Below are 132,863 nucleotides of genomic sequence, written 5' to 3'. Positions count from 1 at the left end.
CACGTATGTTTGTGTGTGTGCACCTGTTCTCTTTCTGCTGACTATAGTACACCTGAGATGGTACAATTGTGCCTCTCACACCTTATATAGGCAATACACAGAGTATGGATTTTGAAAGAGATGTTGATAGTAAGACAATGGTGACTGAAAAATACCTGGGAAGGACTGGGTAGTCTGTTACATGAGATTGTTTGGTCTGTAAAAGGAAGTAGGGGATGTCATATCAGTGAAATCTACCGGCATTCCCCCTACTCCTTTCAGTTTGGACTAGTGAATGACTAGAGAAGGTAAGAGATGAGGCTCAGCTGGCCTAAGACCCAGGGTCCTGGGTTCTCTTTAACATTCTAGCCGAAGAAGTGGAGAGCGTAGAAGAGCTACATAATGAGCTAAATCCCGCAGGGAGGAGGAGCCTTGGAGCAAGGGCCGTAACTTAGGTGTTCTGGGGATGTTCCCAATCTCGTCACCTGGTATGGTAATATTACAGATGGAATATTACCCTAGAGACACCCCCTCCTCAGCTCCTGCTAGACTGAGGATTAGTGATCTTCCCTGCAAAAACTGGATCCATGCTCAGTTTTTAAGCAGTATGTGGGAGGAGAGCCAAAAATGCTCTAATTATTCCTGGATGAATAGATTGTAAAAGGAAGAAGAGAGAGGGCAACCGAGGACAAAACAAGTAAACAAATGAACAACGTGTTTGCCAAACTGCGACAGGAAGCCTCTAAAAATCAGTTTTTACCTTGGAGCCCTAATCTGGGCAAATAGATTGTGAAATACTCAGGTGTAAAAGTTTGTTTTCAGAATACAGTCACATTTATACTTAAAACGGGGTCTTCTTAAAATTATCATTATACTTCAAGTTCTGGGATACATGTGCAGAATGTGCAGGTTGGTTACATAGGTATACACGTGCCATAGTGATTTGCTGCACCCATCAACCCGTCGTCTACATTAGGTATGAAATGGGGTCTTTTTAAGCAAAACTTTAAAAACACCAAATTTCAAAGGTGTAAACATAATTTTTTCCCCTAAGTACTCCTGTTTAAAAAAATAAGCTGGTCAGGTTTAAGTAGATGAGCTAACTGTGTAAAAATTTAAAAATCTATACATCTTATCATGTGTGGGTTATAATTATATTAAATTAAAAGGGCCTCAATTCAGCTGCAATCTTTTGTAAGTTGATGATGTTTTAAGATCTATCATTTAAATATTTTAGAAGTAATGTTTAAGATACAGTTAACATGATAGGGAAAAATGATAATATGCCCAAAAAATGGTTATTGAAAAGTTATTTTCTAAAGCTATTTTTAAAGGAAAAAAATGGTAAGAGTGGGATTAATAACAGGAGTATTTTTTCTTTTGGAAAATATTTTTGAATAGATAATTTACTTATATGGTATAAGAATCAAAATTATACTAAAAGACAAATATTGAAAAGTCTTGTTTCTACCTTGTATCTATCAACCCTATCTCCCATCCCTTTTCAGAGTTTAATTATCTTTTAGTACTTCATTTTGCAAATACAGATGGTTCCCAATTTACATGGTTTCAATTGAGATTTTTCAACTTTAAGATGGTGAGAAAGTGAAATGCATTCAGTAGAAACAATACTTTGAGGACCCATATAACATTTCTGTTTTTCACTTTCAGTACAGTATTCAGTAAATTACATAGTAAAGTAAATTACATGTACTTTCAGAACAGTATTCAATAAATAGTCAACACTTTATTGTAAAATAGACTTTGTGTTAGATGATTTTTGACCAACAATATTGTAAGTATCCTCAGTATGTTTTAGGCAGGCTAGGCTGTTATGATGTTTGGTAGGTTAAGTGCATTAAATGCATTTTCAACTTACAATATTTTCAGTTTACAGTGGATTTATTAGGATGTAATCCTAAATTGAGGAGTATCTGTATAACTATATATTCTCATGTCTTCCTCTTTTTCACACCATCTTGCTTTTTTTTTCTTTTCTTTTCTTTTCTTTTTTTTGAGACAGAGTCTCACTCTGTTGACCAGACTGGAGTGCAGCGGTGCGATCTCGGCTCACTGCAACCTCCACCTCCCAGGCTCAAGTGATTCTCCTGCCTCAGCCTCCCAAGCAGCTGGGATTACAGGTGCGCACCACCATACCCAAATACTTTTTGTATTTTTAGTAGAAATGGGGTTTCACCATGTTGGCTAGGCTGGTCTCGAACTCCTGGACTCAAGTAACCCACCCGCCTCAGCCTCCCAAAGTGCTGAGCCACTGTGCCTGGTCTGCTTTTCTCTGGTAACACTATAACCTAAAGATCTTCCCAAATCATAGAGGACTTTCTCATTCTTTTTAATATCTGCATGATTACATCCTGTCTATTTGTGTTGCTTCCAGTCTTTTGCTGATACTAATGCAGCTGCAATGAATAACCTGTAACATATAGATTTCCCAAAGGTGCAGATACACCTGTAGAATGAATACAGTCTTAGCAGCATGTATGGGTGTTCTTGTTTCTGCACAAATTCACCTTCAGGTTATGTTGACAATTGCTGGGATACTTGCCAATCTGATAGGCGAAAATGTTAGCTCGATGTGGTTTTAGTTTGCCTTTTTCTTATTATGAATGAGGCTGACGTCGTATGTGATGAAAGAAAAACTTCAGCCAAATTAAATTTAAAGGAGCTTAATTGAGCAATGAACAATTTGCAAATCAGGCAGCCTTCTGAGCCAGAGCAGGCTCTGAGGCTCCAGCACAGCCATGTGGTGAAAGATTTATGGACAGAAAAAGGAAAGTAACATACATAAAAGGGAAATGAGGTACAGAAATAGCTGGATTGGTTACAGGTGGGTGTTTGCCTTATTTGAACGTGGTTTGAACAGTTGGCTACATTTGAATGGCCAAAACTTGGTGATTGGCACAAGTGTAGGCTATGGTGGGTTTACTTGTTATGGTTCACGATGTACAGAGAAACTTTTAGGCTGAACTTAAAATATGTAAGGAGGCAGCATTAAGCTAAACTTGATTTAACATATTTGTGAGTTGTTTGTATTTCTGTTTCTGTGGACTCTCTTAAATGTCCTTTGCCCTTTGTTTCTACTAGGCTGTTGGTCTTTTTTTCTCACCCAATTTCTAAAAGCTCTTTATATATGAAGAAGATCAACTCTTTTTCTGTGATGTGGGCTACAAATATTTTCCCCCAATATTTCATTTGTCTTATGACTTTGTTTATGGTATGTGCCAGATATTCAAATTTTATTTTAATGTAGTACAATTAATCAATTTGATGGTTCTGGATTTTCAGTCATAGTTAGAAAGTCGTCCTTTACTCTGAGGTTTTCGACTTTCTGGATTCAGTTTAAAATCTTGCTGTGAGGTCCTATATTTGAGGCTTCTGATGCAAGAAATAGGGGGCCAGGAGATGCTGAATATTCTCTCTGTTTTAATAAAGACTTTTTATGAACTTAAAATTACGTATTTAAAGTAAATTCCAATTGAAAAAAAAAAATTGCTCCCTCACCACATTCTAAATTTGGCTCTAAAAAAGGAGTTTCAAAAACGTGCTCCCTAGAACTCTGACACAAGGAAGAGAGAGGACCCTGGGTCCACTAGGTCTTGAAAGATTAGTACCGTGTACACTGACCCTTAGCTGCGTGAGCTAAGAGGACACATAACCTTGGACTGGAGCGTAAAAGAAAATCCAAAAGAGGAAGGAAACAACAGAAAAATAAAGTTTCAGTTGACGACAACTGCTTGGCAAGTCTGGCCCCAGAGTGAGATGGCTGGGTAAAGGTGAGGCCAGAGTCTCCTGCTACCCACCACTAGTCCCCAGGGTAACTGGAACCCAGCGAAGGTGTGGCCATGGGAGGGGGAGGAGCTGTCTGATAGCAGCTGTGGTTGTAGATATGGGAAGGGGGATAAATACTTCGACCTGTTTCTCTCCTCCCACCTGCTGTTCTGCCACTGCCTTCCATTGGCCGAAACCAACCAGAACCCAACCAGAAGGCAGGGAGGCCAGAGTGATGGAGGCTGAGGTGTGTATAGGTCAGCCTCCTGGGGCATAGAGCAGGCAGAGCGTCTTCACTACCCTCTCCCTGCATAAAGAACCAGATCATCATTTTTTTTTCTTTTTTTGCTGTAGGTCATTCTACCTGACGGGTAATAAATTTTAATGAAAGACCTTCTTCTGATAGCTATTGAGATGGTTATGATATATAATATTTTCTTGCATTTTGGATAAATCTTACTTGGCCATAGTATAATTTTATTTTCATATGCAGTCAAATTATGTTCCTCATCTATATCTTAACCATGATAATAAAATATTTCTGAAAAAGTCAAATGTTCCCACAATGAACCTTTACTAAAATCTATATGGGAAAGCACAAAAATAATTGATATATGCAGAGTGCCTTGTCTGAATAAGGATACCTTGCCTACTTGCTTTTATGCCATTGCCATTCCACCACTCTGTAAGAGGATGCATGAAACACTACGTGTCCACCTGCAGCCTGAGAGAGATATGGGCTGTTAGAGTCAATGAGCTTCCTAGGCCTTCCCCTGACCTGCTTCTTACCCTCTCCTCTGGATATGAGGCCTCCAGATCCCCATCTCACACTTAAGGTGTTCTGAATGCTCACCTTGGCTTCTATCAGATGGGAAACTATCGTGGCCAACACAGTGAAACCCCATCTCTACTAAAAATCCAAAATTAGCTGGGGATGATGGTGCACGCCTGTAGTCCCAGCTGCTCGGGAGGCTGAGGCAGGAGAATCGCTTGAACCTGGGAGGCAGAGGTTGCCGTGAGCCGAGATTGCGCCGTTGCACTCCAGCCTGGGCAACAAGAGTGAAACTCTGTCTAAAGAAAAAAATAAAACCAACAAGAAAAAAGAAAGTATTTCCCTACCTGCCTTCCGAGACTGAATTTCTTCCCCGGGCTCCAGAGCTTCTGAAAACAACCTTGTAGTGTCTCCTTCATCCCTCTCTAAGAGGCTTTATGGCTCTAGGCTCCAGGGGGAAAGATTCCCCATCACAGAAGTTAAGAAGGATGGATGAACTGGTAAAATGGCAGAGGAAACAGAGCAAAGACACCCCTTGGGACTAGAAAACACCTTGTACTGTGCTTGGGTATCAGGATACACCTTTTTGTACACACGACATATATGTATCTGAGTATGGCAAGTTTTATTTGGGGAAAGAGTCAAAATATAAACACTTCGAGGAAGTGTTTCATATTCATTGCATGCCTATTACAGATAGTTTATAAAAGCTATCTTTAATCCTTCTAACAACCATTTAATGGAGGTATTTGCTCCAGCTTACAGTTTGGGAAATTGCGGCTTAAAAAAGTTTTAAGAGGCAAACTTCAGATCACCCAGCCAACAGCAAGGCAGCCTCTGAGCCCATGTCCGCCTTCAGCAAAGGCCAAATTTCTTTTAATATGTTCTTTTGCCTCTAAGAAAGAAACTTCCTGTGAAAGAAATGCTCACTGCAGGCAGGCAATGATTGAAATAAAGAAAAAAAAATGCATGGATTAATTTGGTTGGTGATCTGAGTTTTCTATCCAGAAGAATCCTTTGGTAAAGAAAAAATTATCCAAAATAAGTGATAGGGATGTCTGTTGCTCGCAGCATTTAAATTACATTGAATGACACTTAGGAAGACATCTCAACAGAAACAAGCCTTCTCTAGCTGGAGGTGATTCCTTTTCTTCTGCACCTGACCTTAGAGGTAAATCATGTCATAGATCAGGCCTAACCTATGGCTTCCTTTCAGTCTCATAGAGTTAAACATATTTGATGTTCCCTGAGAATCATGGAAACATTCTCAGTCCTCAGAAAGTGCAGGGACTTCTGTGTCTCAGGGCTCCTTCATATTTTTTTGGGGGGGCATGGGGTGGTTGGGGAAAAAGTCTTTTTTCAAGTAAGAATGGTAAAAGAAATTACTTGCTTGAAATGCAACATTTACTTCACAAATACAGTCCCTTTCTTATCATGAAAACTTCAATGAAACCCATAAACTGTCTATAGCACCCAGTCAAAAATGTTCCTTTGTCACCTATTCTAACAAGTGGATTGTTGGGTTTTTCTTTGGTGGTTTTAAGTACACCTTACCGAAAGACCTAAAACAACTACCACAGCCTGGCTTTTTCTTTTCCAGAAATAAAGGAAAGATACGGAAGTCCAGTTCAGAAAGTACTGAAATCAACCATCCAGTGGACATTATTCCCTGCAAGTAAACCCTTTATCAGTCTCTTGCAGAGATTCTAAAACGTTATCTCGATAGACCAGATTATGGGGCTGACCCACTCTCAGTGCTGAGTAGGAATCAAACGGACATTCTTTTCTGTCAGCAACCCCTGCTTTGCCAATCCAGATAAATCAATTAATGGGATGCAGAGCTGCTGTCTTGCCTTTCTCTTCCCCATGCTTACCTCCCTGAGCTCCCCCGGACTCCTCAGTCCCCTGTTTAATACCATCTAAGAGTCCTTATTTACAAGAGGGCTTGTGCAGGTGCAAGCTTTCAGGCCAGCAGCACAGGAGCAATTGCCCTCCCTCCCCTTCCATCCTCCAGGCTCCCCTCTTTGTGAGACACTTTTTTCTTTTCTCTGCTTTTCAGACCAAAGACGCCCTTCAGCAGCTAATCTAATCGGATTATGCTAATTTGTACTTCATGAACCTAAACAGCATAACTAGATCTGCAGAGGGCTAAGGCCAGGAAGAGAGGGACAATGACTTTGTCAGTAAACCTACCCCCAAAAAAGTGCAGAAAGAATGTATGTCCTGTGTTTGGCCACACAAAGCTGCTCCTCTGGGAAGCCGACAGAGCTCTTGACAATTTAGAGTGCTCAGGAGCGGTCTATGTTCAGAACAGAAAAGGCGGCACAGTGAAGGCACAATAAAGACCACAATGGCAAGGCTGTTTCTCCCTGTGAAAAAGTAAGGCCCCTCTTCTTCCTCTTCCCAGTTTACTCACTTTCACCACTTGGCTAATCAGTTTGTAAATTTGGAAGCTGAAGTCAGGTGGTACAATTCAACGAATATTTATTGGCATCTACTCCCTGTCAAGGACTACACTCAGTGCTATGGGATGCACAAAAGTTGTCTAAGACTTGGTTCATGCCCTTCAGAATTTATACTTTGATAAGGAAAGATATTCTAGGTACAGAAATTAGGAAACACCTCAATGGGGTGATTGCAATTCCTGTATTCTCTCTGCCTCATGTTGGCTGACGCTGCTAGTCATTTTTCATAATCTTCCACAGATGGTTTTGATTATTATTTTTAGTTTTTTTCTTTTCTTTTTGTTTTTGTTTTTGAGACAAGGTCTCACTCTGCCACCCAGGCTGGAGTGCAGTGGCACAATCATGGCTCACTGCAGCCTCAAATTCCTGGGCTCAAGCAATCCTCCTGCCTCAGCCTTCCTAATAGCTGGGACTATAAGTGTGTGCCACCTAGTGCAGCTAATTTATTTTTATTTTTTGTAGAGACAGGGTCTCGCTGTGTTGCCCAGGATGGTCTCAAACTTCTGGGCTCAAGGCATCCTCCCACCTTGGCCTCCTGAAGTGCTGGGATTACAGGTGTGAGCCACTGCACCCAGCATCACAGATAGTTTTTAAAGATAATGTATGTTTATACAAAGCGTTATCTTTTATCAAAATATATAAGTATATAGTGTAATTTTCATAGTAGACTATGAGATAAATAAAACTGGTATTTTTAACCCCATTTTGAAGTCTTGAAACTGAGACTTTGAGATATTAAGTGGGTCCGCCAAGAGAAATTCTCCAGTTACCAATTGGACTTCTGATTCCAAGGCTAGTGTTCCCTGTCCTCTCAGCATGCTACCTCACATAAGGCTGGAGGGGACCTTATGAGGTCAGCAAGTCAGTTCTCATGCATATGAGTAGGATTGTACACAAACCATTAAAATTTTTACACTAATAGCCTTTAAAAAGTCTTCATGCATTGTGAAATTGGAGAACTGACCCTCTTCCCCATGAGGTTCTTGATGTCCTGGGTGGTTGACGCTCAGTACTTTTGCTTATTAGTTTCTAAGCAGTCTATACCTTTGGATGATGAAGCCCAAGCAGTTGGAGACATCTTTCCTGGAGATTGTCTGCCACACACCTGTCTCTGTCACAGCTGGCAGTGGAATGCGCCCTTCTCTTATCCAGAGGACTCATTCCCTCTGGATCTCTTACTGAGTTCCTGCTTCTGATCTGAGAGACTCTTGTAATTCACAGTCCATTTACAGAGCAGAAAAGATTTACTACCCTGAAATTAATGAATTACTGAGGTCTTCTCAGTCAGATGCTCATTTTGCCACACCTTCCTTTCCACCACCCCTGAAATAGCTTAAAGAGACTGCAACAAATATGCAGCAATGATTAGTTTCCGTCAACAGAAGAAAAGGAGGGCATTTTTCATCATCTCTGTTTTCATTCCAGCCCCCTCTCCCTTTTAAAGCTAAAGATCATCCTTATGAATTCTCATAGCCTCAGATGCTGGTTTGGGATGAGGAGTGGAAGGGCAGAGGGTTGGAGGTGGAAGATTTCAGATAAATTTAAATAACTAGTTTCTTAACACTAAAATATCCTTATTCAACTCACAATTGCCTTAGGATAGCTTTTTGTCTGGAAAGTTTCCACTAATAGTTTTAACTCAATTTTCTTAGAAGGTTAATTATTACAGATCAATTTCAGACTTTCTTTTACTACTAGCAATCTAAACAATAATGAATATTTAAACACCTTAACCTTGGTGTTAATTTTGCAGTGGATGGCTTTCTTTTGCTGCTGTAATGCTGCCCTGTTGGATTTTTGTGCTCCATCCACATTCTTTTGTTAAATTATCATAATGGACTAAAGACTAAGGGTTAGGGTGGATATGGGCTGCAGTGTAGATGATTTACCGAACTACCTACCTTGACCACATTCAAATTAATTATCATAGAAATCACTCTGTGAATAAAATGATTTGTTTGCGAAAACTGTGGTGATACAGATTTTTTTAACCTAGAGGATTTAAAAAAATCTGGCTAACATTTAAAAAAAATCCCCGATGAATAGAAAAATCTTTGTATTGTATAAGATTAGGTAAGACCTACTAATAAACACTATTATTATGCTAGAAAATGTATTACTGAATCTATTCTGACAGTTTTTTCCCTTTTATGTTGTTTAGATTCCAGGATTCTCCATAGGCAGAATCTAACTGATCCCTGATGGAGAATACTATGTCAACTATCCTCCGAACCCCAGTTATAGAGCAGAGTGCAGTCTCTAAGAGCTGCTGCTACTGTTAGTGTAATACAGACAAAACAAAGAATGGAAAGGAGTTATATGTCAGGTTACAATAGGCAGGATGCCAAAAACCAAGTCCAAATAGCTTTGAGTGTTTTGCCTAGGATCAGTTTCTAGGGTAGCACAATGGGAATTCCCACATGCAAATGCAACATAAGAATCAAAGTCCACTGTCACCTCTGGGATTAAAGCCAGAGAAAGTTAACAAACAGAAAAGACCAGACGGTTATCAGATCCAGTGGTTTGGTTTATTTGGGCTTCTTATAAAGACATGTTGTATCATCTCTGTGACTGTCCTTCATTATTTATAATGACACAGCTCTCTGGACTTGTGTGTCAGTAGCTTCCCACTATGGCATTCTTTCCCCCAACTTTGTACTAGGTGTCTAGTCAGAGTAGTGCTGGTCTTTGGACTTTGCAGGAAGGTGGCTGTGGAAAGATGCCGTATGTTTGAGGTATCGCACAAGTGGGGGGCAACTTTTCAGTTTCACTCATTTACCTTTTCCCCAGCTCCCGATCCCCACCCACTAAACACTACAGTTGCCCTGATGCCAGAGGGAGTCCTTGAGCTCTTTCTACATCATTCTGAAGAATATAAAAGTTTATCTGCTTTCCGAGCCTAGTCTTTGGTAGATGCATATGCCATGGATCAGGGGCCAATATACCAATGATTATAGCGGTGGGCCTCAGAGGTTCCCAATATGCTGCTGGGGGAGGGGATATTTGGGGTGCTTGAGCCCATGCTTTTTTGGTTAGATATATAAACAGAAACAAGAGAAGGAGACTGTTCTATGGAATAGTCCATCATATGGTGGCCACCTTGCCTGCACAGAATTTCTGTTCTTCCACCTACTTAATACAGAAATTTTTGCGTCCGTTCATGGACTTGGATTTGGGCTTCCAGGAGACAGCTATTGTGGATGTTGGGGCTCAGAAAACAATACCCTAAAATGAAGGCCTCAGAATCAGCCTTAAGAGCAAAAGTTGTTCTTTGATCTTTTCCTGCTCTCCTGTCTCTCAGTCCCTCTCTCCCCTGAGGCTAGCCACAGAAGGTATTATAAGTCATGGCAAAAACCACAAGTATGTTTGCACCAATCTAATAGACTCCCTCTTCCCCAAGATGGGTTAAATTAGTAGTAATCAGAACCCCTTTTCCCCAAAGCTAGCCATGAAACCTAAAAATATTACTCTAACTTGCCTTCTGCCTCATGTCAGTGATCTTCAGCAAAGTTTCAGGGGTTCTCCTTAGACCCCAATCTTGGAGACCAGAGTCCTAGTCAACTTTCAAGCTGGGCGCGCTGTGACTCAAGATCTGGGAGAATGTCCGCTATTTAGTGGCCTAATTTGCTGCCATATGATTGGCTAGGACCCTTCTGAAAGAAATTCCTTGTTTTAAATTCAGGGAGGCAGACAAAACACTATGGTATACAAAATGAGGCTATGATTCTAGAGCATTTGACAGCCAGCTAGCTCCCAGACTTTCTTAACCTCTCTAGTTTGAGTTAGCAGCTCAACCTCCAAGAGCTGTCACAATACCTTGTGTTTCCTGCTGTTATAGCATTTATTATGCCATACAATCTTTGTTCATTTGTTTGTGTGCTATTAAAGTGAAGCTTCCTGAAAGCCTGGAGATGTTCTTTATCTGGACATAAAGTTGATTAGATGCATGACCCGCCTTTGGGAATTTCATCATAAATATCTTCCAAGAGTCCAATGTAGGCAGTAATGGTTGTGGTCATTTTTTCAAATAACTATTGAAGCATTCACCATTCCACTTCTCCTGAATGGCAGTCTTCAGGGGAATTGATGTGTTCTCATCTCTATCCTCACTGACTCTCAGGATCTAGCAGCCAGTAGAGAACAGCTGCTTAATGAATTTCAAGGCTGATTTCAGGTACCTTCACCACTGACCTCTGAGTTCTGGGGGGATGACACATATTATTAGTTCCTGGCCAGGCACCAGCAAGAGCCTCATAAAATTTGCATGTGTCTGGAGCCCAAATTATATGTTTGTTCAAGGAATAACACAAGACAAGAATCTTACCCCTACTTAGGTGAAATTACTTCCCTTTCGGGAAGGAGAGGAGGGCCCTTGTACTATGCAGAGGCATATAATTGAGCCCCGTAGTAGACTTGGAATCTGCCACCCTATCTGCTTTTTAAGCATCTCTGCCCCTGAATGTAAAAAACAAAAAAAAAATAGAAATTAAAAAAAAAAAAGAAGTAAATGACATGAAAAGTCAATCATTTCTAAGGCCTCAGATTACTGGCACCCAAAGATGATCTTGGATGATTAACCTGGAATTATTAACTTCATCTGCTCTGGAAGCAATTCTTTGCGAAACAGACTTTAGGGAAGCATGGGATTAAGGAAATTGTATACAATTTAGCTGTTATGTCTCAGGGTTCCAGAAGGAACCTCTGATTGAGCTGATGACACAGCAATGCCTCTGACAAACACTTCAGTGAGTTAGGATAGGATAGGATAGGCTGTTATCCCTTAGTTCACCATGCTACACCCAGGCCTCTCTGGAGAGACAGAAAACCTAAACAGAGCCAGACTGCTTACTAGGTCTCAAGTTGCCTTGTATGTTTGTTAGAAGATGTCGTTTTACCCACTTTATTAAAAAAAAATTTTTTTTTGAGACCGTCTCACTCTGTTGCCCAGGCTGGAGTGCAGTGGCACCATCTCTGCTCACTGCAGCCTCAACCTCCTGGGCTCAGATGATTCTCCCACCTCAGCCTTCCTAGTAGCTGGGATTACAGGTGTGTGCCACCACACCCAGCTAATTTTTTGTATTTTTAGTAGATACAGGCTTTTGCTATATTGCCCAGGCTGGTCCCGAACTCCTGGCTTCTTGTGATCTGCCTGCCTCTGCGTCCCAGAGTGCTGGGATTACAGGCATGAGCCACCGCGCCAGGCCTATTGAAATTTTTTGAAGTATGAAATACATACAGAAAAGTACCCAAACCATAAAAATGCAGCTCTGTGAATTTTCACAAAGCAAACACCCCAAGCCCATAAAACAGAACCCAAACTCCAGAACCCCCTTCCTGCATCCAACAGCAAACACGATCTGGACTTCTAATTTCATAAATTGGTTTTGCCTGTTTTCGAACTCTATAAAAATGGAATCATGCAGAACGTATTTTTTTAACTCTCTGGCTTCTTTTAATACCATGTTTGTCCGATTTATTGATTTTGATGTAGGTAGCATTATTTTATTCATTCTAATTGCTGTACAGAAAATTGTATATATATTGCAAGTCTATACCAAGATTTACTCATCTGTACTACTTTTAATGACCATTTGGATTGGGGCTATTATAAACATTGCTGCTATAAACACTTGTGTAGATGTTTTTGGTGAACATATGCCCTCTTTAGAAGTGGAATTGCTGGGTCTGAGGACATGTATATGTTCACTGTTAGCATATATCACTAGTTTTCCAAAGTGGTTGTACCAATTTATATTCTCACCAACAGTATGAGAGAGTTCAAGTTGCCTAGCATCCTCACCAGCACTTGGTATTACCTCTTTTTTTTTTTTCATTTTAGCCACTTTGATAAGCATATCTTACTGTAGTTTATTTAACATTTTCATTAGTATTTCCGTGATGACTATTGAAATCAAGCACCTCTTCAGAAGTTTACTGATTATTTAGATATCCTCTTTCCTGAATTACCTGTAAAGGCTTTTGACTATTTTTCTATTGAACTTTCTTAAAAAATTAGTTGTCTTTCATTTATTGACTTATACAAGTTCTTTATATTTTCTGATAAGAGTCTATTGTCGGAGATATATATGTGTGTGTGTTTGGGTATGTGTGTGTGCGTATAACAAGTATCTTCTTCTTTTCTTGCCTTTTTACTATTTTTTTTTTTTTTTTTTTTTTTTGAGATACGTTCTCACTCTGTCACCCAGGCTGGAGTGCAGTGGCGTGATCTCGGCTCACTGCAGCCTCGACAGCCTGGGCTCAAGCGATCCTCCCACCTCAGCTTTCCCAGTGGCTGGGATTACAGGCAAGCACCACCGTGCCTGGCTAATTTTTTTTTATTTTTTGTAGAGACCAGGATTTGCCATGTTGCTTAGGCTGGTCTCGAACTCCTGGGCTCAAGGGATCCACCTGCCTCGGCCTCCCAAAGTGCTGGGATTACAGGAGGGAGCCACCGCACCAGGCCCCTTTTTACTCCCTTAAAGTGTCTTTTGGTAACTGGAAGTTTTCAATGTTAATGTAATCCTATTTATCAATTTTTTCTTCTCTGATTAGGGCTTTTTGTGAGAAGGTGTCTTTTGGATGGCAAATCTTTTATGGTGCAACTCTTCACCTGCCTGGGAGAAATCCTTGTTTGGCCTCTGCCAGTGTTGGCATCAGTAGTTTTATGTGGCTGGTCATCCACACTCTCCCTGACGGGTCTTCTTGCTTCATTGAATTTTTCTCACCTAACCTTTTTGCTCTGGTAACATTGATGCCTGCTGACTACACCTCATCTGTCCTTAGGTTGTCAATTTCTTAGTCTGAACTATGATCTGACTGACCAAACTTGCCAACCACCCAGTCTAATTAGCCAGTCTCAATCTCCTATTATGTAATTTTATCTTCAGCCTCTCTTCTGATTATGGATTTGCAGCAGCTGTCAGCCCAGTTATCCTAACCTCAGTCTGGTAGGGGACATTCCCAGCCTTTATTTAGACTATGTTCTGGCTAACACTTTTTTATTCTGGCATCTTAAGCTTAGGTGAATTTAGAGGACCAGAGAGGCCCTACTGAAGACTTTTCCAAACTGAACTAGTATATTTCAATATACAGGACTTGTAGCTGGGAGGATGTGTAAACAGAACTAGAAAAACTCAAGAACATGGCTTCAGTCAAAGCAATAACATCATCTTTGTGTATTAAAGGAAGCATCACTGTTATTTCTACTTGGGCATATGTTATTATACATGTATAACACTAAAAAAAGGATATAAAAGTAAAAAACAAAACACAAACCAAAAGGGAGAAAAATAAAGAAAAAATTCCCAAACTTTTTTCTTGGAATGTTACAATTTTTCTTAACTTCCTGAAGTCTGTAACCTAAGCATCCTTTTTTATTGCACACTGATAATTCTGTTCATCATTTCAATTAGGTCAAACGGGTCAATACACTAGAACACAAATTTGACTGCTTTTATGCAGTAGGTAATTTTTATGAAATTAGGTCCAAATTAAATTCTATTCTTGACAAGAAAAAATTATTCAAAAAGTCATTACGATATTTGGAAAATAAATTTTGAATAATAATAACCAACCTTTATTGAGGGCTTTCTGTGTACCGGGCACTGTTCTTTACATGTGTCGATATATTTAATATTTACAAAAAAACCCATGAAGTCCAGATTTTTATTTTTGTCGTCCTAGGAATGAGAAAACAGGTACAAAGAAACTTGCCTAAAGTACTTCAACTAGCAACTGGCAGGGCCAGGCTTGGACTGAGGATGTCTAGCCTCATCACCTGTAGTCTTAATCACTGAGCCTCTAAAATCAATAAAATCTATACAATATTAGTAGTTAAGAAAGCAGTAGGAAAGGAACTTCCAAATTCCTACTAAGAGATCTGGAGATCTGGATAGTCTAGAGCAAGAGTAATAGTTAAGATTTATCAAGCACTTGCCTTGTGGCAAGCACTTACCTTGTGGCAGGCACTTGTGAAAGCAATTTATGTACCTGATCTCTTAATTTTGAAAACAACACTGTGAAGTAAGTACTGTTATTCTTGTGTTAAAGATGAAGACACAGGCTTATAGAGATTTAGCAACTTTCTCTTTTTTTGAGATGGAGTCTCGTTCTGTTGCCAGGCTAGAGTGCAGTGGCGTGATCTCAGCTCACTGCAACCTCTGCCTCCCGGGTTCAAGCGATTCTCCTGCCTCAGCCTCCCAAGTAGCTGGTATTGTAAGCGTGTGCCACCACACCCAGCTAATTTTTGTATTTTTAGTAGAGACGGGGTTTTACCTTTTTGGCCAGGATGGTCTTGATCTCTTGGCCTCGTGATCTGCCCACCTCAGCCTCCCAAAGTGCTGGGATTACAGGCATGAGCCACTGTGCCCGGCCAGCCGCCGCCTCCGGCCTAGCAACTACTTTCTATGAGGTTACACAATGAGTGGCGTGTGACTTTAAGGCCTGTATGTTTTATGTTACCACCATACTGCACTGCCTCCCAAGATGAGAATATTTCTCAAATGAACTCAAGATGTAGTCAAGGATGTAATTTGATATGCTGCTAGTGGCTAGTTAAGCCTAACAGAAAAGTAGCTAAAGAGGTGGAAGATGCAGCCATAAAAAATAATGAGTTCATGTCCTTTGCAGGGACATGGATGAAGCTGGAAGCCATCATTCTCAGGCACAGGAACAGAAAACCAAACACCGCATGTTCTCACTCATAAGTGGGAGTTAAACAATGAGAACACATAGACACAGGGAGGGGAACATCACACACCGGGGCCTGTCAGGGGGTGGGAGGCTGGGGAGGGAAAGGATTAGGACAAATACCTAATGCAAGTGGGGCTTAAAACCTAGATGTGGGTTGATAGGTGCAGCAAACCACCATGGCACATTTTTGCCTATGTAACAAACCTGCACGTTCTGCACATGTATCCCAGAACTTAAAGTAAAATAAAAAGAGAAAAGAAAAGAGGTGGAAGAAAAACCTTTGCTATCATAATCTGATGGTTCCTTTCTGAAAGATGGGATACTTATTTATTGAGTGAATAAACACTATAAATAATCTGATAGTCCAGTTGAAACAGCAGAGATCGGAAAGGTTTTACATGGGGTTCTCCAAGATGGATTTCCAGTTTTATGAACTACTTGCAGGGAAAAAATTGTTTCCAAGGTTAAATTACTGTGGGATATTATCCCCTTCTTAGGTAATCATAATGCCTATGAAAAGCTCTGCTGTTATTAATAGTAAAAGTATTCTCCTTAGCAGTTTTTGAATTGAGGAAGCATTACCAATTTTTGTATGCAAAACTATAAGAATATCCAGCTTCATGGATAAAAAATAGAATACTGGTAGATTTTTACATTTTACAGATTTCATATCTTACATTATTTAAAGTTATTTAAGGCACATACAGTGATTGAAACATTCCTTGGACTGTACATTCTATCCATACATATACGATTCCACTAATTGATCATTATCTTTAACAATAGTCTTGAAAATATATGTAATGTAGACACATTCTGTATGAAAGCTAGACAAGTTTGGACTCAACCAAGGAAGTCCGTATTTATTGTCAGTTGTCACATGGAAACAGCTTACGCTGGAATAATTTCCGTCCATGATTGTTAATCCACCTGCAACTGCATTTGCCCTCTCTGTATCTATGAACCCTCCTGACCATGCATGCTCTGGTATTTGGACACATTTATAAATCCCTAGGTACGATTCTTTTTATTTGCCCATATATCAAGTACTTGTTGTGTTCTCATTGCTAGTGTTTCGGTTTGATCAACCCATCTATACAGATAACTGACACTTTGTGGGTTCCCAGCCACAGCCATGTGCATTTTCTCTCAAACCTCACCCATCCATCTTATTGTTTTTTGAGACAGGGTCTTGCTCTGTTGCCCAGGCTGGTGTGTAGCGGTACAATCATATCTTACTGTAGCCTCAAACTCCTGGGCTCAAGTGATCCTTCCATCTAAGCCTCCCAAGTAGCTGGGACCAGGTGCACCTTACCCCTCCTGGCTATTTTTTTTTAATTTTGTAGAGATGGGGTCTCACTATGTTGCCCAGGCTAGTCTCAAACTTCTACCCTCAAGAAATCCTCCCACCTTGGCCTCCCAAAGTACTGGGATTGTAAGCATCAACTACCACACCTGGCGTCATCCACCCCATTTTCTAATCTCCTTCCTTTGCCTGTTGTCTGGTATAACAAGATGCTAATTTATCGTGAAACTCCATTAGACCCCCTAAGACAAAAGATGTTACTTCTACATTCTGAAAAGACAATTAAGCCCTGTCTATGCAGGACTTGATAAAATATAACAACTGGTCCAGAGAACTTCACTTTCAACAATCCAAGAGGTCAAGAATTTGAAGGGAAATTCACGGAAGGGAATTCAGAGGGCTAGAGGCTTTGCTTTCCTACTCCTCTCCCTGTGAAGAAAGAGGTGCTAACTTCCCCCAAGCCAATTCAGACTCTATTTAAACAGATGAGAAATTATTTTTTCACGTAACAGGAAGTCTGAGAAGGATAGCTGATAACTTTGATGATCTGCTATTTTCTCTCATGGTCACAACATGGCTGCCCCAGCTCTAGGCAGAAAGACAAGGAGAAGGGCCAATGTCAAGGGCATAGTCCCTTTTCTCAGAGAAGCCACATATTTTCATTGATCTATTTTTCTATTTTTTTCACCAATATCATACATCTTGATTATCACTGTAGCTTTACAGTAAATCTCGAGGCTGGACAGTGTCAGTCTTCCAACTTTGTTTTTCCTTACTTTGTTTTCAGACGCATGTCAACCTAGGTCCCCTGAAGTTTTATTTGCCAATATCCTAACACAAGTTCACACCTTGCTGAGAGGCTGAAAAAACTATACCTAATGTTTTAACCCGATACACAGAGTTGAATATGTGTGCTAGGTTTTTCAACCCATGGTGTCTGCCATAACTGTAGAGGTTAGGAGATCTTGCTATGTGAGCTCCATGGCATCACTGGGGAACCCACAAATACACCCCATGAATGAGTCTGCACTGAGAGCCTGCCATAGAGAAGAATATCAATAGCCAAAAGCAAACCAAGACAAAGAAACTAAAAAACAAAAACTATGACCAACATTTGCCAACTAGAAAGTCTTCTATTCCTTTTCTCTAATTTCCCTCCTCACTGCCCTAACCCTAGAAGACATAGAAGATGAAAGGAGCAGAAGATGAAGAAAGGTTGGAGGGCTCCACCATGCCCTTTGCCCCATCAAAGTCTCTGAGACAGGCAGTTCTGAGTAAATGGGAGGAAAGAAGTTCTATATTGCATGTAAGATGGATGTTTTAACTGGACTGGACTTTTTATTTTATTTTAAAAATACCTTAAGTTAGCTGGGAATGGTGGCAGGCACCTATAATCCCAGCTATTTGGGAGGCTGAGGCAGGAGAATCACTTGAACCCGGGAGGTGGAGGTTGCAGTGAGCCAAGATCCCACCACTGCACTCCAGCCAGGGCAACAGAGCGAGACTCCGTCTTTAAAAAAAAAAAAAAAGAAAAAGAAAAAGAAGTCTTAAACGACAACAAAGCAATGGGCTCTGCTGAGATAATGTCAAAGAATGGGATGGGGTTACTACTGATTACTAATTGGTCTTCCTGGCCCTTATCTGGTGGGTGGTCTTTTCATCGCTGTGGTGATGCTGAATCTATCTGTAAAGGAAAACTTTCAAAGAAGTATTTGGGTTCTGTTGGACAGGAGAAAACCTAGTAGGAGTACATAGGGAAGACTGATTGTAACAGAATAGTAACAAATTTTGGTTTGTCACTGCTCACGGTGACCTCTCTAGCACTTAGTTTCCTACTTTAAATAGGTTGGCCAAGCACTGTGGCTCACGCCTGTAATCCTAGCACTTTGGGAGGCTGAGGCAGGCGGATCACTTGAGGTCAGGAGTTGGAGACCAGCCTGGACAACACGGTGAAACCCCATCTCTACTAAAAATACAAACATTAGCTGGGCGTGATGGCTGGCGCCTGTAATCCCAGCTGCTCGGGAGGACGGAATCGCTTGAACCCGGGAGGCAGAGGTTACAGTGAGCCGAGATCGCGCCACTGCACTCCAGCCTGGGCAACAGAGCAAGACTCGCTCCAAATAAAAAATAATAATAAATTAAAAAATAAATAAAATAAAATAAATGGGTTAAAGAAAATGATTATACTAGACATCTCTTGGGATGTCTGCCTAGCTCCTTCCTTCCTCTTTATTTTTTTTGAGACAGTGTCTCACTATGTTGCTCAGGGTGGTCTCAAACTCCTGGGCACAAGCGATCCTCCTGCCTCGGCCTTTCAAAGTCCTGGGAGTACAGGTGTGAACCACTGCACCCAGCCGCTCCCTCCTTTTTCAGGAAATTGCCTCTGATATGTAGGGATGCTTCAGATCTGAACCACGTGACCCAGGCTCCCATCAGAACTGATTAACCAGGAGTGTACAGCTGTCCCAGTCCGGGACAGGGTCTCTCTCCTGGCAATATTCAATAGGGGGACCCAGAGGCTAAGAGATGTTGGCATTGAGTATCATCAGTGACTGAGAGAAGTGCACACCCACCTGTTGCTGCTGGCCCCAGAAATGCTCTGCTTCTTGCTTTTCTTGGGTCTTGACTGCTCAACTTTTCTTGGCTTTCATGAGATTCCCTAGCAGACTTTCAGCAACTTACTCATTTTGCTTAACCTGCACAGAACGGTTTTCTATTCCTTGGACTTCATGTTACTATTTTTTTTAAACGGTCCATTCAGCTTCCAAAATTCATTTATTCTGTGACTTGATGGTACCTGTTACTCTTGAACAGAGATGTTGAAGAGCAATATGGTGAACTTAAGTGTTGATGACCACAGACAACTGACAGCTATGGCATTGGTGGGTGACTACAGTTTTGGCGGTCCTTACGCTGAAGAAAGAGGTATTCCCATAATAACATCAGGTTTTTAATCAGGTAAGTTTGTACTTGTTATACATGGAGAACATTTTTAGTTTTCTAGTTTATATTAGTGGTATGAATGACGATTATAGAAAAGGATTTTAGTTTCCAGTGCAATAAATAAGTGAGCCATGTCAGGTTTTCCAAGACACAATATCAAAGGCACTATTATTAGATACATGCTGAGTCTAAAGAGTTGAGTGTATACTTGAATTCGTTACACTTAAATCTCATGCACTGGCATCTAATTGTACTGATTGAATTCAGTGGGTATTTTGAGGGCAATTGGTGCTCTCTAGCTAATTCTCCTTGGTAATCCTGAATATTAAAAAAGGTTGAATTCAAATTACATATACTTTGTCTTAAATGTCACATATTAATACATTATCATTTGATACAGTGTGGCTATCAAGTGCTTATCAAAATAACTTTAGAATGAAAATGCCCGACCAAGATACTAAGGTTTAGGAGTGCAATTGGTCCCTTTAATATGAAACTTCCAAATCGTGGACTCTAAGGTACTTTAAAAAGTTCAATAGCATGGTAGGGTGACTATAGTTAACAATAATGTATTGTTTATTTCAAAATGGCTAGAAGAGATGATTTGACTGATAGACGTTTAAGATTCAAAAGAGAAAAACATAAAAGATTATTTGAAATGTTCCCAACACAAAGAAATGATAAATGTTTGAGGTGGTGGATAGGCTAAATGCCCTGATTTGATTATAACACGTTGTGTGCACATATCAAAATATCACATGTACCTCATAAATATGTGCAAGTATGATGTATTAATTAAAAAAGGTTATTATTATAGATTTCCCCAAGTGCCACTTAGTGGGTAGAAAGCAGTATTGCAGGGAAGAAACAGGATTGCATGTATAATACTGGATTTCAGGATATTGTCAGTTTGACCCAGGAAGATGGATGTGTAAACTGAGACTAAGAAGGGTTATATAATTTTTCTAGAATTAAAGAGATAAGGAACATTAGTGACATGACCATATTGTTTGTATTAATAGAGGCATATATTGCTGAAGAAAGCATTTATTCATTTATAGCAGTAGTTCTGAACCAGGGGTGATCTTGTGTCCCCCAACCCCTGCCCCTGCCCCAGAAGACATTTGGCAAAGCCAAGACATTTTTGGTTGTTGCAAGTGGAGTGTGTGTGTGTGTGTGTGCGTGTACGCACGGTCCTGGCATCTAGTACCAGTGATGCTGCTAAACGTCATACAATGCAAGCACAGTCCACCATGACAAAGAATTGTTTAGCCCCAAATGTTAATCATGCTGGTGCTGCAAAACCTGGTTTATAAAAATTAGATTCACATATTTTTGAACTAAAAAGTGCCTCCAACAGGTTTAGTCAAAACTCTTCTTCAGGCCGGGCGCGGTGGCTTACGCAGTAATCCCAGCACTTTGGGAGGCTGAGCAGGTGGATCACCTGAGTTCAGGAGTTCGACCAGCCGGGCTAGCCTGGCCAACATGGTAAAAACCTGTCTGTACTAAAAATACAAAAAATTAGCCGGGTGTGGTGGCAGGCACCTGTAATCCCAGCTACTCGGGAGGCTGAGGCAGGAGAATTGCTTGAACCTGGGAGGTGGAGGTTGCAGTGAGCCATGATTGTGCCACTGCACTCCAACCTGGGCAACAAGAGCGAAACTCAGTCTCAAACAAACAAACAAAACAAAATGAAAAAACACCCCACAAAACTGATTTTTGGATATTAATACAATTAGACCAGTTTGGCTTCCTAATGAATAAGCAATACTTTGTAATTTGGATTCATTTATCACTAATAATTATGTAATTTTGTATACTGCTTCCAAAATTCAGGAAAACTTTGAATCTTCACATGTAATTTTCCCAAATCTTGCCTTTCCTTCTTACTAATTTAAAGGTAATTGGTAATTAAAATGCAATTGGTCCATTTAATATAAAACTTCCTAATTGTGGACTCTAAGATACTTTAAAAAGTTCAATAGCATGGTAATTTAAAGGAAAGAAGGAAAGGGGTCTTTCCATCCTCCATTTCCTCCTACAATGCTCATTTTAACAGACTAAATAACCACTGACCAGAAGCAAATACGGTGAGCACATTTAAAATGTAGATGAAACTTGTCTTTTTGTGAGATTAGGATTTAATTTCCCCAAGAGCTTTATAAGGAAATTTCTTTAGGCTCTAGGCAGATAGGACCAAGCTTATTCTTACTGTTTTGAAATGCACAATTTTCAAATTATCTGTAGAGTCTGAGATAATTAATTCCTTTCTATTGGAATTATTCTGTTTAAGGAAGTAAAGTGCTTGATTTGCTTTCTTAAAAAAAACCTCTAATGTTATTCACTTTTGCCCTATTGATGTTAATAATGGATTTAATGGTACCCCAGAATAATACTGGTATAGATAGACACATAGCTCAGTGATGTCTTAAGGATTACATCATATTAAGTATTTTTTAAGCCCAAAGACTAACCATATGTTTTGCAAAATTAAAGACTGTTAAAATGTAAAATATTTAAAGAAATAATATCCAGGCTGGGCGCGGTGGCTCACGCCTGTAATCCCAGCACTTTGGGAGGCCAAGATGGGCTGATCACGAGGTTAGGAGTTCCAAACCATCCTGGCCAACATGGTGAAACCCCGTCTCTACTAAAAATACAAAAAAAAAAAAAACAAACAAAAACGTGGTGGCACGTGCCTTTAATCACAGCTACTCGGGAGGCTGAGGCAGGAGAATCGCTTGAATCAGCGAGTTGGGGGTTGCAGTGAGCCGAGATCGCGCCGCTGCACTCCAGCCTGGCAACAGAGCGAGACTACATATCAAAAAAAAAAAGAAAAGAAAAGAAAAAAAAAGAAGTAATATCCAAACTCTGAGCCTAAATTCGCAAAACTAAAATTCCAAAAATAAACGAATGTGTAAAAAGTATGGAAAGAACAGACTTAAACAGGAAAGTATGAATATTCACAGGTGGTTTATTTTTCCCCTTAGTTTTGCTAGAAAGTTTGCTACAGGTCTAAAGACTTTTCTCTACGGGAAGTGCTTGCTTAGAAAACCACACGTGAAAAGTATTTGAACAAGTCTATTCTTTCTTGATAAGTAATGAAGTGTAGAGATTTACTACAATTTTCCTATGTTTTAAACACCTAGCGTTTAGGGCAGTACTTCTGACACCCAGCAAAATGCTGGCTACATAGTAGGCACCCAAAAAACATTTTCTTAAATGAATTAAAATTAATGAATATTCAGGTTAAAAAAAATTCTCCTTTTGCAGTGCATACTCCCGTGAAGCTGTCACCTACCTAGCAGCTAATCACGTTTCTCCAATTTCCGGGTGCCAGCATGATCTGTTCACACATCAAATAAAAGTGTGCCAAGCTAGTTTTTTTCTTACCCAAACCTATTCCTTCTTGTTTCCTATTTATCAGAATGCAACCACAATCCTCCTACTCACCCGTTCCTCATTTTATTTGACAAATGCTTCCTTTCCCGCCTGTACAGACTGACACTCACTGACGATATTCTGCTTCTACCCATGTTTCCCACAATTGGTCTCAATTTCTGCTGCCACAGCCTCCACTATCTTTTGCTCGGACCAGTGAATACCCTCCGATTTTCCGTTGTCAGTCGCTTCTCATCAATCTATTCTTAATCTTGCTGCTTGGTTGCACCTCTACTCCCTCACCCTCCACCAAACAACCCAGTTAGCGTAATGATTAGGAGAAGAGATTCTGGCTCTGAGCTTCACATTGTGATTGATCAAGAATTTAACCTCTGAAGCCAAACTGCCTGGCTTTGTCTGCCATTCGAGGACTTTTCCCAACCTCATTTCTCACTTTGTAGTCAACCCAAAACACTTCCCTCCATCTCCCACCTAGCTTTTGTTTCTCACTTAACTTTTAAAGTCCAGCTCACATATCACTTTACCCACTTCCCAGAATTGTAATCTTAGTCTCGGAACTGCTCTCGCACGGCAGCTATACCTCTCAGTACCTGCTTTTGTACCATTATGTGCGCTTTTTCTCTTTTTATTAAAAAACTCTTTCAGGGAACTCATAGTTCTTGATGGCAGGATATTACTGTTTTATTTTTATATCTCCAGTAAGTCAGTGTGACTTGCACTGTGGTTGCTCGACAAATGTTAGGTGAATGACATCAGTTAACGGAAATAAATCCAACTCTGAGCGTCTCCCCTTGAGGACCGTGTTTTGTTCATCTGCACGCTCTCCAGGTCCTGCATTGCGCCCAGGACCGAGAAGACCCTGGACCCTTATTAGGAGAACCGAGACCAGAGCCGGCTGGAGCCTCCGGGAACCCGCTCGCCCCGCCCACCCGCGTAGCGCCGGTGAGCCTGCGGCTCCCGCGACGCGCGGCCCCGCCCCCTCGGCGCCAGGGCGCACGCGCGGGGCTGCAGCCGGCGCGGAGGAGCGGGCTGCCGCGGCTGTAGCCTATTCTACCCCTCACGGCGCGGGCGCGGGGAACCAGTCGCCGCGGCTGCTTCGGTTGCCGCGCTCGGTGGTAGTTATGGATTTTCCATGGGACGACTTGGCGCTGGCCTTCTCCCGCACGTCCATGTTTCCCTTTTTTGACATCGCGCACTATCTAGTGTCAGTGATGGCGGTGAAACGTCAGCCGGGTGAGTGCGGGGCGCCGCGGGCCGGACCCCTCAGAGTGCCCCTGACGGCGAGGACCGTCTAAGTCGGGTGGGCGGCTGAGTGGCCGCTAGCCCAGACAGTTCGATGGTAGAGTTGGAGGGGCGCCAAGGGCCTGCTGGTCCGACTTACTGAGTGCAGATGGGGAAACAGAGCGGGGTAGGACAGAGGCTCTAGTACTCGTCAGAGGAGGCGTGACCTGGGGTCCGCGACGCCGTAGCCTGCGAGCAGGGCCGACCTTGCCAACGGCCCGCAGAAGTCCCAGGACTGACAGAAGCTGCCGCAGCGTTTCGGAATCACAGTTACCGCGCCAGCCCGGGGCTTGCGCGGCCTCCTCACGGTACCGCCACTCGCTCGCACAGTGTTTGAAAGTCACGTGAGGAGACGGCAGGTTTCTGACTTAGTCTCTTCGGGTAATAGATGGTTGCGGACTACTCTCCAGTTACAAAAGTTGTACAAGCACTGAAACAAAAAGCCTCCTGTAGCCAGACCAGGATTCCCTTTCACGCAGTGTCCTAACACCCTGCCTAGCATGTGAGAAGCGAGTGCGTTCCCCTTTTCACAGTCACGACGGGCACTGTACAAGTAAGAGTTATCTGGCGTAGTTTCACTATCTGCAGAATGGGGATATAGTCTTGAAACAGCATTTTGAGTTCTTTTAGCAATGCGATCAAGGGACAGTAGTTGTATTTTATTGGATTTTACACCAGGGTGCGTTTGCTCTAATCCTGCTTTACTTTTGTAGTTATTCTACCGTCCTTTTACTTGTATGGACCTCTTCTTTCTTTGAGGTCAGGCATTTCTTTGCCACTTTCTTTGTGTTCTTGCTGTCTTTCATCTGCCTTGCCCTACAGATAGTTGATGAGTGAGGTCTGGAGGATGATTGATGCTGCATCTTTATTTTATTTTATTTTTTTTTCTGAGACGAAGTCTGGCTCCGTCGCCCAGGCTGGAGTGCAGTGGCGCAATCTCGGCTCACTGCAAGCTCCGCCTCCCGGGTTCACGCCATTCTCCTGCCTCAGCCTCTCCGAGTAGCTGGGACTACAGGCGCCCGCCACCACGCCCGGCTAATTTTTTTTGTATTTTTAGTAGAGACGGGGTTTCACCGTGGTCTCGATCTCCTGACCTCGTGATCCGCCCGCCTCGGCCTCCCAAAGTGCTGGGATTACAAGCGTGAGCCACCGCGCCCGGCTGATGCTGTATCTTTCTTATGGACTACTTACTGGTTTTAAAAAATCCTTAGACCTCAGAAATATTTTTCATTTGTGTTGAAGTTTGTAGCTCAGTTTAAATCATTGGTACAAATTTTGACCTGGATAAGGATGGTATTACTGCATTAAAGTAGAACACATTATCTGCATAAGGTATTATTTCCTCGATTTGAAAAAAGTCAGTTTTGTTGCTGCTACATGTTCAGAATTTGACTAAAAAAAATTTTTTTTTTTTTTGTATAGGCTGAATCAGATGTTCACATTGTGGTCCAGGGACCCATGGGAATCTCTGACACTGCCAGTTGAAAATTACTTTCATAATAATATGCAGATGTTATCTTTTCTACTCTCATTTTTTCAAAAGTGTACAGTGGAGTTTTCCAGAGGCTACCTGAGTTGTGATACTGTAACAGGAGGAAGTAGATATGAGAATCCAACAGTTTTCTATTTGAAGCCAGACATTTGTTAAAATGTACAGCAGTGTGATTCTTCTCACTATATGTTTTTTGTTTTGGAAAAGTTATTTTTCATAAAGAATACATTATCATTATTATTATTATTATTTTTGAGACGGAGTCTTTCTGTCGCCCAGGCTGAAGTGCAGTGGCGCGATCTCGGCTCACTGCTGCAACCTGTGCCTCCCGGGTTCAAGCGATTCTCCTGCCTCAGCCTCCCGAGTAGCTGGGATTACAGGCGCCTGCCACCACGTTCGGCTATTTTTGTATTTTTAGTAGTTGAGACGGGGTTTCGCCATGTTGGCCAGGCTTGAAGAATACATTATTTATGTTAACATTTAATACATTTACTTTTAAAAAAATGAGAACATGAAGAACAATTGTTGCATAGTAGACAGGTCTATGCAGTCCTACCCCCAAAGGCTGAGGAAGCTGAGAGGCTGAGGAATCCAGTTTCTCACAAAGAAACCTTTAAAAGGGACTTAAGAACAGAAGCCATGTCTTGAGTGGCCTCAAGGAGATGGTGGATCACCCCCATTACCCGACCCCCAACCCCCAACCAGAGATGTGTAGGACAGTTGCTTAAGAGCAGGATTTATGGTAAGTGAAATAGCGTCAAGGTTGTTTGACCTAAGGGCAAGATTGGTAAGTGTATACTTTTACACAAGGAACAGTAGATAAAATATAAATCTTAGAGGCAATCCCAGAACTGGGGTTAATCATAAGTCAACATGGCGGATGTTGGAGTTGCTTTAGCCTCCACAACTATTTAAAATTTTCTCAGTTACAATTTCTAAGATGCTAAGTATTGATACTTGTAACCAACATAAATAAAACCTTTTGGGGTTGTCAAGAAATTTAAGTCCGATTTTTTGAAAGATGTAATTTACATAGAGTCTGTTCACCATTTTTAATAAAAAGTTCTGTGTTTTTGGACAGACACAGTCATTTAACCACCATCACAATCAAGATACTGAACAGTTTCCTCACCCATCCCAAATTCCTTCCTGCACTTTTGTGTAAGCTGTCCCCTATCCTTGGCAACAATTAATCTGTTTACTAATTTTTAGGGATGTAGAGGGCTCCTGAGATTCCAAAATTTGAGAACCACGTGATTGTTGAATACTAATATAGTATCATACAGTACCAGTACTTGTAAAGAGGTAAAAATGATAGAATTCAGACACAAGAGTGAACAGCGTACCTATTTAGCCTTTTACCCGAAGTGTGTTAGACTGCCCATTTCCTTTGACAGTTCTATTATTGGTCTTCAATATCTTGCCATTCTGATGATCAGAAAACAATTTTTCATTTACGTTTGTCATGGTACTGATGAGTTTGTGCCTCTTATTGGTCGTTTGTATTTCCTGTAAATTGCTTAATTTTTTTTTGTCTGTTATTGGGCTGTAGGTTGTTGTCTTCTATTGACTGTCTTTGTGGATCATGGATATTCATTCTATTTATGTCTGTAGTCCTTTTTTCCCATAACTCTTGCTATCTTTTAACTTTGTTTATATTGTCTTCTATGGGAGAAGTTCAAAAATTTCATAATATTTTTACTTTTTCATAAAAAATCTATTAATTTTTTTCTCCTATGTTGGGATTTGTGTATTTTAAGAAGGGCTTTCTCAGGCCTGAGGTTATAAAAATACTCGTCCTTGATCTTTTTTTAAAAAATTCTATAGTTCTATAAAAGTATAGGTTCGTAATCTATCTGCAGTATTTTTTGTTGTATGGATGTTCCTTTGCAAGCCTGGTCATGGCTGGATAGAACAGTTGGAACTCAGTGATCTCAGCAGAGTATGCTCTATGCTCATTGAACTGGTTCTGCTCTAGACCTTTACTAAAATCATCCCACGTGCATAGACCTCTGGAATGTCCTTAGTTCTTGTTTGTTTTCTTTAGCCTCCCATTTTTTTTTTTTTCTGTGAGCTACTGAAATCCTTCCAATGAATTCTTTATGGCTTAAGTTTGTTGGTTTTTGCTGCTTGTAGCCAAGAACCCAGGTTCCATTTCTTTTTCTAGTCTCTTTATATTAAAGAGTGTTTTGTTGAATACTAATGATAGTGAGTGACTTTGTCTTACTCCTGATATTCCTGAATTTAATGAGAATGCTTTTAAAGTTTTCTCAAGAGTGATGTTTGCTATAGGTTTTTATGAGGGACACTTTAAGGAAGTTTTACTTTATTCCCAACTTTCTAGGACGTCCCTATATCTTTACACCATCCTGGTGGAGAAGGTGACGTATTTTATCAAGTGCTATTTTTTTTTTTCAAAATCTATTGAGATCATGTTGTGTTTCCCATTTACAAATGTAACATAGTGAATTACATTATTACATTTTTAAAAAAATGATGAATCATCCTTATATTCTTGGACTAAACTACTTGATACATTATTTTAATTCATTAGGGATTTCGATTTGGCAGTACTTCCCGTAAAATTTTTGCATTTATGTTTATAATAGAAATGAGCCTATTAGGTTATTTTATTGTGTGACCCTCAGTTTGGGCCCAAGGTTATGCTGTTTTTGTAAAATATATTGGGAAGCTTTCCATTTTTTAAGCTTGGAATGGTTTATTTAATAGGTGTTCCTTGTTCTTTGATATTTGGTAGACTTCAACTATGTAGTTTTATGTTTCTTGGTATATTTTAATGGGTAAATCTTATTTTTTTTCCAATCCAGACTGAAGTCATTTTGGTAATTTATGTCTCTCTCAGGAAACATCTATTTCTTTTAGACTTCCAAGTCTATTGGAGTAAATGTTTACATTATATTGTAGAAAATTTCTCTGGATTCTTTGGTAGTTAATTCTTAAATGTTACCTATTTCACTTGAATCTTCTGGATCTTAATCACTTTATGTCCTATGGTAATTTTTTTACACCCCATATATGTCTTTTTTTCTTCTGACTCATTTTGAATAAGATACGTTTGTTCAGGCTCTGTCAGTAGATGGAGTGAGTAGCTTGCATTACTCTCTATTTATGTGGTCGGCATTCCTTTTTCATAGTCAGAACTGAAGCTTATATGTGTGTATTCCTCCTACTCCAACACCATTTCTTTTAGATTTTTACTTAGAATATGTATGCATTACTTAATTGGCAACTTTTTCCTATCCTCCCAGTGATTGATTCTCTAGAACTCACACCTACAGTAAACTATAATTCATATATATACTACTGCCAGAGTTCTTCATATATTTACCCTCTGAGACTTTGTTTTGGTATGCACTCTACCACTAACAATACCTCACTCCCTACTTTCCCACCATTTATATCAGATCTTTTGTACTGTCTGCCTAAATCTTAAAAAATGCCACCAGAGGCAAAATGATAAAGGATAAAGGGGATTAACTCTTTTCTGCCTAAGGTGTGAAGGACTGCATCCCATTTTTGTTTGGTTCAGGTTTTCGGCTTTAAAATCCCAGGAAAGATAATACTCTTTCAGCATTCTATGTAACTTTTGCTTCATAAGCAAAGACATAAAAGACATCAAGTAATACAACAAGTGGGATTAATTTTTTTTCTTTGTTTACCTCCATTTGTCTCGTAAACAAACATGTGAATCCTCCTGAACCCTCGAGTGTGATTGGCTATAGTTTTCAGTTTGGGCTGATAGTGTAAGTTTCATTGTTCGTTTGTTTTTCTTTTCTCTGTCTCCTGGGCATTTTATTAGGAAGTTGGAATATGCTGTTTTGGTGGTTGCTAGTGAGAAGCCATTTTAACAGGAAGTTTACATCATTAATTTTAATCTATCTTATCTTACATTTTAAATGTCTCTTAAGTCTTCATTAAAATAAACACATCTCTTCAATCCTACATTCACATCAAACCACCATTTTGTATAAGACTTCCTGACTACAGTAATTCCTATTTTGCACACAAAATGTATTGTTTTACTCTAAATTCTGCCATGACTATGCTGCTAACCTCTCTCAAATCATACATAATTAATTTTAGCAAATATTCATTGAAACTCTCTATTGGGCATTATATTAGATGTTTAGGATACCACAATGCAAGATGCTGTTATAGCCCTAAGGAGACTTATTGGTGCTTTTTCTTTATTTTTGATAGTGTCACATAAGGTTGCACTACCTTTTCTACACAATAATAGTAGCCATCATTGATTTTAGATACTGGGAGAACATTTCAGTAGGTTAATTCTGTTCCTCACACATTCCTGTAAGGTAGGTATTATTTAACTCATTTTATAGATGAGGAATAGTTTTAAGGGATAAAATAACCTCCCTTAAGTCACATGGTTTAGTAAATTATGGAGCTAGTTCTTGACTCCAGATCTGGTTAAATCCAAAATTTCTTACTATTCTGTGCCTTATCTTTGCATGCCCATTTACTGTTCCTGGTTTCAATAATTAGCAATTTCTCAATAAGGTGTCACTTGACATGGTTATTTTCTCCAATGATTTCTGTCGTTTCTATGAATTAAATCCTGGAATAAAGTTTGTCATTGTTCCTTTCCTGTAATTTGTGGGAGATGAAAGTTTGTAAGTATAGAATTTATCAGTTCTGGGCATCCTGGAAAGGTGGCAGCAGTGGTGGCAGCTGAGTTTTGCAATATCTTTATGAATCCCCATGTAAAAACAGGGAAAAGTGCAAAAGTCATAAATGTACAGCTCAGTGGATTTTCAAACACACCCACATGCAGATAAAAATAGAACATTTATGACATTCCCCAAAGCCCGCTTTGTTACATGATTTAAAGAGCCAGAGGCCATGTGCACGGGTTCATGCCTGTAATCCCAGCACTTTGGGAGGCTGAGGCGGGTGGATCACTTGAGTCCAGGAGTTCGAGACCAGCCTGGCCAACATGGTGAAACCCTGCCTCTGCTAAAAATACAAAAATTAGCCGGGCGTGGTGGCACATGCCTGTAATCGCAGCTACTCAGGAGGCTGAGGCACAAGAATTGCTTGAACCTGGGAGGTGGAGGTTTGCAGTGAGCTGAGATTGTGCCGCTGCACTCCAGTTTGGGTGACAGAACGCGATCCTATTAAAAAAAAAAAAAAAAATCTAGGTTTTACTCCGGGATGTTTCAGAAACGACAGTTCATAATTTACTTCTGTGAGTTTAAAGAATTTTGCTTAAATTTATTTAATAGTTTTTAAGTGAAAGAAAAGTTAGAATATTTGGGTGACCTGTCACAAAATATTAGTCAGGGAGTATGTTGTGGTAGAAAGAGCTCATAAAGTCAGGAGACCTGCATCTAGTTCAGAGTGTATCAGTAATGGGCTAGGTAGCTTGGGATAAGAACTTAAACTCAGTATTTTATTTGTGTAATGAATGAGCTGTCTAGAACACCACCTGAGCAGTGTTTCCTCCACAGGGGTCTCAGTTTGGGCTCTAAAGAGCTCCTCCACCAAGTTTGTAAATTTTAATAATTTCAGCCTATTTTTCCCCCAGAGTAGTAACTGCTTTCTGGAACTGAACTCTGTGATAACATAGTATTTACTTTTTGCCTTTTCAATAACCTAGTTAACAATTTTATACCTACTGAGTTCTATTTAAATAATAGTATTTTCTATCTCCTGACTGGACAGAAACCCAGGAGTAGGGTTTGAACTTCCTACTTTCTGGTTTGCATATATCTTATTAAGATAACTAAAGTACTTGCTACTTGCCACTCTTCAGACCCGGTCAGTGTAATGTCATCAGTGCAGCAGATCAGTGTAATGTGTGATCTCTCAATGTGATCAAAATCTCTGGATTATTTTAGAGAGCAAGAGTGTTAACATAGACCTGAAGCAAGACTGTAATGGTTGAACAAAGCACAAAGTGCTTCTGAGATTTTTTGCAAATTAATAGGAAGAAAAAAGCATTTGCTTCCAAGTTATAAGAATTGTGTTGATTTGACCCCGTAAAAATACTACATCTTGAATACTAGCTGCAATTAGAGTCACGACCTTTCTGTGTTTATAATTCATAGCTATTCTCCAAGATCCATCTGTCTTATATTTAGATCAAACAGGTAAGTTAGTGGAATGTGATAGCTATCACCACCTTTTCGTCTTTGGTTGTGGCACCAATTTCTGTGGTATTGTTTTTGGTTACTTTGTTGGTGAGGAGAGGAATATCCAGGGGCTTCTATGTGATCCATTCTATCATATTGCTCCTTATGCCATAAATCAGAGAACCTATATGGGCATTGAGTCAAGTATGTCATAAATCAGAGAATCTATGTGGGCAGTGAGCCAAGTATGTCTGTTCTAATTACTCATTAAGGAACTGGGGAATAACTACAAGGTGAGTATGTGGATCTACCTGGCCCACTATGATTCAAACTTGATCTAAGGCTGGGCACAGTGTCTCATGCCTGTAATCCCAGCACTTTGGGAGGCTGAGGTGGGAGGATCACTTGAGGTCAGAAGTTGGAGACCAGCCTGGCCAACACAGTAAGACCCCATCTCTGAAAAAATTTAAAAAAATTTAAAAACCAAAAAAATCCCCCAAACTTGATCTAAAACTCCTTGAATTGTGTCATAGATAATCTGTAAGCCTCTGTTGCCTACGTGATTATTTTTAAATAATTTTGATGAAAAAGTATACTTGAGGCATATAGGATATGTTGTTCATTTTTCTCTCTTTTTAAAAAGAAGGTAAATCTATAAAGGGGAAGACTAAAGCAAAAGTAAACTAATATGCAATTTAAAAATATGTAATATGTAGAATTGAAGCTTTAAGAAGGCTAGAACATTCCCATGCTTCTTTCTGGAAGTTATGTCAGCCACTAGCAAGTTGAATGTCAACTGTTTTGAAAATAGCTACAGTGCAACTAGTTCTTAAAAACAGGGACACACTCTGGAACTAAAATAGACTGAGTACAAGAAAATAAAGAAGTCATGTATGCAGCGCATTAACAAAATATCTTTCTAAGTTTTGTTATAATTGTAAGTTCATAAAACTATTAAGCATAGTCTAATGATTCATTTTGCCAGAATTTGGGATTATTTTGTAGATGTGATTTTAGGTGTATTTATGGAAGTACAGTGTGACTTTATTTTTCTTTGTAGCTTTCATTTCATGATGAAGGTATTTATTTATTTTTGATACAGGGTCTCACTCTGTTGTCTAGGCTGAGTGCATTGGCACTATCATGGCTCCCTGCAGCCTGGAACTCCTGGGCTCAAGTGATTCTTCCACTTTAGACTCCTGAGTAGCTGAGACTACAGGTGTGTACTATCAAGCCTGGCTAATTTTTTATATTTTGTGGAGACGGGGGTCTTGCTATGTTGCTCAGGCTGGTCTCGACCTCCTGGACTCAAGCAATCCTCCCAGCTTGGTCTCCCAAACCAATGTGTTGTGATTGCAGGTGTGAGCCACCTTGCCTGGCTGAAAGTATTTTGATATTAAAGTTCGTATGTAATTATTTGCATTTTAAGCATCTTATATTTGGAATTAGATTTAGGTCTCAATGTGACAAATGTTGCTAAGAAGTTTGGGGAAAATAATTCTATTGATAGCATATTTCAAACATCTTAAGGTAGGACAGAGAAATTTCTTTTTTTCTCTTCTAAATGCCAGTACATTAAAATAAAATAATTTGAGTTGGAAGCCACGTGTGGTGGCTCATGCCTGTAATCCCAGCACTTTGGGAGGCTGAGGTGGGTGAATCACTTGAGGCCAGGAGTTCCAGACCAACCTGGCCAACATGGTGGAACCCTGTCTCTACTAAAAATACAAAAATTAGCCTGGCATGGTGGCGCGTGCCTGTAATCCCAGCTACTTGGGAGGCTGAGGCACGAGACTCGCTTGAACTCAGGATGCTGAGGTTACAGTGAGCCGAGATCACTCCACTGCACTCCAGCCTCGGCGACAGAGCAAGACCCTGTCTCAAAATAAATAAATAAATAAATAAATGTAGTTTGAGTTAGAGACATCGTTCATATCTAGAATGTTTTATTGGCCTTTTTTTGGGTGTTTTTTGACTTTGACATTTAAAAAATATAAGCCAGTTGTTTGTTTTTTGTTTTTGTTTTCTCAGAGTAGCCCTCAGTTTGGGTTTGTCTGATTCGATTAGTTCAGGTTGTATATTTTTGTTAGAAATACCACAGAAGTGGCCGGGCTCAGTGGCTCACGCCTGTAATTCCAGCACTTTGGGAGGCCGAGGTGGGTGGATCACGAGGTCAGGAGTTCGAGACCAGCCTGGCCAACATAGTGAAACCCCGTCTCTACTAAAAATTCAAAAATTGGCTGGGCGTGGTGGCGGGTGCCTGTAGTCCCAGCTACTCGGGAGGCTGAGGCAGGAGAATTGCTTGAACCCAGGAGGTGGAGGTTGTGGTGCGCCAAGATCGTACCACTGCACTCCAGCCTGGGGAACAGAGCGAGACTGTCTCAAAGAAAAAAAAAAAAAAGAGATACCACAGAAGTGATGATGTGTTCTCAGTGTATCATATCAGGAGTCACTTGATGTTATTTACAGTGATGTCTGCAAGGTTTCCCCTGCTCTGAAGTTATTATTTTCCTCTACAATTAATAAGTAATTAGACTCATGTTGAGGTAGTATAAATATCTATTCCTAAGAAACCTTTCACCTTTAGGTTTATTTTGTTACTCTGTTTCTCACCTGTCTTGTTGAAAGCTTAGTTTATTTATTTCAGCTTCTTTATTTTCCAATATACTTAAGATTGTAAATTTTTCTTAATAAATCACTTTGACATATTGTCTGGGAGTACTTACTGTAGGGTTTGGGATGGAAGGAGACAATAAGTGAGAATATTGTTTATAATAATCCATTACTAGGAAACTGGCAATGACAGCCTAAACAGAACAGAGTATTTTAAAGGTGCCAAAGTGCCAAAAATCACCCATTAACAAAATGTTTCGTCTTGCTTTAAAGAATAAAAGATACGGTTTTTAATGATTTTGACTGGCACACCTATGAATAATAGTTGTTGAAAATTATGAATTTAAGAAGTTTGTTTAGTGCAACTTGTACTTTGGGGCTTATTTAATAAATGTATAATGATCACAGACCATATTTTACTTTACCATTTCAGGAGCAGCTGCATTGGCATGGAAGAATCCTATTTCAAGCTGGTTTACTGCTATGCTCCACTGTTTTGGTGGAGGAATTTTATCCTGTCTACTGCTTGCAGAGCCTCCATTGAAGTTTCTTGCAAACCACACTAACATATTACTGGCATCTTCAATCTGGTAAGCTGCCAGTATGGTGACCTATGGGACATTTAAACAATTGTGTTGTAAATTGTTAGTAAAATGAATTTTTTTTCTTTGAACAATATTTTATGTGCTTGAGAAGTTAATGCATCTGCAAGGAAGGAACCCAAATAATGCTAAAGGGTTTTTTTTTTTTTTTTGAGACGGAGTCTTGCTCTGTTGCCCGGGCTGAAGTGCAATGGCATGATCTTGGCTCACTGCAACCTCCATCTCCTGGGTTCAAGTGATTCTTCTGCCTCAACCTCTGGAGTAGCTGGGATTACAGCACCCGCCCTCACGCCCGGCTACTTTTTGTATTTTTATAGAGATGGGGTTTCACCATGTTGGCCAGGCTGGTCTTGAACTCCTGACCTCAGGTGATCTGCCCGTCTCAGTCTCCCAAAGTGCTGGGATTACAGGCGTGAGCCACCGCACCCAGCCATACCAAGGGCTTTAAGTGCAAAGTATATCTCTTTCTTTTTTGTCTTCCCTTATCTTCTCCCAGAAGCAATTATTGTCTGCCATTGTCTTATGTGCCTTTTTTTGTTGTTGTTGTTGAGACATAGTCTTGCTATGTGCAAGACTGCAAGTGCAGTGGCGTGCTCTTGGCTTGTTGCGGGACACAGAGGATTAGAGAGACCAGTATGGGTGAACACAGGAGGATATTTATTGTGAGGTACACACCGGCTCAGTGGATTTACCTCCAAAAAGCTGGGCCTTGAATAAAGACAGAGCGAGGTTTTTATAAGCGGGCTTATAAGAGCAAAACAAAGGTAGTTAATCATATAGTGCGTAACTTGTGGCCTTGCATAGCTGGTGGCCTTTTAGCTGTGTCAAGAAAAACAAGAACTGGCTAAATACAGGCATTTGTAAAACATAGTTATGCTTAAGAGGCAAGGGAAAGGAGTATTAATAAAGGAATTTGTCTTTCTCTTTTTTTTTTTTCTTAATCTTGCTCTGGAGGGGTCGGGGGTGTCTGGAGCCCATTCCTCTGGCCTTGGCTTTTTGGACAGTGTTATCTTGTAACTGTTCTTGGAGTGAGCTGCTAAGCAGAGGGAAACTTTTTTTTTTTTTCTTTTTAACCCTTATTACAGGCTCACTGCAACCTCCACCTCCTGGGTTCAAGCGATTCTCCTGTCTCAGCCTCCCCAATAGCTGAGATTACAGGCACGCGCCACCATGTCTGGCTAATTTTTGTATATTTAGTAGAGACGGGGTTTCACCATGTTGGCCAGGCTGTTCTCAAACTCCTGACGTCAAGTGATCTGCCCGTCTCAGCCTCCCAAAGTGCTGAGATTACAGGCATGAGCCACCATGCCCAGCCTGTCTTATGTATCTTTAATAGAAGCATTTCCAATATGAAAGGGCATGAAGTATTTGGCCCTAGAGTTTATCTTGTGAACCTAACTGATACACGCAGATACACAACATGATAAAATCATGTATGTGACCAACTGAAACTAACCAAAAAGTCCAAATAATTATGGCTCATATTTAATTATTCTTCTCATACTCTGTTGATTTTATGAGATCTTTAAATTTTATAATTTTGAAGTGAAGAAAAAAATGTTACCCGGAATTGCTTTGAACTCTTGCAAATCCAAATTCGTTATCCTTAAGAGGATTGATCCATCAAGTTTAAAAAAATGTATAATACAAATTTTAGTGCTTTTGTATATATAAAGCAGAAACTGTTTTCTATTAAAAACAATATCATTAAATGTATAACAGGAACACTTACAGTTCATTTTTATTGTGATAATTTTAAAATGAATATGTAACTAGTTCTAAAAGGGATATTACAAATAATAGTAGCAATGGGAAAAAGTAATCCTGGGAACTTATGGCAGTGTTGAGTTGTTACCATATGTCATATAAGTTTTTTATATTCATTGTCATATTTAATCACAAGAGTACTATAAGGTAGCTATTATTATTTCCATTTGACAAATGATAAAACTGAGGCATAGGGAAATGCTGCTATAACTTTCTTGTCTAGTAAGTGGTTGAGCTAGAATCAAAACAAGAAGTTTTTAACTTTAGAGTCTTCACACTTTGTAGCCACTATCTTTCACAGATTTGTATAACCATCCCTTAAAGTGTAGTCTTCCAGTTGCTATGTGTTTTAAAAAACTTTCCCAGAGACTTTTATTTCTATAACTATATATATATATTTTTTGTATTTTTTTTATTATTATACTTTAGGTTTTAGGGTACATGTGCGCAATGTGCAGGTTTGTTACATATGTATACATGTGCCGTGTTGTTTTGCTGCACCCATTAACTCGTCATTTAGCATTAGGTATATCTCCTAATGCTGTCCCTCCCCCCTCCCCCCAACCCACAACAGTCCCCAGAGTGTGATGTTCCCCTTCCTGTGTCCATGAGTTCTCATTGTTCAATTCCCACCTATGAGTGAGAACATGCAGTGTTTGGTTTTTTGTCCTTGCGACAGTTTACTGAGAATGATGTTTTCCAGTTTCATCCATGTCCCTACAAAGGACATGAACTCATCATTTCTTATGGCTGCATAGTATTCCATGGTGTATATGTGCCACATTTTCTTAATCCAGTCTATCGTTGTTGGACATTTGGGTTGGTTCCAAGTCTTTGCTATTGTGAATAGTGCTGCAATAAACATACGTGTGCATGTGTCTTTATAGCAGCATGATTTATAGTCCTTTGGGTATATACCCAGCAATGGGATGGCTGGGTCAAATGGTGTTTCTAGTTCTAGATCCCTGAGGAATCGCCACACTGACTTCCACAATGATTGAACTAGTTTACAGTCCCACCAACAGTGTAAAAGTGTTCCTATTTCTCCACGTCCTCTCCAGCACCTGTTGTTTCCTGACTTTTTAATGATGGCCATTCTAACTGGTGTGAGATGGTATCTCACTGTGGTTTTGATTTGCATTTCTCTGATGGCCAGTGATGATGAGCATTTTTTCATGTGTTTTTTGGCTGCATAAATGTCTTCTTTTGAGAAGTGTCTGTTCATGTCCTTCGCCCACTTTTTGGTGGGGTTGTTTTTTTCTTGTAAGTTTGTTTGAGTTCATTGTAGATTCTGGATATTAGCCCTTTGTCAGATGAGTAGGTTGCAAAAATTTTCTCCCATTCTGTAGGTTGCCTATTCACTCTGATGGTAGTTTCTTTTGCTGTGCAGAAGCTCTTTAGTTGAATTAGATCCCATTTGTCAATTTTGGCTTTTGTTGCCATTGCTTTTGGTGTTTTAGACATGAAGTCCTTGCCCACGCCTATGTCCTGAATGGTATTGCCTAGGTTTTCTTATAGAATTTTAATGGTTTTAGGTCTAACATTTAAGTCTTTAATCCATCTTGAATTAATTTTTGTATAAGGTGTAAGGAAGGGATCCAGTTTCAGCTTTCTACATATAGCTAGCCAGTTTTCCCAGCACCATTTATTAAATAGGGAATCCTTTCCCCATTTCTAGTTTTTTTCAGGTTTGTCAAAGATCAGATAGTTGTAGATATGCGGCATCATTTCTGAGGGCTCTGTTCTGTTCCATTGATCTATGTCTCTGTTGTGGTACCAGTACCATGCTGTTTTGGTTACTGCAGCCTTGTAGTATAGTTTGAAGTCAGGTAGCATGATGCCTTCAGCTTTGTTCTTTTGGCTTAGGATTGACTTGGCGATGTGGGCTCTTTTTTGGTTCCATATGAACTTTAAAGTAGTTTTTTCCAATTCTGTGAAGAAAGTCATTGGTAGCTTGATGGGGATGGCATTGAATCTATAAATTACCTTGGGCAGTATGGCCATTTTCACGATATTGATTCTTCCAACCCATGAGCATGGAATGTTCTTCCGTTTGTTTGTATCTTCTTTTATTTCATTGAGCAGTGGTTTGTAGTTCTCCTTGAAGAGGTCCTTCACATCCCTTGTAAGTTGGATTCCTAGGTATTTTATTCTCTTTGAAGCAACCGTGAATGGGAGTTCACTCATGATTTGGCTCTCTGTTTGTCTGTGATTGGTGTACAAGAATGCTTGTGATTTTTGTACATTGATTTTGTATCCTGAGACTTTGCTGAAGTTGCCTATCAGCTTAAGGAGATTTTGGGCTGAGACAGTGGGGTTTTCTAGATATACAATCATGTCATCTGCAAACAGGGACAGTTTGACTTCCTCTTTTCCTAATTGAATACCCTTTATTTCCTTCTCCTGCCTGATTGCCCTGGCCAGAACTTCCAACACTATGTTGAATAGGAGTGGTGAGAGAGGGCATCCCTGTCTTGTGTTAGTTTTCAAAGGGAATGCTTCCAGTTTTTGCCCATTCAGTATGATATTGGCTGTGGGTTTGTCATAGATAGCTCTTATTATTTTGAGATACGCCCATCAATACCTAATTTATTGAGAGTTTTTAGCATGAAGGGTTGTTGAATTTTGTCAAAGGCCTTTTCTGCATCTATTGAGATAATCAGGTGGTTTTTGTCTTTGGTTCTGTTTATATGCTGGATTACGTTTATTGATTTGTGTATGTTTAACCAGCCTTGCATCCCAGGGATGAAGCCCACTTGATCATGGTGGATAAGCTTTTTGATGTGCTGCTGGATTTGGTTTGCCAGTATTTTATTGAGGATTTTTTGCATCAATGTTCATCAAGGATATTGGTCTGAAATTCTCTTTTTTTGGTTATGTCTCTGCCAGGCTTTGGTATCAGGACGGTGCTGGCCTCATAAAATGTGTTAGGGAGGATTCCCTCTTTTTCTATGGATTGGAATAGTTTCAGAAGGAATGGTACCAGTTCCTCCTTGTACCTCTGGTAGAATTCAGCTGTGAATCCATCAGGTCCTGGACTCTTTTTGGTTGGTAAGCTATTGATTATTGCCACAATTTCAGAGCCTGTTATTGGTCTATTCAGAGATTCAACTTCTTCCTGGTTTAGTCTTGGGAGGGTGTATTTGTCAAGGAATTTATCCATTTCTTCTAGATTTTCTAGTTTATTTGCATAGAGGTGTTTGTAGTATTCTCTGATGGTAGATTGTAGTCGGTGGTGATATCCCCTTTATCATTTTTTATTGCATCTATTTGATTCTTCTCTCTTTTCTTCTTTATTAGTCTTGCTAGCGGTCTATCAATTTTGTTGATCTTTTCAAAAAACCAGCTCCTGGATTCATTAATTTTTTGAAGGGTTTTTTGTGTCTCTATTTCCTTCAGTTCTGCTCTGATTTTAGTTATTTCTAGCCTTCTGCTAGCTTTTCAATGTGTTTGCTCTTGCTTTTCTAGTTCTTTTAATTGTGATGTTAGGGTGTCAATTTTGGATCGTTCCTGCTTTCTCTTGTGGGCATTTAGTGCTATAAATTTCCCTCTACACACTGCTTTGAATGTGTCCCAGAGATTCTGGTATGTTGTGTCTTTGTTCTCGTTGGTTTCAAAAAACATCTTTATTTCTGCCTTCATTTCATTATGTACCCAGTAGTCATTTAGGAGCAGGTTGTTCAGTTTCCATGTAGTTGAGCGGTTTTGAGTGAGTTTCTTAATCCTGAGTTCTAGTTTGATTGCACTGTGGTCTGAGAGACAGTTTTTTATAATTTCTGTTCTTTTACATTTGCTGAGGAGAGCTTTACTTCCAACTGTGTGGTCAATTTTGGAATAGGTGTGGTGTGGTGCTGAAAAAAATGTACATTCTGTTGATTTGGGGTGGAGAGTTTTGTAGATGTCTATTAGGTCTACTTTGTGCAGAGCTGAGTTCAATTCCTGGGTATCCTTGTTAACTTTCTGTCTCGTTGATCTGTCTAATCTTGACAGTGGGGTGTTAAAATCTCCCATTATTATTGTGTGGGAGTTTAAGTCCTTTTGTAGGTCACTCAGAACTTGCTTTATGAATCTAGGTGCTCCTGTGTTGGGTGCATATATATTTAGGATAGTTAGCTCTTCTTGTTGAATTGATTCCTTTACCATTATGTAATGTCCTTCTTTGTCTCTTTTGATCTTTGTTGGTTTAAAGTCTATTTTATCAGAGACTAGGATTGCAACCCCTGCCTTTTTTTGTTTTCCATTTGCTTGATAGATCTTCCTCCATCCCTTTATTTTGAGTCTATGTGTGTCTCTGCACGTGAGATGGGTTTCCTGAATACAGCACACTGATGGGTCTTGACTCCTTATCCAGTTTGCCAGTCTGTGTCTTTTAATTGGAGCATTTTATATATTTTTAAAAGTTATTAGCATTTTGGAAGAATTTTTTGATGTGTATAGATGCTGAAACTATACAAAAAGGAAAATATCCAGAATTTGATACTTTTTGTTATTTCTACTTCTGTTCCTATGATACTAACCTCTTGGATGATTGCAGGAGCTTCCTAAGTGGTCTTGATGCTTCTTTGATTATCCCTTTGAGTCTATTCTTTATTCTTCATGGAGCAGACAAAATTATCACAGTTGGCTTTCTATACCCATGGGTTTTGCATGCTTGAATTCAACCAGCTGCAGATCAAAAATATTTGGAAAAAAATCCAATAAAAAATAACAATGCAACAATAAAAATAAAGCAAATAACAATAATGTGTAACAACTAAATATATAGTATTTACACTGTATTAGGTATTACAAATAATCTAGAGATGATTTAAAGTATAGCAGAGGATGTGTGTAGGTTATATACAAATACTCTGCTATTTTATATAGGGACTCTCACATTCACAGATTTTGAAGGAGAATCCTCAAACCAGTCCCCTACAGATAACTGAGGGACAACTTAAGTTAGAACATGTCACTCCTGTGCTCAGTAATTTCTTATCTTATTAAGTACAATATCCCAGACTTTTACCATGGCCTGTAAAACCCTGCAAAATACTCGCTTTCACTTTCTTTTATGTAATGTCTTACAACTCTATTCTTGCTCACTTTGCTCTAGTCACATGAGCTTTGCTATTTCTTGAATGTTCCAACGTAAGGTATTCTTCTACCTCAGTACCTTTGTACTTGCTTTCTTCTCTTTGTAATCTTTTTTTCCTCAGAAGTCTCATATTTTTTTTTATCAGAGAGGCCTTCCCTGACTAAAGTAGCACCTCTTCTCCCATGACTATCACATCATCCTTCTTTATTTTTCTTCTTAGAATTATTGCTATCTAACATGTTATCTGTTGATTTTTTTTTTTATGTTGCTCTAACTGTACTGGAATAATCGCCCATCAGAGAGTAAGCCATCATGCCTGGCCCCTGACTAATATTTAAAATTTTTATATTTGTTGAGATGAGGTCTCACTATGTTTCCCACATTGGCTATTTTGTTTTTTACTACAAAAGTTATTTATTCACTGTACATAGAACGTGTCCCCTATAAAATGTACATGTAAATCACTAAAAAGTAAAATTTGGTGAACATTTTCTCAATTACAGAACATACCACATCAGTTGGGATAATAGCTGTCTACCTTAAAATAATCTAATTATAGCACTCATCTCCTTTATATCTAATGCAGAGTTAAATACTTATTTTGGGGGTTATTTCCTAGTGTGTGTTTGGTGAGGCTGAGTAAATCATGTAACTCCAGTATATTGCAGTCACTGCACAATAAATCAGTTTATTACAGATTAAAACAAATCATTTTTTAATTATTTGTAATAATGGGATCAAACAAACACTGGATACTTTTAAATGGCATATAACCACACAATTACTTATCTTTGGTAATATATTGGGTTCTATAATTATATTAAGATGTGAATGGTGTAAAATATTGTTATGAATAATACACCTCAAACAAAACAATGAGGCCGTACTGTAATCATTGACTAGATTGTACTCAGTAGACATTTACTGAATAAGGGAATTATCTATTTTCTCCTCAATTAACCAGTACAATGTTTTGTCCACAGTGTAAGCGCTCAATAAATATTTGCTGAACGTGCTGACTAGGATAGAGGTGAGAAGAGATGGGCCCTCTTAGCTGGATGTAGAATATAATTGGAATTTACCTGGGAAGGGGAGTAGTTAAGGAAAATGTAAACTGCATGTGGTGTACAAGTAATTAAACGCACATGCCATCAAAGCAAATGATTAAGCAGAAAACCCTGACACCAAAATAAACAAAGACAAGATTTGCAAATAATGGTGAAAATGGAACTTTTATATTGGACCATACCTTTTCCCACCTAAATCAGTTTGAGGCAGACCAATAGAGGCACTGTAAGAGACTATGACTGTCTTCCTTGATATTCAGACATCCTAGTTTCCAGTAATTTATTATGGACCTGTTACCCATGAAGCAATATGCACTTATTCATATTTAGGGATTAGTTTCCACAAGTAGAAAGTTGAATTTCCTTTTATTTGTCCTAAAATGCTTACTTTCAAACTTGAGGGGACTCCAATTATTACATGTAGTTTTTGATAATATTCTTTTATCTTTTCAGACCAGAGTCAAAATATTTGTACAGTATTCATACTGCAGCACCTTCCACACACCCCTTGGTCGCTTGAACTGCCTTTCTTTGGTTCTTTTTCCACTTTCAGATCTTTCTTGAAGGCTAGTAAGCAGAACTGTACTGGATATTCCAGCTACAGTTTGGTCTGTCATTGTCGGAATGGCTTCTGCTATTCCGTGGTCTTCCAGCCAGTCTATTTCTAGGATTATATGATCTTCTGTAGTTGTATGAAAAGACCGACCTCTTGATCTCCTGCTTTCCTAACTTCGGCTTCTAGGACGTCTGTATCTGTCATAATCATCATAGCGTGAAGAACTGTACATGTTTCTCCCTTCCTTGGCTTTCATCTGATTTGGTGTCTTCCAATCCCCCTGGGCAAACTATTTCAATCTGCCCTCCACAAATCTACTTTCTGTCCAAATTATGTAAAGTGTCTTCAGCATCACCAACACCCTCAAATTGAACATAAGCAAATCCTTTCTTGGACGGTGAGTATGGAAATCAAGTGGAACATACACATCAACTATAGGATCATAACGACCAAATTCACACCGTAAATCTTCAGACCTGGTGTCATCGGCTACGTTCCTGACAGAGACGTGTTGGGGGGACGGCAGGTAGTGGGACATGAAGGCTGCGTGTCTCCACTGGGCACACTAACGGGCCCAGCAAACCGTCCATGGCTGTGGCTGCCAAGCCTCAGACACACACAGCCAGAGGGCTCCGCTCTGGCAAGCGCCTCTTTTCCTGAGACTTCACTCCCGCCTCCACTGCCCCCCTCCTACCTCTGCGCAAAGCCGGGACCACAGCGGTTCTTTCCCGCAAGATCACCAGGCTATTTTATTTTAAATGTAAAATTTCAAGTAATACTGAATTAGGTACAAAAAGTATTTATAAAATTATGCAAAATAGAATTGTGATATAATGAAGTTATATATCCATCGTTTAGGAAAAAAATTGTCACTTAAATAAATCTTTGTATTAAAAAGTGAAAATAACTGGGCGCAGTAGCTCAGGCCTGTAATCCCAGCACTTTGGGAGGCCGAGGTGGGCGGATCACCTGAGGTCAGGAGTTTGAAACCAGCCTTGCCAACATGGTGAAATCCTGTCTCTACTAAAATTACAAAAATTAGCTGAGCGTGGTGGCTTGTGCCAGTAGTCCCAGCTACTTGGGAGGCTGAGGCAGGAGAATAGCTTGAACCTGGGAGGTGGGGGTTGCAGTGAACCAATATCATGCCACTGCACTCCAGCCTGAGTAACAGACCTAGACTCTGTCTCAAAAAAAAAAAAGAAAAGACAAGAAAAAGGAAAGTACAGAAAACCACAAAGCCAAACATAAGACTTAATGAATTATTATAGGGTACATCCTTGTAACCACTACCCAAATCAAGAAATACAACTTTGCGCCTGGGACGGTTGCTCACGCCTGTAATCCCAGCACTTTGGGAGGCTGAGGCATCGCTTGAGCCCGGGAGTTCGAGATCAGCCTGAACAACATGGTAAAACCTGGTCTCTACCAAAAATTAGCTGAGTGTAGTGGCGCATGCCGGTAGTCCCAGCTACTTAGAAGGCTGAAGTGGGAGAATCACCTGAACCTTGGAAGTCGAGGCTGCAGTGATTGCACCACTGCACTCCAGCCTGCACGTAGGAGTGAGACCCTGTCTCCAAAAAAAAAAAAAAAAAAGAAAAAGAAAAGAAATACAACTTTGTCACTTATCTGCTTATCTTAGAAGTCCTTTCTGTGTGTGCCATTCTAATCATAACCCCCTTCTCTCTCTTTTCTTTTTTTGGAGACGGAGTCTTGCTCTGTCGCCCAGGTTGGAGTAGAGTGGCTCTCGGCTCGCTGCAATCTCTGCCTCCCGGGTTCAAGCAGTTCTGCCTCAGCCTCCTGTGTAGCTGGGACTAAAGGTGCATGACACTATGCCCAGCTAATTTTTGTATTTTTAGTACAGCCAGGGTTTCACCATGTTGGCCAGGCTGGTCTTGAATTCCTGAGCTCAAGTGACCTGCCTGCATTAAGCTCCCAAGGTGCTGGGATTACAGGCCTGAGCCACTGTGACCGACCGACTTCCCACTTTAAATAACCATTATAACATACCAGTATCCTGACTTTTATGGTAATCACTTTTTTGAATATTTTAATAATTTTATCACTCAGTGCTTATCCTTAGATACTATAGTTTAGTCATGCCTATTCAAAAATTTCATATGTTTCTTAAGCTTTTTAAAAGAAATAGTTACCCCTTCATTTTTTTCTTTTCCTTAAACTATGTGTTGAAGAACCAGAGTCAGTCAATTTGCAGTTTTCCATAGTCCAGAGTTTGCTGATTGCATAATCATGGTATAGATCATTATATTCTTCTCTTCTTTGTGTTTCCTCACAGTTGGAAGATTGATGCAGAATCCAAATCAGATTTAGGCTAGATCCCTTTACCAAGAGACTTCTAAGAGGTCCCGTTTTGTGACATTAGCACCCTTTTACATTTAGTGCCTATTAATTAGGAATTGCAAAACGAAGATAGTCTAGTTTTATCTTTTCTTCTTATTTATTAGTTGGAATATTACTATAAATGATGACAGCCGCAGGCCATCTGGTGTGGCTGCTGCCATCATGCCAGCTGCTTCAGGGAGGGCACAGGGAAAGGGCAGACAGCCCCCCACCCCGCACAGCCCACCAGCCACCCTTGGGACCTCCACGATGGGGCTGGGCCAGGCTGGTTCCTGCACCAGCCAAGGGGGAGCTTCAGGTCACCCCTGAGCTTTGGGGCCACAAAGGGAGCTTGCATGGCAATGTTGCCTCTGTCCTGGATGCCAGCCCAGGCCCAGTGAGGACCTGGAACCGCCACCCTAGGCTGTGAGGGGACTTGGCCCAGTGCCATGCTCCACGGAGCAGAGGGGGTTGGGGACATGTGGGAGCCCTGCCCCTTCCAAGTTGGTGGGGCTGGAGCTCCCCAGGTGCAACTGCAGCTGCCCAAGTCATGGCTGCAACCCAGGCACCTCTCTGCTCTTGGGAGCCAGGAGTAGGCAGTAGAGGGCAGGGCTGCAGCCTTCAAGTAGTGGCTGCAATCCCTGACCTGCCGCTCCACGGAGCAGGCAGGATCCCCGCTCTAAACCCCTCCCCGACAGCTGCAGCCCCCCAAACCAGGGCTGCAGACCCAGGCATACCTGCACTCTTGTGGGGTCTGGGAAGGGCCCCCTTGCTGTTGCAGGCTTGGAGGTGCCTGCTCCTGCTGCCTAGCCTCTCCCCAATCTTGGAGCAAGGTTGGGGCTGGGTTGGGGCTGAGCCTGGGCGCTGTCACAGCCTGGCTGGGTTTGCCCTTGCTTGGGGCAGTGCTGACGTGCCAGCCCCCTGCCACATTGGCCCCCTCTGGACTTTGGGTGCTGAAGAGTGCGGGAGGGGAAACTGAGGGGTGGCTGAGGGTGGCCAGGCGCTGGCCTGCAGGTGCCCCTTGGTGCCAACAACCTGGACATGATGGGTGACGCGGGAGGCAGACAGGCTCCTTGGTGGAAGGGGGCGGGTCCCCAGTGAAGCCCCACCTTCAGGCTCGGGCAGGGCTGAAGCCTGGAGCTGAGCTGCCAGTCCTGCCACCAGAGGGGGAACTCATAGTGCTTTTTCCTGGGCCCACCCATGGCTTCCCATGGCTGCCCATGGACAAATAAGCATGCATTTCTCTCCTCTGAGGCCCATAAAAGCTCTGGGCTCAGCCAGGGCAGGACAGAGTAGGAAGAGTTGACTGTATGGCCAGTTGCAGAGAGGACCTACCCTCTTTGGGGCCTCCTCTGCTGAGAGCTGTAGACATGGGGATGACCAGCTGCAGGGAGGAGCTACCGTCTCTGCTGAGAGCTGAGCACAGAGGAGCTACCCTCTCTGCAGGGCCTCCTTTCTGCTGAGAGCTGCAGATGTGGGGATGACCAGCTGCAGAGAGGAGCTACCCTCTCTGTTGAGAGCCGAGCACTTGTTGGGATGACCTGCCTACAAACCGCAGAGAGGAGCCTCCTCCCTGCTGAGAGCTGCAGAGACAATGGGAGGACCTGCTTGCAGAGAGGAGCCACCTGCCCTCTTCTCTGCTGACAGCTGCACACTCAACAGGATGACCTGCCTACAAAGAGGAGCTGATGGGTCTTCTTGAGCTGCTCTAACACTAAACAAAGCTTCTCTTTGTCTTGCTCACCCTCCACTTGTCTGAATACTTCATTCTTCCTGGACACAGGACAAGAGCTTGGTCAAGGGTGCCACCAGCCACAAAGGTTTCTGTCCAGAAGAGTGACATCCCAAAGATCCCAAAATACAAATAGATACTTCTTGTTTATCATCTATTTGGAAACCAGCTATACACTTCATACTGGAAAGGTAATGCTTGGTTCTTTCCTTTCATTTACTAATTTTCAGTATAATGAACTGGATCTCTGTCATCCTCTAAAGATACCAGCTTAAATAAAATAATTATGAGCTCATGGACTAACCATATTTCATTGGTTTCAATAAAATTTCAGTTATTTTCATATCAAAGCCCTAATTATCCCATCTTCAGGCAGTGGAAGCCTCTTCAGATTGACTCCTGAGACAGATTTTGAACTAGTTTACTTTCTACCTGGTGGTGTAAGATTCATCGTGTTCTTTTCTTCTGGAATCACTTGTTTCTCTAAGACGTTCTGGTTTCTTTTGGTGAGCAATGGCATTTCAAGACCACAATTTGAGTGCTAGAGACGCTCACTGTTATTGGGTTGATCATTATGTCTAGGCCTTTTTAGTGAACAGAGCTAGGAAAAATGAAGATAAAATAACTCATGAGTTCATATTCATATTTCTAATTCAAATTCAGGACTATATAGCTTTTTTAAATTTTTTCCCTGTTACATATATATCTCCTTTCTTCCACCCTAAGAATTTGGATGCTTAAGGACGTAGGATGTGATTAAATTAATATATTCTAACATTACTGATTTTTTCTGTATTATGCACACAGTAGTCTTAGAGTAATGTTAAAGACTACCAAGGAAATGATTACAGAAAATTATTATTGCTTATGTTCTATTAATTCTCCCATTTTAACAATAAATGTACTATTTTACACTGTCATTTTAAATATATTACTCCATTTTCTTCTGGCTTAAAGCACTGCTGTGAAAGTCTGGTGATCTTTTAATTTTCTTTCTCTTTTAAGATCTTTTTTTTTTTCTAGATGGCTAAAGATTTATTTTTTCATTAAAGTCCAGTCATTTAAATAAAATATCTTGGTGTTGGTTGTTGTGCGACAGTATTCTCTTCTACGTGGTGTGTTCTTTTTGGTACCTACACTTTTTTTTAATTGAGAAAGTAATACTAGTATTTGTATTCTTCCTTTGCATTGGTTAAGAACTCATTATTGGTATATTGGCTCTTCTTTGCCTTTCTTCAGGGAATTTTTTTAAATCTGTATTTCTAAAAAAATTAACCTGCTTTTCACTTGTTTTTCTCTTTTCTCCTGCTGTTTCTTTGAAGACACTATCTATTACGTTTATTTCTCTTTGTGTTTTCTGGTTTGTTTTTTATTTTGGAAATGATTTTTTTTTCTTTTATCTCTTATTCTCTCCTGAGTGTTGAATCTTTGGTTCTTAGTTTTGCTTATTCTTATTTGTGTTCTTTTATGTCTTACATGACTTTCTTAATGTCTTTAGCTTGTTTTGAAATAGTAGTTTACAGTTTTGATCTGTTTTGTTTGCACATTTTCCTGAGTGCTTACATTGTCTATAGGGATTCAGTCTGCTTATTTTTTTTCTTGTAATAACTTTGTATAGGATTTGATCTTGATACTTTTGGTCATTTTTATATGAAATTGGCTTTCATAAACTTGCAGAATGTGGTGGAAATATTTTCTTGACTTCACAGAGCTCCTGCTTTTGTTTTTATGTAGTGTTCAAAAGTTGAGGACCTGCTTTTTGATATTTCTTGGATCTCTTACCTTCCTTGGCTTGGTCTGGACCTTTTCTTTCTTCTGGTGTATTCTGCTCAGGCTTGATTCTTCTCAGTTTCTTCTCAGTGTGGGGAGCTCAGGCTTGATTATTCTCAGTTTCTTCTCAGTGTGGGGCTTATTATAGAAGAGAGCCCTGGTGGATCAGTTTCAAAAGCTTAAAGCTCAGAGGGACTAAATTGTTCCAACCCTTTTAGGACTTCTTATCATGGGGTCTTTGTCTTATCTGGTATTAGAGATGCCAGAACCTCTGTCAGTTGTAGCATTTGTGTGTGTGTGTGTGTGTGTGTGGGTGGGTGTTTCCAAATGAGTCTGCTCTGCTTTCCAGTGAATACCCATTAGCTATTTTGGTATGATTTTGGTCTTAAGTTCATCAGTGGCCACCTTGTTGCTTTTTCTTTTTGCCAGGTAGTACAGTGTTGTGGGTGTTGGTGATTTTTCTCTACCCACTTGCATTTTGGGGTTTGAGGGGATACCTTGTCACATAGTTTTGTTGTAAGTACAGTTGACCCTTGAACAACATGAATTTGAACTGTGTGGCTCCACTTATGTGCAGATTTTCTTCTGCCTCTGCCACCCCTGAGATAGCAAGACCAACCCCTCCTCGTCAGCCTACTCTTTGTGAAGATGAAGAATAATGGAGACTTTTATGATGATCCACTTCCACTTAATGAATAGTAATTACATTATGTCTTCCTTAACATTTTCTTAATAACATTTTGTGTGGCTTAATTATAAGAATACATCGGGGACAGATAGGTGACAGTGAAAAAATTATGTAATACATATAACAAAAAATATCTGTTAATCACCTGTTCATATTATTGGTAAGGCTTGTGGTCAACAGTAAGGTATTAATAGTCAGATTTTGGAGAGTCAGAAGTTATATGTGGATTTTTGACTGCATAGGGGTTGGCATCCCTAACCCCCATGTTGTTGAAGAGTCAACTATCGTGCATGGGATTTTGGTTTTCCTATCTTGTTTCTCTGTATGTTTTTATGGGAATTTGAAGAGTATCAGAATGTATGCAGCCACTACCATCTTCTCAGAACCCTTACCATTAGTTTTCATGTCCTTTCTATGGTCTCCTCCCATTCCATCTCTTTTCTTCCACCTTCAGAGGTAACCATTATCTTCTCTGATGCCCAGAGAAATAACTAGAAGCAATAAAAATGCTCATCCACAGAAGAAAAAATACGGATATTAATATAATGGCATTATCTAATAGAGTTTAAGAATCACTTTCCTAAAATAAATCTTTAAGCATATAACAAGAGAAAATGTTGCTTATGTACAGATATGTGCAAGAATGTTTTTAGAAACACTATTTATAGTAGGGAAAACTGGGAACAACTCTGTCAGCAGAGAAATGGATGGATAAATTATGGCATATTAATTCTGTTATGGTAAATACTGGTGAAAATTAGTAATTATAACCACACACAATAAGAATAAATCTCAAGAATAGAGCTTAAACAGAAAAATACATAGGATTCTATTTATAAAACCTTTAACAACTGTATTGTTTATGGATATAAACATATGCTAAAACTACGTAAAAAAGCTAAGATTTGTATTCAACATTATGTTACTGAGATTCATCTGTGTGTTTGTATGTAGCTGTAGAACATACCTTCCCCCTGCTGTATAGTCCATTATATTAATATCTATATTTTATTCTTTTGTTGATGGCAGTTTTCTTGGTTCTGGGTGTTTTGTTAGGCATTACAAAACAACAATAATAGCAATTACTTACATAGCTTTTACTGTGTCCCAGTTTTCTAAGTGTTTTGCTTATATTATCTCACTTAAACCCGACAAGAGCCCTGTGACATAGGTATTATTTTATTCAATTACATGTTAAAATGCATGTAATTGAGGCATGGAGGGGTTAATAACTTGCCTGAGGTGTCACAGTTACTGAATAGTTGAAGCTGGGATTCCAACCTGGGGTAGCTAGTCCTTTAATCTGTACTTACACAGTATATTGTTTTGTACTCTGGAAACAGGAATGTTCTCTTTGTCTTCAGAGATCCTTAAATATAAAAAATTTATGGCTTAAAGACATAGTGTATTTTACTATTTTCTTTTTTAAAGTTTTCATATTTAGAACAAATTTGTAATCTTTGCTTCATTTGAGGTTTTTTTTTTGTTTTTTTTTTTTTAGATGGGGTCTTGCTCTTGTTGCCCAGGCTGGAGTGCAATGGCACGATCTCGGCTCACTGCAACCTCTGCCTCCTGGGTTCAAGTGATTCTCCTGCTTCAGCCTCCCAAGTAGCTGGGATTATAGGTGCCCGCCGCCATGCCGGCTAATTTTTGTGTTTTTTAGTAGAGATAGGGTTTCTCCATGTTTTGTCAGGCTAGTCTTGAACTCTTGACCTCGTGATCCTCCCGCCTTGGCCTGCCAAAGTGCTGGGATTACAGGCGTGAGCCACCGTGCCCTGCCCGTTTGATTTTAATTTGAGAGATAAAATGATGTTAGAAATGTTTTTCAACAAGCAAGCAAGGTAATCTTTAGTACAGTAGCTCATAGTGTATACATCTGGAAATTAGCACCATCTGCTGGCAAAGAGAAACAATAACTTGGTGTGTCATAGTATTGTGTACACTTTCATAGGTTTTATTTGTTTTGAAAAGCTGTTTCCGGGGGAAATAAATATTTTATAGTTTTTTATTATGTTTATTTTTGTTTCCTATATATTTTTCTTAAAATTCCAAGTATCAATTACTTATATAGGACACATTTGTGTAACCGAGACTACATTTAGATGAGGAAAAATACAACAAAAGGTATCATTTTATAGGTGTCATTCTGTCTGTATTTTTCAAAGCATGTACAAAAAATTTTCAATTTGTTGGAGTGATAAGAGCAAGAACAAAGCTGTCGTATTGGACTAACATGAACTGTATTTAGTTTATCCTTGTGTTTTGTCTTAGTTAAGTGATACTGTCTTCGACAGAGGAGTGGAATTGATAGTAGAGTGAAGACAGAGTTCTCAGTGACTAAGCCTGGGAAGCTTCTCTCTGCCTAACTTTTTGTATAAACCTAAATTCTACTCTCACTTTTTCTTAAACTGGTTGAGATTTCATTTGTTAGTGGCCTAGGGTCTTGTTTGTATCCCATTTGAGATGTTTGTTCTTTTGTTATTTTTTCTCTCCATTAACTTAACCTATACAAGTTAAATGTATGAGAAGTCAGTTGTTTTCTCATTCCACTTCCTCTCTCCTTTCGTGATTCTCATTCCACTTCCTCTCTCCTTTCGTGATATGTTTTCTTTAGGCACTTTGCAAGTTAAAGTTACCTTGGATGTGATAATTTTAGTTAAAGGTGAAATTATGTTTACAGAAGGGTTACAAGGTTATTACCTAATAAGTGTTGGTTGAGGGATTTATTAAAAGAATTTTAAAAGCTAATTTGTTATAGAGCAGGAATGGTTGTTGAGTGTGCCATTGGTCTGATACGTTTACTTGTAAGTCTACTGAGCACAATAAACAATTGTTCTTTTGCCATGTGGCTACTTAACTCTCAAATGAAAACAGTTTTTTTTTGTTTAAAATGTTAGCTTATTGTAGGTGTGCTTTAGAAAGATCTGATTAAATAGAAGAGTTGCAATAATTGCAAATCTTTTTATGTCATACTATAATGTCACGTAGTTGAATATAGAAGTCCAAGATTGCGATTGTAATAGTATAAGTTTTTAACTCATGTTAAAGTTAGGCTTAGTGTAAGGAATGAAAATGGGTCATTTGTAACATTCTTTTGGTTTTTTTTTGAATATTTTACTTTTGAGTGCTAATTACTGCTAAGGTGAAAACAAATCCCCCTTTCTTAATGTAATCTATAATAGATATAAAAATACATTTAAAAATTAAGTGTGTATACTTTTCCCCCATTACCTAACCAACTTCTTAGAAATTAGTTTCTATATTCAAAGAGAGAACTATACAGAGACTTTCAAATTTTCTATGAATGGGTAAAAATTTTAAATCATACTAGTTGTTTTTAAAAATCTTATATGATCATGTAAAATTTTAAAGCCATACAAATGGTCTTCAGAAATCTTTTTACTACTCTCAGATAGTTTATTCTTTTTTCTCAAACTCTTTAATTATCAACTAATGCTTTGATTTGCTATATTTTGGATTTTGAATCCAGATTGACTGCTAATAAATAATTTAATTCAGGGCTACTTTTCATCATGCTGAGTTTTAGGTTAGAGGGTAACAAGATGAATGATTCCTGTCATCTAAGAACTATTATAGTTCATTATGAGCATTATAGCCTTTATTTTATATTATAAAGAAAAATATATAAAGAGCTATTTTTAGGCATAGGAACCAATTGGTTTAGTTTTACAGAGCCATCAGAATGTAGTCTGAGCTGAGATGATAAAATAAAACAAGAATCCCAAAGTCAATGACTATGGTAATATTTGAGTGATACCTTGAAGAATAGGAAGGAATTGGTAAGTGGAGATGAAGAAGAAGGGTGCTTTAGGCTAAACAGACTATTGTATCTTTTTATTTAGTCACTGAAGCAGTATTTTGGCAAACATTTCATATTTCATGAACATTGAAGAATTCTGACTTTATAAATCATGAATTGCAATAAGATTAATAGCTTCTTTTAAAAGAGATATGATATTCTTTCATGCCATGTCTTTTATTCACCCCATTAGAAAGAAGATATTTCTACTTTAAGCACCAAAATTGTCAGCCAGAGTATTTGGAGAATGGAGAGAAAAAAGCAGTTTGTTTTCCAATAGATCTTAGTGCTAGTATTTGAACAGATGCTTAGAACAAATGAAGTTTAGTAAAATAATTTACCAGAGATGGGATGAATTATTTTTAATCATAGTTTAATTTAGTTAAAACTTAAGCTTAGTGAACTAAAAGAACAGCTTCATATTCTTTCAGCTGTATAGAAATGTGTTTTTCCTTAATACAAAAATGCCTCCTTGTGAGCCGTCATGTACCTTTGTGTGGATTGTAGTTTATGTCCTGCACAGTGGGGCACAGGTGAATCTGTTAGTTGAGATTGAAATGTAGCCCTTGCTGTTACCAAAGGACCCTTTCTCTAATTCATTTCCCAGAGGATAAAGGCACTGTGTAGGAGTTCCTACCCGTGGAAACGATTATACATTTGTTTTGTTACTGGATTCAGCAATTAGCTTCTAGAACAATATAGGCACAAATTAAGAACTCACTAAATATTTCATGTATCTATAAAGTATTCAGAAGTCCACAATTTACATTCTTCTCTGATCATGACTTTTTGGCAGATGATATATGTTTCGTGTGATTTAAAAAACTGCCTCCCTACCCAAGTTGTGCTTTTATTGAAATCAAGTTAAATGTTTATATGGAAAATTCCATTTGTTGTGTTTTGCCAAATTGTTATTGCTGTTAGGTTGGATTTTAATTTCTGTTCTTCTGATTCCATTAATATATTAAAATGTTTACATTTTATTTTCAGGTATATTACATTTTTTTGCCCATATGACCTAGTTTCCCAGGGCTATTCATATCTACCTGTTCAACTACTGGCTTCGGGAATGAAGGAAGTGACCAGAACTTGGAAAATAGTAGGTGGAGTCACACATGCTAATAGCTATTACAAAAATGGCTGGATAGTCATGATAGCTATTGGATGGGCCCGAGGTAATATTAACAATATGTGTTCATAAATATTCTGTTATTGGTGTATTATTAATACCATTACTGAACAATTCTCTAGTTACATTAATGGATCACATACTTTAATAACAGAGACTTTTTGGAAGGTAAAAACCTTGTTTCTGTTGGCTAGTAAAGTTAATTCAAAACTAGTACTAGTCATAAGCCATTATTTTGAGCCTATCTTATGATAGAAAATTTTTATGATTGGTTTGATTAAGATCCCCAGAACCAGAAAGATTTATAGTTAATTAAGGCATAGTGCCACTGTAAATAAAATAAGTTTACATAAGAAATTATGTGGTACATGTGAATAAAAAATATTGCTCTGTCTTTTCTGTGTTTTTTTTTCATTCAGAATTACTAGAAATAGTAAATATGATTGACTGTGGGTTCATGATCATTGAACTTTACATCACTTGCCTTTTTGTTTTGTATGTAGGAATTGAACAAATCTCTTTAACCTCTTTTTACAATATACTGCACCTAAAACCAGTCATATCAGGAAAGGAAATGATAAAGCAGAGGATTTTGTTTTTCAGTTCTGAAACAAACCTCTAACCATATCTTTGTGCTCGAGGCCCCAGTTTTAACAGTTGTCATGCTGGTGAAAGGGAAGATTTGCAGTTGTTTTAGTACCCTAAATGTACAAGGCAACTTTTTTCTTCTTTCCAAGATTTATACTTTGGGAATCCTCTTGGAATGTTTTATCAGGTGATAGAATTATTGCCCCCTTTAAATATGTTTTGCAAGAAATTTTGGCCAAATATTCTTGTTTTATTTTCATATTTTTAGGTGCAGGTGGTACCATTATAACGAATTTTGAGAGGTTGGTAAAAGGAGACTGGAAACCCGAAGGTGATGAATGGCTGAAGATGTCATAGTAAGTTGGTATAAATTATACTGATACCTAGATGTTTACCCTTAGATCTTACTAAATTCCTTTTTAAGAACATTTTAGAGACTTTAAATGTGGGTGGAATATAGCTGAAAAAATAAACAGTAATGATAATGGGAAGAGAACTAGCAAATTTTGTTCTTTTAAAAAGTCTGCTTTCTCAAATGTGGTTTAAAATATATGTTTTCCTTCTCTGTGGGTTTCTCTCCTTAGAAAGCAAAACCAAACAAAACCCTCTAGATTATAGTAGAATTATGGGAAGAGTATATATTTATGAAGTGAAAGCTATGTAGGAATAGACTTCTCTGGATGAAAATGAATCGGTGATAGGCTCTTGGCATTTTCATTAATGACTATGACATCATCCAGATTTCAGGCTATATATGTAGTTCTGATAGTAAAATGTCAAGTTTATGGGATCAAATCAATACATTATCATAAAGTCCTTTGAGTTACTTTAAAAAATGTCAGTTGAGCTTAATTACAGATAAAAATAAGAGAAAGATTAGAGAAATAACCCATTGTGTGATACAAACTGCCTTTTGCATCTATTTAAGATAATCTGTTCTCTGAAGACACTGACTTAGTCTTATTTATTACTTTTTTAAAGAGACAGGTTCTCTTTCTGTTGTTCAGGCTTTAGTGCAATGGTGTAGTCATAGCTCACTGCAGCCTAGACCTCTTAGGCTCAAGCAGTCCTCCCACTTCAGCCTCCCAAGTATTAATAGTTGGTGTGTGCTATCATGCTTGGCTAATTTTTGTATTTGTATTTTTTTTTTTTGAGACAGGGTCTTATTCTGTCACCCAGGCTAGAGTGCAGTCACTGCAGTCTTGATCTCTTAGGCTCATGTGATCCCTCCACCTCAGCCTCCTGAGTAGTTGGGACTACAGGCATCTGCCATCATGCCCTGCTACTTTTTAAAATTTTTGTAGAGACAGGGTCTCATCTCACTATGTTGCCTCGGCTGGTCTTGAATTACTGGGCTCAAGCGATCCTTGTACCTTGGCCTCCAAAAGTGCTGGGATTACAGGTGTGAAGCACCACACCCAGCCATTATTTTTATTTTTGTAGAGATGGGGTCTTGCTGTGTTGCCCAGGCTGGTCTTAACTTTTGCCTCAAGTGATCTTCCTTCCTTAGCCTCCCAAGGGGCAGGGATTACAGGCATGAGCCACTGTGCCTGGCTGGACTCAGTCTTTATTTTTTTTTTGAGTCGGAGTTTCGCTCTTATCACCCAGGCCAGAGTGCAGTGGCGTGGTCTCGGGCTCACTGCAACCTCCGCCTCCCAGGTTCAAGCAGTTCTCCTGCCTCATCCTCCTCTAAGTAGCTGGGATTTCGGGTGTGTGCCTCCACGCCCAGCTAATTTATGTATTTTTAGTAGAGATGGGGTTTCACCATGTCGGCCAGGCTGGCCTCAAACTCCTGACCTCAGGTGATCCACCCGCCTTGGCCTCCCAAAGTGCTGGGATTACAGGCTTGAGCCACTGTGCCTGGCCGAGACCCAGTCTTAAATAAGTCACAGATACGTTTCTGATGTACCTAAAAATGAAGTAGAGAAGTATAGTTACTGTTCCCATAATTCAAGAAGGAAAAGACTTAGAGAATGGTGACTATAATAAGCAAGGTGAGGAAAGACTTAAGAAGCTCATTTTCTAATTTAAATTGGATTAAAAATAGATTATAATGGATTGAAAATGAAGGTTGAGGCTGGGCATGGTGGCACATGCCTGTAATCCTAGCACTTTGGGAGGCCAAGGCAGGCAGATCGCCTGAGCTCAGGAGTTCGACACGAGCCTGGGCAACATGGTGAAACCCCGTCTCTACTAAAAATACAAAAACTAGCTGGGCGTGATGGCATATACCTATAATCCCAGCTACTCAGGAGGCTGAGGCACGAGAATCACTTGAACCTGGGAGGTGGAAGTTGCAGTGAGCTGAGATCGCACCACTGCACTCCACCCTGGGTGACAGAGGCGAGACTCTGTCTCAAAAAAAAAAAAAAAAAAAGAAGGTCGAAAGGCAGTACAAGTGGTGAAGTACATTTGTGTGAACTAACAAATTTTGGGATATTTAACTTGAAAAATACCCCTTTAAGTTTGAATGAAGTAGTTTAGAAATAGAACAAAGGAAGCTTTGATTAATGAGAAGTTATAAATAAGATATTCTTGATATTCAGGGGAGATTTTTCTCATTTTGAGTATATGCCTTGAAACACCTTCCATGAAACATTTTTTTGGGCTTTTATAACCAAAATCAAATTATGTTTCTACTTTGTTCAGAATACCTTGCATTGATTCCTCCAAATGGCCTATAAGGCCCTCCAAATGTGCCTTTCTTCCTTTCCGGTTTGCTTTGATTTCATCTCTTGTTATTATCTCCTTTGCTCACTCTACTCCATGCTTGAGCAAGTCAAGTATGGTCTAGGTTAGTCCTGGCTTTTATCACTATCTAGAACGATTTTTCTTAGATGGCTAACTCCCTTATCTACTTTGCTCAAAGTATTTTCTCAATGCTTCCTTCTCAGTGAGGCCTACCCTGCTTAAAATTGCAACACCTCGTTCTATTTTACTTTTTTCTACAACATTTATCACCTTCTAACATGTTATATATTTTACTTAATCATTTTGTTTATTCTCCCCTCCCCTTGGCTCCTCTCCCAACCCTTCAAAGAATATAAAATGCCAGGGACAGAGATTTTTGTCTCTTTTGAATGCTCTTGTGTCTCAAGCACCTAGCACATAGTAGATAATACATACTAGATGACTGTATGAATTATCAACAACTGGGTCAAGTGAGATAGATCACTGGTTCATTATGATGGCTTGTGTTTATGTATATAGTCATGTGTTGCTTAATGATGGGAATATGTTCTAAGAAATGTGTCATTTCATCATTGTGTGAATGTTACCAAGTATACTTACACAAACCTGGATGGTATAGCCTACTACACACCTAGGCTATATGGTATAGCCCATTTCTCTTACGCTACAGACCTTTACAGCATGTTACTATAGTGACTACTATAGGCAATTTTAACATAGTGGTGGGTATTTGTGTATCTAAACATATCTAAACAGAAAAGATGTGGTAAAAATATGGTCTGAAAGATAAAAAATGGTATACCTGTATGGGGTACTTAGCAAGAATGAAGGTGGCAGGACTGGAAGTTGCTCTCTGTGAGCCACTGAGCAAATCGTAAGTGAAGACCTAGGACGTTACTGTGCACTACTGTAGATTTTATAAACACTGTACACTTAGGCAACACTAAATGTATAGAAAAAATTTTTCTTTAATAAATTAACCTTAGCTTACTGTAACTTTTTTCTTTTTTAAAAATTTCCCTTTACTTATTTTTAAAATTTTTTATTTTTAAGTATTATGGATACATAATAGTACATATTTATGGGGTACATGTGATATTTTGAACCAGGCATACAATGTGTAATGACATCAAGGTAATTGGGATATCCATCACTTCAAGCATTTATCATTTCTTTGTATTAGGAACATTCTAATTCTACTCTTTTAGTTATTTTGAAATGTGCAATAAATTATTGTTAACTATATTGTACTATTATGCTACCAAATACTAGATCTTATTCCTTCTAACTGTAATATTTTTACTTGATAAACTTTAAATTTTTAAAAACTTTTTGAAGCTTTCGTAGTAACACTTAGCTTAAACACAAACACATGATACAGTTGTACAAAAATATTTTCTTTCTTTGTATTCTTATTCTATAAGTGTTTTTCTGTTTTTAAGATTTATTTGTTTTTTACTTTTTAAACTTTTTTTGTTAAAAATGAAGACACAAACACACACATTAGCCTCAGCCTACACAGGGTCAGGATCATCAGTATCATCATCTTCCACCTCCATGTCTTGTCCCACTTGAAGGTCTTAGGGGCAATAATGCACATGGGGCTTTCATCTCCTATAATAGTGCCTTCTTCTGGAATATTTCCTGAAGGATCTGACTGAGGCTGTTTTACAGTTCACTTAAAAAAATAAATAAATAATAGAAAGAGGCCAGGTGCAGTGGCTCATGTCTGTAATCCTAGTCCTATTGGTGGCTGTTGTAATTTCTACCTTTTAACTGGAGGGCTTGGTCCAATTAATTTGTAATTTGGGGTGATAAAATATATGAGTATATATAAGTTGTATTAAAATAACATAATTATTGATATGGTTGCATTTAGGTCTATGATTTTATTATTTATTTTTTCCTCTAGTCCTTTTTTTTTGCCTTCTGTTGAATCCAAGAGAATATTTGTAGGAATTCCATTTTAATTTACTTGTTGGCTTATTAGCTATACCTCTTTGAATTATTATTTTTACTGGTTGTACTAGCAATTATATCTTCAATTTTTCATAGACTACTGAGAGCATTATACTGCTTCATATCCATCATCTCACAGTGTCTTATTTTTTGTGTGTGCAGCAAGAGCAGCCACAGTCTACCCATTTAACAAAAATCCTGAATACATTACACTATAATTAGCTATAGTCCTTGTGTTATATATTAGATCTTTAGACTTGTTCATCCTACATGTGTGCTCTTTTGTATCCATTGACCTATATTTCGCATTTCCTCCCCCGACCCTGCCCATTAGTAGTTGCGGTTTTATTCTCTGTCCTTGTATATTTGACTTTTTTTTCCCCGGGATCCCATGTATAAGTGAGATCATGCAGTAATTTTCTTTCTGTGTCTGATTTATTTCATTCAGCATAATGTCCTCTAGATTCATCCATTTCGTAGCAAATGGCAAGATCTACCTTTATAAGGCTAAATAGTATTCCATTGTATATACAAGGTGACTATCTCTTATTTGAAGGGGTTGGGCCCAGAAGTGTTGTGGATTTCAGATATTTTTGGATTTTGGAATATTTGCATTATATACTTACTTGGTTGAGCATCCCAAATTCAAAAACCTGAAGACCAAAATGTTCCAATGAGCATTTCTTTTGATCGTGTTGGTACTCCAAAAGTTTTGTATTTTAGAAGATTTAGAATTTCAGATGTTTGGATTAGGGATGCTCAACCTGTATATATCACAGTTTCTTTATCCATTTATCTGTTGATATGGTTTGGGTGTGTGTCCCCTCCAGCTCATGTTGAAATGTGATTCCCAGTGTTGGAGGTGGGGGCTGGTGGGAGGTGATTAGATCATGGGGGCGGATCCCTCATGAATGATTTATTACCATCCTCTTGTGATAAGTGAGTTCTTGTTCACTGAGTTCACATGAGATCTGGTTGTTTGAAAGTCTGGTTCCTTTCCCTCCTCGTTCTCTTGTTCCCAGTCTCACCATGTGATGTGCTCCCTTTTTGCCTTCTGCCATGACTGCAAGTTTCCTGAGGCTCTCACTAGAAGCTGGGCAGATTTTGGTGCCACGCTTGTACCTCCTGCAGAACTGTGAGCCAGTTAAGCCACTTTTCTTTATAAATTACCAAGCCTCATGTATTTCTTTTTTAAAAATTATTATTACTATACTTTAAGTTCTGGGGTACATGTGTACAACGTGCAGGTTTGTTACACAGGTATACATGTGCCGTGTTGGTTTGCTGTACCTATCAACTCGTCATTTACATTGGGTATTTCTCCTAACACTATCTCTCTCCCAGCCCCCCAGGCCCCAAGAGGCCCCAGTGTTTGATGTTCCCCTTCCTGTGTCCATGTGTTCTCATTGTTCAGCTTCCACTTATGAGTGAGAACATGTGGTGTTTGGTTTTCTGTTGTTGTGATGGTTTGCTGAGAATGATGATTTACAGCTTCATCTGTGTCCCTGTAAAGGACGTGAACTCATCCTTTTTTATGGCTGCATAATATTCCATGGTATATAAGTGCCACATTTTCTTTATCCAGTCTATTATTGATGCACATTTTGGTTGGTTCCAAGTCTTTGCTATTGTGAATAGTGCTGCAATAAACATATGTGTGCATGTGTCTTTATAGTAGCATGATTTATAATCCTTTGGGTATATACCCAGTAATGGGATCACTGGGTCAAATGGTATTTCTAGTTCTAGATCCTTGAGGAATCGCCACTGTCTTCCACAATGGTTGAACTAATTTATACTCCCACCAATAGTGTAGAAGCCTTCCTATTTCTCCACATCCTCTCCAGCATCTGTTGTTTCTTGACTTTTTAATGATCGCCCTTCTAACTGGCATGAGATGGTATCTCATTGTGGTTTTGATTTGCATTTCTCTGTTGACCAGTGATAATGAGCTTTTTTTCATATGTCTGTTAGCTGCATAAATGTCTTCTTTTGAGAAGTGTCTGTTCATATCCTTTGCCCACTTTTTGATGGGGTTATTTGATTTCTTCTTATAAATTTGTTTAAGTTTTTTGTAGATTCTGGATATGAGCCCTTTGTCAGATGAGTAGATTGCAAAAATTTTCTCCCATTCTGTAGGTTGCCTGTTCACTCTGATGGTAGTTTCTTTTGCTGTGCAGAAGCTCTTTAGTTTAATTAGATCCCATTTGTCAATTTTGGCTTTTGTTGCCATTGCTTTTGGTGTTTTAGTCATGAAGTATTTGCCCATGTGTATGTCCTGAATGGTATTGCCTAGGTTTTCTTCCAGGGATTTTGTGGTTTTAGGTCTAACATGTAAGTCTTTAATCCATCTTGAATTAATTTTTTATAAGGTGTAAGGAAGGGATCCAGTTTCAGCTTTCTACATATGGCTAGCCAGTTTTCCCAGCACCATTTATTAAATAGGGAATCCTTTCTCCATTTCTTGTTTTTGTCAGGTTTGTCAAAGATCAGATGGTTGTAGCTGTGTAGTGTTATCTCTAAGGTCTCTGTTCTGTTCCATTGGTCTACATCTCTGTTGTGGTACCAGTACCATGCTGTTTTGGTTACTATAGCCTTGTAGTATAGTTGGAAGTCAGGTAGCGTGATGCCTCCAACTTTGTTCTTTTTGCTTAGGATTGTCTTGGCTATGCAGGTTCTGTTTTGGTTCCATATAAACTTTAAAGTAGTTTTTTCCAATTCTGTGAAGAAAGTCATTGGTAGCTTGATGGGGATGTCATTGACTCTATAAATTACCTTGGGCAGTGTGGCCATTTTCACAATATTGATTCTTCCTATCCATGAGCATGGAATGTTCTTCCATTTGTTTGTGTCCTCTTTTATTTCGTTGAGCAGTGGTTTGTAGTTCTCCTTGAAGAGGTGCTTCACATCCCTTGTAAGTTGGATTCCTAGGTATTTTATTCTGTTTGTAGTAATTGTGAATGGGAGTTCACTCATGATTTGGCTCTCTGTCTCTTCTTGGTGTACAGGAATGCTTGTGATTTTTGCACATTGATTTTGTATCCTGAAAATTTGCTGAAGTTGCTTATCAGTTTAAGGAGATTTTAGGCTGAGACTATGGGGTTTTCTAAATATACAATCATGTCATCTGCAAACAGAGACAATTTGAATTCCTCCCTTCCTATTTGAATACGCTTTATTTCTTTCTCCTGCCTGATTGCCCAGGCCAGAACTTCCAACCCTATGTTGAATAGGAGTGGTGAGAGGGCATCCCTGTCTTGTGCCAGTTTTCAAGGGGAATGCTTCCAGTTTTTGCCCATTCAGTATGATATTGGCTGTGGGTTTGTCATAGATAGCTCTTATTATTTTGAGATACATCCCATCAGTACCTAATTTATTGAAAGTCATTAGCATGAAGGACTGTTGAATTTTGTCAAAGGCCTTTTCTGCATCTATTGAGATAATCATGTGGTTTTTGTCATTGGTTCTGTTTATATGCTGGATTACATTTATTGATTTACGTATGTGGAACCAGCCTTGCATCCCAGGGATGAAGCCCACTTGATCATGGTGGATAAGCTTTTTGATGTGCTGCTGGATTCGGTTTGCCAGTATTTTATTGAGAATTTTTGCATCGATGTTCATCAAAGATATTGGTCTAAAATTCTCTTTTTTAGTTGTGTCTCTGCCAGGCTTTGGTATCAGGATGATGCTGGCCTCATAAAATGAGTTAGGGAGGATTCCCTCTTTTTCTATGGATTGGAATAGTTTCAGAAGGAATGGTACCAGCTCCTCCTTGTACTTCTGGTAGAATTCGGCTGTGAATTCGTCTGTTCCTGGACTTTTTTTGGTTGGTAAACTATTAATTATTGCCTCAATTTCAGAACCTGTTATTGGTCTATTCAGAGATTCAACTTCTTCCTGGTTTAGTCCTGGGAGGGTGTATGTGTCGAGGAATTTATCCATTTCTTCTAGATTTTCTAGTTTATTTGCATAGAGGTGTTTATGGTACTCTCTGATGGTAGTTTGTATTTCTGTGGGATCAGTGGTGATATCCTGTTTATCATTTTTTATTGCGTCTGTTTGATTCTTCTCTCTTGTCTTCTTTATTAGTCTTTCTAGTGGTCTATCAATTTTGTTGATGTTTTCAAAAAACCAGCTCCTGGATTCATTGATTTTTTGAAGGGTTTTTTTATGTCTCTATCTCCTTCAGTTCTGCTCTGATCTTAGTTATTTCTTGCCTTCTGATAGCTTTTGAATGTGTTTGCTCTTGCTTCTCTAGTTCTTTTAATTGTGATGTTAGTGTGTCACATTTAGATCTTTCCTGCTTTCTCTTGTGGGCATTTAGTGCTATAAATTTCCCTCTACACACTGCTTTAAATGTGTCCCAGAGATTCTGGTATGTTGTTTCTTTGTTCTTGTTGGTTTCAAAGAACATCTTTATTTCTGCTTTCATTTTGTTATGTACCCAGTAGTCATTCAGGAGCAGGTTGTTCAGTTTCCATGTAGTTGAGCAGTTTTGAGTGAGTTTCTTAATCCTGTACCTCAGCATTTTCAACACTTTTTAAAGTGTTTTAAAAAAACTCATTTTTGCATTACATCTATTAATAACCCATTAAGTTATTGTTTTGCAGAGCACTCTTTGAGAAAGATAGAAATATGTCATACTTATTACTTGCTGATTTAAAATGTGTTTTATTTTCAGCCCTGCCAAGGTAACCCTGCTGGGGTCAGTTATCTTCACATTCCAGCACACCCAGCATCTGGCAATATCAAAGCATAATCTTATGTTCCTTTATACCATCTTTATTGTGGCCACAAAGGTAAGAATTCAAACTACCTATAATTATTACAAATCCTGTATAACTATTCCCCTTTGATACAATTCTGCATACTGGACAAGTAAGAGGAACATTTATTTATTGTTATTATCTAAGAGGAATAATTTGGGGAGCTTTACTCAGCACATCCATGACTTTCTAAAACTTAGCTTTTCTGTGATTTCTCATTTGCTTTATGCTAGGGCTATCAGGAAACAGTGGCAGATAGCCTAGTAGTATATTGGAGAAGAGAGGGTAGTGGAAATAGCCAAGGCTGATCAGAGACTGCAAAGATGATACTGTCTCATTTGTAAAATGAGCTACTTGAGACAGATACTCTCTGAATTTCCTTTAAGCTCTAACATTTCAAATATTTTGTATTAGGACATATTTGTGGTCATTCTTTTCTATTACTATTGCCTGGGTGGAAGCTTTATTCCTTCGTGAAGATAGGTTAGAGACAGGCAGTCTTGGGTTCAAATTCCAGTTTTGCTGCCTAATCCCTGAATAGGCAAGCCACTTAATGTCTCTGAATCCTAATTTTCTCATCTTCATTGTACGATTGTTGAGAGGATTGGAGAGGATGCATGTCTTTCTGTCACTGTATCTGACGTATCTTATGAATTTTATTTGCAGCTGTATCATGAGTCTAATTCTGACTATTCATAACCATGATTTTGTTCCCTATTCACAAGTAGACAATTTTGTAATAAGATTATTATTTAAGTCTAGAAAATTTTATAGGCACTTCTATTTTAGACTAGATATTTTTGGCTAAAAACTTATCTACAGGATTTTTAAAAGGAAAACAGGATAGATTATATAAATATGTGTCTTAGAATGAAGTCACTTTATGAATCATTTATTTTTATTTCAGTAGTCTCCGAATTGGAGATGGTCTGTGGCTGTAATTCAGGTGACAAATATTGGAGGCAAAATCTCTTCACATGTAATCTCTTCCAGTCCTCACATTTTGAGCCATGTATATTTTTTCTAACAGCTTTATCGAGATATATTTTCCATACTCTGTTAGTCTGTTCTCATGCTGCTAATAAAGACATACCTGATACTGGGTAATTTATAAAGAAAAAGAAGTTTAAGGGACTCACATTTCCACATGGCTGGGGAGGCCTCACAATCATGGTGGAAGGCGGAGGAGGAGCAAAGGCACATCTTACATGGTGGCAGGCAAGAGAGCTTGTGCAGGGGAACTCCCATTTATAAAACCATCAGATTTTGTGAGACTTACTATCCCAAGAACAGCACAGGAAAGACCCTCATGATTCAGTTACCTTCATCTGGCCCTGCCCATGTACAATTCAAAGTGAGGTTTGAGAGTGGAGATATGAGTGATATATGGTTTGAGCCAAACCATATCACATATCATATAATTCACTTAGTGTATAATTGAATAGTTTTTTAGTATATTCATGGAATTGTGCAATTATCACTACAAATCAGTATTAGAACATTTTTATCACTCCAAAAAGAAATGTCGTATTCTTTGGAAGTCATTTCACATTTTCCCCAATACTTCCAGCTGTAGGCCATTTTATTTATCCACTCATCAGTTGATGGACATTTTGATTGTCTCACTTTTTGGCTAATATGAATAATGAGCTGTGAACATTCATGTAAAAATTTTTGTGTGGACATGTGATTCATTTCTCTTGAGTATATCATCTGTGAATATAATTTTTAGGCCATATGTTAATTCTGTTTATCCTTTTGAGGAACTGATAGATTGTTTTCCAAAGTGGCTTTATCTTTTTATATTCCCACCAGCAATGTATGAGATTTCCAATTTCACCACACCATTACTAGCGCATATTATTGTCTTTTTTATTATAGCCACCCTAGTGGGTGTGAAGTGGCATCTCATTGTGGTTTTGATGTACACCTGAGTATCTTTTTTGTGCTTGTTAGGTATTTGTATATCTTCTTTGGAAAAATATCTAGTCAGATCATTTGCCCATTTTCAATTTATATTTTGTTTTAATGTTGAGTTGTAAAATTCTTTTCGTATTTTGGATACTAGAATCTTATCAGACTTAATGATTTGCAGATATTTTCTTCCATTCTGTAAGTTTTTTTTTTCACTGATAGTGCCCTTAGAAGCACCAACTGGTAAAATTTTGATGAAGGCTGGGCACAGTGGCTCACGCCTGTAATCCCAGCACTTTGGGAGGCTGAGGTCAGCAGATCACCTGAGGTCAGGAGTTTGAGACCAGACTAGCCAACATGGTGAAACCCCATCTCTACTAAAAATATAAAAATTAGTTGTGCGTGCCTGTAATCCCAGCTACTCAGGAGGCTGAGGCAGTAGAATCACTTGAACCAGGGAGGCAGAAGCTGCAGTGAGACGAGATTGCGCCACTGCACTCGAGCCTGGGCAACAGAGAAAGACTGTCTCAAAAAAAAAAAAAAAAAAAAAAAAACCCACATCTTTTTTATGAGTCCAATTTACCTATTTTCTCTTTTATTATGTATTCTTTGTGTGTCATAGCTAAGAAACCATTGCCAAATCTAAGGTTATGAAGATTTACCTCTATATTTCCTTCAAGAGTTTCATAGTTTTAGCTCTTGTATTTAGTTTTTATGATCTGTTTTAAGTTTTGTGTGTGGTATGACGAACTGTCCAAGTTTTCTCATGTGGATATATAGTTGTCCGAGCACTATTTATTGTAAAAACAGTTCTTTTCCTTTATGAATTGCCTTTACAATCTTGTCAAAAATCAGTTGACTGTAAATTTGAGGGTTTATTTCTAGATTCTCAATTTTGTTCCATCCATATGTGTGCCCGTCCTTATGCTATTACCACTATGTCTTAATTGTTGTAGCATTGTAATTAGTTTTGAAATCAAGACGTGTGACTCTGGTAGGATCCAAGATGGCTGATTAGAAGCAGCTGTGGTCCATGGCACTCATGGAAAGGAGTGAAAAGGGGCAAGTGAATTCAACACCTTCAACTGAAATATCCAGGTTCTTGCACTGGGACTGTCTAGACAGACAGCTCAACCCATGGAGAAGGAAGAAAAGCGGTGGGGTGGGGGACCATGGCCCACCTGGGAGCAGCATGGAGCCAAAGGAACCCCCACTGCCAGCCAAGGGAAGCATTGAGTGATTATGCCATCTTGCCCAGGGAACCACGCTTCTCTCATGGACCTTTGCAACCCATAGATCAGGAGATCCCCTTGTGAGCCCATGCCACCAGGGTCTTGGGTCCGATACACAGAGCTGTGTGGAGTTTTGGCAGAGCAGCTGCTCAGGCATACACAGAGACCCAGGAGTTTATATACTCTGGCCCTGGAGTCCTCAGCAAGTGAGGAAATCCATCCGTACATATTCCTAGGAAGAGGGCTGAATCCAGGGAACCAAGCAGCATTGTGCTGCAGGCCCCACTTCCATGGCGCCTCACAATTTAAGACCCACTGGCTTGGGTTGCAGCCTGCCAACAGCAATAGGCTGGAATCTGCCTGAGACAGGTCTTGAGTTCCTGCGGGGAGGGGTGGCTGGCATCTATGCAGTTTGGTAGACTCAGCCATTCCAGCCTGCCAGCTTTGGAGAATACAAATAGTCCAGATGAGGAAGGGTCCCCCACAATGCATCACAGCTGCCTTGGCAGATCATGGCCAGACTGCTTCTTTAAGCAGGACCCTGATTCATTCCTCCTCACTGGGCAGGACCTTCCTGTGGGGCCTTTAGCTACTTCAAAAGGGTTCTATTGGGACGTAGCTCTCAGGGGGAGGAGTGGCCGCCATTTTTGTGGTTTGGTAGACCCAGCCGCTGTAGTCTGCTGGCTTTGGAGAATACAAATGTTAGAGGTGAGAAACAGTTTCCCCACAATGCAGCACAGCTGCTTTAATAGATCATTACCAGACTGCTTTTTTAAGCCGGACCATTATCCATTCCTCTTCACTGGAGGGGACCTCCCTATGGGGACTTCATCCATTCCAGCCAGGGTTCTCCATCTCTCCCTGAGATGGAGCTCCCAGAGGGAGGGGCAGTCACCATCTTTGTGACTCAGTTGACTCATCCGTTCTAGGCTGCCGGCTTTGGAATGCCCAAATGGTTCAGACAAGGAAGGTCTCCCCGAGTGCAGCACACCTCTACCAAAAAGCAGCCAGACTGCTTTTTTAAGTGGGTCCCTGATTCTGTTCCTCCTGACTGGGTGATACCTCCCAACAGGGATCGGTAACCACCTCCTACAGGTGTGTTCGGTCCGGCAGCAGGTCAGAACCCACCTGGGGCAGAGCTTCCAGAGGAAGGAGCTGGCTGCCATCTTTGCTGTTTCATATCCTTGACTGATGATACCTTGAGGTTTGGGAAAAACCAAGGTAACTAGGGTCTGAAGTGGACCCTCAGCAAACCGCAGCAACCCTATGGTAGACTGGCCTGACTATTAAAAACAAACAGAAAACAACAACAACATAAACAAAAAAGACCCTACAAAAACCCCATTCAAAAGTCAGCAACTTCAAAGATCAAAGGTAGATAAACCCACAGAGATGAGAAAGAATGCAAAAATGGTGAAAACTCAAAAAGCCAGAGTGCCTCTTGTCCCCGAAATGATTGCAACATCTCTGCAGCAAGGGCATGGAACTAGGCTGAGGCTGAGATGCCTGACTTGACAAAAGTAGGCTTCAGAAGGTGAGTAATAATGAACTTCACTGAGCTTAAGGGGCGTGTTCTAACCCAATGCAAAGAAGCTAAGAATCATGATAAAACAATAAAGGAGCTGATAGCTGGAGTAGCCAGTTTAGAGAGGAACAGAATTGACCTGATGGAACTGAAAAACACAACATGAGAACTTCACAATGCAATCACAAGTATCAACAGCAGAATACATGAAACAGAGGAAAGCAGCTCAGAGCTTGAAGACTATCTTTCTGAAATAAGACAGGCAGACAAAAATAGAGAAAAAATAATGAAAAAGAATGAACAAAATCTCTGAGAAATAGGGGATTATGTAAAGAGACAGAACCTATGATGGAGTACTTGAAAGAGATGAGGAGAATGGAACCAAGTTGGAAAACATACTTCAGGATATCATCCAGGAGAACTTCCCCCACCTAACAAGACAAGCCAACATTCAAGTTTAGGAAATCCAGGGAACCCAGTTAGATACTCCACGAGAAGGTCAACCCCAAGACACATAATCATCAGATTCTCCAAGGTCACAATGAAAGAAAAAATGTTAAGGGCAGCCAGAGAGAAAGACCAGGTCACCATCAAAGGGAAACCCAGCAGACTAACAGTGGACCTCTCAGTGGAAACCCTACAAGCCAGAAGAGACTGGGGGGCCAATACTCAATATTCTTAAAGAAAAGAATTTCCAACCCAGAATTTCATATCCAGCCAAACTAAGCTTCATAATTGAAGGAGAAATAAGATCCTTTTCAGACAAGCAAATGCCAAGGGAATTCATCACCACCAGGCCCGCCTTGCAAGAGCTCCTGAAGGAAGCACTAAATATGGAAAGGAAAAACCATTACCAACCACTACAAAAACACACTGAAGCACAGACCAGTGACACTATGAAGCAACCATATAAACAAGTCTGCAAAATAACCAGCTAGCATCATGATGACAGGATCAAATTTACATAACAATACTAACCTTAAATATAAATGGGCTAGAGGCCCCAATTTAAAGACACAGAATGGCAGGCTGGATAAAGAGCCAAGACCCATCAGTATTCTGTCTTCAAGAGACCCATCTTCTATGCAAAGACACACGTAGGCTCAAAATAAAGGGATGGAGGAAAATTTACCAAGCAAATGGAAAACAGAGAAAAGCAGGGTTGCAATCCTAGTTTCAGACAAAACAGACTTTAAAACTAATGAAGATAAAAAAAAGACAAAGAAATGCATTACATAATGGTAAAGGATTCTAAATATATATGAACCCAATACAGGAGCACCCAGATTCATAAAGCAAGTTCTTAGAGATCTACAAAGAGACCTAGACTTCCGCACAATAATAGTGGGAGACTTTAACACCCTACTGACAATATTAGATCATTGAGACAGAAAATTAACAGAGATATTCAGGACCTGACCTCAGCCCTAGATCAGGCAGAGCTGATAGATGTCTACGGAACTCTCCATTCAAAAGCAACAGAATGTACATTCTTCTCATTGCCACACAGCACTTAATATAAAACTGACCACATAATTGGAAGTAAAACACTCAGCAAATGTAAAAGAACTGAAATAATGACAAACAGTCTCTCAGACCACAGCACAATCAAATTAGAACTCAAGTTTAATAAATGCACTCAAACCCAGACAACTACATGGAATTGAACAACCTGCTCCTGAATGACTCTTCAGTAAATAATGAAATTAAGGCAGAAATCAAGAAGTTCTTTGAAAATAATGAGAACAAAGAGACAGCATACCAGAATCTCTGGGATGCAGCTAAGGCAGTGTTAAGAGGGAAATTTATAGCACTAAATGCCCACATAAGAACCTAGAAAGATCTCAAGTTAACAACCTATTACTTCAACTGAAAGAACTAGAGAACCAAGAGGAAACCCCAAAGCTAGCAGAAGACAAGAAATAATCAAGATCAGAGTTGAACTGAAGGAGACAGAGACACAAAAAGCCCTTCAAAAAAATCAACAAATCCATGAGCTGGTTTTTGGAAAATGTTTATAAATAGACCGCTAGCTAGACTAATAAAGAAAAACAGAGAAGAATCAAATAAACACAATCAGAAATGATAACACTGACCCCACAGAAATACAAACAACCATCTATATAGAAAATACTATACTATTAACTATACTATAAGCAGAGAATACTAGAAACACCTCTATGCAAATAAACTAGAAAATCTAGAAGAAATGGATAAGTTCCTGGACACATACACCCTCGCAAGACTGAACCAGGAAGAAGTTGAATCCCCAAATAGACCAGTAATTAGTTCTTAAATTGAGGCAGTAATAAATAGCCTACCAACCGAAAAAAGCCCAGGACCAGATGGATTCACAGCTGAATTATACCAGAGGTACAAAGAATTGCTGGTACCATTCTACTGAGTCTAGTCCAAAATACTGAAAAGGAGAGACTCCTCCCTAACACACACTGGGGCCTGTCAGGGGGAGGTGGAGGGAGGGAGAGCATCAGGAAAAATAGCTAATGGATGCTGGGCTTAATACCTGTGTGATGGGATGATCTGTGCAGCAGTTTACCATGGCAAACATTTACCTGCGTAACAAACCTGCACATCTTGTACATGTACCCCTGATCTTAAATAAAAGTTGAAGAATGAAGAAAAATAAATAATTAAAAAGAAGTGTGACTCCTCTGAGTTTCTTGTTCTTTTTCGGAATTGTTTGAGTATTCTGGGTCACTAGCATTGCCATATGAACTTTAGGAACAACTTCACAATTTCTGCAAAGAAGCTAGCTCTTATTTTGATAGGGATTGCTTTAAATCTGTAAATTAATTTGAGAATAATTGCCATCTTAACAATAAGGTTTCCATTTCATCAACACAAGAGTTCTTTTTATTTAGTCGGGCCATCTTTGTTTTCAATATACGAGCCTTACACTTTTTTTGTTAAATTTATACCTAAGTATTTTATTCTTTTTTGATTTTATACTAAATACAATTGTTTTAAAATTTCACTTCCAGGCTGTTTATTACAAGTATGTAGAAATACAATTGATATTTGTATATTGATTTTGTATCTTGCAACCTTGCTGAACTCATTTATTAGTTCTAATAGATGTTTTAAAAGGTAGATTCCTGGCTGAGCATGGTGGATCATGCCTGTAATCCTAGCACTTTGGGAGGCCAAGGTTGGCAGATTCCTAGAGGTCAAGAGTTTGAGACCAGTCTGGCCAACATGGTGAAATCCTGTCTACTAAAAATACAAAAACAGAGGTTTCAGTGAGCCGAGATCGCACCGCTGCACTTCTAGCCTGGGCAACAGAGCCAGACTCCATCTCAAAAAAAAATAATAATAAAATAAAATAGAAGATAGATTCCTTAGGATTTTCTGTTTGCAGGATCATGGGATCTGCAAATAGAGATAATTTTACTCTTTACTTTTCAATCTGCATGTCTTTAATTTTCTTGCCCAGTTGTCCTGGCTAGAACCTTCAGTATAGTGTTGATAGAAATGGAGAGGATGAACATTCTTGTCTTTTTCTTGATCTTAGGGAGAAGACATTTGGTATTTCACTATTAAGTATAATGTTGGCTATGGGTTTTTCCTAGACACCTTTTAGCAGAGTAGGAAGTTAGTTCCCTTCTACTCCTAGTTTGCTGAATGGGTGGGAGCTGTATTATTTTTGAGTTTCTAACTTTAATCTTTAAAGAAAATGAATGTGTATTGTGGGTTTGGTAAGAATAAATAGCACTGGTATCTTACATTTTCTTGAGTTACAGCATCAATTTTTGTTCATAGCCTAATTTGTGGAATAAAAATGATAATTTTTCTTACAATTGTTACTGGATGTGAAGTTCTATATTTTAACACCCAAACTTAAACACCATACTGCAATGTAATAATAATAAAGATATTTAAATAAGAGCTATCTATGACAAACCCACAGCCAATATCATACTGAATGGGCAAAAACTGGAAGCATTCCCTTTGAAAACTGGCATAAGACTGGGATGCCCTCTCTCACCACTCCTATTCAACATAGTGTTGGAACTTCTGGCCAGGGCAATCAGGCAGGAGAAGGAAATAAAGGGTATTCAATTAGGAAAAGAGGAAGTCAAATTGTCCCTGTTTGCAGGTGACATGATTGTATATCTAGAAAACCCCATTGTCTCAGCCCAAAATCTCCTTAAGCTGATAAGCAACTTCAGCAAAGTCTCAGGATACAAAATCAATGCACAAAAATCACAAGCATTCTTGTACACCAGTAACAGAGAGCCAAATCGTGAGTGAAGTCCCTTTCACAATTGCTTCAAAGAGAATAAACTACCTAGGAATCCAACTTACAAGGGACGTGAAGGACCTCTTCAAGGAGAACTACAAACCACTGCTCAATGAAATAAAAGAGGATACAAACAAATGGAAGAACATTCCATGCTCATGGGTTGGAAGAATCAATATCGTGAAAATGGCCATACTGCCCAAGGTAATTTGTAGATTCAATGCCATCCCCATCAAGCTGCCAATGACTTTCTTCACAGAACTGGAAAAAACTACTTTAAAGTTCATACGGAACCAAAAAAGAGCCCGCATTGCCAAGTCAATCCTAAGCCAAAAGAACAAAGCTGGAGGCATCACGCTACCTGACTTCAAACTATACTACAAGGCTGCAGTAACCAAAACAGCATGGTACTGGTACCACAACAGAGACATAGATCAATGGAACAGAACAGAGCCCTCAGAAATAATGCTGCATATGTACAACTATCTGACAAACCTGACAAAAAAAAGCAAAGCAATGGGGAAAGGATGCCCTATTTAATAAATGGTGCTGGGAAAACTGGCTAGCCATATGTAGAAAGCTGAAACTGGATCCCTTCCTTACACCTTATACAAAAATTAATTCAAGATGGATTAAAGACTTAAATGTTAGACCTAAAACCATAAAAACCCTATAAGAAAACCTAGGCAATACCATTCAGGACATAGGCATGGGGAAGGACTTCATGTCTAAAACACCAAAAGCAATGGCAACAAAAGCCAAAATTGACAAATGGGATCTAATTAAACTAAAGAGCTTCTGCACAGCAAAAGAAACTACCATCAGAGTGAACAGGCAGCCTACAAAATGGGAGAAAATTTTCTCAACCTACTCATCTGACAAAGGGCTAATATCCAGAATCTACAATGAACTGCAACAAACTTACAAGAAAAAAACAACCCCATCAAAAAGTGGGCGAAGGACATGAACAGACACTTCTCAAAAGAAGACATTTATGCAGCCAAAAAACACACGCAAAAATGCGCATCATCACTGGCCATCAGAGAAGTGCAAATCAAAACCACAGTGAGATACCATCTCACACCAGTTAGAATGGCCATCATTAAAAAATCAGGAAACAACAGGTGCTGGAGAGGATGTGGAGAAATAGGAACACTTTTACACTGTTGGTGGGACTGTAAACTAGTTCAACCATTGTGGAAGTCAGTGTGGCAATTCCTCAGGGATCTAGAACTAGGAATACCATTTGACCCAGCCATCCCATTACTGGGTATATACCCAAAGGACTATAAATCATGCTGCTATAAAGACACATGCACACGTATGTTTATTGCGGCACTATTCACAATAGCAAAGACTTAGAACCAACCCAAATGTCCAACAATGATAGACTGGATCATGAAAATGTGGCATATATACACCGTGGAATACTATGCAGCCATAAAAATGATGAGTTCATGTCCTTTGTAGGGAAATGGATGAAACTGGAAACCATCATTCTCAGTAAACTATCTCAAGGACAAAAAACCAAACACCGCATGTTCTCACCCATTGGTGGGAATTGAACAATGGGAACACATGGACACAGGAAAGGGAACATCACACTCTGGGGACTGTTGTGGGTTGGGGGGAGGGGGGAGGGACAGCATTAAGAGATATACCTAATGCTAAATGACAAGTTAATGGGTGCAGCACACCAACATGGCACATGGATACATATGTAAGAAACCTGCACATTGTACACATGTACCCTAAAACTTAACGTATAATAATAATAAAAAAAGATATTTAAAAATAGAAAACATACAATGTTGAACTTCTCTTACAATATTTCTCAACATTTTCCTAATTATAAAGTATATCCACCAGTTTCTAAATAGAATATTCATTTTTAACTAATTCATTTGCCTAAATCCCGTTTAGATTTTACTGATACTGATAATATATTTGATAATCTTAATCATAATTTTTTTTATCTTTTAAATTTTATTTCAATAGTTTTTGGGCAACAGGTGTTTTTTTGGTTACATGGGTAAGTTCTTTAGTGGTGATTTCCGAGTTTGGTACACCTGTCACCTGAGCAGTGTATACTGTACCCAATGTGTAGTCTTTTGTCCTTCATCTGTCTCCCACCCTTCCCCCCAAGTCTTCAAAGTTCATTGTATCATTCTTATGCCCTTGCATCCTCACAGCTTAGCTCCCACTTATAAGTGAGAACATATGATATTTGGTTTTTCATTTCTGAGTTACTTCACTTAAAATAATGGTCTTCAGCTCCATCCAGGTTGCTGCAAATGCCATTATTTTATTATTTTGTTCCTTTTTGTGGCTGATTAGTATTCCATGGTGTATACATACCACATTTTCTTTATCCACTTGTTGGTTCATGGGCATTTAGGCTGGTTCCATATTTTTGCAGTTGCTAATTGGGCTATAAACATGAGTTTGCAAGTGTCTTTTTCATATAATGACTCCTTTTACTTTGTGGAGATACCCAGTTGTGGGATTACTGGATAAAATGGTAGTTCTACTTTTAGTTCTTTGAAGAATCTCCATACTATTTTCCGTAGTGATTGTACTAGTTTATATTCCCACCAGCAGTGTGAAAGTGTTCCCTTTTCACCACATCTACACCAATATTTTAAAAATATTTAAAAATAAAAATTATTTGAAAAAAGATTGAGAAGTGTGGGTTATCTGTTGGCTGCTCAATAAAAGGAGTACTTGTGAAATAGAGCTGTTGTGAAATAAAGCAGAAGGAATGGTAAAGAATGACTAAAACTGAAAAGAGGTTGTTGAGTTTCGAAATTAAGAGATATTTGGTCACCTTAGTAAAAGCAATTTCAGTGGACTGGTAAGGGATAGAAAAATGATTGTAATCAATTGAGGTGAATAAAAAAGTGAAGATGAAGAGTATAAACTATTTTAAAGGGATTTGGAGGAGGTATAAACAGGAATAAAACTTGGGAGAGCAGTTTGGCAATATCTGACAAGGTTGAAGATCCACATATCTTGTGACCTGTTAACTCTATTTTTAGGTATAACCAACAGCAGTGTTTCCCAAGGTATGGTATAGGGCCCAACTTTATCAGGACCACTTTTAAAAAATTCTTTAGTAGATGCTGTTCAAATCGGCGGCAGGGCCAGTGGTGGTGCTGAGACTCGCCACTGCCCGGGCTGCTGGGCCTGAGTGTCGCCTTCGCTGCCATGGGCGCCAGTGGGCCCTGACAGACCTATGGAGAGTTGGGGTGTGCCTCTTGGGCCTTATCGGGCCACCAAGCTGGAATGCCCTTCAGGGCATGTATTATTAGTCCTACTTTACCAGTGTGGACACTGAGGCTTACAGACGTTAAATCCTTCTAAAGACACATCTACCGCAAGTGGCAGAACTAAAATTCAGATCTTCCTGGTATGGCGATCTTACATGGATTCTGCTACTTACGGAATGAAATTACCACATCTTTTCGAGCAGGAATGCCTCTAAGAAAACACAGACAACACTTTAAAAAGTACGGCAGTTGTTTCACAGCAGGAGAAGCAGTGGATTGGCTTTAAGAAATAATAGCAATTTTATTAATAGACCTATTAAGAAATAATAGCAATTTTGGTCCTAAAGTTACAAGGCAACAGACTATTCAACTGTTGAGGAAATTTCTTAAGAATCATGTAATTGAAGATATCAAAGGCAGGTGGGGATCAGAAAATGTTGATGATAATAACCAGCTCTTCAGATTTCCTGCAACTTCACCGTTTAAAACTCTGCCACGAAGACATCCAGAATTGAGAAAAAACAACATAGAGAACTTTTCCAAAGATAAAGATAGTGTTTTTAAATGACGAAACTTCTTGTAGAACTCCTAAAAAGCATGGATTACATTTATCTCAGGAAAATTCCGAGAAAATAAAGCATGAAATAATCAATGAAGATCAAGAAAATGCAGTTGATAATAGAGAACTAAGCCAGGAAGATGTTGAAGAAATTTGGAGATATGTTATTCTGATCTACCTGCAAACCATTTTAGGTGTGCCATCCCTAGAAGAAGTCATAAATCCTGAACAAGTAATTCCCCAATATATAATGTACAACATGGCCAGTACAAGTAAACATGGAGTAGTTATACTACAAAACAAATCAGATGACCTCCCTCACTGGGTATTATCTGCCATGAAGTGCCTAGCAAATTGGCCAAGAAGTGATGTTGTGAATAATCCAACTTACGTTGGATTTGAACAAGGTATATTCAGCACAATCACAGATTATTTTCTAGATCTCCTTGAACCTCTGCTTACCTTTGAATATTATGAATTATTTGTGAACATTTTGGTTGTTTGTGGCTATGTCATAGTTTCAGATAGATCCAGTGGGATACATAGAATCCAAGATGATCCATAGTCTTAAAAATTCCTTCATAATTTGAATTCCTTCAAATCAATGGAGTGCCTTCTTCTCAGTCTGCTTCATAGAGAAAGAAGAATCAGATTCTACTGAGAGACTACGGGTAAGCAATCCAGGATTTCAAGAAAGGTGTGCTAAGAAAATGCAGCTTGTTAACTTATGAAACAGAAGAGTGACTGCTAATGGCATAATGGGAGGAAGTTGTCATAATTTAATATAGGGTTAAGTGGTATGCATGATCTATCCTCTAACAGCAAACCAAGATGCTGTTCTTTGGAAGGAATTGTAGATGTGTCAGGGAATTCAAGTAAAGAGGCATCCAATGTGTTTCATCAATCTTTTCCAAACATAGAAGGACAAAATACTAAACTGTTTTTAGAGACTAAGCCCAAATAGGAATTCCTGTTGAATCTTCATTCAGGGGAAAGTATTCAAAAGCCATTCCGTGCTGGTTTTAAGAGAACCACTACTTTGACTGCTCAAGTCCAAGAGGAGCTGTGTAATGGGAAATGCAAGTCAAAACAGCTTTGTTGGTCTTAGAGTTTGCTTTTAAGAAGTAGTACAAGAAGGAATAGTTGTATCAATACACCAGTGGCCGAAATGATCATGAAACCAAATGTTGGACAAGGCAGCACAAGTGTGCAAACAGCTATGGAAAGTGAACTCGGAGAGTCTAGTGCCACAATCAGTAAAAGACTCTACAAAGTTCAATAGAATTTTCAGAAAATTCTTTACTTCCAGCTTCTTCTATGTTGACTGGTACACAAAGTTTGCTGCAACCTCATTTAGAGAGGGTTGCCATCGATGTTCTACAATTATGTCGTTTGTTACTTCCGCCACCAAATTGTAGAAAGCTTCAACTTTTAATGCGTATGATTTCCCAAATTAGTCAAAATGTTGATATGCCCAAACTTCATGATGCAATGGGTGTGAGATCACTGATGATACATACCTTTTCTCAGTGTGTGCTATGCTGTGCTGAAGAAGTGGATCTTGATAAGCTTCTGGCTGGAAGATTAGTTTCTTTCTTAATGGATCATCATCAGGAAATTCTGCAAGTACTAACTTATTTACAGACTGCAGTGGAAAAACATCTTGACTCCTAAAAAAAGGGACATACTGAAAATCCTGGAGATGGACTATTTGTTCCTTTGCCAACTTATTCATACTGTAAGCAGATTAGTGCTCAGGACTTTGAAAAGCACAAAGTTTATACCTCTCAAGCTGCAATTACAGAACTTTTAGAAAATGTTATTAAAAACAAGCTTACCTCAAAGGAGAAAAGAAAAAAACTAAAACAGTTTCAGAAGGAATACCCCTTGATATATCAGAAAAGATTTCCAACCACAGAGAGTGAAGCAGCACTTTTTGGTGACAAACCTACAATCAAGCAACCAATGCTGATTTTAAGAAAACCAAAGTTTTGTAGTCTGAGATACTAACTGAATTAAAAATTATGTAATACTTGTGGAACTTTGATAAATGAAGCCATATCTGAGAATGTAGCTAATCAAAAGGAAGTCTGTTATTAATAAGGTATTTCTAAATAAGCACATTATGTAAGGAAGTACCAAAATAGTTGTTTATCAATGTGAGACTCCTAGGAGACTAACTAGATCTCAACTGAGAGCACATAACAATAGGTGATACCAAATACTTTTTGTTTTTAACACAGCTATCCAGTAAGGCTATCATGATGTGTGCTAAAATTTTATTTACTTGAATTTTGAAAATTGAGCTGTGTTCATCAAGATTAAACTATAATTCTGTTTTTAAAAGAAAATTTATCTGCATATGTGCAAGTTCTGAGATATTAGTTAATGAATTAGTTGTTTGGGGTTACTTCTTTGTTTCTAAGTATAAGAATGTGAAGAATATTTGAAAACTCAGTGATATAATTCTCAGCTGCCAAATGTTTCACTCTTTTGTATATTCTTTTTCCACTTTTGATCTGTTTATATATGTGTATGTGTTTTTAAAATATGTGTATATTTTATCAGATTTTGTTTTGCCTTAAATATTATCCCCAACTGCTTCAGTCATTCATTTGTTCAATATATATATATTTTGAATTCAAATTGCATAATCTATTAGAAGATGGGGACATAAAAGAAGTATAAGGCAATCATATATTCATTCAAAAGATACTTATTTAGCAGCTGCTATGTGCCTTTCATTGTTCCAGATATGCGGAGACAATGATAAATAAAACATATAATCTCTTCTGTAAGGTATTTATTTTTAATCAAGGGAGATACACCTATCAGATGCTTAAAATAACAACACTACCTACTGCAATCAGGGCATATACAATCATTCAGCTCAAGACTGACTTATATGATGATGGAACAGGTCTCTAAGCTAGTGGTTTTCAAATTGGTGCACATTAGACTCACCCGAGGAATTTTAAAACAGCCTATATGCCCAGGGCCTAACTTATACTAATTAAATCTGAATTTTAGGGATGTTGTATAGAGATTAGTATTTCTTTTAATCTAGGTGATTCCAGTATTCAGCCAACTGTGAGAATCAATGTCCTAAATGCTTTTTATAAACATTTTTGTAAGTGTCAAGATAGTGGCACATTGACTTTATTTTTTCATTGGAAGAAAATGCCTGCCAAGTATAAATGCCTCTCATCTTAAAACAAGGTTCTTCAGGTTTCTGCTTGATCGACTTGGTACAAACTTGAAGCAAGTTGCCTTCTATTTTTTACTCCAGGATTGTTTAATATCTATTCCTTAAGTGTAAAGAAATATATAATGCCTGGGTTGTAATAAAATCTTCATGTTTGATGACTATTCTCATTTCTCAATATAATTTCATACTATTTCTCTATAAAATGATAGTGTTCCATTTAACATTACTGATTTTTATTAAAAATCTGGACAGAAAATTATAAATATGACTTTATCCTAGAAACTGGCTATAAAATTATTGGACCAAATTGAATTATTTCTAAGGCATTTGTATGCTAAAACTTTTTTTGTTTATAGATATGTAAAATGTGGATTATGTTGCAAATTGAGATTAAAATTATTTGGGGTTTTGTAACAATTTTAAAAAATGCTTTAGCAAAGCAGCATTTAATATTTATTTATGAAATCATCAGAAATGAGTTCCTTTAAAAATTTTTAAAAGTCAACTTTTTAGAAGTATAATTTATGCATATTAAACTATATTCATGGATAATAAAGTACTTTCAGTCTAGGAGTACATTTTGATGAGTTTTGACAAATTTGTATACCTGTGTAACTACTACCACAGTCAATGTATGAAATATTTCTATCACTTCGCAGTATTCCCTTGTACCTTACTCTAGTAAATCCCAGCCACTACCCATAGCCCCAGTATACCATTTATCCACTTTATATCACTACAGATTAGAGTTGTCTTTTCTGTAGTTTCATATAGAGTCATATAGTATGTACTCATTTTGTTTTTGAGATTTACCCATGTAATTACATATTCCTAAGTAGTATTAGGTACCACAATTTGTTTTTCCAGTTATCTGTTGATGGGTTTTGGTGTATTTCCAGCTTTTGATTATTTGAATAAGGTTGTTATAAATAAAGCTGCTATGAATATGTGTACATATATGTCTATACATAGACATGTATTTTCTTTTTTTTCTTTTTTATATTTTTTGAGACGGAGTCTTGCTCTGTCGCCCAGGCTGGAGTGCAGTGGCATGATCTTGGCTCACTGCAACCTCCGCCTACTGGGTTCAAGTGATTCTCCTGCCTTAGCTTCTCGAGTAGCTGGGAATATAGGTGTGTGCCACCACGCCTGGCTAATTTTTCATATTTTTAGTAGAGACGGGGTTTCACCGTATTAGCCAGAATGGTCTCGATCTCCTGACCTCATGATCCACCTGCCTCTGCCTCCCAGTGCTGGAATTACAGGCGTGAGCTGCTGTGCCCAGCCAGATATGTATTTTCATTTCACTTAATAACTAGGAGTAGAATTGCTAGGTCATCTGAAAAGCGTATGTTTAACAAGAAACTGCCACACTATTTTTCAAAATGGTTGTATCATTTTACATTCCCACTAGCAATGTATGAGAGTTCTGATTGTCCTAGGATCCTTGTTAATTATTTGGTATTATCAGTCATTTTAATTTTAGCGTTTTATAGGTATGAAGTGATATCGCATTATAGTTTTATTTTGCGTTTCTCTGATGGCTAGAGACTTGAGCGTCTTTTCATGTGTTTACTGGCCATTCATATATCATCTTTTGAATAGTGTCTGTTTAAATATTTTGTCCATTAAAAATTGTATTATTACTGAGTTGTAACAGTTCTCTGTATATTCAGGATGTCAATCCTTGGTGAGATATATGTATTGCAAATAATTTTCTCCCAGTTTATGCTGTTCCTTTTTCTTTCTTTAGTGTTGTCTTTAGAAGAGCTGAAGTTTTAAATTTTGATGTTTACTTTACTAGATTTTCCTTTCATGGCCCTTCTTTTTGTATCCTATTTAAGAAATTATTTTATTCCTCAAGGTTTTGAAGAGTTTTCGCCTGTTTCTTCTAAAAGTTTTATAATTTTTGCTTTTTTTTGTGTTTTTTTTATTATTATACTTTAAGTTCTAGGGTACATGTGCACTACGTACAGGTTTGTTACATATGTATACATGTGCCATGTTGGTGTGCTGCACCCATTAACTCGTCATTTACATTAGGTATATCTCTTAATGCTATCCTTCCCCCCTTCCCCCACCCCACAACAGGCCCTGGTGTGTGGTGTTCCCCACCCTGTGTCCAATTGTTCTCATTGTTCAATTCCCACCTGTGAGTGAGAACATACGGTGTTTGGTTTTCTGTCCTTGCGATGGTTTGCTCAGAATGTTGGTTTCCAGCTTCATCCATTTCCCTACAAAGGACATGAACTCATCCTTTTTACTTTTAGAATCTGTGAACCATTTCAAATTAAGTTTTACGAGTCCTACGAGGTAAGAGTCAGGTTTTTTTTTTTTTTCATATGAATATGAAGTTGTTACAACACTGTTTGTTGAAAAGACAGTTCTTTCCCTCATTGAATGATCTTGCCACCTTTGTTGAAAATCAGTTGGCTTGACCTATGTGGGTCTGTTTCTGGACTATATTCTGTTCTATTGATTTATATGTCTATTTCTAGCCAATACTAAACTGTCTTAATTACCATAACTTTACAGTAAGTTTTAAAATCAAGCAGTACAGTTTCTCCAACTTTATTCTTTTTTCAATATTTCTTAGGATAGTCTACATCTTTTATATTTCCAAATAAGTTTTATGATTTAGTTGTCACTTCCTATGGAAAAAATGCCTTCTGGAATTGTTTTTGAGATTGTATCTGTAGATTAATTTGGGAAGAAATCAGATCTTAAAAAGATTTAGTCTGTTGATCTCTGAACATGGTATGTTTCTCCATTTATTTAGGCCTTTAAGTTTTTGGAGTACTATTTTGTGGTTTTCATTGTTTTATATGTATCTTATTAAATTTAAATTTATCCTGAAATAGTTCATATTTTTGGATGCCTTTAGAAATAGTAGTTTTTCAAATTTCAATTTGGAATTTTACATTGCTTGTATTTAAATATATAGTTAATTCTTACACATTGGTCTTGTATCCTGTGACCTTGCTAAATTGCCTGTTGGTTCTGGTAGCTTTTGTGTAGATTCCTTAGCATTGTCTATATACATGGTCTTGTCTATGATAAAGATAGTTTTACTTTTTCCTTTTCAATCTGGATACTATTTTTTTCCTTGCCTTACTATATTGGCTAGAATGTCCTGTACAATATTGAAGAGAAATGGTGAGAGTAGACATCTTTGTTTTGTTTGTGACCTTAGTGGAAGAACATTCAGCCTTTTACCTTAAATAAGATATTAGCTATTAAGCGTCTTATAGATGTCCTTTATGAGGTTGAGGAAGTTCTCTTTTATTTCTAGTTTGCTGAAAGTGTTTATCATGAATGGGTGTGGGATTTTCTCCAATGCTTTGTTCTGTATCATTTAAAATAATCATAGGTGTTTTCTCCTATATTCTGTTAATATAGTAGATTACATTGATTGATTATTAAAATGTTACATAAATCTTTCATTCCTGTGATAAACCCCATTTAGTCATGATGTGGTATCCTTTTTGCATTTACTGAATCCATTTTTTAAAACATTTTGAAGGATTTTTTTCCTGTGTGTTAATGGATATTGGTTTGTAGTTTTCTCTGTAATTTTTTTCTGCTTTTTGTATTAACATAAAATTGGGTTCATTAAATAAATGGAAAAGAATTTCTCTATTCTCTAAGTTTATGTAGGTTTGATATTATTTATTGGTAAATGTTTGATAGATTCACTAATGAAGTCATTTGGGCCTAGAATTTTCTCTAAAGGAAGGTTTTTGATAACAATTTCTTACATAGATACAGGGCTATGCAGATTTTCTGTTTTACTTGTGTCTGTTTTAGTAAGTTGTATTTATTAAGGAATTTGCCATTTCACTTAAGTTTTTTATTGTTGGCATGAAATTGTTGATAATAGTTTTTTGTTATCCCTTTAATGTCTGTAGTATTTGTGGTAATGTCTCCACTTTCATTCCTGATATTGGTAATCTGTGTTTTCTTTTTCTGTCTTTTAAAATCACTCTACCTAGAGGTTTGTCAGTTTCATGGATTTGTTTCAAAGACCCAGCTTTTGGTTTCATTGGTTTTTCTGTCTTAGATTTCATTAATTTCAGGTCTTTTTTATATCCTTCCTTCTGTTTACTTTGGGGTTTACTTGGTTCTTCCTTTACTATAAAGAAAAGATTGATAAATTTGACTCCATAAACTGTTTTTTAAAGTTGCATGGCAAAAGCCACTGTGGACAAAGTCAAAATATAGCTATCAAATAACTGTGATAAAATATTTACAACATATATCAGAGGGCTGGTATGCCTGATACATAACAACCTCTTAAAAATTAAGGGATAAAGGACCAAAACGTGATGGAAAAGTTAAAAGAAAGTTATCAACAGACAATTCACACAGAAAAGATCAGGAAATGTTCCTCAAACATACTAAAAAATGTGGAACTCATACTTGAGAAACATTAATTAAAATAACACTGAGCTACCATTTCTCATTCATCAAACTGGCACAAAATTTTAAATTTTTATTTTATTTTAGTTTTGAGACAGGGTCTCACTCTGTCGCTCAGGCTGGAGTGCAGTGGCATGATCACGGCTCACTGCAACCTTGACTTCCCAGCTCAAGTGATCTTCCCACCTCAGCCTCTTGAGTAGTTGGGACTACAGGTGTGTGCCACCATGCCTGGCTAATTTTTGTATTTTTTGTACAATTTTGGTTTCACTATGTTGCCCAGGCTGGTCTCAAACTTGGACTCAAGCAACCTTCCCGCAAACGGAAAATTTAAAAAGTCTGGCTACACATTCTTTTGAGGCTGTGGAGAGTCAGGTACTCCTGCAAATGTTCTTTTTCAGTATTTTCTGGATTTCTTCTATGTTTGTGTTTTTTCAATATATTTTTAGCTATTCTTGTATCTTGATATGAACTTTAATAGCAGTTTGTCTAGCTCTGTAAAAAACCGTGTTGATATTTTTATTGCAATTGTGTTTATTGTTTATCGTAATTTATAAGCTAATTTAGGGAGGCAGTTATAGGAAGAAAAGCATGGAATGAGACAGGAGTGAGGACAGAGCCATAAAGTTCTCTAATATTTAGAGAAGGGAAATCTAGAATGGGAAATGGAAAAGGGGTGGTTGATGAGAGTTTTAAGGAGGAGGAGATAGTTTTAAGGAGCATAGATGTGCTGAATACTGATGAGAAGTGTCTTCAGGTAATGTATTGTTTAATACATGAATGAGGGACACTGTTCTTAGGCCCTTTTGGGGATCCAAATGATCATATATACATTGAATAAGGTGTAATGTATACATTTTATTCATTGATGCATTGAATAAGATGTAATGTATTATTGAATACAGGAATGAGGGACACTGTTCTTAGGTGCTTTTGGGGATATAAATGATTATATAAACATTGAATGAGACCCAAATCCTATTCTTAAGATATTATTGTCTAAAAAGGAACATGAGATATGCTAACTTGACTTTTAAACTTTATGAGGAGAGGTACTAAGTTTGCAGTATTCATCACTGCATCCTTAGCCCTCAGTCTAGTGTATATAGTTGATTTTTAGTATATATGTTGACTGACTAATAAATGATCAAAATGCTCTTTCACAGGTTTCTTTAATTATTCCACACTTAAAGATATACATTGAATAAGGTGTAATGTATACATTTTATTCATTGATGCATTGAATATTATTCTACACTTAAAGATATATACCAGAAATGGACAGGTCATTCCCCTAGGTTTTTTTTTTACATTTGTAAAAATGTAAACCCTATGATTTTAATTTATTTGAATCATTCATGTTAATAATTAGTGAAGTCTGAGGGAATAACATAATCTATGGAGAAAGTGTAGAGTGATCAGAAAACCTACTTGAATATGCCATGTGCCATTAGGGATTCATTTTAGGGCCAAGTGACTTTCATTGGAAGACACTGATAAGGGCCTATTGGAATAGACACAAGTTACACTGAAAAGGATTATTTGAATTTGGGCAGATGGAGACAGGAAGAAGTATGTTCTGGATCAAGAGAGAGATTAATTGTGCACGTTTTTCTTATATGGATACATTTCAGTATTCTTTGAATTATTGCTGTGAAGTAGATATTATATTTATTCATTCAGTGTATTCTCAGTGCTAGGCACTGTAGAGAATATAAAAGTAGATATAAGTGCCATATTTTGTGTCAGGTTTTACTGGACATTTTGAAATGGTGTAACTTGAGATATTATATAAAGAACGCGGCAGAGCTTTAAACAATTTCTTTACCTGAATTAATTTATATTTTAGGATATGTTGAAAAATGCCAAAATATTTTTAGGGCTTCTATTTTCTTTTGTTTCCTCTCCTTTTTGAGACTATGAAGCCAAATACTATTTAATTTAGGTAATATACTTTTAATAGTTTGCTAAATAAGGAGACAGTTTTATATTTTATTTGTAAAAGAATAACGATTTGTTCTATTTGTCACAAGTATATTTGTCACCTTGTTAAATCAAGGTCTGATAAGAGGCTGAATTCACAGAAGTTTTTCCTTGAACCTCATATATCTATCTCAGCAGTAATTTCTGATGCTAGCAATACTTCTCAACTGAGTGATAAGTCTTTTGGGAGTGGAGATTCTATTAAAACACTCGACTTTGAAAAATACTTATTATAGTTCATGTTCTCAGAAAATATTTTAAACCCTGGCACTCTTCTCTTTTGGATTTTGTAAAAAAGATGTTGCTGTTTTCCGGACAGTAGACCATTGTTTTTTATTTGAATTCTATTATCTTTTATTTGCAGTTCCTTAAGTCAAGCTATGACCAAGGTAATTATGCTAGTGTATCTCATTGTAACTATTTATTCTAAGAAATAATTTAATATAAAAAAGTCCTTAGATCTTATCCAATAATGGCATAAACTTGGAGGTTAATGTTATATTTAGACTCCTCATTTTACATTCTCTCCAGGTGTGTACACTCAAATTTATGCATTTGCCTTTCGCTTGTATGATAAATGACTTCCAGATCTATATCTATTATTTAAATGTTCCTGGGAAATCTCTATTACTGCCCTTACTCTTCTTTACTGTTTGGTAATTACTGATTTACTTGCCTGTCTTTGACTAGTCTGTAAGCTCCTTGAGGGCAGGGATTATATTCAACATCTTTTGGAAGACAGTTAATGCACAAGCAGAATGTTTTAATCATATTATTAGTTTTAGACTTAGTGCTGTATTATACTTCAGTTTGCCATTCTACAGTGTAACCCTTTTGGGGTCTTACTTTAAGCCTGAAGTACATCCCTGGGCAGTTTCACCTTGTCTGACCTTGAATTCCAACTTATCTTCCCAGTACCAAGCAGCCGGCTGCTAAAGTATCTGCTCAGCTCTTTGGCCTCTCAGCTATTGCTGTCTGCTAGGCTTTTGGATTCTCTTCCTTCTTATGTATGCAGAGTTTAGGGATTGGTAAATTCCTCCAGGGTGAATTGCACAAGGATTTTAGGGCTCACTTCCATGCAATTTCCTCTTCTTTGGGCTGTATTGACCTCAGGTCCTTACAGCTTTGGCCTTCTCACATTCCAACCTATGGCTCCTTATCCCCCCTGGACTTCTGCTTTCTGTTCCCCTGTGCTGTGAATTTAGGTACATATCTTCACAAGAAAAAGCAAGGGTGAATGTGGAACTCACTTTATTCAGCTTTTTTTCTCTTGAATAGTAGCCCCATCAGGTTCTGCCTATTTCAATTGTTTCCCAGTGTCTTTTAGCAGTTACTTTATGTACTTCTGTCTTTTGTTGATTTTGGTGAGACTGAGTCCTGAGATAAGCTATTTAATCATGACTGGCCTGAAGTCCATGGGCATGTATTTAAAAAAATTTTTTTTAAAAATTGAGTTCAAATTCACATAAAATTAGCTGTTTTAAAATATACATTTAAGTGACGTTTAGTACTCTCACAATGTTGTGTGTGGATGTGTTTTTAATTTATATAAATGATAGTACACTATGGCTCTTGTTTTGTGTCTCATTTTCACCTAACAGTATGTTCTAAGAATTTTTCACTTTTTCTTTTCTAACTATTGCATAGTATGCATTTAACTTACCTATTCCTTTTGTAATGAATATATACTTTTATTCCACCTTCCCACACTGTATTGCAACTAGTAAGAATTTATTCTTGATACCATTTTCCCCAAGCAGGTAGGTTATGTAGGGGTCTTGTTTGGAAATTTGATCCTCAGAATTTCTAGTTTGAGTCATTTTCTGTGTTCTGGAGGAATTGACTCTTGGGGAAATTCCTGGATTCTTTGGAGCTGTTCTAGACTTGAAAGTTCTCCTCCCAGATTTATTTTGGCATTAGTCTAATTTCTTGAGTATATCTAAACATCTGTGAACACTGTGCATTTTGCCACATAAAGGAATAGGAGCACTCTCTACCCCTTGGGGTCTTGGTTCCTTTATATAAAAATATATGTGGAAAACATTGGGGGATAGAGACATTCTACAATCTGTTGAGGGTAGTATTCTGCAATTCACTAAAAGTCTGTGACTTTAGATGATGATAGTCAGTGTTATTTAGTAATCGAACTCAGAATCTGGATATTGCAAACTTCTTTACCACTTAATTAGCTTTGTGACTTTAGGCAAGTTATTTAACCTCTCAGAGCCTTGGTTCCACATCTCAATGATGAGGGTAACAATAGAGTAGTTTTTGGGTTAAAGTTAAAGAGAATGACAATGTAAAGCGCTTATCTTAGTTCTGACACATGTTAAGTGCATAGTAGTGTTGATATTTTATCTTATTTCCTTTGAATACTAAATGCATTTTTGTGAAAGTGGTTATTCCGCTCATTTGGTACCCCAAAATATGGTACCTTGTATTATTTTTAATAAGTCGTGTTATTTTCCATTAAGTAGAATCTCATGGAGAACAGAGATTTTACCAGAATCTAGCTTAGATTGCTTCTCCTGCAGATTACATTAATAATGCATTTTGATTTTTTTTCCTTTTGTTTCTCTCTCTTGAGAAACAGAAAGCATTTGTATTTAAATTCAAAATCGAACTTTTTTCCCCCAGATAACCATGATGACTACACAGACTTCTACTATGACATTTGCTCCTTTTGAGGATACATTGAGTCGGATGCTGTTTGGCTGGCAGCAGCCGTTTTCATCATGTGAGAAGAAAAGTGAAGCAAAGTCACCTTCCAATGGCATTGGGTCATTGGCCTCAAAGCCTGTAGATGTTGCTTCAGATAATGTTAAAAAGAAACATACTAAGAAGAATGAATAAATTTACGTGATGAGCTCTTCAAGGCCAAAATTTTTTTTTCTTATCTACCTGTTAGATTGTGCTAATTTTTCTATGTATGGGATGTGAAATGAAGACTATATATATGGAATGGAGGTGACAGAAAGAAAGAAATTCTTTGAGGGAGACTTCCCCTTTCTCGATTGTAATTGTTGAGTGTTATGAGTGTATCATGTGATTATGCTTTACTGGTATATAAGAGATTCTGTTGTGATTATTTGAATAGTTTTATATTAATAAAAGAAGGCAAAATTTTTTAAATGTTAGAAAAATCAGATCTGTCATTGCAAAGTAACAAAAATTTTAAGCTTTTAAAAATGTAGATATTTTCATATTTTTAAAATTTGAATCTATTTGAGCTTCAGTTCAGCAGAATTAAATTTTTACTTTACATTATCATTAAAATTGCTAGGTATGGAAAACAATTCCTATTTTATTTTGAACACTGAGAAGAGTAAACTTTTCCTAAAACACTTTATATTATAAATGAAAATAAATTGCTAGTTTATATTTTAGATATAAACATCATATTTTTTATTAATACCTACATCAAATGGAAAATATCTGAAATTTTTTTTCCATAGCAGATATTTTCTACTAGAAGTAATGTTACTACTTTTCATTTGGAACAGAGTATGAGTCTTAATCTGAAGTCTTTTTCATGCCCTTGTTTTTAAAAAAACACTTTTTTTCCCCTCAGAAAAATCAAGGGTGTAATTTTTAATAAATTGCTAATCCTGTTTTGCAATTTTCGTTTTAGGAGCTTGACTTATTTTTTTCTCTCTCACAAAAACACATTTGTTTTAATTGTAGGAGAAATTACTTTTCTCAGCATTTTGCATGTTCTTTCTAATCTTCGTTGGTCTGAATATATTGGTAGTAATTACTGTAATTATTCAACAAAAAGTATATCTGTTCAAAAATGTTTCCACTGTGTCTTCTTTCTGGTGGCTACTGTTTTAGTTTTCTAGTTGAATATCTCTGACAAGCTTTCGTATGGTTTTGTTACATTTTCATCTACATGTAATGTGTTATTAATTTTATTTCGAATGAAAACTAATCACCTTCATGTGGAAATGCTCTGAGAATTGTCCTCAGGCATTTGGTGTAACCAGCTAACCAAAAAGAAACAGAGAAACCAGAACTTCATATGGCAGTCCATTTAGATGAAGAATGATGATATAAAATCTGGTTCCTTCTTAGCAAAATAAAAAACAAACAAGAAAAGATACTAAATGATGTTAATTTTCTTTATGATTTAGAAGTCCAGTTATAATATTAAAACTCTGACATAGTTTCTTTTACCAAAACCATGAACCCACTCCCCGTATCAGGTATTTTCTATGGTTTAGAAGTACTCAAGTCACATTCAAGTTAGAAGTTTTTTGTTGTTGTTGTTATTTTAAATTTTTAACAAATATAAACACCAGCAGGTACTATTACTTGGTTAAAAAATTGGGAGGGGGCACTTTTCATAGTCTTGGAATGCTAAGAAGTTTATTTTTAATATTGTGACAGAAAGCATTAAGTATTTAATAGCTCTGTATTATATTTGATACTGTTACAGTTAAAAATTTTTCAAAATTAATACATTGTTAATTATTGACCAGTTTTGAAGTTTGGGTTTAACTATGGTTGAAATGGAAGGACTCATGTTTTGCACTTGTATTAAAGATAAATTTATTAAAATAAGTTATTTAGCACTAATGGAGTATTACATTATTTTTATGTTTTATATTTTTCTTGAGGTAGAGTTTCAGAACTCATCTAGTGTTTTGACTAATATAGTATATATTCAGTGATTACTGTCCAAATGGGACATTGGTAGAAACTTTATTAACCTATGCAAGTATACTATAGCCCTCAATTCAAGGCTCTTATGTAAAAAATGTACTGGAGAACATGGCTTAGGCCTGAAACCCTTCCTGAATCTATTCAGGTCACCTGTACAGTCTTGACTTGGATTTGCAAAGCAGGTTGTTAGACTCCTTACCCAATGTGAAGCGTGAATAAGGCCTATAGACCTGCCTCACACAGCTAATCAGAGGTGGCACTGAGAAAGTCAAGTCCTAATAGGTCTCCTTAAAAAAAAAAAAGAGACAAAAAGCTGGCAAGAACATGAGCCAGCTTCCCTCAGTGCTCTCACTCTCAAGTAAAACATGGCCAAATGAATATCAAATTGATTTATCAGATTAGTCACTCTTCCTTACTGAGGGAGTATCAAGTAAGGGCTGGAGAGAGACCAGATATGTGGAGTGGGTGGGTTTCAGTGGAAATGCTAGCCTCCCTGTGGGTAGAGACCAAAAGGTAGAGAGATGAGAGAAGAAGGGAGACTCTGGTTAGTGTATTTTTTTTTTTTTTTGTCTATTCCTTAAAGCCCAGACAGCTTTCCATTAAAATCCACTTCAAATCACAAGTTGATTACAGTTGAGTGGAACATTCCATGTTGTAAATGGAGTAATGTGTTCAGAATGCTCTCCCTTTCCCCCAATAAAGCCCTTTATATTGTTTGCCCCAGGTGTAATTCACATCCTTGGTAATATTCATTCAGTTGTTTATTCAACAAATAGTTATGGGTCAATCATTGTCCTAGGCTCTGAAGATAACAGAAAACAAGAAAAATGCTTTTTTCCTTGGAGTTTATATTCCAGTGGCGGAGAGACAGATAATAAACAAATATATTCTTGTGGTGGTAATAAAAGTTACGAGTAAATATTAAGTAGTACATAAGGATAGAAAGTGAGGGGAGTGGGATTGTTTGTTACAATAGCACTGCTAGGCCTTTCTGATAAAATTGCATTTTAGCAGATACCCGAAGGATGTGAGGGAGCAAACCGTGTAGACTTGTGGGTAAGTGTAAGGTTCATACTGATCCTTCATATACTTGATTTAAGGCATATATTCCCCCAAATTATTGAATTTATTTTTCTTATTATTAAGAATTTTGCCCTGTAGTTTGTAACAGACATACTTCTTAAACAATTTATTTTTTTACAGTTTTTTCTGTTGAGGTAAGGTTTGCATACAATAAAATGCACAAATAGTAAGTGTATATACCATGAGTTTTGAAAAATGCATACAACTTTATAACCTAAACTTCTACTTAGATATGTTACTAGCACTTCTGGAAGTTCCTTTCCAGTTAACGCCCGTACAACTGAACTTAATATAACTGAGTCATGCAATATGTTCTCTTTTGTGTAGACTTCTTTACAACTCAGCATAATGCCTTTGAAATCATCCATCTTGTTGCATTTATCAGTAGTTCATTCCTTTGTAATTCCTTAGTAGTTTTACTCTATGGATATACCACAATTTTTATCCATTGATGCACATCAGTGCTGTTTCTTGTTTGGAGTTTTCTGAATAAGCTACCCTGAACATTTTTGTAGAAGTCTTTGGTGAACATTTTGGTGAATGACTTATATTCCTTTGGGCATATACCCAATAATGGGGTTGCTGGATTGAATGGTAGTTATAAGTTCTTTGAAAAATCTCCAAACTGCTTTCCACAATGGCTGAAGTAATATACATTCCTACCAGCAGTATATAAGTGTTCACTTTTCTCTGCAGCCTCACCTGCGTCTGTTATTTTTTTTACTTTTCAATAATTGCCTTTATTTTATTTTATCTTATTTTATCTTATACTTTTAGTTTTAGGGTACATGTGCACAATGTGCAGGTTTGTTACATATGTATACATGTGCCATGTTGGTGTGCTGCACCCATTAACTCGTCATTTAGCATTAGGTATATCTCCAAATGCTATCCCTCCCCCCTCCCGCCGCCCCACAACAGTCCCCTGAGTGTGATGTTCCCCTTCCTGTATCCATGTGTTCTCATTGTTCAATTCCCACCTGTGAGTGAGAACATGTGGTGTTTGGTTTTTTGTCCTTGTGATAGTTTGCTGAGAATGATGGTTTTCAGTTTCATCCATGTCCCTACAAAGGACATGAATTCATCATTTTTTATGGCTGTATAGTATTCCATGGTGTATATGTGCCACATTTTCATAATCCAGTCTATTGTTGTTGGACATTTGGGTTGGTTCCAACTCTTTGGTATTGTGAATAGTGCCGCAATAAACATACATGTGCATGGGTCTTTATAGCAGGGTGATTTATAATCCTTTGGGTATATACCCAGTAATGGGATGGCTGGGTCAAATGGTATTTCTAGTTCTAGATCCCTGAGGAATTGCCACACTGACTTCCACAATGGTTGAACTAGTTTACAGTCCCACCAACAGTGTAAAAGTGTTCCTATTTCTCCACATCCTCTCCAGCACATGTTGTTTCCTGACTTTTTAATAATTCTAACTGGTGTGAGATGGTATCTCATTGTGGTTTTGATTTGCATTTCTCTGATGGCCAGTGATGAGCATTTTTTCATGTGTCTGTTGGCTGCATAAATGTCTTCTTTTGAGAAGTGTCTGTTCATGTCCTTCACCCACTTTTTGATGGGGTTGTTTTTTTCTTGTAAATTTGTTGCAGTTCATTGTAGATTCTGGATATTAGCCCTTTGTCAGATGAGTAGGTTGCGAAAATTTTCTCCCATTCTGTAGGTTGCCTGTTCACTCTGATGGTAGTTTCTTTTGCTGTGCAGAAGCTCTTTAGTTTAATTAGATCCCATTTGTCAATTTTGGCTTTTGTTGCCGTTGCTTTTGGTGTTTTAGACGTGAAGTCCTTGCCCATGCCTATGTCCTGAATGGTATTGCCTAGGTTTTCTTCTAGGGTTTTTATGGTTTTAGGTCTAACATGTAAGTCTTTAATCCATCTTGAATTAATTTTTGTATAAGGTGTAAGGAAGGGATCCAGTTTCAGCTTTCTACATATGGCTAGCCAGTTTTCCCAGCACCATTTATTAAATAGGGAATCCTTTCTCCATTTCTTGTTTTTGTCAGGTTTGTCAAAGATCAGATGGTTGTAGATATGTGGCATCATTTCTGAGGGCTCTGTTCTGTTCCATTGATCTATGTCTCTGTTTTGGTACCAGTACCATGCAGTTTTGGTTACTGTAGCCTTGTAGTATAGTTTGAAGTCAGGTAGCGTGATGCCTCCAGCTTTGTTCTTTTGGCTTAGGATTGACTTGGCGATGCGGGCTCTTTTTTGGTTCCATATGAACTTTAAAGTAGTTTTTTCCAGTTCTGTGAAGAAAGTCATTGGTAGCTTGATGGGGATGGCATTGAATCTATAAATTACTTTGGGCAGTATGGCCATTTTCACGATATTGATTCTTCCTACCCGTGAGCATGGAATGTTCTTCCATTTGTTTGTATCCTCTTTTATTTCATTGAGCAGTGGTTTGTAGTTCTCCTTGAAGAGGTCCTTCACATCCCTTGTAAGTTGAATTCCTAGGTATTTTATTCTCTTTGAAGCAATTTTGAATGGGAGTTCACTCATGATTTGGCTCTCTGTTTGTCTGTTATTTGGTGTATAAGAATGCTTGTGATTTTTGCACATTGATTTTGTATCCTGAGACTTTGCCGAAGTTGCCTATCAGCTTAAGGAGATTTTGGGCTGAGACAATGGGGTTTTCTAGTTATACAATTGTGTCATCTGCAAACAGGGACAATTTGACTTCCTCTTTTCCTAATTGAATACCCTTTATTTCCTTCTCCTGCCTAATTGCCCTGGCCAGCACTTCCAACACTATGTTGAATAGGAGTGGTGAGAGAGGGCATCCCTGTCTTGTGCCAGTTTTCAAAGGGAATGCTTCCAGTTTTTGCCCATTCAGTATGATATTGGCTGTGGGTTTGTCATAGATAGCTCTTATTATTTTGAGATACGTCCCATCAATACCTAATTTATTGAGAGTTTTTAGCATGAAGGGTTGTTTAATTTTGTCAAAGGCCTTTTGTGCATCTATTGAGGTAATCATGTGATTTTTGTCTTTGGTTCTGTTTATATGTTGGATTACATTTATTGATTTGTGTATGTTGAACCAGCCCTGCATCCTAGGGATGAAGCCCACTTGACCATGGTGGATAAGCTTTTTGATGTGGTGCTGAATTCTGTTTGCCAATATTTCATTGAGGATTTTTGCATCAATGTTCATCAAGGATTTTGGTCTAAAATTCTCTTTTTTGGTTGTGCCTCTGCCCGGCTTTGGTATCAGGATGATGCTGGCCTCATAAAATGTGTTAGGGAGGATTCCCTCTTTTTCTATTGATTGCTATAGGTTCAGAAGGAATGGTACCAGCTCCTCCTTGTACCTCTGGTAGAATTTGGCTGTGAATCCGTCTGGTCCTGGACTTTTTGTGGTTGGTAGGCTATTAATTATTGCCTCAATTTCAGAGCCTGTTATTGGTCTATTCAGGGATTTAAGTTCTTCCTGGTTTAGTCTTGGGAGGGTGTATGTGTCCAGGAATTTATCCTTTTCGTCTAGATTTTCTAGTTTATTTGCATAGATATGTTTATAGTATTGTCTGATGGTAGTTTGTATTTCTGTGGGATCGGTGTTGATATCCCCTTTATCATTTTTTATTGCGTCTATTTGATTCTTCTCTCTTCTTTATTAGTATTGCAGTCTTATCAGTTTTGTTGATCTTCTCAAAAAACCAGCTCCTGGATTCATTGATCTTTTGGAGGGTTTTTTGTGTCTCTATCTCCTTCAGTTCTGCTCTGATCTTAGTTGTTTGCCTTCTGCTAGCTTTTGAATGTGTTTGCTCTTGCTTCTCTAGTTCTTTTAATTGTGATGTTAGGGTGTCAATTTTAGATCTTTCCTGCTTTCTCTTGTGGGCATGTAGTGCTATAAATTTCCCTCTACACACTGCTTTAAATGTGTCCCAGAGATTCTGGTATGTTGTGTCTTTGTTCTCGTTGATTTCAAAGCACATCTTTATTTCTGCTTTCATTTTGTTATGTACCCAGTAGTCATTCAGGAGCAGGTTGTTCAGTTTCCATGCATTTGAGTGGTTTTGAGTGAGTTTCTTAATCCTGAGTTCTAGTTTGATTGCACTGTGGTCTGAGAGACAGTTCTTTATAATTTCTCTTCTTTTACATTTGCTGAGGAGTGCTTTACTTCTAACTGTGTGGTGAATTTTGGAATAGGTGTGGTGTGGTGCTAGGAGGAATGCATATTCTGTTGATTTGGAGTGGAGAGTTCTGTAGATGTCTATTAGGTCCTCTTGGTGCAGAGCTGAGTTCAATTCCTGGATATCCTTGTTAACTTTCTGTCTCATTGATCTGTCTAATGTTAACATCTAATGATGTTAAAATCTCCCATTATTATTGTATGGGAGTCTAAGTCTCTTTATAGGTCTCTAAGGACTTGCTTTATGAATCTGGGTGCTTGTGTATTGGGTGCATATGTATTTAGGATAGTTAGTTCTTCTTGTTGAATTGATCCCTTTACCGTTATGTAATGGCCTTCTTTGTCTCTTTTGATCTTTGTTGGTTTAAAGTCTGTTTTATCAGAGACTAGGATTGCAAGCCCTGCCTTTTTTTGTTTTCCATTTGCTTGGTAGATCTTCCTCCAACCCTTTATTTTGAGCCTATGTGTATCTCTGCACATGAGATGGGTCTCCTGAATACAGCACACTGATGGGTCTTGACTCTATCCAATTTGCCAGTCTGTGTCTTTTAATTGGAGCATTTAGCCCATTTACATTTAAGGTTAATATTGTTATGTGTGAATTTGATCCTGTCATTATGATGTTAGCTGGTTATTTTGCTCGTTAGTTGATGCAGTTTCTTTCTAGCATCAATGGTCTTTACAATTTGGCATGTTTTTGCAGTGGCTGGTACTGGTTGTTCCTTTCCATGTTTAGTGCTTCCTTCAGAGGGCAGGCCTGATGGTGACAAAATCTCTCAGCATTTGCTTGCCTGTAAAGGATTTTATTTCTCCTTCACTTATGAAGCTTAGTTTGGCTGGATATGAAATTCTGGGTTGAAAATTATTTTCTTTAAGAATGTTGAATATTGGCCCCCACTCTCTCCTGGCTTGTAGAGTTTCTGTAGAGAGATCCGCTGTTAGTCTTATGGGCTTCCCTTTGTGGGTAAACTGACCTTTCTCTCTGGCTGCCCTTCACATTTTTTCCTTCATTTCAACTTTGGTGAATCTGATAATTATGTGTCTTGGAGTTGCTCTTCTCGAGGAGTATCTTTGAGGCATTTTCTATATTTCCTGAATTTGAATGACGGCCTGCCTTGCTAGGTTGGGGAAGTTCTCCTGGATAATATCCTGCAGAGTGTTTTCCAACTTGGTTCCATTCTCCCCATCACTTTCAGGTACACCAGTCAGACGTAGATTTGGTCTTTTCACATAGTCCCATATTTCTTGGAGGCTGTGTTTGTTTCTTTTTACTCTTTTTTCTCTAAACTTCTCTTCTTGCTTCATTTCATTCATTTGATCTTCAATGACTGATACCCTTTCTTCCAGTTGATCGAATCAGCTACTGAAGCTTGTGCATTCGTCACATAGTTCTCGTGCCGTGGTTTTCAGTTCCTTCAGGTCATTTAAGGACTTCTCTACACTGGTTATTTTAGTTAGCCATTCATCTAATCTTTTTTCAAGGTTTTTAGCTTCTTTGCGATGAGTTCGAACTTCCTCCTTTAGCTTGGAGAAGTTTGTCTGATGCCTTCTTCTCTCAACTCGACAATTCATTCTCCGTCCAGCTTTGTCCCGTTGCTGGCAAGGAGATGCATTCCTTTGGAGGGGGAGAGGTGCTCTGATTTTTAGAATTTTCAGCTTTTCTGCTCTGTTTTTTCCCCATCTTTGTGGTTCAATCTACCTTTGGTCTTTGATGATGGTGACGTACAGATGGGGTTTTGGTGTGGATATCGTTTCTGTTTTTTAGTTTTCCTTCTAACAGTCAGGACCCTCCGCTGCAGGTCTTTTGGAGTTTGCTGGAGGTCCACTCCAGACTCTGTTTGCCTGGGTATCAGCAGCGGAGGCTGCAGAACAGCAAATATTGGTGAGCAGCAAATGTTGCTGCCTGATTGTTCCTCTGGAAGCTTTGTCTCAGAGGGGTACTTGGCAGTGTGAGGTGTCAGTCTGCCCCTACTGGGGAGTGCCTTCCAGTTAGGCTACTCAGGGGTCAGGGACCCACTTGAGGAGGCAGTCTGTCTGTTCTCAGATCTCAAACTTTGTGCTGGGAGAGCCACTACTCTCTTCCAAGCTATCAGACAGGGACATTTAAGTCTGCAGAGGTTTCTGCTGCCTTTTGTTTGGCTATGGCCTGTCCCCAGAGGTGGAGTCTACAGAGGCCGGCAGGCCTCTTTGAGCTGCAGTGGGATCCACCCAGTTCAAGCTTCCAGGCTGTTTTGTTTACCTACTGAAGCCTCAGCAATGGCAGCAGACCCTCCCCCCAGCCTCGCTGCCACTTTGCAGTTCGATCTCAGACTGCTGTGCTAGCAATGAGTGGGGCTCCGTGGGCGTGGGACCCTCTGAGCCAGGTGCAGGATATAATCTCCTGGTGTGCCGTTTGCTAAGACCATTGGAAAAGTACAGTATTAGGGTGGGAGTGACCCGATTTTCCAGGTGCCGTCTGTCCCCACTTTCCCTTGGCTAGGAAAGGGAATTCCCTGACCCCTTGCACTTCCCAGGTGAGGTGATGCCTCGCCCTGCTTTGGTTCACACTCGGTGGGCTGCATCTACTGTCCTGACCCCACTGTCTGATGAGCCCCAGTGAGATGAACCCGGTACCTCAGTTGGAAATGCAGAAATCACCCATCTTCTGCGTCGTTCATGCTGGGAGCTGTAGACTGGAGCTGTTCCTATTTGGCCATCTTGGAACCTTTTTTTGTTTTTGGCTTGTCAATTTGTTTAAGTTCCTTGTAGATTTTGAATGTTAGACCTTTGTCAGTTGCATAGTTTGCAGATATTTTCTCCCATTCTGTAGGTTTTCTTTTTACTCTCTTGATAGTTTCTTTTGTTTCCCAAGGCAGATGTCCAGGGTGGTGTTTCCTAGGTTATCTTCCAGAGTTTTTAGTTCTGAGTTTTAATTTACTTCTTTAGTCCATCTTCAGTTGATTTTTGTATATGGTAAAAGGAAGGGGTCCAGTTTTAATCTTTAGGGTATGGCTAACCAGTTATTCTGGTACCATTTATTAAATAGGGAGTCCTTTCCCCGTTGTTGGTTTTTGTCAACTTTGTCTAAGATTAGATGGATGTAGGTGTGCAGCTTTATTTCTGAGTTCTCCAATGTGTTCCATTGGTCTATGTGTCTGTTTTTGTACTAGTATCATGCTGTTTTGGTTACTGTAGCTTTGTAGTATAGTTTGAAATTAGATAGTGTGATGCCTCCAGCTTTGTTGTTTTTGCTTATGATTGCTTTGGCTATTTGGGCTCTCTTTTGGTTCCATATGAATTTTAGAATACTGTTTTCTAATGCTGTGAAAAATGTTATTGGTAGTTTGATAGGAATAGCATTGAATCTGCAAATTGCTCTGGGCAGCATGGCTATTTTACCAATATTGATTCGTCCTATCCATGATCATGGAATGTTTTTCCATTTGTGTTGTCTCTGATTTCTTTCAGCAGTGTTTTGTAATTCTCACTGTAGACATCTTTCACCTTCCTGATTAGCTGTATTCCTAGGTATTTTATTATTTTTTATTGTTATTTTGTGGCTATTGCAAATACGATTGAATTCTTGATTTGGCTCTCACTTGGACATTATTGGCATATAGAAATGCCACTAATTTTTGTATATGATTTTGGTTCCTGAAACTTCTTCTGAAGTTGTTTATCAGATCTAGGAGCCTTTGGGCAGAGACTCTGAGGTTTTCTAGGTATAAAATCATGTCATCTGCAAAGAGAGATAGTTTGACTTCTTTCCCTATTCAAATGTCTTTTATTTCTTTCTTTTGCCTATTGCTCTGGCTAGGACTTCCAGTACTATGTTGAATTGGAATGGTGAGAGCAAGCATCCTTGTCTTATTTGGTTCTTAAGGGGAATGCTTCCAGCTTTTGTCTGTTTAGTCTGATGTTGGCTGTGGGTTTGTCATAGATGGCTTTTGTTATTTTGAGGTGTGTTTTTGTGATGCCTAGTTGAGGATTTTTAGCATGAAGTTATATTGAATTTTATTGAAAGCCTTTTCTGTGTCTGTTTAGATGATCATGTGTTTTTTAAGTTCTGTTTATGTGACGAGTCATTTATTGATTTGTTTATATTGAACCAACCTTGCATCTGTGGAATAAAGCTTAATTGATCATGGGGATTAGCTTTTTGGTGTGGTGCCGGATTCCTTTTGCTAGTATTTTGTTGAGGATTTTTGTATCTATTTTCATCACGGATATTGATGTAAAGTTTTCTTTTTGTGTGTGTTTTTGGTGGGTTTTGGTATCAGAATGATGCTTGCCTCATAGAATGAGTAAGGGGGGAGTCCCTCATTCTCAGTTTTTTGGAATCGTTTCAGAAGGAATACTCCTTGCGGTATTCACAGTAATATCATTGCCTCCCCCATTGGTTATTAGGAACAATATCACAAGGGGGGTGTCACCTCCTGTGATATTGGGAGTAATATCATCCTTTTTCCCCATTGATATCAGGAAAAATATCACAGAAAAGGTGTACACCCCGTGTGATATTGGAAGTAATATAATCCTCTCCTTTCCTAAATATTAGAAACTGTATCACAGAAGAAGTGTATGCCTTCTCGGAAATTGGGAGTAACATCATCCTCTCCACTGCTCGATGTTAGGAACAATATTGCAGAGTGGGGGTGTACACCCCCTGCGATTTTGGGAGTAATATTATCTTCTCCCCCGCTCCCAGATATTAGGAACAATATCACAGGAAGATGTACACCCCCTTCGCTATTGGGAGTAATATCATTCTCTTGCTCCCTGGATATTAGGAACAATATCCCTGGGCAGGGCAGGGGGAGGGGAGTACAACCCCTGTGATATTAAGAGTAAAGTCATCCTCTTTTGCTTTGGATATTAGGAACAATATCACAGGGGGAGTGTACACCCCCTGTGATATTGAGCATAATATAACCCTCTCCCAATTTGAATATTAAGAAAAATATCACAGGGGTGATGTATACCCTGTGTGATATTGGGAGTAATATCATCTCCGCCTTCCCGGACTGTAGAAACAATATCACAGGATGGGGGTGTACACCCTCTGTGATATTGGGAGTATTATATTCCTCCACCTTCTGGATATTAGGAGCAGTATCACATGGGGGCTGTATACATCCTGAAATACTGTGAGTAATATTCTCTCCCCAACCCCGGATATTAGAAACAAAATTACAGGATGATGTATACCCCCTTGTAATATTGACAGTAATATCTTCTCCATCCTTGGATATTAGGAACAATATCACAAAAAAGGTGCACAAACCCTGTGATATTGGGAGTAATACCATTCTCTCCTCACCTGGATATTAGCAACAATATCACAGGGGGATGTATAATCCCTTCGATATTGGGTGTAATATCCTCTCCCAGGATATTAGGAATGATATCACAAATATGTGTACACCCATTGCGACATTAAAAGTAATATCATTCTCTCCCCGCATGGGTATTAGGAAGAACATCACATGGGGGATGTACACCTTCTGCGATATTGAGAGTAATATCAGCCTTTCCCCCTTGGATATTAAAAAACATATATCACAGAGGGTGTGTACACCTTCGGTATTGGGAGTAACATTATGCTCTCCAATACTTGATATTAGGAACAATATCACAGACCGGGTGTACACCTTTTGTGATATTGGGAGTATTGTCATCCTCTCCTAAATATTAGGAACTATATCAAAGGAGTAATGTACACATCCTGCGATATTAAGAGTAATATCATTCTCTCCTCACCTGGATATTAGGAAAAATATCACAGTGGGAGTGTACACCAACTGCGATATTAGAAGTAATACCCTCTCTCCCTTGGATATTAGGAACAATATCGGGGGTGGACACACCCTGTGAAATTGGGTGTAATATTATCCTCTATGCCCCTGGATATTAAGAACAGTATCACGGAGAAGGTGTACACTTTCTGCGCGATTGGGATAATATCATTTTCTCCCCCTATGGATATTAGGAACAATATCACACGGGGAGTGTACACACCCTGTGATATTGGAAGTAATATCCTCTTCCCCTGTGGATATTAGGAACAATTATCCCAAAGGGGGGTGTAAACCCCCTGAGATATTGGGTGTAATATCATTCTTTCCTTCCTTGTATATGAGGAACAATATCACAGGAATTGTGTACACCCCCTGCGATATTGGAATTAATATCATCCTCTCCCTTACTGGATATGAAACAATATCACAGAGGAGTTGTACACCCCTGCGATATTGTGAGTAATATCATATACTTTCAACCTCGATATTAGGATCAATATCACAGAGGGGCTATAGGCTCCCTGCGATATTGGGAGTAATATCTTCTCCCCCCCAGATATTAAAAACAATATCTCAGGGGGGTGCACACCCTCTGTGATATTGGGACTAATATAATCTCCCCCTCCTGCATATTAGGAACAATATCACGGGGGGGATGTACAACCCCTTCAATATTAAAAGTAATGTTATCCTCTCTTCCCCTGGATATAAAAAACAATACCACAAGGGGGCATACATCCCCTGCAATATTGGGAGTAATATCATCTTCTTCCCCCCCGAATATTAGAAACAATATCACAGGGGGTGTGGATGCCCCCTGCAATATTGGGGGTAATATCGTTTTCTACCACTTAAATTTTAAAAACAGTATCACCGGGAGGGGGTGTTCATCCTCTGCAATATTGGGAGTAATATCCCCCCTCCCCATTTGAATATTAGGAACAAGATCACAGAAGTTTGTACATTCCCTTCGATATTGAAAGTAATACCATCCTCTCCCCCCTTGAATGTTAGGAAAAATAGCACAGGGTGGGTGTACACACCCTGAGATATCGGGAGTAATATTATCCTCGCCCTCCATGCTTATTGAAAACAGTATCGCAGGGATTGTGTACACCTTCTGCGATATTGAGAGTAATGTCATCCTTTCCCACCCTGGATATTAGGAACAATATCACAGGTGGGTGTACACCCCTGCAATATTGGAAGTAATATCATCTTCTCTCTCTCCCCTGGATATGAGGAAGAATATCACAGGGTGGGTGTATACCCCCTGTGATACTTGAAGTAATATCATCCTCTCCCCTCCTGGATATTAGGAACAAATATCAGATTGATGAGTACACTCCCTGGGATATTGAAAGTAATATTATTCCTTCCCCCCATGGATATTAGGAAGAATATCACAGGGGTGTGTACACCGTCTACGATACTGGGAGTAATATCATCCTCTCCTCCCTGGATATTAAAAACGATAGCACAGGAAGTGTGTAACCCTATGGGATATTGGGAGTAATATCATCTTTTCCCCTCAGGCATATTAGGGACAATATCACAGGGTGTGTACACCCCCTGCAAAATTGGGAGTAATATCATCCTTCTCCCCTCTGGATATTAGGAACAGTATCACAGGGGGAATGTATACTTCCTGCGTTATTGGAATAATATCATGCTCTCCCCACCTGAATATTAGAAACAGTATCACAGGAGGGGTGTACACCCCCTGCGATATTGAGAGTAATATCCTCCCTTTCTCTGGATATTAGAAACAGTATCACGGGAGGATGTAGGGTCCCTACAATATTGGGAGTAATATCATCCTCTGCCTTCCTAAATAGCAGGAACCATATTAAAGCGGGAGTGTACATTCTACGTGATAGTAATATCATCGTCTCCCCACTTCAATATTAGGAACAATATCACAAAAGGGGTGTACACCCCCTACGATATTGGGAGTAATATCATCTTCTCTCCTCCTAAATATTAGAAACATTATTACAGGGGTGGTGTACACCCCTTGCGATATTGGGAGTAATATCTTCCTCTCCCCCCAAAATATTAGGAACAATATCCCAAAGAGGGTGTACACACCATGCGATAATGGGAGTAATATCATTTTCTCCCTCCATGTATATTAAAAACAGTATCACAGGGAGGTGTTCACCCCCTGAGATATTGAAAGTAATATCATCCTCTTTCCCCGTGGATATTAGGAACAGTATTACAAGAGGGTGTGTACATCCCCTGCGATATCAGAAGTAATATCATTCTTTCTCCCCCTTTATTTTAGGAACAATATCACAGGGGTTGTATACACCCCCTGCGTTATTGGAATTAATGTAATCCTCTGTCTTACTGGATACTAAAAACAATATCACAGGAGGGACTTACACCCCCTGAGATATTGGCAGTAATATATTTCTTCCCCCCTGGATATTAGAAATAATATCTTCGGGGGTGCACGCCCTTGGCGATATTGGGAGTAATATCATCCTCTCCCCCAAGGATATTAGAAACAGTATCACAGAAGGGATGTCAACCCCCTGCGATATTGGGTGTAGTATCTCCCTCTCCAAATCTGGATAGTAGGAACAATGTCACAAGGGAGGTGTACACCCCCTCCAATGTTGGGGGTAATATCATCCTCTCCACCCCTGTAGGAACAATATCCCAGGTGGTGGTTACACCTTCTGCGATATTGGGAGTAATATCATTCTGTCCCCACCTGGATATTAGGAACAATATCACGGGGGGGTGTACACCCTCTTCAATATAGGGGTTAATATCATCCTCTCTCCTGTGGTATATTAGGAGCAGTATCACAGGGGGTTGTACACTTCCTGTGATATTGACAGTAATATCATAGTCTCCCTCTATAAATATTAGAAACAATATCACAAGGGGGTGTACTCCCCCTGCAATATAAGGAGAAATATCATCCTCTCCCTCTAGGGATATTAGAAACAATATCACAAAAGTGTGTACACCCAATGCAATATTGGTAGTAGTATCATCCCCCCCAAATATTAGGAGCAATATCACAAAGAGAGTGTACACCCCCTGCGATATTGGGAGTAATGTCATGCTCTTCCCTCTGTATTTTAGGAACAATACCACAGGGGGTTTTTACCCCATCTTCAATATTGGAAGTAATATCTACCTCTCCCCACATGGATATTAGAAACTATCACAGGGGGTCTGTACACCCCCATCAATATTGGGAGTAATATCATCCTCTCTCCCTTGGATACTAAAAACAATATCACGGGGGGGGTGTACACCCTCTGCGATTCTGAGAGTCATAGCCCGAAATATCGCAGGGGTTGTACAGTCCCCCTTTGATATTTTTCCTAATATCCAGTGGGGGAGAGGATATTACTCCCCGTGTCGCAAGGGGTGTACATTTCCCTGTGATATTGTTTGTAATATCCAGGGGTATATTAAACCCAATATGGAAAGGGGTGTACACGCCCCTGTGATATTTTTCCTAATATTCAGCGGGGGGAGGAGGGAAGAGAATGATATTACTCCCAATATTGCAGGGAGTGTACACCCTTCCTGTGATATTGTTCCTAATATCTATGGGGGGAGAAAGTAATATTACTCCTAATGTCGCAGAAAGTGTACACCCCTTCTGTGATATTGTTCCTAATATCCAGGCGGGGGAGAGGATAATATTACTTCCAACATTGCAGGGACAGTACAATTCCCCTGTGATATTGTTCCTAATATCCAGGGATGGAAAGGATAATATTACCCCCAATATCGCATGTGGCTTGTAATAACCAGGGTGGGGAGAGAGGGGTGATATTACTTTCCATACGGAGGGGGTGGACACCCCCTGGCATATGGCTTGTAATACCCAGAAGGAGAGAGGGGGGTGATATTACTCCCCATATGGCGAGACGTGGACACCCCACTGGCATATGGCTCGTAATACCCATGGAGAGAAAGAGGGGTGATATTACTCCGCATATGGCAGGGAGTGGACAGCCCCCTCGCATATGGCTCATAATACTCAGGGTGGGGAGAGGGGGGTGATATTACTCCGCATATGGTGAGGGGTGGATACCCCCTGGCATATGGCTCGCAATACCTGGCGGCGGAGGAGGGGGGTGATATTACTCCCCATATGGCGTGGGGTGGACGTTCCCCTGCGATATTGGGAATAATATCACCCTCCTCTCCACCGCTGGATATTACAAAGCATATGGCAGGTGGGGTGTACACACCCTGCAACTTTGAGACTAATCCGGCGTTATTGGGGGTAATATCATTTTCTCGCCCCTTGGATATTAGCAACAATATCACAGAGGTGGTTTATAACTGCTGCAGTATTGAAATGAATATCATCCTGTCCTTACCTAAATATTAGGAACAATATCTTTGGGGTGGTGTGCACCCCTTGCAATATTGAAAGTAATAAAATCCACTCCCCCTTCCTGTGATTATTAATTACAAGTCACAGGGATGTGTACAACCCCTTGGATATTGTAAGTAATATCATCCTCTCCTCCCCTGTATGTTAGGAAGAATATTACAGGGGTGTGTGTACATCCTCTGCGATATTGGGTGTAATATCATCTTCTCCGCCCTGAATATTAAAAACAATTTCACAGGGGGTTGTACCTTCCCTGTGATATTTAGAGTAATATCATATTCTTTTTCCCTGGGTATTAAGAATAATATTATGGGGGGTGTACACCCCCTGCGATATTGGATGTAATATCACCCTCTCTTTCCATGGATATTAGGAACAATATCATGCGGGGGTGTACAACCACTGCGATATTGGGAGTAATATCATCTTCTTCCACCCCTGGATATTAGGAACAATATCACAATGGTGGTGTGCACAGCCTTCACTCTTGGGAATAATATCAACCTCTCCACCCGTGAATATCAAAAACAATATCACAGGAGGAGTGTGCAGCCGCAGCGCCATTGGGAGTAATATCATGCTCTTTCCCCCTGGATATTAAAAACAATATTTCAGGAGGTGTGTACAACCCCTGCGATATTGGGAGTAATAACACCTTCTTACCCATTGGATATTAAAAACATTATCAGAAAGGGGGTGTACAAACTTTGCGATATTGTTTGTAATATTAACCTCTCCCAACCTGGATATTAGGAACAATATCATGGGGGGCGGTGTACACCCTTTGTGATATTCACAGTAATATCATCGTTTCCCCCATTGGATATTAGGAACAATATCACAAGGGGGGTGTACACTCCTTGATATTGGAAGTAATATCATCCTTTTGTGATATTAGGAACAATATTGCAGAAAAGGTGTACACCCACTGTGATATTGGAAGTAATGTCATCCTCTCTTTTCCTAAGTATTAGAAGGTATATCACAGAAGAACTGTATACCTTCTCGGAAATTGGGAGTAATATCATCCTCTCCACCGCTCGATATTAGAAACAATATCACAGGGGGGTGTACACCCCCCCTGCGATATTGGGAGTAATATCATCTTCTCCCCCCCTGGATATTAGGAGCAGTATCACAGGAAGATGTACACCCTCTTTGCTGTTCGGTTGGGAGTAATATCATCCTCTCACTCCCTGGATATTAGGAAAAATATCCTGAGGGGGTGTACAACCCCTACGATATTAACAGTAATGTCATCCTCTTTCACCCTGGAATTTGGAACAATATCACAGGGGGAGTGAACAATCCCTGCGATACTGAGCGTAATATAACCCTTTCCCAATTTGAATATTAGAAAAAATATCACAGGAAGGAGGTACACCCTGTGTGCTATTGGGAGTAATATCATCTTATCCCCGCACCGGACTGTAGGAACAATACCGCAGGGTGGGTGTGTACACCCCCTGCAAAATTGGGAGTAATATATTACTCCACCTTTTGGATATTAAGAACAATATCACATGGGGGTGTACACATCCTGCAATACTGGGAGTGATATAGTTCTTTTTCCCACCCCGGATATTAGAAACAATATCACGGGATGGTGTATTCCCTCTTGTGATATTGACAGTAATATGATCTTCTCCATCCTTGGATATTAGGAACTATATCAAAAGAGGGGTGTACAAACTCTGCGATATTGGGAGGAATAGCATCCCATCATGGATATTAAAAACAGTATCACGGGGGAGTGTACACTCCTTGTGATAGTGGGAGTAATATCATCCTCTCCCCATTTGGATATTAGGAAAAATATCACAGGGCGGATGTACAACCCCTTCAATATTGGGTGTAATATTATCCCCTGTCCCCCTGGATATTAGGAACAATATCACAGGTATGTGTACACCCATTGCGACATTGAAAGCAATATCATTCTCTTCCCCCATGAATATTAAGAAGAACATCAGACGGGGGATGTACACCTTCCACGATATTGAGAGTAATATCACCCTCTCCCTTTTGGATATTAAAAAGAATTAGGATCAGTGTCACAGGGGAGGGTACACCTACTGCGATATTAAAACTAATACCATGCTCTCTGTCCCTGGATATTAGGAACAATATCACAGGTAGGTGTACACCCCCTGTGGTATTAGGAGTAATAATATTATTAATTATTAAATATCAACTATCAATTTTAATAATTATCAATGTTCATATTAATAGCGTAACATTAATTATTAATAATTATTTTAAATATATTATGCATGATTAAAATTAATTATTAATATTAATGTCATTTATCAATAATATTAGTTTTTAATCTTAATCTTAATATTAATCTTAATATTATTTTATTGCCAACATTACTCATTATTGATTTAATTAAGTAACATTAATTGCTGATATCATTTTATTAATAGTGATATGACTATTAATTATTAATAGCAATCATTAATATTTTTAATCAGTATTGTTACTCTTTATTGTAATTATTAATGTAGATGATTACTATTGATTTTTATTATATTTATTATTAATAAATAATAATATATAATAAATTAATATATTATATATTAATATAATATAATATAATATAATATAATATAATATAATATAATTGTTCCTGATATCGGGGGGAGAGGATGATCTTACTCCCAATATCGCAGAAAGTATAGGCCCCTCTATGATGTTATTCCTAATAGCCAGGGGGTAGACGATGACATTATTGAAAATATCACAGTGGGTGTACATCCCTTTGGTCATCTTCTTCCAAATATCCTGGGTGGGAGAGGATGATATGACTCCCAACATCACAGGGGACATAGACCTTCCCCATGATCTTGTCCCTAACATCCAAAGGTGGAGAGGATGATGTTTCTTCCAATTTCGCAGGGGGTGAACACCACCCTGTGATATTGATCCTAATATCCAGGGGGCGAGAGGATGATATTACTCCCAATATAGTCTCAATATTGCAGGAGGTGTACACTCCCTAGTGATATTGTTCCTAATATCCAGGGATGGAGAGGGTGATATCACTCCCAATATAGCAGGGGGTGTACACCCCTTCTGTGACACTGTTCCTAATAGCCAGTGGGGGAGAGGAAGATGTAACCCCCAAATATTGCAGGGGGTGTACATCCCCTTGTGATATTGTTCCTTATATCCTGGGAGGGAGACGATGATACTAGTGGCAATATCGCAGGGGCTGTACACACCCACTGTGATATTGTTCCGAATATCCAGAGGGGGAGAAAATGATATTACTCCCAATATTGCGGGGGGTGTACATCCTCCTGTGATGTTGTTTCTTATATTCAGGGGGAGAGGATGATATTACTCCCAATATCACAGGGGTTGTACACACCTCCTGCGATATTATTCCTAATATCCCAAAGGGAAGGGCATAATATTACTCTAAATATCGCAGGGGGTGTACACCTCCTTTGTAATATTGTTCTTAATATCCATGATGGGAGAGGATGATATTACTCCCAATATCGCAAGAAGTATACAGCCTCCTGTGATATAGTTCCTAATATCTAAGTGGGGAGAGGATGATATTACTGCCCATGTCGCACGAGTTGTAAAACCCCTTCAATGTTTTGCCTACAATCCCAAGGGGAGAGGATGATATTACTCCCAATATCGAAGGGGGTGTACGACCTCCTGTGACATTACTCCCAATATCCACGTTGGGAGACAATGACATTACGTCCAATATCGCAGGGGATGTACACCCACCCTGAGATATTGTTCCTTATATCAAGGGGGGGCAGGATGATATTACTCCCAATATCGCAGGAGCTGTACACCCCTCCTGTGATATTGTTCTTAATATCCTAGGGAAGAGAGGATGATACTACACCCAATATTGCAGGGGGTGTACAGCCACCCAGTTATATTGTTCTTAATGTACTCCACCTCCCTCCATCAGGGATATTGTTCCTATATATCCAGGGGAAGAGAGAATAACATTATGTCCAATATCTCAGGGGGTGTACACACCCTCTGTGATGTTGTTCCTAGTATCCAAAGGTAGAGACGATGATATGACTGGCGATATCACAGGGGGCGTACACCCTTCTGTGATATGGTTTTTGATATTCAGTGGGGGAGAGGATAGCACTAATCCCAATATCGCAGAAGGTGTACAGACCCCTGTGATATAGTTCCTAATGTACAGGGAAAGAGAATAATATTACTCTCATTATCGTAGGCGGTGTAACCCCCCCGCCTCCCGTATATTGTTCCTAATACGCAGCGGGGTAGAGGCTGGTATTACTCCCAATATCGCAGAAGGTGCACACACACCTGTGATATAGTTCCTAATATCCGGCGGGAAAGAGGCTGATATTACTTTCGACATCGCAGTGGTTGTACACTCCCCGCTGTGGTATTGTTCCTAATATCCAAGTGGGAAGAGGATGATATTGCTGACAATATCGAAGGGGGTGTACACCTCTTCTGTGATGTGGTTCCTGATATCCAGGGGGTGAGTGGATGATATTACTCCCAATGACGTAGGAACTGTACTGTGATTTCGTCCTTAATAACCACATGGGGAGAGGTGATATTACTCCCAATATTGCAAGGGGTGTACACCCCGCCTGTGCTATTATTTGTTATATCTAGGAAAGGAGAAGATGGTATTTCTACCAATATTGAAGAGATGTACAGCTCCCCCCCACCCCCCCGTGGGATATTGTTCTAAATATACAGGTTGAAAGAGGATGAGATTACTCCCAATACCCGCCTGTGATAGGAATCGTAAAATCTAGAAGAAGAGAGAATGACATTGCTTCCAAAAATACACGGGGTGTACACCCCCCCCCATGATATTGTTCCTGTCATCTAAAGGAAGAGATGATGATATTACTCCCAATACCGCAGAAGATGGACATCCTGCAATATGGGAAGTAATAGCACCCCCCTCTCCGCCCCTGGCTATTACGATCCAAGGTGGACTCATTGCCTGTTAACGATATTTCGAGTAATATCATCTCCCCCTCTGGAAATTATGAACTATTTCACAGACGGGTGTATGCCCTTTGTAGTTTTGGCAGTAATATCATCCTCTCCCTCCCTGAATATTAAGAACAGTATCACAGGAGTATTTCTACTCCCTGCGATATTTGGTGTCATATCTTCCTCTCCTACGTTGAAATGAGAAACAATATCACTGGGGGCGTGTACACCTTCTGTGATATTTAAAGTAGTATCATCCTCTTCTCTCCTGGATCATGGGAACAATAATCACTGGAGCGTGTACACTTGCTGCGATATATGTAGTAATATCATCCCCTCCGCCTTTGCATATTAAGAACAATCTCACACGGGGTTGTACAACCCCTGCGATATTGGAAATATTATTATCCTCTCACTCCCCCGCATATTAGGGAAAATATCAGAGTGAGTGTACACCTCTTGCGATATGGGGATTAATATCCTCTTCTCCCCTTCTGGATAATATGAACAATATCACACTAGGGTTTACACTTTCTTCGATATCTGGAGTAATGTCATTCTCTCCTTTTTTGAATGGCAAGAACAATATCAAAGGGGGGATGTACACCCCCTGCGATATTGGGAGTAATATTACATTCTCCCCCCCTTGGTATTGGGAACAAAATCCCAGTGTGTGTGTACACCTCCTACTATATGGAAAGTAATATCCTCTCCCTTCGTGGATTTTAGGAACAATATCACAGGGTGGGTGTACACAGCCTGCGATATTGAAAGTAATATCCTCGCCCCCTCCGGATATTAGAAACAATATCACAGAAGGATTGTACGCTGTCTTCGATATTGGGAGTAATATCATTTTCGCCTTCCCTGAATATTAGGAGCAATATCCCCGGGTGGATGTACACCCATTGTTATATTGGGAGTAATGTCATTCTCTACCCCTTGGATATTAGGAGCAATATCACAAAGTGGGTGTACACCCACGGCGATATTGGGGGTAATATCATCCTCTTCCTCCCTGGATATTAGGAACAATATCACAGGTGGGTGTACATCCCCTGCAGTATAAGGAATAATATTATCTTCTCTTCCTTTAGCTATTAAGAACAATATCACATGGGAGGTGTACACCCCCTGGTCTATTGGGAGTAATTTCATTCTCTCTTATTCTGATAGTAGGAATAATATCCCAGGCGGGGTGTACAACCCCTGTGATATTGAGAGTAATATCATCCTCTCCCAAAGTGGATATTAGGAACAATATCACAGGGGGCGTGTACACTTTTTCGATATTGGTAGTAATATCATCCTCTCCCCTGGATATAAGAAAGAATATGTCAGGTGGGGTGGACACGCCCCGTGATGTGGGGAGTAATATCCCTTCCTGGATATTATGATCCACGGTGAACACACAGCGTGTTTATGATATTGTGAGTAATATCATCTCCCCCTCTAGAAATTACGAACAATATCAAAGACGGGTGTACACCCTCTTCAATATAGGGAGGAATATCATCCTCTCCCCTCCTGGATATTAGGAATAATATCAAAGGAGTGTTTATAACCCCTGCGATATTGGGAGTAATGTCATCCTCTCCCACGCTGAAACTAGGAAAAGTATCCCTGGAGGCGTGTACACCCCTCGCGATATTGAAAGTAATATCTTCTGCCCTCTGGATCATGGGAACAATATCACTGGGGGGTGTACACTTTCTGCGATATTGGGAGTAATAACATCCTCTCCGCCTTGGAATATTAAGGACAATATCACAGGGGAGTGTACATCTTCTGCAATATTGGGAATAATAGTATCCTCTCTCCCCCTGCATATTAGGAAAGATATCACAGAGTGCATGTTCGCCTCCTGTGATATGAGGAATAATATCATCTTCTCACCTTCTGGATATCAGGAACAATATCACACGGGGGTGTACACTTTCTGTGATATTGGGAGTAATATCAACCTCTTGGCCTTTGACTATCAAGAACAATATCACAGGGTGGATGTACACCCCTTGCGATATTGGGAGTAATATCAGCCTCTCCCCTCCATGCATATTAGGAACAATATCCCAGGGTGGTTGTACACCTCTTGCTCTATGGGGAGTAATATCATCCTCTCCCTTCCAGGATATTAATAACAATATCACAGGGTGGATGAACACAGCCTGCAATACTGGAATTATTATCATCCTCTCCCCCTCCGGATACTAGGAACAATATCACAGGAGAAGTGAACACTCCCTGCTATATTGGGAGTAATATCATACTCTTATTTCGTGAATATTAAAAGCAATATCACCGGGTGGCTGTACATTCACTGCTATGTTGGGAGTCATATCATACTCTATCCCCTGGATATTAGGATCAATGTCACAGGGTGAGTGTACACCTACTGTGATATTAAAACTAATATCATGTTCTCCATCACTGGATATTAGGAACAATATCACAGGTAGGTGTACACCCCCTGAAGTATTAGGAGTAATATTATTATCATTAAACATCAATGATCAAATTTAATATCAATGTTAATATTAATTACTAGTATATTATTAATGATTAATAATTATTTTAATTACATCATCCTATATGACTTTAAATATTAATATTAATATTATTCATCAAAGCATTAATTATTAATCTTAATATTAAATATTATTGTATTATCAATATTTAGTTATTGATTTAAGTAACATTAATTACTGATATTTTATTATTAATGATGTTGCTATTATTAATAGTAATCACTAATATTTATAATCAATATTAATTTTTACTATCATTATAATTATTAATATTGAAGATTACTATTAATTTTCATATTTATTAATATTAATAAATAATATTCTTCCTGATACCCAGTGGCAAGGGGATGATATTACTCCCAATATCGCAGAAAATGTACACCCCTCTATGATGTTATTCCTAATAGTCAGGGGGTAAAGGATGACATTACTCAAAATACCGCTGTGGGTGTACATCCCTTCCGTCATCTTCTTCCTAATATCCTGGGTAGGAGAGGATGATATTACTCCCAATATCGCAGGGGGCGTAGACCTCCCCTCTGATATTGTCCCTAATATCCAAAGGTGGAGAGGATGATATTTCTTCCAATTTCCCAGGATGTACACGACCCCTGTGATATTGTTCCTAAAATCCAGGGGGCAATAGGGTATTAGTCTCAATATCGCAGGAGGTGTACACTCCCTAGTGATACTGTTCCTAATATCCAGGGACGGGGAGGATGATATCCCTCCCAATATAGCAGGGGGTGTAACACCCCTTCTGTGATATTGCTCCTAATTTCCAGAAGGTAGAGTGTGATGTTCCTCCCAATATAGTAGTGGGTGTATCCCCGGCCTGTGATATTTCTCCGAATATTCCGGGAAACACAAGATAATAAAACCCCAAATCTCGCAAAGCGTGTACACCCATTGTGTAATATTGTTCCTAATATACGAAGGTGGAGAGGATGATACTAGTTTCAATATCGCACGCTGTGTACACACACCCTGTGAAATTGTTTCTAATATCCAGGAGGAAAGAGAATGCTATTAATTGACATTCTACATCCCGGGGGGTGCCTCACCCCCCGCGATATGGGGAGTAATAGCAGCCCCCTCTCCCCACCTGGCTATTAACGATCCACATCTCAGAGGGGTGAGGCACCCTCTGCGATATGGGGAGTAGTAGCACTCCACTCTGCCCCCCTGGCTTCTAAGATCCACATCGCGGGGGTGTGAGGCACCCCCGGCGATATGGGGAGTAATAGCACCCCTCTCTTCCCCCTGGCTTTTAAGATCCACATCGCGGGTGTGTGAGGCACCCCCGGCGATATGGGGTGTAATAGCGCCCTCCCTCTCCCTTCCTGGCTGTTAGGATCCACATCGCAGGGTGGTGAGGCACTCTCCACGATATGGGGAGTAATAGCACCCCCTTCTCCCCTGCTGGCTGTTACCATTCACATCGCGGGGGAGTTAGGCACTCCCCGCGATATGGGGAGTACTAGCACCCCCCTCTCCCACCCTGGCTATTAATCCCCATCAGATGGGCAGTTTGCAAATATTTCCTCCCATTCTATGAGATGTCACTTCAATTTGTTGATGGATTTTTTTTCCTTTGCTGTGCAGAAGGTTTTTGTTTTGGTTGCTTGTGCTTGTGGAATATTACTGAAAAAATGTTTGCCCAGACTAATGTCTTGTTGAGTTTCCTCAATGCTTTCTTTTAGTAGTTTCATGGTTTGAGGTCTTAGATTTAAGTCTTTAATCCATTTTGATTTGACTTTTTGTATATGATGAGAGATAGGGGTCTAGTTTCATTCTTCTGCATATGGGAATCCAGTTTTCCCAGCACCATTTATTGAAGACACTGTTCTTTTGCTAATGTAAGTTCTTGGCATCTTTGTTGAAAATGAGTTCACCATAGATGTATGGATTTATTTTTGGGTTCTCTATTCTGTTCCATTGGTCCATGTGTTTGTTTTTATGTCAGTATCATGCTATTTTGGTTAGCATAACTCTGTAATACAATTTGAAGTCAGGTAATGTGATTCCATCAGTTTTGTTCTTTTTGTTCAGGATAGCTTTGGCTATTCTGGGTCTTCTGCGGTTCCATATAAATTTTGGGATAGTTTTTTCTATCTCTTGAAGAATGTCATTGGTATTTTGACAGGGATTGCATTGAATCTGTAGATTGCTTTGGGTAAGATGAACATTTTAATAACATTGATTCTGCCAATCCATGAACATGGAATATCTTTCCATTTTTTGGTGTCATTTTCAATTTGTTGCATCAATGTTTTATAGTTTTCATTGTAGAAATCTTTTACTTCTTTCGTTTAGCTAATTCCTAGGTATTTTATTTGTAGCTATTATAAATGGGATGAGTTTCTTGATTTCTTTTTCAGATTGTTCATTGTTGGCATCTAGACATGCTACTGATATATGTATATTGATTTTGTATCCTGCAACTGTACTGAATTTGTTCGCCAATTCTAATAGCATTGGTGGAGTCTTTAGGTTTTACCAAGTATTAATATAAGATCATGTCATCTGCAAACAATGATAATTTGCCTTCTTCCTCTCCAATTTGGATGCCCTTTGTTTCTTTCTCTTGTCTGCTTGCTCTAGCTAGGACTTCCCATACTATGTTGAATAACAGTGATGAAAATGGTCATTCTTGTCTTTTTCCAGATCTTATGGTCAGACCGGCCTTCAGTTTTTCCCTGTTTAGTATGATACCAGTTGTGGGTCTGTCATATATGGTTTTTATTGTGTTGAGGTATATCCTTCTATACCCAGTTTTTTCAGGGTTTTAATCATGCAGGGATGTTGAATTTTATCAAATGCCTTTTCAGCATCAATTGAAATGATTATATAGTTTTTGTTCTTCACTGTGTCTATATGATTTATGACTGATTGATTTGCATATATTGAACAATCCTTGCATTCTTGGGAAAATCCTAGTTGATCATGATGAATTACCTTTTTAATGTATTATTGACTACTGGTTGTTAATATTTTGTTGAGGATTTTTGCATGGATATTCATCAGGGATATTGGCCTATAGTTTTCTTTTTTAAATGTATTTTTGTCTGGTTTTGGTATCAGGATAAAATACTGGCCTTGAGAAATGAGTTTGGAAGTATTCATTCCTCTTTTTTTTTTAAATAGTTTGAGTAGAATTCATATTAGTTATTCTCTAAATGTTTGTTAAGATTCAGCAGTGAAGCCACTGGGTCCCAGGCTTTTCTTTGCTGGGAGACATTTTATTACAGCTTCAATCTCATTACTTGTTATTGGTCTGTTCAGATTTTGGATTTCCTTATGGTTCAATCTTGGTAGATTGTATGCGTTTAGGAATTTACCCATTTCTTCTAGGTTATTTAATTTATTGGCATATAGCTGCTCATAGTAGCCTCTAATGATTGTTTGAATTTCTGCAGCATCACTTATAATGTCTCCTTATTCACCTATAATTTTATGTACTTGGGTCTTCTGTCTTTTTTTCTTAGTATTGCTAAAGATTTATTGATTTTGCTTATCTTTTCAAAAGACAACTTTTCATTTCATTAATATTTTGTGTTTTTTATTTCAATTTTATTTGTTTTTGCTGTGATCTTTTTAATTTTCTTTTTTCTTTTTCTTCCCTCCCCCCCCTTTTTTTTTTGCAATTCTTATTCCAGCATTGAATCTGATCTTTATTATTTATTTCTTATTTATTTATTTAGAGACAGGGTCTCACTCTGTTGCCCAGGCTGGAGTGCAGTCACACAATTTCAGCTCACTGCAAACTTTGCATCCCAGGCTCAAGCAATCTGCCCACCTCAGCCTCTTGAGTAGCTGGGACTACATGCACATGCCATCATGCTTTGCTAATATTTTTGTATTTTTTTGTGTGTGTGTGTAGAGATGGGGTTTCACCATGTTCCCCATGCTGGTCTCAAACTCCTGAGCTAAAGTGATCTGCCTGCCTCGGCCTCCCAAAGTGCTGGGACCATAGGCCTATGCCACTGCACTCAGCCTATTTCTTTTCTTCTGCTAATTTTGGGTTTGGTTTTCTTTTGCTTTTTAAATTTTTTTAAGATGTATTGTTGGATTGTTTGAAGTTTTTCTACTTTTTTTGATGTAGGCACTTATTGCTACAAAATTTCCTCTTAGTACTGTATCTTTTACTGTATCCATAGGTTCCGGTATGTTTTGTTTCCATTTTCATTTGTTTCTGAAAAATTTTAAATCTGTTTCTTAATTTCTTCATTGACCCACTGCTCATTCAGGAGCATATTGTTTAATTTCCATGTGTTTGTATAGTTTCCAAAATTTCTCTTGCTATTGATTTCTGGTTTTATCCCATTGTAGTCAATGAAGATATTTGATATAATTTCAATTTTGTTTGAAATTTTTAAAATTTGTTTTGTGGCCTAACATATGGTCTATTCGTGAGAATGATCCGTGTGTTAAGGAGAAGAATGTGTATTTTGCAAATGTTGGATGAAATGTTCTGTAAATATCTATTAGATCCATTTGGTCTATAGTGCAGATTAAGTATGATGTTTCTTTCTTGATTTTCTGTCTGGATGATCTGCCCAGTGCTGAACGTGGGGTGTTGAAATCTCCAGCTATTACTGTATTAGAATTTCTCTTTCTCCTTAGCTCTAATATTTGCTTTATAATCTGGGTGCTCCAGCTTTGGGTGCATATATGTTTACAATTGTTATATCCTCTTGACCCCTTTATCATTACATAGTGACCTTTTTTGGTCTCTTTTTATAGTTTTTGTCTTGAAATCTATTTTGTCTGATGTTAGTATAGCTACTACTGCTCTTTTTTGGTTTCCATTGGCATGGAATATCTTTTTTCATCCCTTTGTTTTCAGTCTCTACGTGTCTTTGTATATGAAATGTGTTTCTTGTAGGTAATAGATAATTGATCATTGGGTCTTTTTTTTTTAAATCTATTTCAGCCACTCTATGTCTTTTGATCAGAGACTTTAGTCCATTTACATTCAATTTTGTTATTGATAAGTAAGGACTTACTCCTGCCATTTTGTTATTCATTTCTGGTTGTTTTGTGGTCTTCTTTTCCTTCTTTCCTTTTCTCCTGTCTTCCTTTTAGTAAAGGTGGTTTTCTGTGGTGGTATGTTTTAACTTCTTGATTTTACTTTTTGTGCTCTTTGATTTGACATTACCAGGAGGCTTGCAAATAATATCTTATAACCCATTATTTTAGACTGATGAAAACTTAATACTCATTGTACAAGCAAAGAAAATAATAAGCAAAGAGAAAACTAATAAAAACTAAAATTTAACTTCATCCCTCTGCTTTTTAACTTTCTGTTGTTTCTATTCACATCTTATTGTACTGTCCAAGTCTTGAAAAGTTGTCGTAGTTGTTATTTTTGGTTAGGTTCATCTTTTAGCTTTCCTACTCAAGATATGAGTAGTTTACACACCACAATTACAGTGTCATAATATTCTGTGTTTTTCTGTGCACTTACCACTACCAGTGAGTTTTGTACTTTCAGATGATATTTTATTGTTCATTAACATTCTTTTCTTTAGATTGAAGAACTTTCTTTAGCATTTCTTGTAGAACAGGTCTGGTGTTGATGAAATCTCTTAGCTTTTGTTTGTCTGGGAAAGACTTTATTTCTCCTTCGTGTTTAAAGGAAATTTTCACTGGATATACTAATCTAGGATAAAAGTTTTTTTCCTTCACCACTTGAAATATGTCATGCCAGTTTCTCCTGGCCTGTAAGGTTTCCACTGAGAAGTCTGCTGCCAGTATTGGAGCTCCTTTGTATGTTATTTGTTTCTTTTCTTTTGCTACTTTTAAGGTCCTTTATCTTGGACCTTTGGGAGTTTGATTATTACATGTCTTGAGGTAGTCTTATATGGGTTAAATCTGCTTGGTGTTCTACAACCTTCTTGTACTTTGAATATTGATATTTTTCTCTAGGTTTGGGAAGTTCTCTGTTATCATCCCTTTGAATAAACTTTGTACCCAGATCTGTCTATCTCTACCTTAAGGCCAATAACTCTTTGATTTGTCCTTTTGAAGCTATTTTCTAGATCTTGTGGGTGTGCTTCTTTCTTTTTAAATCTTTTTTTCTTTTGTGTCCTCTGACCGTGTATTTTCTTTTTTCAGTTTTTGTTTTTGTTTCAGACAGGATTTTGCTCTGTTGCCCAGGCTGGAACGCAGTGGTGTGATCATGGCTGACTGCAGCCTTGACCTCCTGGGCTCAAGTAATCTTCCCACCTCAGCCTCATGAGTAGCTGGAGCTACAGGCACATACCACCATACTTGGCTAATTTTTGCATTTTTTTGTGGAGATGGAGTTTCACCATGTTGCCCAGGCTGGTCTCGAATTCCTGGGGTCAAGTGATCTGCTCACCTTAGCCTTCCAAAGTGCTGATATTACAGGCATGAGCCACCATGCCTGGCCTGATTATGTATTTTCAAAAAGCATGTCTTCAGACTCACTAATTCTTTCTTCTGCTTGATCAATTCTGCTGTTTAAAAAAACACTGATACATTATTCAGTATGTCACTTGAATTTTTCAGCTCCAGAATTTCTGCTTAATTCTTTTTAAATATTTCAACCTCTTTGTTAAATTTATCTGACAGGATTCTGAATTCCTTCTGTGTTATCCTGAATTTCGTTGAGCTTCCTCAGAACAGCTATTTTGAATTGTCTATCTGAAAGATCACATATCTCTGCCTTCCCAAGATTTGTCACTGGTGCCTTATTTTGTTTATTTGGTGAGCTTATGTTTTCCTGGATGGTCTTGATGCTTGTAGATGTTTGTCAGTGTCTAGGCATTGAAGAGTTATGTATTTATTGTAGTGTTCACAGTCTGGGCCTGTTTGTACTCATCCTTTTTGTGAAGGCTTACCAAGTATTCGAAGGGACCTGAGTGTTGTGATCTAAGTCTTTGGCCACTTCAGCTTTATTTGCATTAGGAGACACCCCAAGGCCAGTAACACTGTGGGTTTTGAAGACTTGTAGAGGTACTACTTTAGGGGTCTTGGGTGAGATCCAGGAGAATTCCTTGGATTACCAGGCAGAGACTCTTTTCTTTGCTCTTGCTTTCTCCCAGACAAATGGAGTTTCTCTGTCTCTCTCTCTCTCTCTCTCTCTCTGTGCTTAGCTGCCTGGAGCTGAGGGGGGGATGACACAAGCCCTCCTGTGGCCACCACCACTGGGACTGTGTGTAGTCAGACCCAAGGCCAGCACAGCACTGGGTCTCCCTGAAGTCCTACAGTGACCGCTGCCTGACTATTGCCTATATTCACGCAAGGCCAAGGAGCTCTATGATCAGTAGGTCGTGAATTCAGCCAGGTTTGTATCCTTCCCTTCATGGTGGAGAGTTCCCCCTCAGACCCAGGTGGGTTCAGAGATGCCATCCAGCAGCCAGGGCCTGAAATTGGGAAACTTAATAATCTGCCTGGTGCTCTACTTTACTGTCACTGACTTGCCACCCAAGCTGCAAGACAAAGTTCTTCCCAGTCTTCCCCCTCCCCTTTCTTCAAGCAGAGGAGTCTCTTCCTGTGGCCACCACTGCCCGAGGCCCACAGCGAGTACTGCCTGGCTACTGCCAATGTTCACTCAAGGCCCAAGGGGTCTTCATTCAGCTTGTAGTGAATGCTGCCAGGCCTGGGGCTCTCCCTTAAGAGCAGTGGGCTCCTCTCTGTGCCAGGGCAGGTCCACAAATGCTGTCCAGGAGCCAAGCCCTGGAATTAAGGACCCCAGGAGCCTGCTTGGTACTGTACCCACTGTGGCTGAGCTGGTATCCAAACTACAAGACAAAGTGCCCTTTACTCTTCCCTCTCCTTTCCTTAAGTAGAAGAGTCTTCCCACAGCCTTCACAGCTGGGAATGTGCTAGGTCATACCTGAAGCTGGCATGACTCTGAGTCTCCCCCAAGGCCCACAGTGAGTGCTACATGGCTACCCCTGCTCATGATTCAGGGCCCAAGGGCTCTTTAGTCAGCAGGTGATGAATCCTGCCAGGACTGGTTCCTTCCTTTTCTCTTTCCGCCTTAAAGGCAACAGGTTCCCTTCTGGCCCAGTGTGTGTCTAGAAATGTCATCTGGGAGCTAGGGGGCCTCACAACTGTGCCCAATGGCCTATTCTATTGTGAATGAGCTGGTATCCAAGTTTTAGACAAAGTTCTCTTTACTTTTCCCATCCTCTCCTCAAGCAGAAAGGAGTTTCTCCCAAAGCTGCAAGGTGCACTGCCTGGGGTTGAGGAGGGGTGGCAGAAGCACTCCCTTGGCTGCTACAGCTGGTGTCTCACCAGGTCGCATGCATCCCAAGTCTACTGACTCTGAGCTCAGCAGCGCACCAGGACTTGTCCAGGAATTGTACTCCTTGTGGCCTAGGCTGCCTTTCAAGTTCATTTAGGATTCCAGAGCACTTTAGCCTATGATGGAGAGGCTTGCTAGAACTCAGGTTCTGACTGCTGGGATGGATAATTCCCCTCTGGCTAGGGCTGGTCTAAATGCTTCTTCCTTGGGCACTGGCTGAGCTCTGCCTGGTGTTGCTTTCTGCTGTGACAGGGCAGCACTGAGTTCCAATGCAAAGTCCTACAATCAGTGCTGTCTCCCTCCCCCAAGTTCACAGATCATGCCTCTGCACCACGTGGCTATTGCCAGGTGATGGGAGAGGGTGTAAGCAATTCAAGACTGCCTTTCCTACCCTATTCAGTGCCTCTTTCCTAAATATGATATTAAAACCAGGCACTGTGATCGCTCACCTGTTTTGTGGTTCTTATGAAGGGGTTTTTTCCCCCCTCGTGGATAGTTTTTCAATTTGGTGTTCCTGCAGTGGGGATGATCTCTTGAGGGTTCTATTTGGCCATCTTGTTCTGCCTTCCTCCAGAAATTTTAAATTTTAATAAATTCCAACAATTTTATTTTCCTTCATGGATTATACTTTTGATGTTATATCTAAAAAGACATAATTAAACCCAAGGGCATATAGTTTTTCTCTCATGTTTTCTTCTAGAGGTTTGACGATTTTGCGTTTTACATTTAGATTTATGGTTCATTTTGAAGTAATGTTTGTGAAAAATTTGTGATCTGTGACTTTGTTATTATTATTATTTTTTCATGTGTATGTCCATTTTTTCCAGCAGCATTTGTGGAAAAGATGATTCTTTCTCCATTGAACTGCCTTTGTTTGTTTGTCAAAGATCATTTGACTCTATTCGTGTAGGTCTATTTCTGAGCTTCCTATTCTGTTCCATTGATATATGCATCTATCTTTTTGCCAGTACACTCTCTTTATTATTGTAGTTTTACAGTAATATACATTTTTGGCAACCATGTTTTTAACGTTTTCAATGATTGTTTTTCAGTTGATTCTCTTGTGATTTTTTTTTTCATTTTAACCAATATATTCACAAAATTGACCTGAACTTCCAGGGCAATATTAAATAATGGTAATTGTATGCTCAGTGGCTCTCAAACTTGGGTATTCACACAATTCAGCTGCCATGATGGCTAATATGGCTAGTTTTATGTGTCAGCTTGGCTAGACTATAATATTCACTAATTTAATCAAACACTAATTTAGATGTTGCTATGAAGGTAATTTGCAGATGTGGGTTACATCTACAATTAGTTGACTTTAATTAAAAGAGGTTACCCTTGACAGTGTGGATGAACCTCATCCAATCAAGTTAACTGCTTAAGAATAAAAACTGAATTTTTCCACAGAAGAAGAAATTCTGCCTTAACACTGCAAATCAACTGCTGCCTGAGTTTCTAGCCTGGCCTTTAAAGATCTTAGACTTGCCAGCTCCATAACTGTGTGAGCCAATTCCTTAAAATAAATCTATGTATGTATGTTTGTGTGTATCCATTCATCTATCCATCCATCCATTTATCCTATAAGTTCTGTTTCTCTGGAGAACCCCGGCTGATACAGCATCCAAAAGAATAAAATCCGTAGGAATAAATTTAATGAATAAGGTAAAAGATTTGTGCTTGAAAATTATAACATTGCTGAAAAAATTAAAGAAGATCTAAATAAATGAAAAGATATATTCCATGTTTATGCATTGCAAGACTTACTATTTTTTAAATGATTATACTTCCCAAAGCAATCTACAGATTCAAAGCAATCGCTATCAAAATATCAATAATTACTTTTGCAGAATTTGAAAAGCTTATTCTAAATGCATATGGAGGTTATGCGCGAGTTCAGTAACATGGGCATCTACTCACCAAGGCTGACTTGGCTACAGGCACTGCCAAGTGCCCAATTTGCCAACAGCCAGAGAACAATACTGAGTTCCTATTATGTCACCATTCCCCAGGGTGATCAGCCAGCTACCTGGTGGCAGGTTGATTACACTGGATTGTTTCCATTATGGAAGGAGCAGCATTTTGTTCTTACCAGAATAGATGTTAGTCTGAGTGAAGATTTGACATCTTTGCTTGTAATGCTTCTACCAAAACTATTGTCTGTGCTGTGTTAGGCCATTCGTTTGTTGCTATAAATAAATATTCAAGGATGAGTAATTTATAAAGAAAAAAGGTTTAGTTGGCTCATGGTTCTGCAGGTGTACAGGAGGCATGGCTCTGGTGCAGGCTTCTGGGGAGGCCTCAGGGAGCTTTTACTCATGGCACAAGGCAAAATGGAAGCAGGCACATCACATGGCAAGAGAGAAAGGGGGAAGGCGCCACACACTTTCAAACAACCAGATCTCCCAAGAACTCATTATCGCAAGGACAGCACCAAGCCATGAGGGATCTGCCCCCATGACTGAAACACCTCCCAGCAGGCCCCACCTCCAACCTTGATGGTTACATTTCAACGTGAGATTTGGGTGTTAGAAATAAGCCAACCATATCATGTGGACTTACAGAATGCCTTATGTGCATATTCCATTATATGCGTAATTCCACATGGCATTGTTTCTGATCAGGGAAGTCACTTCAGAGCAAACAAGGTGCAGCAGTAGGCCCATGCTCATGAAATTCACTGGTGTTACCATGTCCCCCATGTTTCTCTCTTGTGTCTTATCTCTGCTCTTTACTGATTTAGCGACCTATGGTCCTAAGCCCAAGTGTTGTAGGAAGAGCACATTTCAGATAGGGACTCAGAACACCCTTTACAGCATTTTAAAACTGGGTTACAGAAGTTTTAGTTGCAGCAGTTCCTAATTACCTTAAAGAAGGCAATTTCCACATGTCTTATAAAAAACCAGTTTGAAAAATCTACTCTAGAAAAGCAAGGAAAATCAGTAATATCACAGCCTGCTTTTGGATTCTTTCATCTCTTCATAGGGTGGCACTGAAGTTACAGACTTACATCCTCCCTCATTGAGGAAGACTTGTCAAACCATCTCTGGATGGACAGATTGAGAGAAATAGACTCAGGGCTGTGGCTGTGTACACTCTCCCATTTCCTTGCCACAAATCTTGCCTTTCCCATCCCTGAGCCCATAGGTGCTGTTCTTAGTTAGATGGCATTGGCAGAAAGATGCTGGGATCGCAGCCATGTATGGTAGAAAATGTAAGCAAGCTGGAGCTGAGTACAAGCCAGGAAGATTAACTCATCAATGAGGAGCCTCCTGTAAAAGATACTCCAAAGACTACTATTGAATCGGGGCATAATCCACTTGTATTAACTGGATAGGCCAACTGCAGTAACCAAGATTCCTGAGTGTATAATGACTCATGAACAGTCCAAAATAGTTCCAGTTGGTGGATAACTATGCTTCACCCAGAAATCCAGGGATCCAGGCTGACAGGATCTGCCATCTTTAATACATGACTTTCAGGGTTGCCCTGGACATCAACACCAAGCCACTGGAAGGGAAAAGAGGTCACATAGGAGGTTTTTATGGGACAGACCTGGAACACTACTTCTCATGTTCCTTTGGTAGAACTGAATCATATGTCCACATCTAACTGCAAGGGAGACTGGGATATAGGCCCAAGAAGAAGAGGAAATAAATTTCATGAGGAACAGCAATCTCTTACACAGTGTCTGTGCCTAAGGGATGGCGATGTGGTGTCTGGATTAGGGCAGCAGGAGCTAAAGGCAAGATTTTGCTGAAATTCAGACAAGAGGCAGCATTTTCTTTTGAACGGTTCTGCCTGGCTTAGAGTAGGACCTAGCCAGTTGCAGGTGTGGGAAATGGTGTTGGTGGTGGGAGTGTTACGGATGTTAATGTCCAGGCCCTGGGGAAAGGGATTGTAAGAATGAAGTAGGGCGGAGTTCCTGAACCTAAATCACAAGGACTAAGATTCGAGTCCAGTTTCTAGTGATGATATTGAAGGCCAGTAATGTGGACAGAGATTTAGACAAAAGGTTACATGTGAGGACTTGCCTTGACATTAAGACATAATTCCAGGTCTTCATTGTCAGTGTGTCTAGAACTGCTTGGCTTGGTTCTGGGTTAGTTTGGGGATGTTCCTTATGCTGAAATTCTCCTTAGGCCTCTCTTTTCCAGAAGGGCGCTCACTTGTGCCCTTCAAAGGGCTTAATTTCTGAGAAGCAAGGGATGGAGGGGTGGCTGAATCCTAGTACCTACGGCTTCCTCAAGCAACCTTAGTCACACTTCCTAGCTTATAACAGTTTACATTAAAATGATGCTAGGATACAGGTTACAAATTTCTGATGTCCTGTGATCTCACAGGACACATTCTGTCTCACAGTTTAGGCATGTAACTTAGGGGCTAAATAACTACCATTAGATTCTATATAGAGAGCTGGAATATAAATTGTATGCTTTGTTTGCTTTCTTCTCTGTGGGTGGCCAAAAGAATCTTAAAAATTGTTAAGCCTTTCTGAAAATTGTCTTTTAAGGATGATACTGCATGTACTGTCTAGAGATGTAGTTGGAACAGATGTTGCGAGAGGCTCTTATACTCTAATATGCTGAGAATGTCCGTGTATGCCCCAGGCGTGATCGCAGAGAACCCAACACATTCATAGCACTATAGGGCGTTACATTCCACTTGACCCTTGACCCTTCCATGCTCTTGATTGTTCAATGCACAAGGGTCATTAAGAGGCTGAATGATGATTATTACACTCCATTGTGGTTGCCAGCTATGTGCTGGCAGATTTTCGAAAACAGAAGCCACTGCAGGTTAATGGTTTAATGGAATGTGAAGGATTTTGGCCTTGGAGAAAGCTAGATTATTTTGTAGAGCAAAACATGAGATGATAAAGGCAGCAATATATCGTGGCATTTGAACACAGAATCTGTGGTAAATCTGCCATTTGCTGGAAACTTGACCTTGGGTTAATTGTAATCATTCAGTGCCTCAGTTTCCTCATCTTAGAAATGGGGATTATAACAGTACTCATTTGCACAGGGTTATAGTGAGAACTAAATTAACCAACGTATGTAAAGTGCTTAGCACAAAACCTGGCATATAGTAGGCCCTCAAAAAATTATTTACTATTATAGGCTAAGATTTCTTTAAAAAAACTTGTCATTTGAGTAATAAAAGTGGGAGATTAATCAGCCACCAAATTTAAACACTTGTTCATAGTGGTTAGAACTGGGTCCTTAGAATTCTGTTGGTAAAAGGGATTTTTTTTTTTTTGAATCAACTCTACCTATATCAGCCTTTTTGGTTACCCTCCTTAAAAAGATATTAGATCAAGTAGGGAAAATGTTCCCCCAAAAAGTCTAGAGCAGAGGCTGTCGTAGGGTGGGCTCCAAGTCAGTGCCATCAGCATCAAAGGGAACTTGTTAGAAATACAAATTCTCAGGCTGGGCACCCCAGACCTACTGAATCAGAAACTCTTGGGGTCGGGCTCAGCAATCTGCTTTAACAAGCCTTCTAGTTGAATCTTAAGCTCAGATTTGAAAATCACTGGCTTAGAGCCATCAGAGATAAACTGTTGGTAAAACGTAGCCTGTAGTCATTGCAGAAAACTTACGGAAGTTTTTGAGCCCAGACCTGCATTTCCAGCTGCCTTCTGGAATCTCCACCTGAGCCCCTCATTTCCCCTACTCTGCTTCCTCCTGTGGCATCTTAGTTAACAGTCCTGCCACCCACCCTTCTAAATTCTCCTCTCTCACTTTTCACCCAACCAGCCACTAAACACCTGTTAATTCCCTTTCCTGAATGCTTCTATCCGTCTGTTCCTCCCTTCCCACTCTTTCTACCTTCATTCAGGCTCTCACTACCTCTTGTTGGGTTTAGTGTGGTAGTGTCATATTTTTGTTGCATCTTCTGACCTTTGCTTCTTGAGTTTGCCCACTCTTCTCTCCACGCTGCTGCGGAGCGCTGATGGATCAGTTGTTTCAGTGCTTAAAGACCTTTCAGTGCAGTAGACAAATTCCTTACCATGAGATTCCCAGTGCTTCACAACCTAACCAGAGACTCTGTTTCCAGCCTCCCCTTCTTCCTGCCCCTCTGTCTTATGCCTTATGTTCCCACCACTCTCGCCTTTCTTGTCAATGCCATGCTCCTTCACGGCCCCTTATTTGGCATATGTGTTTGCCCTTTGCCTTGTACGTTCATCCTCATTATCTGCTTACTGAGGTTCTATTTCACAGCTCAGCTTCAAAATCACTGATCCTAAAGCCTTCCTTGACTCTCCTAAGGAGATTTAGAATCTCTCTTTGCAGTTCTCTGGCCATATTCTACTTTTAAAGGCGTTTACTGCTGATATTGATAGCTTTCCTACCAAACTGTGAGCTTCTCAGGGCCAAAACAAATGACAGACAAACCAACAAACAATCTTACTCATCTTTGCACCTCCAGCACAGTGGTTAGCACTTATTAAGTAGGTGCTTAATAAATGTTTGCTGAAGGAATAAAGCAATGAATGTGTGTTGTTATGAGAGGATTTTCCTTCTAAGGAACAAAACCTCAGTTGCCCAGGTGTAGAATACTACCTTTGAGAGAGTATTTATGTTCTGGATCATGGCAGCCTTGGAAGAGGATCTGTTTCTGAAGGAAACCACGGGAGAGTTTGGGCAGGTGAAATGTAATTATCCACGCTGGCCATAAGCCAAGGGTTTGCAGAGCGGCCACCAGGCCAGGGCTAAACACGAATAGGTATGACCTTCGTCTCGCCTCCCTTCTGAAGAGCAGCTCCTCAGGCAGCCCGGAGCTCCGGAACAGCTTGCTAGGGCCTGGGGTCAGTTTCACTTGCAGGAAAGAAGCAGCAGAGCCCTGTGACCCCGCTAAGCTGGCTCCGTTGTCGTTGGTTTAAACACACAGCCTGGTGTGGAAAAGGCAGATGGTCTGTGATCTTCCTCTCATTCTTTTCGGCTGCACCACTGCATTCCTTCTAGCTGAAGTTAGCAACACACACTTCCCTTTCGGGGCACAAGACCCCAGCGTGTAACCATAACTTGACGTCAAGTTACCAGAAGCCAATTTCCTCACTGTGTTTGTGTGTCTGTGTCTTCATGTTTATTTCTAAAACCAATAAATCTCCCTACCCAAATTACAAAGCAACACACGCCTAAATGCAGAAAATTGAAAAGCCATTTTGCAGCTGACTGTGAATCCTTTCTAGAAAAGGTGCAGGTTACAGAAAAAGTGGCTGAGCTGGGATTTAAACCCAGGAAGTGTGACTTTGCTGCAGGTTGGGCTCTCAGTGGGTCTACCTGGGGTGGGGGTGGGTTGGAGGCAACAGAGGTCAATGCACATAGCAGGGACTTCTGAGTCTCCTGGTTTTGAATATAACTAAAACCATAGAACCTTGGAGCTTCCACCAATATGACCTTGGAGGTGGCCACAGGAGACAGGTGGAGGAACGCAGAGAGGAGAAGGAGGCACGTCCCTTCTACAAAGCAATCTCACATTTAGTCGGTATTGTGCCTCTCAACCATTCTCTAGACAAGATTTTATGCCCAGAGCAGAGAATTTCCCCTAAGCAGCAATATTCCTGTATGTTCTACTTTTCATTTTCTTGATTCTCCCTCCAAAGGTCTCCAAGCAATTTACAAACTGTAGGTTGTGTTTGCAATTCGTAGCCTTAAAGTATATCTATGTTTCTCCCCCCTCTCACTTTTCTTTTGTCTTTCATGATTGTGACTAAAACGGAGGAAGAGTGGAGACCAAAGCTCATGAATGTATATGAAGCCATTACATTTGCTGGGTGAGATGCATGCCCAGGCACTCCTTTTTAAATGCTTGTCTCCCCATCACCAGAACTGCTTTGGAGCTTTTCTCTCCAATTGCACAAATTCATTATTTACTCTTTTACTGCATCTATTTATAAGTCCACATGGACCCTCTGGGAGGCTCAATTCGGGCCTCAGAGCTCCTGTAATGAAGCCTGGCTCACTCTGCTCTGATGTAGCTCACTGCTACTGCTGCTTGGGGGATACACTGTGTGCCCACCACTTTTTTGGAAGGTCAGTGTGACTGAGGACAAAGGATTTTAAATTGTGCTCTGTGGAATCCTGGAATCTTGAGTAAGCTGCCAAAGAGTTCTAGGAAATAACAAAAATAAAATCAGCCATCGACATGGTTTTATTTTTCAAGGCACCATGATTTTGGTTTTGTTGTTAAACTTTTTCTGGGGTTAAAGTATATATCCACTGCAAGCAGACCGTACTCCCTGAAGTTTGTTTTAAAAGTTCACCAGCGGTGTGGGGCCAGTATGTCTGGAGGAGCCAGATGGGAGTAGTCACGGGGACATTCCCTGGTGGTGACTTCTCCCACGTAGGGGTTTGTCTATTTGACCAGGTTGTCAGCACCAAGCAGATGATGCCTGGCAATAGTAAGCACTTAATAAATCTTTGTTGAATAAATGAGTGATTGATTTTTTTGGCCATGCTGTGCCTCTGATGGTCCTGGCTGCAGGCTTAATTCTGTTCCAGATTTTGTGCCCATTTTGACCAAAGAAGGAATTTTATCAGCAGCATTACTGTATGTGCCTCGTATGCTTAGAGTCAGGACCCTCAGGCCTGATTGGGACCAAGTGACCCCTCATGACCCACTGACAGACCCCCTCAAGCTCCTTAAGTTTCCTTTGCTGCACAAGGTTTGCTCCCAGGGGAATTCTTGGGTGCTTGGCTCACCTTTGGTTCCAGCTCTTCCCTTTCTCCTCCAGTGATGACTCGCTGTTATTTCAGGGCAGGAGCTCTGGGGTCCTGGCACCCTGGGGTTTCTCTCCACATGATTGCCTAGATCCTCCTACTCCAGGGTCTTGGCCACCAGCTGAGCTGACCAGGTCCCTGGCATCAAAAGCTTTGTAGCCTAGCTGCTCCTTGGAATCTGCTTCTCTAGTTAGCCAGCCCTCTCCCTCAGAGAGCTGAGCACCTGGGTATGGGGGCAGGGTGCGTGTGTGTGTGTGTGTCAAGGTTCTCAAAATTTAGAGGAAAGGGAAGTCTCTAACCTCTACCTAACTGGTCATAGATAAGTTAACAATAAGAGTACAAGTGTTTCCACTAACAAACACATAGAGTGACTCCTTGGGAAAATATCGGGGTCCCTGGCTTTTTGCTTCCTAAGGTTGCATTTGTAATACAGGAACAAAACTATTGTCAAAAATATGATTTATTGCAATTACTTTGGGAAAAGCACTCAACATGTGAGAACTTCACTTCTTAGAG

At 39.1% G+C, this 132,863-nt stretch overlaps 1 protein-coding gene and 2 pseudogenes across 2 annotated transcripts; 2 read left to right on the top strand and 1 right to left on the bottom strand.

Annotated features, from left to right (window-relative positions):
* Positions 1–24,339: 24,339 nt before the first annotated feature.
* TMEM38B (transmembrane protein 38B) lies at positions 24,340–92,343 on the top strand. Of its 2 annotated transcripts, none has more exons than XM_003260319.4 (6): positions 24,340–24,580; positions 35,280–35,436; positions 55,253–55,437; positions 56,248–56,335; positions 65,314–65,431; positions 90,406–92,343. In XM_003260319.4, the coding sequence occupies exons 1-6, from the start codon at positions 24,469–24,471 to the stop codon at positions 90,619–90,621; spliced, it is 876 nt and encodes a 291-aa protein (XP_003260367.1). In that variant the 5' UTR covers positions 24,340–24,468; the 3' UTR covers positions 90,622–92,343. The 2 variants fall into 2 exon arrangements, with proteins under 2 accessions (XP_003260367.1, XP_012356284.1); XM_012500830.2 differs by lacking the exon at positions 24,340–24,580 and adding an exon at positions 31,592–32,251.
* Positions 43,909–44,453, bottom strand: LOC100579561 (annotated as a pseudogene).
* Positions 77,566–80,168, top strand: LOC101177744 (annotated as a pseudogene).
* Positions 92,344–132,863: the final 40,520 nt, after the last annotated feature.

This window comes from Nomascus leucogenys, chromosome 1a (assembly GCF_006542625.1).
Source record: "Nomascus leucogenys isolate Asia chromosome 1a, Asia_NLE_v1, whole genome shotgun sequence".
Classification (NCBI taxonomy): Eukaryota; Metazoa; Chordata; class Mammalia; order Primates; family Hylobatidae; genus Nomascus; species Nomascus leucogenys.
The sequence above is the reverse complement of the archived record's forward strand: the minus strand, read 5'-3'. Positions and strand labels throughout refer to the sequence as shown.

Excerpts from the sequence above, each read along its gene's own strand:
- TMEM38B (XM_003260319.4), top strand. The coding sequence starts at position 24,469 with ATGGATTTTCCATGGGACGACTTGGCGCTGGCCTTCTCCCGCACGTCC. Across the intron at positions 56,336-65,313 it reads GAATGGCTGAAGATGTCATA|CCCTGCCAAGGTAACCCTGC; the intron begins GTAAGTTGGTAT and ends TTTTATTTTCAG. Across the intron at positions 65,432-90,405 it reads TCTTTATTGTGGCCACAAAG|ATAACCATGATGACTACACA; the intron begins GTAAGAATTCAA and ends TTTTTCCCCCAG.